Genomic DNA, 144,179 nt, shown 5'->3' on the forward strand with positions numbered 1-144,179 from the left:
CCTGTGGAGCTAATATGAGGAAGAACAGTATGATAGAATGGAAAGAGGAGAAGGCTAGAAGATCTGGATACTTCTCCAAAGTAATGCAGACTAATTAGTAGCAGAGCTTGGTCCACTCACTAATTTGTATGCATTACTGTGGACAAGTTATTTCAGCACTCTAAACTCAAGTTTCTCATTTGTAAATGGAGGCAATAATAGCTTCTCTGCCTATGTAACAAAGGTGAGTGTCAAATTTTTATGTGTTGCCATAACTAGATTATATAAATATATTCTATTCCTCTCTAAATTCCCAATCACCTAGTAAAATATCTTACAGCACAATAAGTACTAAATAAATGTTTAATAATTAATGGCAAATTCTTTTCCAACAATTACATTAGCCTTTAACTAAGGTCTAACTCTGGTTTATAGAATACACTTACTTCTTACCATGAGTTCCATATCGATGGATTCAACCAATTATGGAATGAAAATGTTTGGGGGAAAAAAATAAAAAATAAAAATAAAATAATAAAAACAATATAATAATTTTTGTTGTATTTTTATTGTTAACCAAACAATAAAAATAATTTTATTTTATTAACAATAAAAGTAATTCAAATACAAATGAAGTATCAGTTACTTATATTGCATTTATATTGTATTAGTTATTATCAGTAATCTACAGATGATTTAAGGGGTCTGGAAACAGGATCCTGCAGACACTAAGGGCCAACTGTATTTGAGAACATGTTCTTTTTTTAAAAAATTATTTATTATACTTTAAGTTCTGGGGTACATGTGCAGATTGTGCAGTTTTGTTACATAGGTATACACATACCATGGTGGTGGTTTGCTGCATCCATCCCTCCATCATCTACTTTGCAGGCACATAGATGAAACTAGAAACCATCATTCTCAGCAAACTGACACAAGAACAGAAGACCAAACACTGCATGTTCTCACTCATAAATGAGAATATGTTCTTTATGAAGTACCTTGTTAGCAAAGTGTTTAATTACTTTTTAATGTGTTAAATACGTGTTAATCATCTACCACATGTCAGGCACTGTTCTAAGCATTGGAGGAGTGACTCAGGGAACAAATTAGACAAATTCTCTGCTATGATGGAGGAAGACAGACAGTGATGGACAAAGGCTGTGTGAGGTAGAAGGGGGTGGAAAGGGTGAATTTGACAGAGGGTCAGGAAAGGCCTCCTTGTTAAGTAGACATGTGAGCAGTGAATTAAGTGAAAGAATGCAAACCATGTAGGTACTTGAGAAACTGGCACTCCAGGCAGTGGGCACAGCATGTGTAAGGGCCCTGAGGTGAGAAGAGTATTGTGGTGCTTACAGAGTAGGATGATTACATCCTTTGTGGGGACATGGATGGAGCTGGAGGCCATTATCATTAGCAAACTAACACAGGCACAGAAAACCTGATACCAAGTGTTCTCACTTATAAGTGAGAGCTAAAGGATGAGACTACATGGACACTTAGAGGGGGACAACATACACTGGGGCCTTTTGGAGGGTGGATGGTGAGAGGAAGGAGAGGATCAGGAGAAAAAAACTAAAGGATAATAGTCTTAATACCTGAGTGTTGAAATAATCTGTACAATAAATCTCCATGATACAAGTTTACCTATTTAACAAACCTGGCACTTGTACCCCGAACTTAAAATAAAAGTTAAAAAAAATAGTATGAAAGCTATTTAGACTGAGGCAACATGAGCAAAAGAAAGAATACAAGGGAAGAGATCAGAGAAATAAAAGAACCAGGGCCCTAGTGTGCTATGATGAGGACCATGAATATCATTCTCAGTGTTAGAAAGCATTAGAAGCTTTTGAGCAGAGGAGAAAAGAGCAGACTCATCTTACATTTCAAAAGACCCCCAAGTCACCCAGGCTGCTTTGTGGAGGACAGATTGGGGAGGGGGTGCAATTACAGAAGCAGGGAGATGAATTGGAAGGCTACTAAAATAGTCCAGGGGGGAAAACTGGTCCCAACTCCCTTGATAATGTATGCATATAAATACATTCAAACCAGGTTTTCTTACTGCAGCCATTCACAGGGCCTTTCGTATATTACTATGGCAAGAGTCAAACTGGAGAGCAAAAAATGTGTCTGCATATGCAGGAACATATATATACATATACATGTAGCACTATATGCAGAAATATATATATAGCGCTATATACGTACAGCTATAGTCAGAGATAGCATCATGATATGGATGGCAAGAAAGGAGGGCTTTGCTTTAACAGATGTACGAGAACAGAGTTTGTGTAGGAAGGAGGAGGAAGAGAAATTTTACTTGCTAAACATTAGTTATTTTCAAAATGTGTTCTTTCACGGGAAGGATCAGGTATCAAGGTACTCTAAGTAGAGAGAAAACATAGAGACAACATACGTGACGCACACACACACAAACACCAAACAAACACAAAAAAAGACCTGTGGACCTATTTCTGAAGAGGAATGAGAAGAGTTATTTAGAAACAAGAGCCAGCAGGAGGCAATGTAGGCTTATGAAGTACAACAGGCACATCAGCCTAGAAATATTCAATCAATCAATCAAATCTTCCACAAGACTTACAACTAATAGGGGGGAAATATACGGGAGGCATAGGATTACCTTGAGTTGTTTTGCAAAATACTCAGTAGTTGTGGGTTTCTATTGTTGTAACAAAATTTCCCTTTGTTACACATGATTAGCAAAATTGCTAGTGCCTGCATTTACAAATCCTAAACTCTACAGAGTTCATTTTCCTAAATTCCAACTTAATTTGAGCCAATCAATAAATGACCCCCTTAAAATATTGCCCAGAGTTTAATTCCAGAGAAACCAGGCAGAAGCCAGTGTTACCAGGAACAAAGTATTATCCCAAAGATCAGCCACAAAGTCAATTGTTCAGGTTGGTTGGAGGTCATGTTCTACATGAACAGGAAAAGGGCAGGAAGGCATTGTCTAGGTAGTCCATGCCAAATAAACCACAGGGCAAATGTGAGACAAAAGAAGAAATGGTAAAGCTGCCATGCATTTGTATCCTGAAGTCAGAGCCGCCAAGAAAGCAGTTTTTCCAATAGCTGCTTGAGAACTTCTGAGACTACCTAATGTCGGCACAGCTCAGACCCATAGACCAGCAGCTCATGGAATCTCTAATATCTGGAATGTCTAAAGGCATCTGATGTTTCTAACTTGCCACTACCAGCTATCAGGAGTATACACTTAGCATGGTAAAGAGCCCACAAGTGTGGTCAGTTTATCTAGAAACTATCTGTTTTTTCTCTAGGTTAGTGCTGTGTTCCACTGAGGGGCTGAATAAGTAGGACACAGGATGAGCTCCTGAAATAGAGACTCCAAATACAGCGGTATAAACAAAGTGGAAGTTTTTTGTGTGCTCATTTATCTATGCAGAGATTAGTAATCCCAAATCTGGTGAGGGCATCTGCCTTTCTCAACAGGATGTTCCATCTCTGGACCACTTTGGCTGTCCCAATCTCATCACCTTCTAGTAACACACATCACTTTCTCTCCTAGTCCTTTGGTCACAGCTAAGTCTATGAGAGAAACTAGGAAACAGAATACCTACCAGGCAGCCACACACCCTTCAGAAATTCAAGATTTCTCTTTAAAATAAGGGAAAATGGACCCTGATGGACATCTAGGAAACTCTGCCATGGGAAACTTGGCAAAGCAACACAAATGTGAGGCTTGAGAGGAAGAGATTAATTGGAATTTTCCTTGTTTTATAGATGAAGAAACTAAAGTTGTATGACATTTTTTAAACTCATTCAGAAAAATCTGGATATCAGTGGTGACTTTCCTTGCTGTCATTCATTATAAAGACTACATGCTTATATACTTACTTTTGTAAGCATTTACATCCTTTGTATATACACAAACTTTTGCTGGAAATAATTTTATTCTTCCTCCTATTACTTTTAAAATTATCAGTGATCTAGAGTTCAAAGATCAAGAGTTATAAAATAGACCATGAAAATTTAGCAATAATTGAGCTCTCCATGTCTCATACTCATGTAAAGGCATGTTTTAATAAACATCTACAGAACATATGCTCAGCGGAAAACCCCTTTGACTGAGCAAGATTGAGAAATGTTTCACCCAGAATTATCACCCCCATTTCCAAATAAGTGCATATAACTCCTCAGCAAGAGATTTTTAAGCCTTGATTCTTTTATTTTATAGTAAATATGCAGGAGAATATTAAGAAATAATTATAAATGACTGTGCGATATAATATCATTAGTAATGCTGCACCACAATTGCTGGGGGTGATAATAAGCATTTTACAAACATTACTTTTAATTCTGACAGCAATTCAGGGCATATATTATGAAAACCATTTTAAAACAGAAGATAGAGGCTTGAAGAATTTAAGTACCTTGCCCATACTTACACAACTTGTGACAGACCTGGAAGGTCAGTGGAGATCTTTTAGTATTTACAATTTGCATAGGACATGTTAAAGGAGCATTGTGTGTTGACACCGCTGTTGAATCACAGATTAAGACATGCTGCATGGACTGTTAAGCTTCTAGAAGGTGCCAACCTTGAAATAACCACTACCTTCATTGTAAGTTCCCGTTCCCTGAATTTTCTTTGACTTTTACACCATTGCTATTTTATTTTTCTATTTTATTTAAGCATCAAGAGAGGAAAACAATCTAAGAATGTAATGAGTAAGTTCACTTTTTAAGACATTAATATCAAATGAAGTCTTTGGCTGATAGATCATAAGGAATAGAATGCATAATGTGAATTTAGAAATGATGCATATCTAACTTCAGTATGGTTATTTGTGACTTGTTAATTCAGTGAACCTTTCTAAGAAAAGAATGCCATCAGCCAAAGTGCCATCATTAGGTTATGTATGCTAACCTCCTAATTCTATCAGTGCAATTAACTCTCTTACTTTTTCTATTTTCAGTGAAAGTACTATATAGAAGGTTGGTACAATCATTGCAATAGGGGAATTCATCTAACATAGAAAATAGAACAAATAAGCAAACAACCTAAAAACAAAACTTTCTTAAGGAAATAGATCTATTTTCATAGAGCAAAATCTACGCTGGAGTTTACTCTTATTTTTTAAAAACTGTTAAGACATCAGCACTTCTCTGTTCTTGTTAATGTAGTTCCTCTTTATTCTACTTGCATAATAAAAAAGTAATAACAGTCTTAGTCCTTGTTAGAAAGTCCCTAGGTGGTGGTGGGGCAGATTGGAATTAAACTGCTGACTCACTCTCATATGACTGCACTGTAAAGTCCTAGAATTCAGGGGTCTAGAAAGAAAATTTTATTTTAAATACACTACAGAGTCACAAGAAAGCAGCAAATTCAGAACTGAATGTGCTGTGTTTAGATGGAATTTCCAGAGGCTACACAATACATCTGAACGTCCGATTATCAAATCTAAGGCTCCATTGTAACTTTTCAAGATTAATGACTGAAAAATTTGTTACAGGCCATTTAGGGGAAGACTGGAGGGCAAGGCGCCACTATTCCACACTGTCTTAAAAAGCTAAGGAATGCTACTGGGTAAGCAGGAATGGGTCAAGCTCAATAGCATTGACTAAAGGCAGTAAGAGGAAACAATGGGTGAAGGAAGTCCAGGCTCTCTGAAGGCATGGCATAAATCCATCTTGCTAAGCTGTTGGCCATCTCTCATGCTATCCTTGTGAACAAGATGATCAAATCTCAGGTGATTCAGGCTTGCAGATTGATCTCACTTTGAGGAACAGGCATTGGTTAAAACCAGTGGACTCGGCCGGGCGCGGTGGCTCACGCCTGTAATCCCAGCACTTTGGGAGGCCGAGGCGGGTGGATCACGAGGTCAAGAGAGCGAGACCATCCTGGTCAACATGGTGAAACCCGGTCTCTACTAAAAATACAAAAAATCAGCTGGGCACCGTGGCGTGTGCCTGTAATCCCAGCTACACAGGAGGCTGAGGCAGGAGAATTGCCTGAACCCAGGAGGCGGAGGTTGCGGTGAGCCGAGATCGCGCCATTGCACTCCAGCCTGGGTAACAAGAGCGAAACTCCGCCTCAAAAAAAAAAAAAAAAACAAAAACAAAAACAAAAACCAGTGGACTCCAGCAAGTAAACCTTGTAATCAGCTCTCAGGAGGAAATTATAAAACGTGCTGTTCTGATTCTTGCCCGTTTGCCCTACCCCACTGTTCCTACCCCCCATGCCATTCTCTGCTCTGCTTTGCCCTGCTCTGTGCCCAGGAACAAAGGCTGATTTACTATGGAGCTAACGAAGCTTCAGCTCAGGACCCCTTAAGTGTTATCTCTTCCAAACTTTGTGCCTAACGTAATTTGGAACTATTCTCCTTAAAACGGCCTCCTCTTCACTGTATAAGCTTCATCTCTACCTAATTTGGAGTCAGCCCTTCACAGGAGGCTGAATCCTATAGACTGTCAACTGATATGATAAGCAAAAATAATGCCCCCCCTAAAGATGTTCACACCCTAATCCCTGGAACTTGTGAACATGTTACCTTACATGGCAGAAGAAGTCGGTGATGCTATGTGAAGATTCAGTCTTCCATTGCTGGCTTTGAAGTGGGAGGAGTTGGCCACAAACGAAGGTATACAGAGGGCATTTAGAAACTGGAAAAGTCAGAGAACTGGATTCTCCTCTAGAGCCTTCAGAAAGAAACACAGCCCTGCCAACACTTTTATTTGAGCCCAGTGAGACGTTTGTAGGACTTCTGACCTGCAGAACTGTTAGATAGTAAATGTGTATTATTTTAAGCGGCCAAGCTTGTGGTCATTTGTTACAGCAGTAAGAGGGAACTACTCCCAGCTTCTGGTTGCATTTGGCTAATGGGAATCACCTGAAGAAGATCAGATGCTGAGAGGAGGAAGTGTTCCTTTACTGTTCTCCACAGTCCTCGTTACTGTCAGAGTATTCCTTTACTGTTCTCCACCTGATCTGCGCCAAGTGTTCTGGTGAGGGTGACATCTCTCTCCAGATAGAATGTCTCCTCCACTGCTCTGCTCTCACTGGGATGCAGAGGGCATTTAGAAACTGGAAAAGTCAGAGAAATGGATTCTTCTCTAGAGCCCTCAGAAAGAAACACAGCCCTGCCAACACTTTTATTTGAGCCCAGTGAGATGTTTGTAGGACTTCTGACCTGCAGAACTGTTAGATAGTAAATGTGTATTATTTTAAGCAACCAAGCTTTTGGTCATTCGTTACAGCAGTAAGAGGGAAGTACACCTGGCCTCTGGTTGGATTTGGCTAATGGGAATCACCTGAAGAAGATCAGATGCTGAGAGGTGGAAGTCGTCAGAGTATTCCTTTACTGTTCTCTACCTGCTGTGCGCTGAGTGTGCTGGTGAGGGCAAAATCTCTCCCCAGATAGAATGTCTCCTCCACTGCTCTGGCTCTCACTGGGATGCTGAGGCACCATTTCCTACTTGCCCCTTCAAGCCTAGGGCTGTTAAAGACTTCCTGTTCTTATCTGTCTTCTTAATCTACCCACAGTTTCATAAATGGTTTGTGGGGTAGCTCAAATAATGTGCCCCCAAATTTACATTCATCCAGAACCTCAGAAGGTGACCATATTTGGAAATAGGATCTGTGAAGGCATAATTAACTAAGGGTCTTGAGATGAAATCATTTAGGGTGATTTCATCAATGACTTGTGTCCTTGTAAGAAGAGGAGAAAACACAGACAGACATACCAAGAAAGCCATGTGAAGATGGAAGCAGGTAGGGTGATGCCTCTTCAAGCCACTGAATGCCCAGGACTGTGAGCAAACACCAGACACTAAGAGCGAGAAATGGGCAGCTTTCCCTCAGAGCCTCTAGAAGAAACCAATTCTGTCAACACCTTAAATTTGGACTTCTAGCCTCCTTGACTGTGAGAAAGTACATTTCTTTTGTTTTAAGACCCTGGATTTGTGGTCATTTGTTACGGCATCCCTGGGGAATTAATGCAATACCTTTATTACAGACTCTTAAACCATTTGAGTTGGCTTCCATATTCCACTCTGGCTGACAGAATTCTGTTGTGATTACACTTTAAAATGACACAAGAATAGGAGGAATACCTCCTGGATTACAGGGTCAAAATTAAAAATTATCTTAAAAGTCTAGGGTAAAGGGCTGTACCTGAAAAATGTGAAAAAATAATAGCTTTGTACTTCCGTTCAAAAAAATCAGTTGCCATTATTGCCCATGGAACTTTAGACAAATCACTTAGTATTCCTGATTCTAAGTTAGGATCAGTCATTGGTTAAATACCAGTGGACTCCAACAAGTCAACCTTGTAATCAGCTCTCAGGAGGAAATTATTCATCATGTTTAGATTGGAGGTGATAAAACCTGCTCCCCTAACATTGTTCTTAAGAGCAAGAAGAAATAATTGAATCAGGAAAATGAGTGCAGAATAAGGAGTCATTCGATATGAAGCTAGACTGGGCTTTGTCACCAACAAACTGTGTAATCTTCCTTAAATGAATTAACCTTGATGTTTTCTAGTTCCCTCATGAGGAGGTTGGACTAGATGCTTTACAAGTGGATCATTGAGTATTCTATAAATTGGTTGCATAGTAAAAGAAAGATGCGAATGAACAGTCACACTCATGAAAAAGACCAAGGGGATTTTTGGTAGTTGATCACATGCTCAATATTAACAAATTATGTCATGTGACTGCTAAAAAAGTCATTAATTAATTAATGGGAAAGAAAGAAAAAGAAAACCGTATAGACTTAGTCTATTTTAGAAATATATCTATCTAAAAGAAGATAAGCATTCTACTTAGCTATGTTTTATGGTCAGTTATAAATATCACATTTTCAAAAGAGTATTAAGAATGATGAATGTTGTCAAAACAGGATTATCAGGATAGTTTGGCATCTGAAAAATGTCACATATGTATTGATATAATGAGCAAAGAATATATATCCTGAAGAAGGAAAATTTAAAGATGATGAACAGGGAGAACTAAGGCTAGTGAATCAAAGAAGAGCAAAAGTAATTTTAGAAGCAAGATCAAGAAAAGAACTATAATAATTAGAATTGCCAAGTAGTAGAATGGTAATGCTGGTCATTAGACTTATTCAAAGGGAAGGCTGGCTCACATCTTACAGTTGCTACCAACCTATCAGTGGTTTGTTAAAGCAAGAGACAATTGTTAATATCTCTTTCAAATTCCATATTCACTGACATTATTTCAGGAGGTTGAAATTGGCCATCTTGAGAGTATATACACCACTGGAGTCAGCAAACACCAAAAAGCAAAGGCCTTTGTTTTCCTTGGACACCTGGTGATTAAACATTTACCATCACACTACTGGGTGCTATGGAATTCCTGCAGTGAATAGTTTGACCTCTACAATTGTACTGCCAACTCTGTGAGACTAAGATTCTTTTTGATTTGGTGTAGTAGGGGGAAAATCAAGAGAGATGAATCTAAGTAAAGTTAAAATGCCTTCAACATAAGGCTTCTAGACTCAGCTTCCTGGTTGTACACACTTTATTCTTCCCTGGATGGTAATTCTTCAGACTATCTTGAATATCCTTTCCCTTTCAGTTTCTTTTGCTGCTTTCTTATCAAAACTAAGATAGAGCTGACAACCGGAGAAAATGGATACACATAATCAATTTTCAAATAGGTGACAGATTATCATGTAAAAAATAAACAAGGCTATTATCATCATTAAATAGATCATGTATTAGGGAAATATTATATGATTTAAACAACATCAGGAACAAGATATAGATTAACATCATTCATTAGCTGTTATTGATTAGCTATATAGTGTGAACAAGTCACTTAGTATGCCTTGGATTCTGTTCCTCATCTGTGAAACAGGGCTCACAATTTCTAACTCAAAAGGTTTTATTGGTTCTATACAAGATGATTAAATAAAAATATTTTGTCAGGTCCCATACAAATAAAAATGATCATTGTTAGTATATTATTGCTACAATTTATTTGCATCTTAATTCAAAATGGCACTTATTCTATGATTATAACAGGAGTGGAACAAGAAGAATGAGATGTACATTCTCCCTTATCCCCCGCTTCTATGTGAATATGATTCAAACCAAAACAATGCAATCCGGCCTTGCCATTCCTCACATAACAGTAGCAACAAACAAAAACTGCAAAAAAGTATTCTTCTATGACTTTGTCCATCTCCTCAGCATTTTAGTAGGGACTTATTACATCAAGGGTAACCAGAGCCTTGCTAGATGGGACATATCTTTCTTCAATGTGGTTTGTTCTGTGCTGTAAGAAATAAACAAATTTTTGAAAATGAAAACATCTTGAAATACTTCACATTGTATTTTCCCTTGTATTATTTCTGCTTTCTTTAAAAAGTCATTCCTTTCACAATTAAGGATAAGGCATAAAGTTCATTGTCCTAGAAAAAGAGATACAGTGTTAAGAGTCTAGTACAAAAAGGCTTCTCTTTGTAGCTCAGAGTTTAAATATTTGAGTTCACAGTCAGGGAATACTCTTGAAAATCAGGCCTTGTTGAGAAAGTAAAGAATGTTCTAATCCAAAGCCAATCTTTACATATCAAGTTTGGAGATCTGAATATAAAATTTCCCTATAAGATATAGGCAGCAAACATTCAGCAGATCACATATGTTCACATGTCCCTGAATCTCATATCTGCCTATAGGCTTGGGATGCACAATTGGGAAGTACAGTGTTGGGGGTGGGAAGGTGGAATATGTGGGGACTGAATAAAGAAGCTCAGGTAAGACAAGTCCAGGGTAAGGAAGCAGCAGACACCTGAACAGGGCATCAATCCAGTAGTTGATAGTAATTCTGACATAAACCCCAAATAAGTTGAGAACAAACCTGAGAACAATTGAATGGGTACTCCACTTCACACCTTGGGGAATAGTAGACCAGCAAGGGCAGATAAACAGGTCCTAGCACATGGAGCTGGGAAGTCCTATGTCTTCTGCCTCTCTCCTGAGGAAGAGGAAAGTGATACAGAAGTCCCCACGTGTGGGAGAAGGTAGATAAATGAGCTTACCTGAAGGATCTGGATACAGAGAAAGTTCACTTAAAGCACAGAGCTTTGGGGTCATCTTCCCAGGTCAGAGATTGAATCAGAGTCACAACTATATCTTGGGACAAGGTCTACTACTAAGCCAGAAATAGTGAACCAGACAACAGAGGTGACTTGGCCAGATCACAGAGGTGACCAATTTCCCCAGAGCAGTCTTCTCACCATGTCAAGGCCAACAGAAAGAACTACAAGTTGTACCACCTAAGGACACATTAAAAGTGGCAGCAGTATGGAGTCCTCAACCATGGCCCTAGTGGACTGCATGTTACGCAGTAATGTGTCATCAAAAGAATAATGTGCTTTTATAATATGAGAGTGAGATTTGATGCCAAAAAAATCCAACCCACATTCTGTGGGAGTCACAGATAGAGACAAAGCACAAAGCAAATGTCCCCCTCAGCCTCGCCATGGGTTTTGTAAGAGGCAGGAGAAGAGAATATGTGGAAGACTGACCTTACCAAAAGAGACCATTTTAAAACAGAAGAGCATGAGCTACTTAATTGACAATTTTCTATCTCTCCTTACAATCCTCACTAGCAAAGATGGGGATTTGTAAGAAAAATTATTTCAAAATAAAGAAAATAAAATGGTTACTTTTTTCCTTGCACATCTGAATGGTAGTGCAGATTTCCACCTCCCATCACCACTCCTAGGAATTTGCTTTTGGGAAAAGTGCCTTAGGTCATAAGTCAGCTAATAAAGAGAATGGCAGACCCATATTCTTGTAGTGAAAGGATTAATAAGAAAGCCCTACAAGGAGGACCTATGCTCACTGTCTCTTAGAGGGCTGAAGATGAGCATCAACATCTACCAGTTTAAATCCCAGAATCTCAGACTTAGGTGGATCCAGGCAGTGATGATTCTTCCTGTGAAAAGCAGTGGAGGTTTTGCAAGGGAAGATTAGAGTGTTGAATGGAGAATGTTCAGGAAGGAAATGTGTGGAGCTGGAGAAGAGACAGGGGTTCAAAGGTGAGGACTGGCTGGGCATTTTTAGAAGGAGGAATGGGAGGGGAGTCATCCATGATGTCCTATTCTTTTTTGTTGTTGTTTATTATACTTTAAGTTCTGGGGTACATGTGCAGATCATGCAGGTTTGTACATAGGTATACACTTGCCATGGCAGCGGTTTGCTGCATCCATTGCCCCATCATCTACATTAGACATTTCTCCTAGTGCTATCCCTCCCCAATCCCCCCATCCCCTGCTATTCCTCCCCTAGACCCCCACCCCCCAGGCCCTGGTGTATCATGTTGCCTTCCCTGTGTCCATGTGTTCTCATTGTTCAACGCCCACTCATGAGCAAGAACATGCGGTGTTTGGTTTTCTGTTCTTGTGTCAGTTTGCTGAGAATGACCCCTTCTTAGGAAGCCCTATATATTTTGGTTACTTAACTTGTGGGATTTAAGGAGAATTCCAAGTTAACTAGGACTTTAACTTGGGTCCTTTTCACCTTGAAATTCCTTTCTAAAATGTCTCTCATTCTGAAATAAAAAGGTCAGATATTTTTAGGCAATCAAGTGGTGCTTTTGTGGAGGATGAAGGATGAGAGTAGCCAAGAGGTCTCATGGATTCAATGGAAATAATAGTTAATAATATTGGGGTAACCACACTTCAGAATCCCAGAGGGTGAAGAGAAATGCCAGAATATGACCCACAGATAAACTGGTAATGGAGGAAGATCCCTGGAATTTGGAATATATTCCAGGAAAAATATGCAGATGAGACATTTTACAACCAAACCTCCTTCTAATCCTCACAGGTTAATGAAGAAACAAGAACAGACCTTGTGAACTGCAAGCTACACAGTTATGTATTTTCAAAATACTACAGTTGTTTGTATTATAAGTGGGATTATGAGTGATTTTGTTTCATTTCTTCTGTTTTCTAGAGTTTATGTGGACACACACTTTTCATCCAATAAATATTTATCAACATTTACAATATGCCAGGCATTCTTCATCAGGGAGTAAAAGAGGCAAAAATAAATCCCTGTCTGTGCTCTAAAGAAATACAATGTAAAAGCATAAAAAAGCAGCTCAGTGGCCAATATCCCTCTCTCATGTGTGCACATATGCATGCCAGCAGATGCCCACACCTGAACACATGGAGTGTCTTTCCCGGTTTTCTTCATTTCAACCTATTTCAATCCTCAGTCTCCCTCTTATTACTGATTCTTCATTTCACTCATAGGTTTATTAGAATTTCTCAGAGTTCCTTAAGCCAAAAATCTCAGTAATTGTGACACATCCATTAGGCCCTGAAACATTTATTAAATTTTACTTAGACGAAATTATAGAAAACAAATCAGTATGCTTCAATTAAAACTTAGTCAAACTATTTTCTCTTACGTACTGCATTCTTACTGCCACAACACACATATGTGAAACCACATACACCAGTAACATTTAAAGTTAAAAAGTAATTTGCAATTTAAGTATGTTTGTTAAAATAATTACTACAATTATATATGAAGGTTCAGTGAGGTAAAAGGAAATTGGTTATTGCTGAATAATGAAAAATATATTACACTTGTCCATTGGGTGGCAGCAAAACTCTTCTGTACTGTTAAATTCTCAACACCTTTGTCTTCAGTGTCTTCGTGTTAAATTTGATAGGTTATGCTACGCACAGAGGAGAATCTTCAATTCTTCCCTCTCAGAAAACAGGGCTGCAGAAACACTGAGAATAGTGCTGTATTGAGTTTAAAGTCTTAGTGGGTATAGAAGAAATTATCTTTTGAATTTAAAAAACAACAAAATTTATTATTTTATAATCCATAAAATCCAAAAGATTTGTGTCAGTACTATGCTGGAAACTTTCTATTTTCATGAAATTGGCTTCAGTGGGTATAACTCTACATGGAACAATAAGCATCTGCAACATCAAAAACATCAGGCTTCAATCTCCATCTCCCCCTCACCAGCCTCCTGTCATCTGAGCAAAACCTCTTTTCCAAAAAATTACTACTTGATTAGAAATTTAAGCCAGAAATTCACCATAACACAGCATCATAAATACTCTGTTTATCTTAAATCGTGTAAGTAAAGCAAGGTCAGGAGTTCTAGAGGGTTCACATCCATCCTCAAAGTTCAGGTGTGAGATGCCCCTCTTTCCCCTACCTTCATCAATATCCTGAGGTGTAACAGAAAGAGGCCCAAACTAGGACAGAACTATGAAAAGCTTAAAGACAGGATTCAAAGCACCTGTTGAGTGATCATTGCCTATGTAGTAAGAGAAATTCTGGAACACAGGCAGTGTGATGATCTTCCTCCCACAGTGGCTGGACTCAATGCATAAGGAGGATAAGGGCTTCTCCTCACACAAAGGATAGGTTGCCCAGAAGAGCAGGCTGCCCCATTCTGCAGTACCTTGGGTGGCTCCTCGACCAACATAGCTCCTATGCGCTTACATAGCATCCTCTACAATGTTCTTCAGTTAGACCAACCCTAACTGAATGTTAGTGTTCTGTGCCATGTATCAGGTTCCGGCATCCAAAATCTGTATTCACAGCCCCTCCTCTTCATCTCATTATCCAGTCCTACCCTGAGTGCCTCTTTTTGCCCTTAAATGCAAAAAAAAAAAAAAAAAAAAAAAAAAAAAAAAACTATTTCTCCAATTTCGTTCACCAGAAATAACCAGTTTTAGTACCTCAAAATTTTCCTTTTCCTGATAATTACCACCATAATGAATTGTGTGCTTGCTTTATTTCTAACCTTATCAACTTCATTGAGATGTCATTTTTACACCACAAAATGCATATATTTTAAGGGTACAGCATGATGAGTTTTTGAAATATTGGTACCTCCTGGTAACCTTCATCTTAATCAAGATACATCTCCCAGAAAGTTTTCTCATGCCATTCCCAGGGAAAACCCTGCCTCCCAAAGAACTACTGATATAATTTGTCACCATAGTTTAGTTTTTCTGTTCTAGAACTTCATATAAATAGAACAATTCAGGATTTACTCTTTTATGAGATTTTGTGCCAGGTTTCTTTTGCACACATAATGTTTATGAGATTTATTGAAGTTGTTCCATGTATTAGTAGTTCTCTCATGTTTATTGCTGACTTATGTTTCATTGTATGACTATACCACATTCTCTTACTGACAAACTTTGAATTGTTTCTATGTTTTGGCTGTTATGAATAAAAATGTTATGAGCATTCTTCTACAAGTCTTTCTGTGAATATATATATTGACATTTCTCTGGGGTAAATCTATAGATGTTTCCACTTGAAAATGGGGATATAACATAGATGTATGCTTAACTCTCTAAGAAACTCCCGAAGTCTTTTCCAAAGTGTTACATACTTTTACACTTCAATGAGCTATAAGAGTGTTTCAGTTATTTCACGTCTTTACCAATGCTTGGTATTGTCTGTATTTTTAATTTTATCCATTCTAATATGTGAAGTGGCATCTTCCTGGGGTTAATTACATTACTATTTTTAAGCCCTTAGTTCCCCATATAACTTTAATGTCTGTGTAGGTGAGCTGGGGCAAGGGGTTGTGCCACATATGTGGAACCAATGGACAAATACCTTTATTCCTTTGGCCTTCAGCGTCTCCAGAACCAGAACAGCCAGATGTTCTTGGCTGGTCACTTCCAGATCTAAGGGTGTTGTTCATTTACCTCAAAGGGCCATACAAATAGCGTTTTCAACGTATGCCACATGAAAAAGCCTGGGAAGCATTTTAAAACATACCTGCCCTGTTCTGTTCATTTGTCAGCATCTCTTGCCACTCAATTATTAATTATCTTCCTTTCACTTGTATTGCTCTTTCTTTATTCCAGGAGCAACAGAGGGAGGGCCAAAGGCCCTATGAAGCAGGCAGGTCTAGCAAAGATTTGGCTGTGGACTTAAAAAATAGTCCCGGCCAGGCACAGTGGCTCACGCTTGTAATCCCAACATTTGGGAGAACGAGGCGAGCTGATCACCTGAGGTCAGGAGTTCAGACCAGCCTACCCAACGTGGTGAAACTCTGTCTCAACCACAAAATACAAAAATTAGCCAGGCATGATGGCACACGCCTGCAGTCCCAGGTAATTGGGAGGCTGAGGCAGGAGAATCTCTTGAATCTAGGAGGTAGAGGTTGCAGTGAGCTGACATCACAGCACTGCACTGCAGCCTGGAATCAGAGCCAGATTCCGTCTCAAAAAAAAAAAAAAAAAAAAGTCCCAGAATAGGTCTACTACATTTTAGGATCCTGCCATTAAGCAAATGACATGACTTATACATGGTATAAAACATGAAATCTGGCTAAAGTCAGGCAACTTTCCATCAGAATCACCTAAAATCACTGTTAGCAAGAAGGTTCATAAAATAATCAACTTCTTCCCATTTTTATTTTATACGTTTTATATGCTTACAAAATGTACATGTCAGGAAGATGTGATCCTGTGGCTTCTTCCCCAGCTTATCCACATATCCCTCTCCCCACACACTGTGTCACATGTTGTAACCCACCAGTTATAGAATTATAGAAGGTGATTTACTTTATACTATGTTTGGGGAAATCTTCTCTGGAAGCATTTTGTGCTGAGTCCTTGTTTTTAAAAAATTTAATTTAATTTTAATTTCCAGGATACATGTGTAGAATGTGCAGGTTTGTTACAAAGGTAAACATGTGCCACAGTGGTTAGCTGCCCTATCAACCCACCTCCTAGGCATTAAGTCCCACATGCATTATCTATTTATCGTGATACTCTCCCTCCCTCCACCAGCCCCCAACAGGCCCCAGTGTGTGCTGTTCCCTCCCTGTGTCCATGTGTTCTCGTTGTTCAGCTCCCACTTATAAGTGAGAACATGCAGTGTTTGTTCTTCTTCTCCTGTGTTAGTTTGCTGAGGAAAGTGGCTTCCAGTTCCATTCATATCCCTGCAAAAGACATAATTTCATTCCTTTTTATAGCTGCATAGTATTTCATGGTAGATATGCACCACATTTTCTTTATCCAGTCTATCATTGATGGGCCTTTGGGTGGATACCATCTCTTTGCTATTGTAAATAGTGCTGCAGTAAACAAAAACATGCATGTATTTTTATAATAAAATGATTTGTATTTTGTTTGATATATACAGAGTAATGGGATTGCTGAGTCAAGCAATATTTCTGGTTCCAGATATTTAAGGAATCACCACACTGTCTTCCACAATGGTTGAACTAATTTACATTCCCATCAACAATGTAAAAGCGTTCCTATTTCTCCACAGCCTCGCCAGCATCTGTAGTTTCTTGACGTTTTAATAATCACCATTCTGACTGGAGTGAGGTGGTATCTCATTGTGGTTTTGATTTACGTTTCCCTAATGATCAGAAATGTTGAGCTGTTTTTCATGTCTGTTGGCCACATTAAGAAATGTCTATTCATGTCCTTTGCCCATTTTTTGATGGGGTTGTTTGTTTTTTTTCTTGAAAATTTGTTTAAGTTCCTTGTAGATTCTGGATATTAGATCTTTGACAGAAAGATAGATTGCAAAAATGTTCTCCCATTCTGTAGGTTGTCTGTTGACTCTGATGATAGTGTCTTTTGCTGTGCAGAAGTGCTTTAGTTAAATTCGATTTCATTTGTCAATTTTTGCTTTTGGTGCAATTGCTTTTGATGATTTTTCATGAAATATTTGTTTCTCCCTATGTCCTGAATGGTATTGCCTAGATTTTCTTCTAGGGTTTTTATAGTTTTGGGTTTTACATTTAAGTCTTTAATCTATCTTGAGTTAATTTGTTTATAATATGTAAGAAAGGGGTCCAATTTCAATTTTCTTCCTATGGCCAGTTAGTTTTGCTGGGTTCTTCTTTTTAACCTTTGATATGCATAAACCTATCATGGTAACCTTGAATCAATAATCGCCTTGTGACAACGACTCACATTACCTGTGGCATCGCTGGAGTCACATTTTGTTTAAAGCGATTAGAGTGGGTGATGCATTTGTTCCTGGAGAAAGTAGTTTATTATCATGAACCATTAGGCAAAAATAGATGATTGGATGTTTCTGTGGAATTGTCTGATGAGATATAGTTTTCCACAATGGAGAAAATTTGCTTCAAGCCAGTTTGAAGTGTTTCCTAAAATTAAAAAAATCATAATGTATTGAAATGAAACTCACATATCATAAAATCAACTATTTTGAAGTGAAAATTTAGAGATATTTAGTATATTCATAATGCTATGCAGTTACTACTTCTGTCTAGTTCCAAAATTCTCCAAAGTATAACCCTATATCCATAAGTAATTTTCTCCCTCCCTAGGCCCTGAAAATCTTCATTCTGTCTCTGTGAATGTATCCATTCTGAATGTTTATATAGATGGGATCATATAATATGTGATTTTTTTGTGTCTGGCTTAATGTTCATGTCTAGAATAATGTTTTTAAAATGCATTCACATTATAACAAGTATCAGTACTTTATTCTTTTTGATGGCTAAATAATATACCATTGTATGCATATGCCACAACTGTTTATCAATGTATCCACTGACAGTCATTTGGATTAACTATTTTACATTCCTACCAGCAGTGTAAAGAGTTCCAATTCTTCCATATCCTTTGCCAATATTTATTATTTTCTAGTGTTTGTCTTATTATTACTGCAATTTCAGCAGGTGTAAAGTGCTACCTCATCATGGTTTTGATTTACATTCTCCTGGTAACTAATGATGTTGAGCATCTTCTCACGGATTTCTTGACCATTGGTACAGATGGTCTTTGACTTATGATGGCTTGACTTAAAGTTTTTCATCTTTATGATGGTGACAATGAAACACACGTTCAGTAGAAACTACACGTCAGATTTTGAATTTTGATACCTTCCTGAGCTAGCTATTGCAGTATGACATGCCCACACAACACTAGGCAGCAGCAGCAAGCCAGAACTCTCAAGTCAGCCATACAATCATAAAGGTAAACAACTGCTATCCTATGGTGTGCTGTGTTGCCAGATAATTTTGCCCAGCTGTAGCATAATGTGAGTGATCCAAGCATGTTTTAAGTAGGCTGGACTAAGCTATGATGTTCAATAAGTTTGATGTATTGCATGCCTTTTCACTTTGCAATGATTTTATCAGGATGTAACCTCATGATAGGGTGAGGACCATCTGTATAACTTCTTGGAGAAATGTCCATTCAAGTCCTTTGCCCATTTTTAAGTTGTGCTGTCTTTTTGTTGTGGAGTTGTAACAGTTCTTTATATATTCTAGATACTAGACCCTTTTCAGATATATGATTTTCAAATATTTTTTTTCCTACTTTATAAGTTGTCTTTTCTTTTTTTGGATATCTTTTGACACAAACATTTTTCAATTTATCTATTTTTCTTCTTTTTTGACTGTGCCTCTGATGTCATATGTAAGAATCCATTGACAAATCTAAAGCTGCAAAGAGTTACCCCTATGTTTTCCTCCAAGAATTTTACAGTCTTAGTTCTACCATTTAGGTTAGTGACCCATTTAGAGTTAAGTCATTAGAAAACACCCCAAAAGATAGTTATTGTGCTAAGACAATAACAATATGGGGATTTGTTTATTTTTTCTTCTTTTCCAAAACTTAAGTAAGGTACACATATTAATTTTAAAATAAACCAAAACTTCAAAGTAAATTGTAAAACAAGATTGTAAAGCATACTTATATAGCTAGACAGCCAAATATTCAAAATTTCATATGCCCTTTCTGCTTTTTTATGTAACATCTTCTCTGTTCTTCAATGTCTCTTACTTCCTATTTGAAACAAGTCATCACTGCAAAGCACTCAACACCTTTGGGATATTGGTGTTTTATGATATTTCTCAACTGTTGTTTTTCCAGCTCTTCAAGCCACTTATGAAGCCCAATAGCACCTCTTACCTTTAAGGCCCATGATATTCCTCATAATCTCTATTATTTCCTCATGTTTACAGCAAACTAACTTCAGCAGCTTCAGCTGTTTGGCATGAAAAGTTGCCTAACAAAGACAGAGAACGGAGATTTCTAGTGATAAAGAAAAATCTATCAATTTGCTGATACTGTCTGAAGGGCTTAAAAGGCACAGCAGAGAAACTTGTCATGTTGTAAGAGGTGGTTAAGAAAGTCATCATCAAAAGCCATTGCAGCTGCATCTTTGATTTGAGTTATAGAAGGAAAAATCAGTTAGCAGTAATTTTAGTTATGAGGACAACTAACTCTGGAAACTGTCTGTGAGAAACTTCACCCCTCTTTTTTTCTACAAGTAGCCACTTGGTTTATGCCTTTAAAGCAAAATATATGCCTTAAAGTTCAGAGAGGTAAGTAATACTCTTCAGTTACCTAAGTTAATCAGAACAATTCATTATTCAAATGCTCATATTTACTATATTTTCAAAGAGATGTTATTCTCAGTTGATAAGTGAGCAAACTGAAGCTCAGATAACTATTTTGCTTTAGATATCTGACTTATTCAGTGCAAATACTAAAATATAGCCCTAGGATTTTGATTTTAAGTTAATGGTCTTCCCACCTTTCCAGAGCTACTTCTTTAAGACAAGAATACAGGCCATGTTGATCTCAGTGGAGGCCAGTCTTATGAATACAGACAGCTAAAGAATGTGCCAAGAGGCTTAAGGCAGCATTCCCTACACCAAAACATGGTTCTCACTGCCTAATATTATTTCTTCATCCTTTGTCTCAGGTCAGGAAGAATTTAACTGAGGTGAAAGAAATAACAGCGTTTGCCCTTTTCAGTGATAGATATCAGCACCACATTAGAAGCTTTTTTACAAAACTTATGTCTACATCCCTCCATTATCCTTGCCCCCCAAATCCAGATTCTGTATATCTGAGGTCGAACTACTAAATGTGTATATTAAAAAAAATCCCCAGAGAATTCTGAAGTACTGTTCTAATTTAAGAATGGCTTCATAAAGATTTGTTGATAGATAGCTGAAAGCAAATAGACGTGGAGTAAATTTTATTTTACCTTTAAAATAAATGCATGATCAACCCTGTGTGAGGCACTGTATCAGGCACTGGGAACATATTGATCAGCAAGTTAGGTGTGGCCATTGCTTTTGTGAAACTTCTATCTTAATTTGTTGCAGCGTAACAATTAATTCTATGCTATCCATAAGAAAGTGAAGGATGAAAAGCTAACACGGGAGATGACAAAAAGGAAAACAAAGATAAATCATTCATACTTTAAATTGTAGGAAAGTTAATGGTAATTAAAAAGAACCAAAATAAATATTAAAGCTTAAAAATAGAGATACATTGATGTTAAAAGTAAAGTCATGCATTACATAATGACTGGAATATGTCCTGAGAAATGCATCCTCAGGTTATTTCATTGTGTGATCATAGAGTGCACTAACACAAACCGAGATGGGTTAGCCTACTACACACCTAGGCTATGCCATATGGTATAGCGTATTGCTCCTAGACTTCAAACCTATACAGCATGTTATTGCACTGAGTACTGTAGGCAATTGTGACACAATGATAACTATTTGTGTATCTAAACATATATAGAGATAGAAAAGGTAAAGTAAAAAATGTGGTTTAAAGGAAAAAAGGGTACACCTGTGTACATCAGCTCCATCATAATCTTATGGGAAGACCATTGTATATATGTCCCTCTTTGATTGAAGCATCATTATGTGGTGTGTGACTGTACTATTCTAGCTAAACCCAGGTTATCCAAGCAGTAGCTCAACAAACTTGCAGTAACCTATTCTAGATATTATTAAAACATAAACACAGAAAGAAGAAGCGTACAATAAAGGAGGAAAGTGTAATGATATAAAATTAAGTAAAGCCATATTTAGATTGCTCAGAGGGAATAAACAACTTGTGAGAGGAAAACAATAATTTGGTTCTTAAAAGTATGTCTCTATCTCTTAGACAACTGGTAATTATCATGAAACACTACTAGTCATTAACATAGAAAACTGGATTAGACAGAGACCTAAGAGTTATACGCCAATGATTAACTTTGATTGGAGAGAACCAATTGCAATGTATGAGATCTCCTTTAATACTGCTTCCTTTCATTCCATGTCTTCACCTTCCTGCCATTTCAATTCCACTATTTAATTTGGCTCATAATCTGGTCTCTTTTTATCTCTCTAATCTCATTACCCCAAATTCTCTACCTCCCTTACCCACTGTATGACATGTGATCTGGTCATGCCAAACTACTTATAGTTTCTCAAGTAAGCTATCATCTTTGATGGCCATTTGTTTTGCATATTTTCTTCCCTCTGCTTAGAACAGTCTTACTATTACCTTGAAAAACAAATCATACTATATTGGTTTGCAAGAGCTGCCATAATGAAGTACCACAGGCTGGGTAACTTAACAGAAATTTATTTTCTCAGAGTTCTGGAGGCCAGAAGTCCAACATCAACACGTTAGCACAATTAATTTCTTCTGTGGGGTCTCTCATTGGCTGTTTCCCTGTGTTTTCACATCATATTTCCTCTGCCCATGTCTGTGTCCAAATTTCTTCTTCTTATAAGGACACAATTCATATGGGATTAGAGCCTACCCTATTCACCCCATTTTAACTTACCTCTTTAAAGACTCTTGTCTCCAAATACAGTCATATTCAAGGTTACTGAATGCAAGGACTTTAATATATGAATTTGGAGGAAAAGTAAAATTCAGATCATAAGAGGCAAATTCTTACTTTCTCTAATAAAGCTTTATAGTAATTTCTTCTAAGATTTATTCATCTTGAATCTTTTCAACTCAGTCTTGGTTAGGTCTCCTTCCTCAGAACTTCTAAAGCAGTACATGTATTCCTCTATTACATTAAAGGATATGCTTCTTCACTCTTCTCTAAGATGTGACTTTCTTTTCCTTGTCCCAGCACCTATCCCTGTGCCTCACACATGGTGACTGTGCCATACTCTTTGTACCTTCAAGTTTTGTTGATAAGCCCTCTAGCTTGCTGTATTGTGCTACTATTTCATTGAATAGCAAATATAGACTTAGAAAATTAGCATCTTTTTGTAATGTTGAGTTTAAGAGATATCGGTATAGAAATATGTAGCAAGGAAGTAGAAATACAGGCATGAAGCTCAATAGAGAAAACCATGCTGAAAGAATGATTTGGTGAATGGGTATGATCATTCAGGGAAAATGTATAAATAAGAATAGCATGGAAAAATCTTTAAGGAATAATAATCTTTTTAAAGAGCAAGAGAAAGAATAAATAGAAAGGTCAGAGAAACAAAAGAAGGCTAAATTTTCTGTTCCCATTTATACTATTTTTCCATACTAGCATCAAACTTTATGATGAGTTGTTTATCCTTCATATTGCCACCAGGGGTCTCCAACAACTTCTGAAATGTCTGACAGAGCTCTCAGCAAGTATCTTGTGGCTGTCCTAACAAGGACTTTTGCAACAATGGCATTCCTTGAGCATGAAGACGAAGTAGGTGCCTCAAAACAGTGTTAGATATGCTTGATTGTGCTGAATTTCAGAGGAATCTTTCAAGTTACTCCTCATCTGCAGTTTACTGATCACCAGGTAGTCTCTTGTATTGACAACTTGTCAATACAATGAATCACTGAGACTTACTCTCCCTATCACAAGAGTTGAGACTGTCCACCTAGAACACAATGGAGCCCACTATATAGATTGCATAAGGTTTGACAAGCACCCAAAACAGACTGAAAAGAACTGGATGTTCTGAAGAAAGAAATTAAATCATGTAATAGTGACTCTATTATTTTGATCCTAGAAATAATCTATCTCCAAACAAAAATAAGAAAAAAAATATTTTAAGTCCATCTCCTAGAATAAAAAAAATAAGATTAGGCTGAATAAAGCTGACATTTATTTCTCAACTTTTTCCTTTTTCTAATTGTTTGAGTAGACAACTGCAATTAAGTTATATATATATATATATATATATATATATATATATATATACACTTTTATATTAGATGTTTAGAATTTTCACTAACATGAAAATGTTTAGTTCAGAAAAGTAGAAATTGCTCAATATTGCTCATATACCTCTTACCTCATTAACATTTTGTGTATTTGTTTCTTCTATATATGTTTTGTCCTGAGTCATTATAAAATAAATTATAAACATTATATTTCAAACGAACCACTTTAGCATGCATTTCCAGAAAATAAGAGTTCTCTATCTATTAACAGTACTGTTACCACATCTGACAAGCTTAAAGAATGTCTTAATGTTATATAGTTGCCAGTCCACATTAAAATATTGCCACTTGTCTCCACAAAATATTTTATGGGTTTTTTAAAATATATTTTCAAACCAAGATTTAGTCAAATGCCATGCATTGTCTTTGGCTGTTTTGTTATCTTTTCATCTAAAGCAATTTCATTCCCTTTTCATTTTTCCTCCATGATATAGACTTAGCAATGAGACAAGATAAATTGTCTTGCAGAATTTTACATACCCTTGTTTGTTCTTTGTGGTATTTTTTAAATTGATACTGTATCACCTCTATTTCCTATAAATTGGAGGTTAAAACTATAGGCTGAATTAAATTCCAATTAAGCATTTTGAACAAGAATATTTCATGGGTGATGCTGTGTACACCATTGTGTATCACATTAGAAGGCATATAATGTTTGATATCCCATTATCACTGAAATCCCTGCAGGACTTTTTTTCTGGTTTCTTTTTAAATTTCTTGTTTTTATTGACAAATAATAGTTCTACGTATCTGTGGGGTACAGGGTGACATTTGAATACAGGCATACATTGTGTAAAAATCAATTCAGAGTATTTAGTATATCCACCACCACATACATTTATCATTTCTGTGTGGTGAAAACATTCAAAATCCTCCTTCCAGCTACTTTTAAATATACAATAAAATATTGTTAACCACAGTCACCCTACTGTGCAGTAGAACAACAGAACTTATTCCTCCTACCTAATTGTAACTTTATACTTATTGACCAATCACTCCCTGTGCTCCTGTCCCTCCTTCCCACCTAGCCTTTGTTAATCATCATTCTACTCTCTACTTCTACAAGACCAACTTTTTAGATTCCACATATGAGTGAGATGATGTGGTATTTTTTGTTTTTGTGCCTGGCTTATTTCATTTAGTGTCTTCCAGGTTCTTCCATGTTGCCATAAATGACAGAATGTCAGTCTTATTTTTTTTTTTTTGTAGCTGAAGTGTGTGTGTGTCTGTGTGTGTGTGTGTGTGTGTGTGTGTGTGTGTACACATCACAATTCCTTTATCCATTCATTCATGGACATTTAAGTTGATTCCATGTCTTCACTATTGAGACTCATACATGGGAATGCAGATAATCTCTTTGACATACTGATTTCATTTCCTTTGAATATATACCAAGTAGTGAGATTGCTGGATCATATGGCAGTTCTATTTTTAGTTCTTAAAGAAATTTTCATACTGTTTTCTGTAAGGGATGCACTATTCCCAACAACAATGTGTAGGAGTCACCTTTTCACCACATCCAAGCCAGCATTTGTTACTTTTTTTCTTTTTGATAATAGATATTCTAACAGGAGTGAGGTGATATCTCATTGTGGTTTTGATGTGCTTTTCCCTGATGATAACTAATGTTGATCATTTTTTCATATACATGTTGGTCTTTGTATGGCTTCTTGTGAGAAACAGCTATTCAGGTCTTTTGCCCATTTCTTAATTGGATTTTTAAAAATTTGTTTTGCTATTGAGTTTTTTGAGTTCCTTATATATTGATATTAACCTTTTGTCAGATGCATAGTTTGCACATATTTCACCTCATTCTGTTGCTTGTCTTTTCACTCTTTTTTTCCTTTGCTGTGCAAAAGCATTTTAGTTTTATGTAATCCCATCTGTCTAGTTTTGCTTTTGTTGCCTATGTTTTTTGGGTCTTACCCCAAAATTTCTAGCCTTAACCAATGTCATGTCTCTTCATGTTTCACTTTTTATCTCTCAGTTAAGTCTTTATCCATTCTGAATTGATTATATATATATGTATATATATATGTATGTATATATATAGTGATAGATAAGGCCCTCGCTTCATTCTCCTGCATGTGGATATCAAATTTTTTTCAGCACCATTTATTGAAGAGACTGACCTTTCTCGATTGTGTGTCCTTGACACTTGAAAATCAGTTAGCTGCAAGAGCACAGATGTGTTTCTTGTTCTCTATTCTGTTCCACTGATCTGTGTATCTGTTTTCATGCTGGTACCATGCTGTTGTGGCTACTATAGTTTCGTAGAACAGTCTGAAGTCAAATAGTATGATGCCTCAAGCTTTGGTATTTTTGCTCAAGATTGCTTTGGCTATTCAGGGTCTTTTGTGGTTTCATATAAATTTTAGAATTGTTTCTTCTTTTTCTATGAAGAATTGCTGACCTACCAAAATGTAATATAACACATTTGTCTTTTTTAAGCCATGAAACTTGTGCTAACCTGTTTTAGCAACAATAGAAAACTAATATATCAACATAAGTTATTTATTTATCAAGGACTGAATGTGTGTTGTGTTTTACATAACCCATGTTTCAAATCAGGTATTTGGTTTGTATTGAACTATAAACAAAATCCATGTCCTGTCAGCATCTAAATAGTTATACCATGGAATTATTTTTTCTAACTGTTATATCATAGAATTGGAATTTTCTGGTTTTTCAAGTCCTCTGTGTTGTCTACCAAACTTAGGGCTTTACTGTATGAAAACAGCAACATAGAGTATCCCAGAAAATACCCATTTCTGGAAAGTAATTATCACTCTCAGATAAAAATGTTGCTTTTATGGAAATTTTTCAGCATTATCTAGAAAGCTTTAGAATCTTTATAAATGTTACTTTACACCTTTCTGTCCCCTACTTTTTCCCAGAAGACAAAATGAGAAGTAGAAATATGATGGACTTTTTACATAGCCAAAACAACCTAAGCAAGAACAAAGGTGGAGGCATCACACTACCCAACTTCAAACTACTATAAGGCTACAGTAACCAAACAGCATGATATTGTCACAGGATCCTTTGGATGTCACTTGCCAGCCAGAAACCTCTGTGGCCGGTGGCATCTTCTAACTGAGTATAATTCATACCTGCTGGGTTCTTTCTGCCCACTCAGCCCGGCCAGCTGCACTCTACTCTCACTACCGGCCCAGATCCCACACCTGCCAGGAGCAAGCCAGGCATGGAGCAGTGAAGGGTGTGTGAGTGAGTGAGCGCAGGGTCCAGCCACTGCACTTAGCCAGGCACACTGGCTGCTGTGGTGGGACTGGAAGCTCCAGGTGCCGGCAGAGGTGCCAGTTCCATGGGAGGCTGCAGCTGGACCAGATGCACTGCAAGCAGCTTCTGCTGTGGGCACCCACATCTGGATGAGGGAAATGCAGTGGTACCTGGAAGTTTGGAGATATCAGGAACTGCAGAGCCCCAAAGAGGGTGTCACAGCCCTGTGCTCAGGGAGCCCGTAGGTCCGGGTTTCCCAAAGGGCTGCAGCTCTTTTCTCCTCATCACTCACAACACGATGAGCATGGGGGTGTGTTTCAGCCCAGTTTATGTTACCGCTCTTTCAGTTTCACCATTCAGTGAGTCCAGAATTTCTTTCCTGCATCCAGGAAGAATGAGGTATATGGACAACTGGAGGGAGAGAAAGGCAGAGAAGAGCTTTATCGAGCAACAGAATAGCTTTCAGGATACCTGAAATAGGTAGCTCCTTTCCCCAGGCAGGTCATCTGGACGTATGGAGACTTATAGTGCATAGCTCGTTTCCATAGTTGATAGTTTTGATGTCCATGTGAGTCTGGCAGGGGTTTTTATGGTCTCAGAAGGGAGGAAGTGTGTGCTGATCGGTCCATAGGAAGCCATGGACAGGCCTGGAAAAAGCACCGTGTAAGTTCCCACTCCAGGCTGTGGACTCCACCTGGAACTGAGTCTAACCCCCAGGCTTCAGGCCATCCCTAGCTTGAAGGTGGGGCTTCACTAGGGAGCTGCCCTTTTCTGCCAGAAGCCTGTCTGCCTTCTGCCACCATCAACATGTCATCCATGGTGCCCAGGCTGTTCCTGCTGAGGGGCACCTGAAGGCCTGTGCTGAGATGTGCTCAGCTCCTGTTGGCTTCCCTCTCATGCTTGTTGGCACCCAAAGTCCAGAGGAGGCCCAGGAAGCAGGGGGCTGGTATATCAGCACCACACCAAGTGCATGCACACCTGGCTGGGTTGCAACAACACCTAGGCTCAGCCACAACTGTGCTGCACCCTGGAGGGAGTGCCAGAAGCAGGGAGAGGCCAAGCACTGGGAGCAGGCACTTTCTAGCCCATGGAAGTAAGGAGCTTTCTGGGCCTCCAAGAGCATAGGGATGCTCAGATCCAGAGCCACAGCTGGCTGGCTACAGCTATGCCTTGGAGCATGGGGCTCCTGCCCAGCTGACTCAGTAGAGGGCAGGGATCCCACCTGTTCCTGGCCCCTGGCCAACTCCATGGAGCATGCAGCCCCACTGTACCTCCACAGCTGCAGCCCCACTGTACCTCCACAGCTGCAGCCAGTGTCTTCCCAGGGTGTACTCCATGGTTGGTATCCTATTTAAAGCTTTTGCTATTATCCCACTAATATTGTAAAAATCTTTGTAGAATTGTAGTCATTTCTAGATAGTAAATATCCCAACAATATTTTTATTTACATTTTCTTCCTAAACTGTAGCTTCACTGCTTGCTTATTCTTCTTGTCCCCTCTCTTTACTTTCTCCAAGTAGCCTATGTTTATAACAGTAAAAATGATGATGTAGAAACCTTTAAAAATTACCTCCTTGATGAAAGCAATAAGAACATTGGCAAAAATTATCAGAGCCAACTTTTTTAGAACTCTGAAAATTAGCCAAACGCTCAAAGTACTAAAGAAAGAATTTATTTAAGAAAAACTGTTTAATTTTGTTACGAATAGCAAGATTGTGGCATTTTAACTTGTCCTATTCCCAGCCTTCTCCCAGCTCCACAGTAGCCTTAAAAATCAACAACCCATAATTACACTGAAAATCTGCAATGTGTCAACTCTTGAAGAAGTAAATGGAGATGGACATCTTCAAAGACATGTTGCAGAATGTTGTTACTATTCGACTACTCTGGTGGTTCTCTGGAAGACTCACTCACAAGGCTGTCTTTATTTGATCTTACTCGGAGCCTACTCACTGGAAACAGCCTTTCTAGGGCATTTGTTGAAAACAATCAGATACAATTGCTGAATGTGCTGGTTGTCTATAGTTAGAGAAAACAGTTGGGGCAAATGATAGGCTAACTCATAAACTTAAAAGGAGAAGCTGGAGAATTAGATATCCATAGTTGGCTTTGAAAAGCTCTGCCATGTTACTGGGAATGTAGAAGGCCACATGTATGCCTAGTGCTATGTTTGTGCCCAAGGCCAACCTGAGAAGGCCCTAAGATTTACCACTGGCTAACTTGAGGCTCTGTTTAAGTAGGTAATAAAAGCTACAGCAGAGTTGGAAAGTGCCTGGCTGAGTGGTGAAGGCATGCCCCATCACACACAGAATTCCTCAACAAAGATTAGAAGACTTACTGGTTTCAAGAATCTAAGGAAGTATTGGTCCAATCACTAGCTGACCCTCAAGGTAACCAAGTAGAGACTTCAGCATTCACACATGACAAAGAGTACAGACTTTACAGAATTAGTTCAGAAAAGTGAGAAAAGAAAAGAAAAAAAAACAAAACAGCAACAACAACATGCTTTAGGGGAGGAGGAGATCTGATTTTCAGATTGGTCACATTATATTATTTAAAATCTAGTTTTCAACCAAAAATTATGAGCCATATAAAGCAATAAGGGGGAATAGTTTATCAACAGGGGAGAAAAATCAGTTTATAAAAATTGTCTTAAGGAAGTACAGATGTTCAACTCCCTAGAGAATGTCTTTAAATAATCTATTTTAAATATGTAAAGGAACTAAAGAATAGTATGCTTTAAGAAGTAAAAGAAAGCATGGAGACAGCATCTCACCAAATAGAGAATATCAATAAAGAAATACAAATTATTAAAAAAAAAAAAACAGAAAGAAAGAGACAGATTTGGAGTTGACAAGTACAGTGACTAAAATACAAAGTTTACTAGAGGGGTTGAAGAGCAGTCTTCAGGAGGTAGAGGAAAGAGTCAGACAATTTGAATGTAAGAAAACTGAAATTACCCAGTCTGAAAAACAAAAAGAAAAAAATAATGAAGAAATATAGAGCTGCAAGGAACTCTAGGATATCATGCATAAAATGCACACATAATAAACATCCCAGGAGAGGAGATTAAAAAAAGGGGGAGGCAAAAAGATTGTTTGAATAAGGAATGGATAAAAACTACCTAAATTTTATGAAAAACATAAATTTACACATCCATAAAAATGAATTAACTCCAAGTAGAATAAGCTCAAAGAAAGCCAAATCAGATTATAATTAACCCATTGTAAGCTAAGAAGACAGAGAGACCCTTGAAAGCAGCAAAATAGAAAAGCAATTCATCATACACAGGCATCCTCAACAAGAATGAGCTGATTTCTCATTAGAAACTATAAAAGCCAGGAAGCAGTGTGATGATATATTTAAACTGCTGAGAGAAAAAGACTATCAGTGAAGAACTGTGTATCTTGTAAAACTATCTTTTAAAAATGAAGGAGAAATTAAAATATTCCAAAATAAAGAAAAACTAAGAGAACTTGTTCCTAGCAGGTCTACTAAAGGAAGTCTTTCAGGCTGAAATGGAAGGACACTATATAGCAATTTGAATTCATTTCATGAAGAAGAGGACTAGTAAGAAAAACACATAAATATAAAGTCTGATATAAGTGGTTTCTTCATACAACTATCTTTTCTTCTATCTGATATAAAGCAATAACTGGTGCCTTCATTGATAGAAAATCCACAAACATACAGTTTGTAAGATAACAGTATTAAGGATGAGAAAGGAAAAGCTCTATAGAAGCAAAGTTTTTATTAACATATCCTATTGTAATTCAGTTGGTATTCATCCAAGCTAGAGTGTCCTAAATTAAAACGTTAATTATAATTCCTCAGCTAAGATAGTAGCTAAAAACCATATAGTAAAAAAAAAATGGAATTAAAAATGGTCCACTTGAAAATGTCTATTTAATAAAAACAAAGACAGCAATGGAGGAAAAGAAGAACTAAAAAAGTCTAAGGCATACAAAACCATATTTAAAAATGGAAGACATAAAGCCCACCTTAGCAGTAATTATATTGAATACAAATGGATTTAACACTCCAAATAAAAGGTAGAGATTGACATAATGCTTTTTTAAAAAAATATGATTCAGCTGTATGCTGGCTACAAGAGATACATTAGATTAAAAAATATAAGTAGGTTGGAGGTAAAAGGATGCAAAAAATACACTATGCCAACTGTCACCAAAAGAGACTTGGAGTGGCTTGATTAGTATCAGACAAAAAATAAGATAAAAACTTTTACTAGGGACAAAAAAACATTTTACAATGTTAAAAGGATCAATTTGTGGAGAAGATATAACAATTATAACATATTCATCTAACAACAGAGCCCAAGAATACTCAAAATTTAAAATGACAGAATTGAAGGGAGAAATAGACAATTCAATGGTAATTGTTGGATGCTTCAGTCTTCTATTTTCAATACTGGATATAATTAGACAGAAGATTAACAAGGAAATAGAAAACTTGAACATTATGAACCAACCAGATGTAGCAGACATCTGTAGAGCACTCACTCCAACAATAAAATACACATTATTTTCGAGTGTGCCTGGAATATTCTGTAGGATAGACCATATGCCAAGCTGTACAACAAGTTTCAATAAATGTAAAAAGATTGAAATCACACAAAATGTGTTCTTCAACTCTAATGAAATGAAATTAGAAACTGATAACACAAGGAAAATTGAAAAATTAAAATATGTGGAAATTAAGACATCCCTAAGTCATCTAGGTTTCCACCTTGGTAGGCATGGAATTGGACAGTGTTAGTCCTGACGATGGTTGTTAGTGATGAGCCTGAAGGCTAGAGCCAGTGTTAGGCAGGGCCTAGGAAGTGCTACTGTGTTCAATTTTCAAATATTTTTTATATCTGTTTTTGTAAACAGACAAACAAACCTTTAATGGCATCCCAGATAAGGTCTCAATTCCATTATAATGCAACATGTGAATCTATTGGTCTATACTCATTACTACCTAACTCAACTACCCAGCCAGGCATATCCCTCAAAGTCTCGTAATACAGAATGTGCCTTCACATCTTCTGTGCCTTGGCTATGCTTTTTTTTTTTCATTTTGAGTGCCTGTTCTCATTTCTCTCTGTTATCAAAAATCAATATAAAACTCAATATGATATCATGTGCATGTAATGTTTTACAAACTACAAAACAATACATAAATATGAACTATATTTACTAGAATCCACAGCCTGGGAGAACTAGTTTATGTCCCCTTCCTTCCTGGAAAACTTACTAAACTCCTACAGCCCTCAGTGATTGCCTTTTTCTTTTCTATATTTTCTGCCTGCTTACCCTCCTTCAACCATTCTGAATTTTGTTTTAATCGTTTCTTGGTTTTGTCACAGTATTTATTATAAACTGTTTTATTTTGCCTGATTTTTAACTTCACATAAAAGCAGTCATAATGTATCCATGCTTCTGTACTTTGCTCTTTCTTCTTTTCACTAGGGCTCTGTTAGTTAATTTCATTAAGTATTATATGTATGCAGCAAAAAATCAAAACAATACACAATAAACTGAAAATCCCTGCTTCCTCCCCTATTCCTGTCACTCTATGGACCCCTCCATATTCTTCCCATAGGTAATCACTCATTAATTTATTTTGACTGTTTCCAATATAAGCAAATACAGCTATATTTTTATTTTTCCTAATTTTTGATTTAAAAAAATATACATCTTATCACATATAGATCTTTTTACATCCCTATGTGGAGCATTTTCTCATTCTTTTTTATAACTACATAACATTCCATAATGTGTCTCTACTATAGTTTCTATGCTAGTCTTCTATTAATGGGCATGGCTATTCTCAATATTTCACTAACACAATGTGCAGATAATAACATATTTCGTTTCTCATGTGTGCATGTATTTCTCTAGGATAAGTCCCTGTGAGTGGGATTCCTGGGTCAAAGAGGAGATACATTTGTAATGACAGACATTGCCAAATTGTATTCATAAAGAAGTAACAATGATATATGTGTGCCTCTTTCCCTTTAGCATCACTACATTTAGTTTCTGCTAATTTAATAAGTGAAAAATCCATCTGATTGTAGTTTAATTCATAATTCTCTTATTATATTATTATATAAAGAAGCTGTGTATTTTTCTTATGTTTATAATCATTTGTCTGACTTTTCTATGAACCAGTTTTTCTGTCCTTTGTACATTTTTCTCTTAGATTATTGATACTTAAATAAATTCCTAGCATATTAATTCTAAATAATTATTTTCCGATCTGGTTTGCCATTTGTCTTCTGACTTTGCTTATGATGGTTTTGTCACAAATAAAGATTGTTTAATCAGTTTTGTCAGTTTTAAAATAGCTTCTGCATTTTGAGTCAGAAAGGACTCTCCTAATATAATTTTATAAAGATGTTCTCTTCTGTTTTCTTTTCTAGTATTTAGTAATATAATTTAAACCTTGGAGTTTATATTGGTCTATGGTAAAAGAAATAGATCTAACTGTATCTTTTCTAAGTGGAGTTGCCTGACTGCCCCAAACCAATATTGTATATAAGATTCAATGCCAATGCATATAACTATAGTTAATTCATTTTAAATGTTGAATTCCAAAGTGTGAATATAAATAATCTCTTTATCTTCTCCACTACTAATGAGCATTTTGGTTGTTTCCAGTGTTTTTGCTATCATGAAGAGATCTACTATAAACATACTTATACATGCCTTTTTTAAAAAGTCTATAGCATTTAAATTATACCTTGCACTAATTGTATAACTGAATTGCTATTTAACTATTTCCTACCATTTACTCATTTTTTTTTTTTACTAGAATTTAGAGAAAGGTCATGTTACATCTTTAAACTATGTGCCATATTGACTAGGAGAGGAATAAGCTCTTTGTGGGAAATGAATTGAACTGAGGTGAATCTAACTTGAATAGAATTAGTAGCCTGCTGTGGGCAGAGAAATGTAATGTCAAATTAACTATTTATTTCCTAGTAATTCACCAAAAGCAGAAAAAAATCAGATGAAGTAAATTGTGCACATATTTTAACCATATTATTTTTTAAGATTACAGAGAGATTAAATCTTAACCAGCAGCAAACAAGATTCAACTGCCTTTGATACCTATAATTTCTCATGTGCATAGGAACACTGATGCAGTTTCTGTGACCTATCAAAAGCAGATGAAATATGATGGAAAATTTGTTGCACAATTTACTTTTCACTCACCCAAAAGGAACATGTTGTGCTTATTTGGCATTTTTTCACATCATTATTTTGACTAATCTATTTGTTTAAATGATAGGCGTCCAGAAGTTACTACATCCTCTTATGGTAAAAGCAAGTGTTATGCTTCCAGAATGCATTCCAGGCTAGGTTTTTATCCAAGGATTAAAAGCCTGAGTTTTAAGTGAACAAAATCTACATCTCTTTCAGAACTATAATTGATTTTCCTCCTTACCCAGCTATCACAGCAAGTGTACTAAAATAGTCACCAATAGGCTTGTGCTGTCCCTTTTTAGGGATGATTCAACTTATGAAAAATAAATTAGTAGCTTTTGTTCACACTGAGACTTACCAGAGACTCATATTTATATTACAGTTATGAGGCAATCTGACAACTACATTTCCATTAACCATAACATTGAGTTCTCAGGGAATGGTATACCCAAGGGAAAGCAGTTTTAAAGATGAGATCTTATGTAAATGTTTGAAGTAAGAAAATGTATTAAATTATAATTTGATAGATAGAAGAATTTTTTATTATTAGGTAACATTACTTAGTGGTGATATCCTATTAAGACAATGTATTTCATTGTAATTTATACAGAATTTGTTTAAATTAGCATAGTGCTCTTGGTCCCTTGATCACAGAACATTTCCACTGCTATTTTGATTACTGCATAACTTTGAAAAGCCCTTACTGCTTATTCCTAAAAGGTATCATTCTAATCATTCTACCCAGGGAGCATGCTGCCATGGATAATAATTCCACAAATACCACTCAGTACTCACTTGTTTGCCTACAAGGAATTATTTGTTTTAAAAATGATGTGAAATTCTCCATTCTGAGACACATAGGAATTCCTAGCCAATTACCTCAATAAGCTCCAATGCTATGATGCCTCACACTTCTATTTTACAATCCCATCTTTTATTCAGATTCTCTTGGTTTGCCAAGGAAAAGAGTAAGCATATGTATAACATTATTGTTAATACATAACATTCACTCATGAGAAAAACAGTCTATATCTTTCCTTTCTGCTTTTTACATCATTTCTAAATTTATTCAACAATTTAAAAGGGATTATTCTCTGCTCTGGATTTCTGCTTAAAATAAATCTTACTGTAATTTGGTGGAATAGTATAGAGTTTTTTTCAATAAAAAAATTGTTTCTTGGGTAGAAAATGAGTATTTTGTACCAGCATTTGCCTTAAGATTATAAAGGGCAGCAGTGGATAATAATACCTCATGACTCTTGAATTTAATGAGAAGAGAAAACTCAGTTGATCACAGATCATTCCCAGGGTTTTTCAAACTTCAATTGGTAAAGATGAGGCCTCTTTTGTCTGGTTATGGAAGATGTGACCTGGAACTGTCTGTAGCTATGTCCCCCATGACATGGAAAAACTCTTCTAAGGGAATGAATCTGGAGTGCTGCAAGAAACAGAGAAAGAGAGGATTCTAATGGTGTTCAGATCTCTTTTTAGTGATCCTTAAAGGTAGTTCCAACCACCCTTCTCTCACTGTTACATAAAGCCAATAAAACCCCAACTGGCTTAAACTAGTTCAAATTATGTTCCTGTCATATGCAACTAGATAACAGCAAGACATTTAAGTACTATACCTAAAAGTGAGGTTTTACAAAGCAAAGACCGTAAAATGTGGTTCTGTTTGAGGTGGGAGACCACGAGGAGATAGCAATCCTTTGAAAATGTTATCAAGGGAGTTGGTTAAATCTGTTTCCAGTTTTCTGTGAGGACATAGGCCATATACACAAAAGCTGTTACTAAAGAGGATTTGATAGCAAATATCAGGGTATTGGAGGATGTTGGTGATTTCTTGCCATCTTCAATAAATTGCAAAAAAGAAACAAGCTGGGATCTTTTTTCTCACTCATCAGAAAAAAATTAAAAGTTCATTAGTATGGATCAGCAATGTTGTAAAATTATACTTTGAGTTCTGGGCTACATGTGAAGAACTTGCAGGATTGTTGCATAGGTATACACATACCATGGTGGTTTACTGCCTCCATCCCCCTGTCACCTACATCAGGCATTTCTCCCAACCTCCCCACCCCGTATTATCCCTCCCCTAGCCCCCCAACTCCCCAACAGACCCTAGTGTGTGATGTTCCCCTCCCTGTGTCCATGAGCTCTCATTGTTCAACGCCCACTTATGAGTGACAATATATGGTGTTTGGTTTTCTGTTCTTATGTCAGTTTGCTGAGAATTCTGGTTTCCAGATTCATCCATGTTCCTGCAAAGGACGTGAACTCATCCTTTTTTATGGCTGCATAGTATTCCATGGTGTATATGTGCTACATTTTCTTTATCCACTCTATCATTGATGGGCATTTGGGTTGGTTCCAGGTCTTTGCTATTGTAAACAGTGCCATAATGAACATACATGTGCATGTGTCTTTATAATAGAACAACTTATAATCCTTTGGGTATATACCCAGTAATGGGATTGGGATCAGCAATTTTTTAAGAGAAACTCTAGCTGTGGCCAGAAATCCAAGTTAGCAAAGGTCTAAAATTCATGGGTCCTGCTGAAGTACAAAAACTGAACATCTTGTCTTATATTAACCATAGTGTATTAGCTGAAGTGGTGTTTTTCAGGAGTCAGAGACATCAGGAAGTTTTACTTTTCCATGATTCATCAAGTTACAGTCATGCATCTCTTAATAACAGGTATATTTTGGGAAATGTATAGTTAGGTGATTTCATCTTTGTGTGAACATCATAGAGTGTACTTACACAAACCCAACTGAGATAGCCCACTGTACACCCAGGCAATATGGTGCAGCCTATTGCTCCTAGGCTGCTAACGAGAACAGCATGTTACTGTACTGAATACTGTAGGCAACTGTAAAGCAATGGTATTTGTGTATCTAAACATATCTCAACATAGAAAAGGTAGAGTAAAAATATAGTATAAAAGATGTAAAATGGTATGCCTGTACACAGTACTTACTATGAATGGAGCTTGCAGGGCAGTACATTGCTCTGGGGAAGTCAGTGAGGGAGGGAGGGAGGGAGGGAGTGGTAAATGAAGATGAGGGCCATACTGGGACAATACTACACACCACTGTAGACTTTATAAACACTGTACACTTAGGCTACAATAAATTTAAAGTAGTTTTATTTCTTCAACAATACGTCTTGACTTACTGTGACTTTTTTACTTCATGATTTTTTAAATTTTAAAAGATACTTTTTAAATATTTTGTACTAGCATTTAACTTAAAACACAAACATATTGTGCAGCTATCCAAAAATATTTTCTTTCTAACTTTATTCTGTAAGCATTTTTCTTTCTTTTTTTAAAAAATTTCTAAGACTTTTTAATTAAAAACTAAGATGCAAACACACACATTAGCCTAGGCCTTCATGGGGTCAGGTTCATTAATATCGCCATCTTCTGTCTTCGCATCTTGTCCCACCGGAAGGTTTATAAAGGCAATAACACACATGGAGCTTCCATCTCCTATGATAACAATGCCTTCTTCTGGAACACTTTCTGAAGCACTTGCCTGAGGTTTTCTTACACTTAATTTTTTTTCGTAAGTAGGAGTACACACCAAAATAATAAAATGTTAGTATTATAAATACCTAAACCAGTAACATAGCTGTTTATTATCATTGTCAAGTATTATATACTGTGCATAATTTTATGTGCTATAATTTTATATAACTGGCAGCACAATAGGTTTTTTTTGGCAGCATCACTACAAACAAATGAATTCTGTGTTGTACTATGACATTATAATGGCTACAGTGTTACTTGGCTATATGAATTTTCAGTTCCTTTATAATCTTATAGTACTGCCATCTTATGCGTGGTCTATCATTGACTGAAACATCATTATTTGGTGCATGACTGTATCTTGTATATACTCCCTACCTAAATTCTCCAAAATCCTAATTTCAAAGCACAGAAACCTGGAATCAATGCCCGTACAAGATAAAACTTTTTATTATCTCTGGCTATCTAAGTCAGTGACTTCAATTTAAACAGGCCTTTAAATTGAGGGTAGAAGAAATAGACAGAGACCTAAACCTGTTGCTGAGACATTAAAAACTAGGGTTACAGGCTAGAGATACAAACATTTCACTCAGTGAGTGTTTCAGATTGTATCTTCCAAAGTTGAACACAAAAATATTTCCCATACCACATTCTTACTATGTGATATGGATACTCTAACTATTGCATAATATGGTCTATGTCCCCTGAACCCTGAATGGATCTTTGTGACTGCCTCAACCAAGAGAGTTTAGTGAAAGCAATACCATAGGACTTATGAGGCTAGTTCAGAAAAAGGCCATATACTTCCACCTTGCTCTCCTAGAATATTCAGTCCTGGAACCCAGTTATCAGACTGTCAACAACTGGCCCATGAAGAAAAAACATACGCTGAGGCCATGGAGAGAGACTCTCACTGTCAACAGCCAGTATCAACCAGATATATGAAGACAACTCTTGATGATTCTGGCCCCCAGCCAGATGACTGAGTCATCACCAGCCTTTAACACTTGCAGCTAAAGCCCCATACACCATGGAAAAAGACTGTCCTACTGTGCTGTGTTCTAATTCCCGGCACTTACAATTTCTAAGCCTACTAAAATGCCACTAACTTTGGAGTGGTTTGTCACAAAGCGATAAATACTACAACAGCTTTTGGGTACTAGTAGTAGAGTGCTGCCAAAAAGAAATTCTGAAACATGTGACATTGGGTTTAGGCAGAAGACAGCAGAAACTCAAAAGTGCCTTGGATACTACTTGGAAGTTTATCAAGCTTGTCCAACCTGCAGCCTGTGGGCCACAGGCAGTCCAGGACGGCTTTAAATGCAGCCCAACACGAATTTGCAAACTTTCTTAAAACAACAAGATATATATTTTTTTAATTTTGGCGTGTCAGCTATCATTAGTGTTAGTGTGTTTTATGTGTGGCCCAAGATGATTCTTCTTCTTCTGATGTGGCCCAGGGAAGCCAAAAGATTGGACACCCCTGCTTCTTAAATGGTTTCTAAGAGACAGTAAGCTAAAGCTAAAAGACATCAAGGAGGCTGTCAGTGAGGGCTTAACAGAAAGGTATGGCAAATTTTAGTAGGAACTGGAGGAAGGGAAGCAATTGCTATGTACTGACAGAAAGTTTGCCAAGGTTGTTTTCTGCAATAACATAGAAAATAGAAAAGGTACCTAAAACTTGATGATTATAAAATATTAAAAGTGCACCTATGATAAAATTTGAGAGTAGAAAGGAACTAAAGAATGCACTATTAAACAAAAAAGACTGTTAATTTCTGGGTTCTAAAGTAAACCTCCTTCTCATACCCAGGATTTCCATATGGAAAATCATTTTTAAATTAAGAAATGAGTTCTGGGCAAAGATCAAGTCCGGGATGGTGATTAAGAGTCTTTGTTAAGACTTCAGAAATATGTAACATAGTGACGAATATATAATCTTTCAGAGAGACAGAAAGCCCCCTAGGTATCTTAGAGTACACCACATAGATGTTACACCTTAAAAAGAAAAGGTTTCTGAGAATACGAAATGTGTTATCCAATGAAAGCTTCACAGTTTAAGCTCGATAGGGAAAGAATAATCTCAAAGAGATTATGCTTGACCTAATAGAATGTATTATATGTTGATACTTAAGAAACTCACAAGATTTTTTAGTAAAAAGTGATACCATAGGACTTATGACACTGATAATTATAACAGCACAGACTCAGCTGGACAGAGTCAATACAGCTTCGTCAAACAGGCAGCTCCTTTGAACGCCCAAGTTTGCAGGCAGGAAGCTGGTTAAGAGAATGACTCAGGTGCAAACATAAAGTATTTTTGATGGAAAAGGAAGATAATTGACTCAGATATCAGAATGAAGAGCCCAGAATGTGAAAGCAAGACCCATGAAAAACAATCTTTAAGGAGCAAGAATAAGCCTTAGTCAAGAAAGGGACAACACATCCCTGGCTGGATTTCAGAACTGCTGTGGAACAGTGTCTGTTACACGCTTCCTGTCTTACCTATATTTAAAGGGATTTTGTAAAGCAGAGATTCTAGAACTATCTCAATATATGCTGAGTGTGTGTGAAGATCAGATAATTTGTCCCTTTAGTTCAGACTTTTTCAGATCAAGAGGAATGGTACTCAAGCAGCTGCACTAATTAACCACACCTGAAGAGAACCATCCACACCTAGACTTGATTCAGATGATTGAGCTATAGAGACTTGAAGATCTTAAAGGATGAAATCATTCTATTAGGCAGATGGAAAGAATGTGAGTTTTTGTGTCCACAGGGCAGATGGCAAAAGATTATATTTTCCAAAGAAGATTGCAATCATATCTCCCATTCTACATACTCTCTTAAATAATGAATACTACAGGACTTTGAACGCTAGATCATAAAAATGTCATAAACTCCACTTTACTCTTGTGAAACCTTTTCTTTTGAAACCCAGTCATCATTTGTAAAGACACCAAAGCAATTCATAGAAGCCTAGCTGGAGAGGAACTGATGCCCCAGCTGACAGCCGGCACTAACTTGCCAACGAATTGCCCCATTTGGGCCACCTCAGCTGTATGCAGCAGAGACAAGGTATCCTTGCTTTTCCTGCCCAAACTGCAGTTTTTTTTGAGCAAAATTAATAATTAGGGTTTTTTTAATCAACTAAGTTTTGAGGTATTTTTTAATGCAATAATAGATAATCCATTTCTGGCATCGTGTAAAGTAGTGATTCTCAACTGAGGATGAGTTTGCTCTCCAGAAGACATTTAACGATGTCTGGAGATATTTTTGGTTGTCACAACTGGAGTGGGATGTCAGTGGCTTTTAGTGAGTTGAGGCTCAGACTGCTATTATACATTCTACAATACACAGGACGGTTCCCTACAACAAGGATTATCTGGTCCAAATTGTCATTGGTATCATGTTGAGGAATACTTATTTAAAGGCCCCCCTGAAATAAAACTGACAGGCAGATGTTAAGTAAATCTCAAGCCTGGCAAAAGTAGTTTGTATCTCACTGTATTGTGGTATCCCTCAAATCTCAAATACCCAAAGGACATGACATGATAGGACAACTGTTAGGATAGGATTAGCTCTCCAGAAAGAAAATTTGAAACAATGCCTCTTTGGAAGGTCATCATAGTGGACAATGGATAAGGTAGGGCCTTCTAGTAGTAAGAATTCAGTGCATCTAAAATGAAAGACCAAGAACTTAACTCCTCCTTTTGGAAAGTTAGCTCTTACATTCTCGGTTCTTCATGATATAATATTTGCTGTGGAACAGTGTGGAACAGAACAGATTGCTTTTGCTTTTTTCCCAAGAAGTTTTACTGTTGCTTCCTTGCTTTTGTTTCCCCCAATAGAAGCAAGTTTATTTGTACTGGGTTAAATAATGTCCCCCCAAAATTCGTATATGCCCAGAACTTCAGAACATGACTTTATTTGCAAAAAGGGTCTTTGCAGATTTACTTACTTAAGAGGATGTCATACTAAACTAGGGTGAGCCCTAAATCCAATGACTAGCGTATTTATAAGAGCCAGAAAAGGGAGATTCAGACACAGACAAATATACAGAGAAGATGGTCATGTGAAGAACAAAGCAAACTTGTGATGCAGCTACCCCAGTTAGAACCACTGCTTTGCATGACACCGCAAGTGGATTGTCTCTTGCTGTAAAACAAGCTATCTCAAAATGTAGTAGATGTAAACAACAAAAACTATTAATTTTGCTCATAGGTGTGCAGTTTAGGCAGGGAAGGCAAAAATGCCTTGTCTCTGCTGAATACACCAGCTGCGATGGCCCAGGTGGGCTGCTTCCTTGGTAAGTTGGTGCGAGCTGTCAGCTGGAGCATCAGTTCCTTTCTAGCTAGGCTTCTGTGAGTTGCTTGGGTGTGCTTACAGAATGGTGACTGGGTTTTGAAAGAAAATGTGCAAGCAGGAAAGGCAAGCCAAGGAATGCCAAGGATTGCCAGCAAACACTAGAAGCTAGGAAGAGGCAAAGAGAATTCTGTCCTAGAACCCTCAGAGGGAGCATGGCCTTTCTGATACCTCAATTTCAGACTTAGAGCTTCCTGATCGATGAAATAATAAATTTCTGTTATTTTAAGCCACCTAGTTTGTAGTAATTTGTTATTGTAGCCATTGTAAACTAATATACCCACTCTACATTGTTTAATTTGGTTGTTGGTTATATTTATCATTTAGCTTGTTTGAACAAAATCATGATAAACCACATATTGAAATGAATTTGTATCATCCAGATATCCTGGATTTAGAGTTATATGCAATTGTTATATCCAACCTGGGAAGAATTAAATGTATTTGTGTTTATACATGAAACAGATGTATTTTGGCAAGGCTGGGGTGCATATGTATGGAAGAAAAGACATGCAGGTGTATCGAGAACATAAGGAATAGATGTAACTTGGAATTATTAGTCTTTTCCGTTTAGAAATGAGACTCTGCATTAGGTCTCTGAGATTCTTTACTTTGAGAAGTTTGGTGAGTACTCTGGAAACCTTGTCTATATGCTCCATCTCAATCATAAGCCCCTCTTGTCCCCATTAGTAACCATTTTCCTGATTTGTATGCCAATTTCTTCCTACATTTTTAAAGAATTTCATTATTCAAACGTGTATCCCTAGACACTATGGTTTAATTTTATCCTTGCCTATTTTTAAATAAGTGATGTGTCCTTTTAAGTCTCCTAATCTATAGATACTCCTTTCATTCTTTTCTTTTCCTTACAATTTTCTATTGAAGAACCAAGATCATTTGATCGGTAGAGTTTCCTGCAGTCTGGATTTTGCTGATTTTGTGTTCTTGACATAGTTCAATATGTTCTTCTGTCTGTGGCATTTCCTGCCAATTGGCAGCTGGATATAAAGACTGGACCAGATTCGGGTGTTATCCCTATGAGAGGTGTTTGGCACATAATGTCAGATTGTGTTTCTTTTTATGATGGCAGCAGTCAGCAATATTGCTTTTTAGTCATTGTGTGGAAATGGTGATATTCTAATTCTATCATTTTGATGTATTAGCTGGAATACTTCTATAAAGAGGCACATTCTAATATTTGGTTATCCAGTGGTATAGTTCATATTGAAAATATACAATAAATCCTTGATTCTTTCTCTTTAATTCTTTAGATAATTACTTGCTTCTCTATTATTCTCCAAAGATGACTTGTTTTTAAAATATTATTGTGAATTTATAGATATTTGATGGATTTTAATTTACTGTAATTGTTATCATTATTGAAGCTCAAGTTGACCCAGTTTTGGCCAGCAAGAGACCCTTCAAGCTGGCGTCTGACTTCTTTTGACATGACCCCAGTAGTTTTTCATACCCTCCTTGCTCTCTTTTATGACAATGTGTTTTAGGCTTAACTTACAGATTTTCTGCTTTCAAACTGGAATCAGTAGCTTTTCCAAGAAGTTCTAAGTTTCTTTGAGTGATAAATTTTATTTAAAGATCACAATCTGAATTCTAGAGATATTATTTGCTACTAACGTAGTCATTGTAGTTCTTCTCTGTGGATGAGCTAGTAAATACAGAGAGAGAAAGTCAAATTCAAAACTATTATAGTTTTAGGATTTTAGATTAACCTCTTCTTTCTTCTACATCTAGAATTCTGGTTGTCACGATCACAGAGGATGATAAAATTAGACTATCCCCTGATTACTCATTTGTCTTACTTTCTATTATATAGCAGTGGATTACTATATATATATAGTATATATTCCTATTATACAGCATATACTATATATATATATTCCTATTATATAGCAGTAGTAATCTATAGTATAATAATACTACCAATATTACCACCAATATAAATATTGAAAGAATGTTAAAATTTTTATTCACTCTCCGCTCATTTTATTTTTATTATATCTACATTGTCAGATCATATGGTTAATATACATTACACTCTCTCCTTCTTGCTCCTCATTTAGTTTTTGTTCTATAGGAGTCGTCTATATAATTAACAGCTCCTTATTTCAATATATCTCCAGTAACTTTGGTTGTCTGAAGCTCATTCTCTACAGATTTCTCATAAAAGACTCATGGGAACAATATTTCTTAAGTTTTTGCAGATTGGTAAAAGTTTGTCTGTGTCCTTTACACTTGAAAGTCACTTCATATAAAATTCTCAGCTCACAGTATCCTTCCTAAATATCTTAAGTATGTTTCTCCATTTTTTCTAATCTAAATGATTACTGTGTCAGATGATAATATAATTTCCTTTCTAAGTTACATGCATTTAAAAAATCGAAATACCCAAAGGATTTTTCCTCCCATTATTCAAAGTCCAGTAATTTTACTAGATTATGTTTCAGTGCTGATTTTTCTGAGTTGATAGTCTCAGGTATGTAGGGCAATCTTTCAATATCTAGTTTTAAATCATTTTTTTAATTCAAGAAAGTTTTCTTGAATTATAGTTTTTAGTATTTGTTTTGTTCCTTTGGTTTCGTTTTCTTCCTCAGGGATTCCTATCATTCTTGTGTTTCATCTTTTTAGTCTATTTTCAATATTTGTTATTTTCTCTAGACTAATTCTTTTAAAAATATTCTTCTTCTGTTTTACCTTCCATTTCTCTTAGCCATTACCAGTTTTTTGCTCTTTTATTATTTTACTTTAGCCTTCATTTTGTTAATTTTGCTTCCTTCATTTCTATTTTTTCCCTAAGTTCTCTCACCTCACTTCTGAATTTTTCTAATTCTGATTTGTGTGATCCTTTCCATATGTCATCTTGTTTATGCCTTGAAGCTTATTTTAAAGTAATATCTTATAGTTTTGTTTTGTGGGCACATTTTTCTGATGTTCTTTCTATTTTTAGGGATGTTATGCTGCTCTTTTTTTCTTATGACAACTTTGTATGGGATTTGATCCTGATAATCTATTCTTGTTCATTTTTATGTGGCATTAGTTTATTTGAACTTTTACAGTAAAGCAAGGTTCAGAAAATCTTCCCAATTCTTGAGAGCTCTATCTTCCCTTGTTTTTATTTTCATTTCATTTCATTTATTTATTTATTTATGAAGGCGTTTCACTCTTGCTGCCCAGGCTGGAGTGTGAGGGTGTGATTTCGGCTTACTGCAACCTTCGCCTCCTAGGTTCAAACAATTCTCCTTTCTCAGCCTCCTGAGTAGCTGAGATTATAGGCATGCACCACCATGCCTGGCTAATTTTGTACTTTTAGTAGAGATGGGGTTTCACCATGTTGATCAAGCTGCTCTTGAACTCCTGGCCTCAGGTGATCCACCCACCTTGGTCTTCCAAAGTGCTGGGATTACAGGCATGAGCCACTTTGCCTAGCCTCCTTGTTTTTATAAAATGCTGAAATAATAATAATAATAATGATAATAATAATACAGTACTTTGAGACTTCCTGATACTGCTCCCCTCTCTGACTGTTGAACATGTGAAGTGTGGCCAGTGTGACTGAGAAGCCAAATTTTAAATTTTAATTAATTTTAGCCAATTAAAACTTAAAATTAATTAAAATGGCAATAACTACATGCAGTTAGTGGCTACCAAATTGGATGGTGCCTGGCTAGACGTATTTCCATTGCCTCTACTGCCCCATCCTGCTCAATTTTGATTTCTCTCTAAGCAATTTCTTACTGGGGAAACTTGTCCTAGAAAAGAGTTGTAGGGGATCAGCTCTGACATAGCACAAAGGCTAGATGACTTCATTCCCTCCCTTCAATCCTTTTTACTTTTCCTGCTGTTATTACAAAACTGGCCTGAAATGCTTTACAATAAATAACTGGAGTGCATTCTAGTTCTTTCATCCATCAGATACCACCCCATTATTTTCTTCTCCTCCTAAAACATGATTATTTATGCATGTATGTCTTGTGGCTTTTGGTGGCTTGCCCTCACCTCTTGTGTTTTGGGGTTTATGAAGATACCTTATTACTGAGTTTTATTTGTAAAGTTTGTCTCTGGGCATTTGGTTTTGCTAATTAGTGGATCTGGTTTTTGTTTGATTGTTTGCTTCTTAATGTAGATTTTCATAGAGATTGAAAATTATACTGCCACTGCTCTGTCCCCCTAAAATGCTTTAAATAATGTATTTTTAAATAAGGTTTTTCCATTTAAAATAGTCGTACTTATCACAGTTTATTTTTAAAACGATGAAAGAAATCCCCATGGACCCACCAATCAAAGGCAAACTGCTGGTGACATTTTAGAGTGTTTCCCTCATGTTCTTTTTTTATGCAGGGTATTTTTGTATAGTTATCAGAATACTGCATACTGTATATATAACTCCATATTATATTCTGTTCCTATAACTTTATAATTGTTTTCCATTACAAACATTCCTAAGCATCCTTGATTAATAACTATGCTAAATCTATCATGTGGCTCATCCATTATTTACTTAGCCAATCCCCAATTTTTGGTCAATTAAAATATCATGGGATATTAGTTTCCTTGAAGCTACATTGACACCTATTTCTTTAAAAAAAATCCCTATAGAGCAACCTGTAATCTTATACAAGCTGCTAATGAGGAATAATAGCTGTGTCAGACTCACAAAAGAGTTCCTGTGACAGGTGTTAATAAATTATTAACATCTCTAAAGAGGCCTCTTGGGGCCACATTAATAATTGAGGAGACAGGTATATCATTTTCATCTTGAAATTTTTACCTCATCTAGTATAAAAAAAGTTTAAATAATTCTTTTCCCTAGTGTATGTAGTGTTTACTCTGTGTGTATATTTATATGTACATATGTTTATGTATGTATACTTGTGTATATAGCATCAGCTGTATCCTCAACCAGGATGTTTCTTTTGTCCATCAGACTCAGATCCTATCAGCCTTGCCAAATGAATATATAAAAAACAAAACCCATTATCTTTCTCAATCAAATTTTCTTCTCCTCCTTTGTTTCCTACCTTAAGGTGTGTGTTATACCCACCAAATAGATTCCTAAGAGATAAGGAAGTAGAATCCTAATGGATTCCTTATCCTCTCTCTTTTTAAGAATCAATCAAGTCCAGTATTTTCTACCTCTTTAATATTATTGATAAGTCCTTCTAACTCTCCACATTCATTGTTACTGCTTTACTTTGGCCCTTAGCATATTTCATGTGGGCTATAGCTAGAATCTCCTGATTAATCTTCAATTCCTTAGACTTGTCCCATTCATTATCTAACCTCATTCCTAGCAATAAAATAAACACCTACAACTTTTTGCCTAAGTGGGGTTTCTTTTGATATGTTCAGAAATATTGAGTGCACCGGAACACATAGAGGGGAACAGTAGACAATGGCACCTACTTGAGGGTAGAGGGTTGGGGAGGGTGAGGGTCAGAAAAGTACCACTTGAGTACTATGTTCATTACCTGGGTGATGAAATCATTTGTAAACCAAACCCCAGCAGCATGCAATAAATGTAACAAACCATGTAACAAAACTGCACATGTGCAAACCATTTAACCATGTAACAAACCTGCACATGTAATCCCAAACCTAAAATAAAAGCCAAGGGAAAAAAGTTCTCCAATATCAACAGAAAAAAAAATATTCTGTTTGCACTTACAAAGCCTCTTCCTTTTCTTATTTCCTTATAACATCTGAAACAGAGATAAGTATCTTTGGAGGCATTTGGAAAGCTCTTATTCTCCCTCTCTGTGACATTAGTCCTACCTATAAGTTTGGGATATAGTCTATGTGTTGTCCTTTTTGTCTCTAAATTGGCTCCAGCTAACTGAAGCAGAAGTCTAAGCTTACCCAAGACGGTCTATTGAAAGTCTTTCTGTTAGAGGGGTTGAAATCCCAAACGGGGTATTGCTTGAATTAAGGTGATGCAACTAAAGGGCTGGATGGCCTTTATTGGTTGCCCATGTGTGCAGAAAAACAGAGTCTTCAAAGAGAAAAAACTGAAGCTGATGTAGGCCAAGCAGCAAGATGAGAGACCATGTGACCCCAGTGAAAGAGCAGATTCCTTGTTCCAAATGTTAGCAAGTGCCTAGTCTAGTTACAGATGCATCTGGCCCTTGAGTTTTGCAAGATACTTCCATATCCTTAAAATAAAATGGCATATTTTTAAATGTAAACTAGCTCAAGTGTTACTATTACTTGTGATACAGTTTGTATATTTGTCCCCACCCAAATCTCATGTTGAATTAATTCCTAATGCTGGAGGTGGGGCCCAGTGGGAAGTGTTTGCATCATGAGTGGCTTGGGCCATCCCCTTGGTGACAAATGTGCATTCTCTCTGAGTTCACAGGAGAGCTGGTCATTTAAAACTATGTGGCACAACTCATCACCCCGCAAACACACATTCTCTCTCTTTTGCTCCTGCTTTTATCATTTGAAGTTATTACTCGCACTTTGCCTCCTGCCATAATTGTAAGCTTCCTGAGGTCTCCCCAGAAGCCAATGCAGAAGGTATGCTTCCTGTACAGCCTGTAGAACTGTGAGCGAATTAAATCTCTTTTCTTTGTAAATTACCCAGCCTCAGGTATTTCTTTATAGCAGTGAAAGAATGGCCTAATATAACTTGCAATCAAGAGTTTTAACTAAGACACTTATGCATCTTCCAAGACTAAGCCAAGGGTTACTTTTTAAGATTTTACAAATCCCAGGACCACCTTCTCCCTGACTCTCACGTGTGCTTCCCTCTACCTGTAATACTTCATTACTCTTATATGCCTGCTACCCACATACTAATCTGTAAACTGCTTAAGAATAAAGGGAATGTCTTGTGTATTTTTACATCTCTCCAGTGTTCATTATGATGAAAAGTACACAAATGTTTAACACATTTCCCTCATCAGATATTGTAATTTGATAGCATAGAAACTGAATTTGACCTGAATAAATTTTTTTTTTGGCCTACACAGAGAATTTTGGGATTTCTCTCTCTCTCTCTCTCTGTCTCTCTGCGTGTGTGTGTGTGTGTGTGTGTGTGCCTGCACGGATGTGTAAAATCTAGTATTTTTATTTACTTTTCTAAGGATAAAGATCTTGAGAACATTCCTTAGTATTATCCAGTATAGTATATTGATTTCCTCTCTACTTGATTGAAACAGTGGAGATGGGCATTTATTTGGCTGCTATTTCCGTAAGTTTTGTGGAAAAGCCAAGTCCAACATTGACTAAAGGACTCTGGTAGAAACAAAGAGAGATAAAATTATTAAGTAATATCTTTCCTCACAACTGCACCAAAAATCCAAAGTCACCAATGATCTCCTTTTTGTTAAATTCAAAGGGCATTTGATGCTTTTCTACAATTTGACATAGTTCACTAATTTCTTCTTCAATTTCCCTTCTTGTAGGGATTTGACTCCTAATTTTTTTCTTGCCCTTAATCTAACCCTTATCTCTTTCAGGTGTTTCTCTTGCTCAGCCTTGCTCACTTGGTGTCTTTGATATTCTTCTCTTTTATTTTACTATCTCCCAGGCTGATCTTGCTTCTTGGCCTTTAATTATTTATGTACAATGTGAACTCCTAGATCAGTATTCTAGTCCAGGTTTCAAGATTTATATTTGGATACTTCATTTCAATGTCCCAGTATCAAACACAATACATTCAAATGGTATCATTTATGTCCACCACCAGTCCCAAAGAAAGCACCACTGAACAAAACCCTGATCCTCAGTTTATTATTTTCTGTCTTCCTGAGCCATCCATAGAGGTGATCAAGATAGAAATGTATGTCATCTTCTATTCATTCCACTGTCATCAACTACATGTAGTAATCAAAGCATGCCAGTTCTACCTCCTAAATAACTGTAGCTTAACACCTGAATTACTGAACAAAAACGTGCAATTTAATTCTCCTAGCACTTATCTACCTCAATTTTACTTTTATAATTTATAATCTATAATTACTTTTCATAATTGGCCTAGTGATGATTCCAGATAAAACTCACTGAATTTCTATTTCCATCCTGGCCAATGATATACACACAATGTAATGCTGACAGGGTTGGGAAGGAAGAATGGGAGAAAGGCAGAAGTTGATGATTTTTAAAAAAATGTTTTCAGATGGTTTTCTTAGTGTCATCTCTGCAACCTCATCAAATACGGTTCAAAATTTATGTTACAACATTCATTTGTTTGATGCCTTATTTAAACTGCTTTATTGGACATTTACCATCGGTTAAGCTCTCTGAAAGAGACAAAACTGCCTTGTCATAGCTAGACCTCATGTTCCTGTGTACTTACAGAGGACAAACTTTGCAGGGCCCACACCTTTCAAGATGGTTTGGGAAAATAATACAGAAAAGTTTTACATCAACTGAAAAGAAAAATGCATAACTCTTCAATTTCAGTTTTAATTCATAATAGGATAAAGGAAACATGCACATTATAAATCAATGCTCTGTATTAACAAATAATTGAGTAAGCAGAGTTGCAAGTATTGGCAAAAATGAATTTGTGGTATTTTTAGCCACCAAAGTTCCAGAAGCAAAGTAGAGATACACCTGGACCTGAATATCTGCATTATTTGGTAATTTTTATTTATTTTATTTTGTTATTTAAAAAAATAGGTGCCAAATTAGGTCACTTGCTGTCTGGGCAATGTCATTTTTTTTGCCATAACCACAAATTGAAGAAATTGGCCGCTTTTTTTCCTTAGTCAAAATCATGTGCTTCCAGCCCCAAACATATTAGAGAAATCGTTTAGATTCATGAGCACTGTCTCTGTTCCCCACAGGCTAAGACCTTAGGGTGGTCCCTGCAACTCTGGAGCCCTCAGTTACCTGCAAAATGAGGAAGCTAGATTCTGTAATCCTTAGGCTCCCTTCCAGACCCAGCAATCTGATGGTATTAGATGCATCTGCTCCTGAATTCGGGCGTGAAATGAATTCAGCTGTGGTGCACCAGTGTGCTGGCTCTGCTTCATCAAAGCCTGAGCACACGATAGGCCTAGCACCATTTCACATAGCAGAGACAAAGGGCCACCCTCTGCTTCCAAAGGAATTGACACAACCTGTTTCTGAAGTGATTCACATCATCTTTTGAACAACCCAATGCTCAGAAAACAATCTAACAATCTTCACTGAGGTTAGGGATGTAAGATACGGTTTCTTGACAGTGTTTGGAATTGTGGAGAAAAGCAATTGAGGAAAGGGCATCTGCACCACGCAATAGGGAATTTAGTGCCCAAAGTCCATCAAAGGAATCCCGAACGATCCCTACAATCTGTCTCTCTCTCTCTTTTTTTCTCTTTGCCCTGAAAATAAACTGAGTTACTATTGGGATAACTATTCCCCTTGACTCAAATCAAAGGTCCTGGGCAAACACAGGTGCTAACTCTCAAAATGAAAAAAGCTCTGCTCCATCTTCAGCTAAGGGAGGCTGGATCCCAGCTCTTTAGAAGCCAGACCGCGCACACCCAGAGCATCCTCAAGAGACCAGGTTAAGGCCCGCGAGCGCGCCCCGTAGGGCACCGCCCCGGACGCAGCCCCACCCCTCACCTTGCCCTGCGGCACTGGGGCCTAGAAGGTGCGTGCGGCGCTCGGTGATTGGCGGCGGCCTGGCGCTGCCCGGCTGCCATTGGCTGCCAGGGCCTCTTTGTTCCCGGGTTTCTGTCGCAGGCCGGCTGCGGCTGACTGGGCGGCGGAAGTTCGACGCCGCCGGGCGAGTGGCTGCGAGGGGGCGGCGCCGGAGTTCCTCAGGTTCTCCAGGTCCGCAGTGGAGCCCAAGGCCAGCTGAACCCGGCGGTGAGATCCCGTACGGGAGGACGAGGGAACCCCTCTGACGCCCATACATGGACCTGGAAAACAAAGTGAAGAAGGTAGGGGGGTACTCGTGGTGGACGGCGGCCGCTTCACCTGCGCGGGTAGCGCAGAACGCGGCGTTCGGAGGTGCAGGGGCGGGTGGGCCGCCCTGCGTCTTCGGCGTCCCTGGCTCGACCCGGCCCCTAGGTTAAAGGAGGTGCTGGGCGGCCCCGCCAGCTCCTCAAACTCGAGAGCGACAGAGTTGGAAGCGCGAGCGAGGGCAGGCGCGGGACGCTTCTCTCCGGTTTCCCGGAGTCGCAGCTGTTGGAGGTATTGGAAACTTTACTGAAGATGTTTCAGCGTGCCTGGGCTTCCTCAAAAGGAAAGGACGAGCTTAGGGCGAGTGCGGACGAGACTGTGACACTTCCTGGCTCAGGAAGTTCAAGTTCATTAAGCCTTTGTGGTTTGGGGCACTGCTGTGCTTTGACAGCTCTGACCTCCTCCCTTCCACCTGGGCTGCCTGGGGCGCTCTAAAGTGAGTGTTGATTTAATGCACTGCCTTCGCACCCGTGCTAGTGATAACTTCTAATGTGATTTTTTTTTTTTTTTTTTCTTTTTGGTCATTCATTACTTGTCTACTGAAGCACTGCCTCCGTCTTAGGGAATTATCTGTCAAAGAGCGCATTCTCCCTGTTTGGCAGCTAGCCCCAAAGGGCGGTTGTCACTAGCGTCTCAGCGCTGGGATACATTTCCAGCCTGGCCTCTGCCTCGCAGGCATCAGAACCTAAGGCCCTACCTGAGCCACTCCCTGGTAATCGGGAGCCTGGTGTCGCCTGGGAGAAAAGGGTGGGGACCATACTGTGACTCAGAAGGAATGCTGATGTCACATTCGAGCGAATTGCTTTGTGCGAAAGTTCTCGTTCCAGAGGATTTGCTCATATTTTTTACTTTGTGGTAAATTTAAGCTAGCTGTCCCTTATCAAATAGGGGGGTTTTGCAGAGAGAGGAAGGGAAGAATAGAGAAAACAGTTTTTTTCTCTTACTCATGGTTCCTATTATTTTATCTTCTAAACATTAAGTTTTTGTCTTGAGCATTAATTCTATTTTATGCCCAGAGTTGGATTTTTGAAAATGGACACAAAGTATTGTGTTAGGAATGCAAAGTTTTAGGTTAGGAAGCTATTGACCAATAACAACTTGAAATGAGAAAACCTCGTTTTTCATTCCTTACTACTAAAATTCACAGGCACTCAGGTATCCAAGAACAGAAAAACATAAATTGATAAAGTAGCATGATTGCATTATATTCTCTTCCTGTTACGTTTAAATCTAATATTTTTGGTTAATCTTGCTTGCCACCAGGGAAGCATTTTACCCACTTAGCTTTCTGTTGATGAATACTACACTTACGTTGTTTTCAAGTGGGTAAGAGCTACTTAATTTAGTCCTTGTCTAAAATTTGGGGTGGGGGAGGGGTCATGTCTTTGCTTTTAAGTACTTATTTGAAGACAACTTTGTAAAAGTAAACATCTTTTGGGCTGGGGAGGATGCATAGGTGAAGCACAGGATTTTTAGGGCAATGACACTATTCTGTATGATATTATAAAATGGGGGATACGTGTCACATTCGAGCGAATTGCTCTGTGCGAAAGCTCTCGTTCCAGGGGATTTTCTCATATTTTACTTTGTGGTAAATTTAAGCTAGCTGCCCCTTATCAAATAGGGGAGTTAATACATTAATCAAAATCTATAGAATGTAGAACACCAAGAGGAAACCCTAATGTAAACTGTGTACTTTGGGGATAATGATGTGTCAATGTGTTTCGTCACTTGTAACAAATGTACTGCACTGATGTGGGATGTTGATAGTCGGGGAGGCTGCTGGAGACAGGGAGACATGAGGAGGTACACAGGAACTTCAAATTTTCTGCTCAATTTTGCTGTGAAGCTAAAGACTGCTTTTAAAAAATAAAGTCTGTTTAATAGGGGGAGAAAAATCAAAGACATTTTTGAAACTTTTTGAGACAAGAAGTGATTCTGAGGGGAAAAGTTCAAAGTTAAAAATTGTATGTGCTTGCAAAGGAAAACTCCAGATGTTATTTATAAACAATCTCCTTAGAGTTTGAAAATGTGGGTTATGATAAATAATGCCCTTGACATATGGTGTAATTTTTCTCCTTCATCCCCACTTTTCTTTTAGAAGTTATATTTTCAACCAAGAATCTTAACTTTCTCTAATCTTACTCTTCCTTGCCCCTACCACCCCAAAAATCATTCCACAAAATAAAATTATGAAATCCCATGATATTAACAAATCTCTGTTTCACTACATTATCTTCACTGATGATTCTTAGTCCTCAACCAGTAAATTGGAAGCCATGAAAAAACTCCAAAGATAATCACTTTGACTACAATTTGTGGGTTTCTTGATAGACTTGATGTTCTAACAAAAAGTTTCCCAGTAAAAGTTTGGAAACCTCAGGAATGTATTTGTGTTACTTTTAGCAATCGTTTTCTAACAAATTCAAAGAAGGACATATTACAAGACTATTTGATTTACCAGCAGAGCCTTCTTACCCTATTTTGGTACCTAGTTTTCAAGTCTCCTTTCTTTTTGACTTGGATATACAAGAAAAGTAAGAGGAAAGGCAGATTAGAAGTTGGAACAAAGACACAACCATTTAAGTACGACTAGTATGACTTGTTTTAAGATGAATGACATGTTTTTCTTCTAAAACTTTTACATTGTTGATTTCATAAGGAATTTTTTCCAGACAGATGAAAAGCATTATTTTTTCCACGTTAACGTTTCATGTAAAAAGAACTTAGATTGTCTTTATTAAACAGTGACTGAGATAGATGATACTATTATAATTTTTTTTGTTTGTAAAAGGAAAGCTCATCCACATCAGTTGTTCAAATTGGAATTAATTACCAGTTAAAACCCATCATCACAAAGACAAGGGGTTTTTATAATTAGACTTCACTATGTTTTGTTTTGTTTGAAGTAAGCAAGCTGTTGCTAGGATGTGGGAGCTAGTTTGGTTATACAAAGTTTTTGTTTTAATATACTTTAGAACAGAATTTGATTTTACGTCCTTGCCCTGTCTTCTGAGTTACACATCTATACCTCTTTTTTATGTCTTAAGTCTCATCTTATTTGACTGTGTGTCAGTATGGTCCATGTCTGCTTGGGAAAAACCGTGGACTTTGAAAAGCAGAAACAGTCTCCTTTTGCAGTGAATGGCAAATCATGGCTAACAGCCAGCTGTTTTCCTCTTTCCTTTCTGTGTTACTCTCCCATGAGAATTACTTTTTTCAATTAAAAACATACCAACAGAGAAAGAGAACCTCAGTAATTTCCTTTATACTGCCTGGAATTGCTGCAGGGCTTTAATTTTACCGTGTTCATTTTTTGTTGTCTCTCTAACCCTTCTATTTTGATTAATCCTAATATTTTGTATACTTTTTTAAAGACTCTTATTTATTTTACTTTTGCGATGCATTTTAAAATGTGATACATTTTAAAGATTACATGTGATGCATTTTAAAGATTACATATCACTAAAAATCCCCTTTCTCTGTGTCCAAACTTGTTTTCAAAACCTTTGTCATTAGTTAAAAGAGCATAGTGAAACCAAGTGAATATAATTGGAAAAAGTATGGAACTATAAAGATTATTTCCATTAGAAATTAGAATGAATTCTTTGCCTTAGGTAGCCCCTGGCTGGAGAAAGCAATACATGGTGGCCTGGATGCTCAAATCTACAATTGGATTCAAAGCTTGAAGGCATTCTTGCTGCAAGATTTAGGGCAAGGTACATCCATGGCTTTGCTTTAGAGGTGTTCTGCCTCTCAGAACAAGTGCAGAAGGAAATGACTAGTCCTTGGCTGGGCTTTTATAAAACTCTTCTAACCTGTGGTGTGATTCATTACATTGGTAGAATGAAAAGTCACTTTCTCTTAATCGCCTTGAATATTGGTTGGAGAAATAACTATAGTAGATTTTCTATTGATTCTGTTACTTTATGGTGTCCTATGAAGTAGAAATAGGAATTTATATTTCTACTGGCTATTGCCTGTGTACCATCAACTCACCCCATGACTTTGCTTTGGCATGGCCATACTCCACCTACAGTACTAAGTTTTTTCCATCCTTCAAGGACCAACCCCTCACACTGCATACTCCTCTAGAATCTTTCTCCATGCTCCCACCTAGATGAAAAATATTTTCTCCTGATTTCCAAAAACATGTTATTGGTAACACTTAGGACACTAATCACTCTCCACCTCTGGATTATACTTATCTGTTGTACATCTCATCTTCTTACCTTGCTTACAAATTTCTTGAGAAATGAATACATATCCTGTTATACTTGCATGGTTATTTTGTTTGCTGTTCAAAGCAATCTTAGGAGGTAGGCCTTAGCTCCATTTTCAGAATGAAGAAACAAGTTTAGATAGTGTAATCTGAAACCTTATTATAGAGAACCTTACTATGAACTTGAACCATAATCTGCAGAATTCATGCTCCTTCCATCCTGCCACCTAGCCTGAGCCTTATATTCTTTATCTTGCTCACTACATATATGTAGAATGATAACTGTTATAAAAAGAGAAGTTACATTTTAACACTTTTATTCATTTTTAAATGAATTACATTTGAAGAAGTAGTTTATATTCCAATAAAATTAGCATCCTACTAGTTTTTATATTTTGTTTCTATTTTATCTATCTTGTATGTATTTTTTTTAGTGTAAGTTACCATTGACATTCTTTGGGCAGAGGCAAAGTATAAGAAAAGTAAAAGTATTGTGAAAAGGAATTTCTGGGAAACTTCCACAGTCAAATAAATGGCATAAACTCCAACAATATTCTGTATTTTATCCTCTAAGATTCTTCTAACTTGCTGACTTTTGGTGAGAGTCAATTATGTAAAATGGCCCTAGGTAACAGTGACCCTGTATTTGCCTCTTCATTTTGTAAGTTTAACCAATGGCATCTGGAACTATAAAGGGATACTCATGGTCTTTTCTCCCTGTTGAGCTCTGCAGTTGATAGAAGGCCTTACACATAGCATGAGCAGGCTAAATCTCTCTTTCCTAGCAGCAAAGTGTTCAGGGTGCCTCTGGAATGGCAGACCAGACAGTTAAGAATATAGCAGCTAGAAACAAAAAGCTCTTAATAGTGGGAGGAGAACTATTTTTTTGTTTTAATTTCCTATTCATGCAGAAACATTTCTTGTGAAGCTGAGAACCTGTGAGAAACACCAAAATGGTCAGACATTTCATGAGGCTCTCATGGAGCTTCAGTGTGACATCCAGCATCGTAAACTAGGGATCAACATTATGGCCCATCAGTGTGCAACAAGAGTTACCAACAGGGACCTTCTTAGTGGAAAGAGAGTGATAAATTGGTAACATGGAAACTACTTCCTTTGTTCTTTTTCTGAGAACTAGAAGAAGGAATACAAGTTGGCCCTATGCTAATGTGAATGTACCTTTTTTACATACCAAATCACCAAAGTGTGTTCAGAAATTAGGAAAGGTCAGTAAGTCTCCAGCATATGTAAATATCTGTAGTGTATGGAAAGTTCTTCCATAGTATATCAGTTTCTCACTTCTGTTGAGCAGCATAATATATTTAAAATTGCCCTGAGCTGAGTGTCGGTAGTTCCGAGTCCACTATTTTTTGTGATATTGACCACTTTGGATATCAATTTATATTTATATAAAATTAAGTAGGGGAACCAGATGATTTCTACGGTTTCTCCAAGCCCTGTGATTCTCTGATCATGGAAAACAGTATCAGTAGTCTACTAAGTATAATGTTCCACAGTGCTTTAAAATCACCCAGACCCAGAACATGTATCTATATGGGTACATATATACATAAAGGAGATGCATAATTTAAATATTAGTAAATTCCATGAAGAAACTATGGATTGAACCAAATAATTTTTTTTCCCGCAAATCTTAGCTATCTTCAACTTGTTTGTGCTTAATTAATTTTCACAATATTTGTGGAGGTATTTGAAGATATTAGGTCAAGTTTAATTTAAATCTGTAGTATAAGGCTCTGAAGGCTGTAATAGTATGCGTCCCATAAGCCTAGGAGTGATGTATTACTTAACCTTGGTATTTAATTATGGGAAAATGAAAAATAATGGAGCATTCATTTTCTTTAAAAGTTCTCTCTCCCAAAATAAGGCTGTTAAAAAAAAAAAAAAAAGCCAAACTATGTGAGTGCTTTTTTATCTACCATGCACTATTCTAGACTCTGGGTTTATAATAGTGAACAAGAATACACGGAACTTAAGCATATATCATAGAATTATGCTATTGCAAGTGATGATAGAGCAAATGTAAGTGATTGAAAGTAAGCACAACTGGGACTACACCCATCAATGAACTCTTTATAGGTTAGCACTACATTACATTTCTAACACAGATAGTGAGCAATTTTGGTGGCGATCCCCAGGCTTGATTCTTGGTTTTGCAAACTTTGTAATTAGAGGTTATTTCATTTGTCTTAGGTAATGGCAAATGAAAAAGAAGGAGGAAAGCAGCTCTTATGTATTAGAATGTGAAACAGATTATGAATGGATAAAGCTATAAAAATAGACTTCTACCTATAATATACACAAACTGTAAGTCTTCTCCCTGACTACAAGTGCATTACAAAAGAGTCATTCTTGGATTTCCTGTTTGCAGACATAGCTAATTTTTGTTTGGTAACTACTGCCATGGTAACCAAAATCATGATTTTAAAATAATTATTAAATCATTAATATGCAGGATAGACAGGAAATTATTTTTTTTTTACAAGGTGGTGGTATCCAGGGAAATTATATTATGAAAACAACTTTTTCTAGGAGAGGAAATAAGGAAACAAAAGACTAATCAAATTAAAAACATTTCAAAACCCCAAATTTTCAGGATTTTAAAGAAAAATAATGTGTTAATTGATAACTTCACCACTGTTCTGTGAGTAAATACCATGTTTAAAATTTGCCACAAGCACTATTAGAGGATTAAATTTAGAGGTTATGCTTTTCAACTACCCAGCTACAATCTTTGACCGTCCTACAAAAGAACTTCAATTTAGCGTGGGTTTGTCAATTTTCTGTTCTAAGTGCCCTGCCTACCTAACATTCTAGTTAGATAATGGGGAATTAGAGTGATAAGGGTATGCATGACTATAATTTTCTAAGTATCACTGCATTTATTTTGGTCAAATTCATAAAAGTAAAAGAGCATAGTTTAGAATTGCCAATTTCTCTGCTCCTTAGTCTGTAAGAATGGGGGAGACTGCTCGGATTTGAGCGTGGCTTAATAAAGTGGGAGCAACCAGTGGGGATTGCTGAAATCTCATCTACTGAATGACAGCAGAGTTACTACTATGTAAATATACTTAATCTGAAATGCTGAATCATCCTCAAGCTATGAGTGATTTAGCTCGTGTTTATCATTGTGACATTCTGGTCGCTGTGAAAAGCTGTAAACAGGAGTTTCAGGGTGTTCGTTGCATAGCTTAGCTGACCAGTGAGCCTAGCAGAAATGAGGGGCTGAAAGCTTAGCACAAATGCCTTGAGGCAGAGTCCATTGATGCATCTCTAGCCACAGTGAACTTTTTCCCTTGCTTTGTCTGATGATAAAGTGATATCATGTTTCATTGAAAAATGACCACGTAGATGTTAGGTAGATTTTTGTTTTTATATGAGCATAACCTGACAATCTTAACAGAATGAGTCATAAAGTAAGGATGAGGATCCAATTTTTCCTTTATGAGGTACTGGCCTACAATAAAAATAACTGGGGGGTTAAAAAAAAGTTACCCTTTGTTTTTCATGGAGATATTAAAAGTGCAGTTTAGATTTAAAACTATAGACTCTAAACTCCATATCTATCAGTATCACCTGTTGAGCAAAATACCAATGTGAGCTTTGATAGATTTTGAAAAAAAAAAAAAAAAAAAAAAGGAAGAAAGGAAGGAAAATGAGTGAGCAAGACAGATATGTAAATTAACTACAGGGCTGGATTAAATGACATAAGTGCAATCATACACTATTTTTCCATCTGGGATAAGAACCTTTTTTTAAACAAAAATCTGTCATGGGCTGATATTTTTAAAAACTAAAAATTAATTACTAAAACAAAAGGCAAATACAAGGCCAATTAACAAATTATTAAATGCAAAAGACACAAAATTATTTTAAGTATATAGTAGTTCCTAATTTTCTGCACTGAGTTTCTCTGTATATCTCATCACCGATTAGTGACTAACAGTTTGCAAACTGCCACACCTTGAGTAGCACAGCAATAATAGAAATACCAACAACTCTTACAAAGTCTCAGAAGCAGAAGTAACTAACTTTAATTGAGTGGGTTGGGATTATTTTATCAAAGAAAAACCTTATATAGAATAAAGAAGGTTTCATTAGGCAAAGAAAGCATTCCATAAAGAGGAAGTAGCATGAACCAAAGGTACCTAGCTGTGAAAAGTCAGTAAAACCACTATTAACATTTTCAGTTTTGTCTCTTCTAAAATAAAGCTAAAGTAGTGAGCTGCAGTAATTTGTAATTTTTTCACAGTACAGGTTTGAATTAAAGAAATATGTCACTGAGCTAGTATCAGACCTTAGTCCACAGTTGAAGAGTTTCTGATCTCCCTTAACTTTGATGATGATTTAATATGTCATGTCCTCTGCTGAGAGAGAGGAGGAAATTTCACATTAGAGTCTAGCTCATGTAAGCTGGTCTTGACTTTGAGCTGTGGACTGGGACCACATTGGTGCCATGTCTTCATCCTCCTTAGATCAGTGACACAAACAATAAAGTTCATGCCCAACTGCAGGTGCACCTTTTAAGCCTCCTCTTATCCCAGAGCAGTTGCATGTCCAGTTTCAAAGTCAAGGAGAGGAGAAGTCCAGTCTAGCAACTATGACTCTATGGCAGAGATATGATGTTGAATACTGTTACATGGGAATGAAGGTTTTGGACCATTGCTTCAATCTACCATATGTACTATAGAGGGACAGTTGAATGTAGGGCTTGAGGATACTTTTCTGAAGATCTTTCACGTATCAAAAGTATTCAGAGATGATATTTTGTACAGTATCACAGACTACACATATTTCAAAGCAGGGTAGTTTTTGATCATTCTGAAAAACTGTAGAGGAAAGTTAACCTTGCAATATCCCTAACTTGAGTTTTAGAAGGTCCGTTTTTTAAAGATAGTCACTCTTCTGTTAGCTTTGAAACACAGACTTCTCCAAATTCATTCCAGTCAGGTCATGTGACTTCCATGTTGCCCGAAGAAATGTAAAACTCATTTCTTTGGGAAATGGCAAGTTGCCTAAGGTTTTGAAAGGGAATTACAAAATATTACCTTTTATATACTGCAACAAATGGAAAATATATTCTGCAGACATTCCAACAATATGTGTTGGACTCTGTCTGTGGTAACAGAATAGAGGGTTACCCCAAGAGAAATGGTAGAATTTAAATGTAAAAGGAGGGAAGACAGATTTCAGTGGCTTAACTCCACAGCTCTTTTAAGATGTCACAAGTAAATCAGTAGAGGTGTTATTCATTGTTACTTTCTCATGGACCAGATGAAATTAAGCTAGAGGATGGGATCATCCTGTGGACCACCGTTGCTCACTTTTCTGTAGCAGGGAATTTAAAGGAAGCAGCACAGACTTTGACATCTCCAGACATAAATTTGGACCCCATCTTTGATACTTACCCAGTAATTTGGCAACAGTTGCTCCTTGATTTCAAAGAGCTAATCTGCAAAACATGGATAATACTTATTTATTGAATTATTGTGAGATTAAATAAAGTAGTACATGTAAACGTTTAGAACGGTGCCTGACACATAGCAAGGACCTGATCAGTGTTGATTATTAATGTTCTCTGATCCCAGTTTTGTTTAGTTTGACCTTAGTACCAATAAATAAATGTTTTGAGAACCAGAATTGCATTAAAGTTGGGTATCAGCTTTAGAACTCTGGGTTCAGTTCTTGGCCCTGGCATTTATTAGCTGTGTGAATTTGGGAAAGGTACTTAGCCCTGTAAACCTTAGTATCCTCATCTGAAAATGGGTTTCAACTATCTACCTCACAGGATTGTAAGGGTAATTGAGATGAATATCTTAAAGCACAAAGTATGGTGCCTACACATAGACAGTAAATAAGTATGTCACACTTCTCTTCAAGAAATCCAATCTAGAGGGAAGAAAATCCTGCATAGATCTTCATGCTATTTAATAGACACCTGAATATATCAAGAATTTTATGATGGCATGCTCTCAGTAAGTTATTGCCACTTGGTGCTTTGTTGGACACAAAGAAATATCCATTTAAAGCTCAATAACTGCGGGATATGTTAAATTACTGTATTTAACTATTTTCCTTTTGCTAGTTTGAAAATCATTCTGATGTATATTTTTATGATAAATTAAAAGTTATAAATAATTATCTCCAGAATTTGAGTACCTACCATGTGCCAGTCACTGTGCAAAGTATTCAAAGCTGTGGATATTAGGTTCTCTGAGAAAGTACTTGATTGAACACTACAGTGTATTGTGGTCCAGTACTGGGAATTGGTTTGTTTTCCTAACTGGAATATTTGTCAGAGTTTCTACGGTAAATTACAGAAATGGCTACAATTCTTTGCAGCACCTCCCATTAGAAAGTGGAGTCTGTTTTTCTTCCCTTTGAATCTGGACTGCTTTCTGACTTATTTGGGCCGATAGAATGTGGTAGAAGTGTTGTGTGAGTCCTAAGACCTTGCTTGTTTCTATTGCTCTGTTGCTGGGATTTAAGTCTTAACAGCCTCCCATGACGAAAGCTGTCGAAGGAGTCTTACAGAAGGCTTTCCTTACTCTGAAGTACACTCATATTCATCTGTACATCTGAAAGAATCAAGAATCAATGTACTGTAACTTCTCTAATTTCATTGGTGACTTAAGACTGAGCCCACTTTCTACTTAGACAAATCTAATTTTGATATTTATGAATGTGTTGTTCCATCAAAGTGAGAGAACATTAAATTAACATGCAACTGCAGAATTATCTTAGTTGTAAATAGGTGGTATATCCATATTTTGAAAATTGTCTAATTTCCCTGGATCACTAGACAAATTTTAAATAATGTCTGTGTACTTTCTTCGGTGGTATAGTCTAAATATAGAACAAAAAGTATGGTAATCCAGACCACTTCTCTGCTACATCAGAAGTTAAAACATGGGTCAAAACTTAATTAAGGCTCTTTGATTTGTGCAGGACAACATATAAATAAACATAATTCAGTTTTGTTTTGTTCTTTTTTCAGACTAAGGGATGGTATGAAAAGGGCATGCAATAAATAAATAAGCAAGCATGAGGACCTGGCAGTAGGGTTCCTACATCTCTCCCTTCCTTTCTTGGTTTCGAAGACCCCTATCCTTGCTGGAAGACTTTTTGTTTTAAATGCCTGTGGATGCCAATCTTGGGCAAAAGAGAAAAATGAGAGGACTGTCTTTTTGCACCCCCTTTTCTATTTCCTTTGCTGTCTCTGTTGGCCATTACTCTCTAGGTTTTCTTAGATTCTCCTGCTCCTCTAGGCAGCCTCCTTCAGTGAAGCCCTCAGCCAATACGATGAACCTTTTTATTTATTTCCAATCTGTGAAAACATGTCTGTACTGCCCTCTTTTTCTGCATGTGCTCCAATTAGATAGTTAAAGAATTAGTGGCAATAAATCACTTCATTGTACAGTCATCCCTCACCCACGTATTATAATGGGTTACCCCTGAAGAAATAATATCATAGCCCTTAGGCATGGCAAGAATGATGGCAGTATTCAAGTTTGAGGGTAAAGAGCCTTAATTAAGGCCTCTCAAAGCTGCACTCTGTGGGATTCACCCTTTAGAAGCAGCTGTGGAGATAGTGATACAAGACCAAATTAGGAATGGTTGCCATGATCCAGATTCTTTTAAGGAACTCCTACAATGCCTTTTGGAATCAGGTTTTTCAAGTCCCTTTTATAGTAAATAAATAGGAGGTTTTGAGGGCTGTTTATGAGCACATGCCATTGCAGTGTCCTTCAGTGGAGCCAGAGCTCAGCCAATCCTAATTAAGAAGCAGTTTCAGCTGCAGTCATCACTTATTATAATAATTATGACATTTTTATAGCCTTACATTCTCTTTCTCAAAGTAATGGATTCAGGAGGAGGCCTTTTCTGAGTAGAGTCCACAGAAGAGGTATTCTACTGGTAAGCATTTCAAATCACTTTCTTCTCACAGCAATATAAAAATAATTTGATAGTAGTCAGTTTGAAAATGTTTATAAGGAACCAGCTTACACTGAGCAGATGGAATATATTTTTATCAGTTGCTTACTTAAAATAAGTACAGACCTTTTTTAATTTTTACTTTTATAAAGGGGGGGGTTAAATTTTTCTCCTAATAATATTGTAAGGTTACATATTAGGTTTCAGATACTACTTATCTAAGTAGTATTATGAGGGAAGGAAGTGCTAACTATAAATACTACTTAATTTGAATAAAATAATTTTGCCTCCTTATATCACATAGAAGTACTGACTTTATTTTACTTCCATCTCCAGATGGATTTATATAATAGAATATAAAAATTTATATAAATCTTTTCCAACGTTTATTCTGTGTTCTTTAAGGATGACTGTGGCATATTATAAAAATTGTGACATTTTTATTCCAAATACATTTGGTATTTTAATCATCTGTTTGCAGCTGTGTTCTGTAACACAAATTGAAAAAGAAAATGAAATTTAGAGCCCAAAAATCATACTACCCTGTCTTCTGAAAGACCTTTTCCTGGTTCTGAGTGAACAACTAACAAATTGAGGGGAATAAGTATTTATGAGGAACGAACAAAGTTCTGCTTTAGATGCCCATTGGGTGAAGAGAATTTAAATATTTGAAATGGGAAAAATAAAGAGAAGTGGTAGATAAGCACCCTGTATACCTCTGTTCCTTTTTCATATGTCTGTCTCATCATAAGTCACTTAGTCTTTGGATTTAAAATCAAAACAGAAAAGAAGATACAGTAGGCAGCATCTAAAATTGTTCCCAATTACTCCTCCCTACTAGTATTCACACCCTTGTGTACTGCCCTCCCATTGATTGCAGGCTAACCTGATCAGTTGCCAAAAAATGAAATACTGCAGAGTGATGGCATCACTTCCAAGACTAAGGATTACAACTTCTATCTTGTGTGCTCTTTCTCTCTCTGGGATCGCTTGCTCTGAGAAAAACCAGCTACCATGTCATGAGATACTCATGTGGGTAGACCCATGTGAGAAATCTGAGAAGTGGGTATCTCCCTAGTCAATCCTTGAGATGGCTGCAGTCCAGCTGACCCCAATTACAAACTTATAAGAGGCTCTAAACCTGCCCATCTACTTAAGCCACTTCCAAATTCCTGACCCACAGAAACTATGACATGATAAATGATACTTTCAACCCCTAAATTTTGGGGTAGTTTGCAACTAGTACAGAGATATTCCATTATGAATCCAGAAATTTAGTGATTTGAAAAATATGAAAAGAATATTTTGCCTCATTATATGCCCCTGACTACTGCATAATGTATATAATCTTACATATAATATTGAAGATGATTTTTAGTACTAGTCATAGCTATATGTTTTCAATAAAATCTTTCAAATTTGAAATATAATTTGTTCATTTGTATTTCTTGCTCATTCTTTTACATTATTTTTCTTTTGCTGTAACATTGAAAGAGAACGATTTTGCATCAGGACCCTGCAGATTTTTCTTGACTCACTCTCATTCTTCTGAGGATCCCCTTGTGTGTGAATTTATGACTTTGGGGACTTCCATGTTAGTGTAGCTGATGTGCAGACATTCAGGTTCCTCGTAATAAGTCCCAGGTTTGCCTAGGATGGAGGAATTCCTGCCAGGCAAACAATGAGCAATCAGATCAAAATTGATTGTTATAGAGAAGTTACAGATGAGGAATATTACTCTTTAAATTACTATTTACCTTTGAAGTTTCAGTTTGGAGGGAAAAAAACAGTGGCTTTATAGTTAAGTGCATAGGGTTTGAGTCAGAAATGCCAAGATGCAAATCTCAATTCTGCCAAGTGCTAGCTGGGTAGTCTTAGGCAAATTAAATAATTTCTCCAAGGCTCACTTTTCCTTTTATGAAATAGGGATGATAATACTTTCCCAACAGGTTATTCAGGATTAAATGTGATGGTATGTGTATTTTGGCTGGCGGGTAGTGACATTTTAACAAAATGTGGTTGAGGTGTTTTTATTAACACTTCCACCATCACAACCCTTAGTACTCTTTTTTTTTTGAGACGGAGTTTCGCTCTTGTTACCCAGACTGGAGTGCAATGGCGCGATCTCGGCTCGCGGCAACCTCCGCCTCCTGGGTTCAGGCAATTCTCCTGCCTCAGCCTCCTGAGTAGCTGGGATTTCAGGCACACACCACTATGCACAGGTAATTTTTTTTTTTTTTTTTTTTTTTTTTTTTTTTAGTAGAGACAGGGTTTCACCATGTTGACCAGGATGGTCTCGATCTCTTGACCTCGTGATCCACCCGCCTCGGCCTCCCAAAGTGCTGGGATTACAGGCGTGAGCCACCGCGCCCAGCCTTGTGCTCATTTTTAAAAGTATAGTTAAAAACATTTGAACGTATCCTGCCAAAACTAAAATTTATTACTGTTTCCTAGAAATTTAGCAGGATCTATATCTGCTCTTCTTCAAATATGTTACCATATTTATTGAAGTACAGATGTTTTGGATAATCAGCTACAATCTGATTACATCTGAAACTCAAGTCGAGAAATTGTCTCAATAACAATACCTTTGTCATTAACTTAATACTGTTACTGCCTTAAGAAATGTAGGTACAGATTGGGTAGGAGGCATCTACTTTAATTTGTTGAAGTTCCAGAAAATTTGACTTACTACCTCCAGAATACATTTTACTATAAAATAGGCAGAAGGAGCATTCGTTTCCTTTTCATTCCTAACATAATAATCTGTGATTATTTACTGTGTGTGAATAAAAAAGATTTCTGACCATTTGTCTTACAGTGGATTTCATGATAGAGATGCATATATGGTTCCTGGCTTTATACTCCCTGAGCTGAAAAGGTGAGGGGATGCGGAAATGAATCTTAGAATCTGCAGTAAGTAGTTTTATTCCTGTTTCCTTATGGATGAGCCATGTTGACATCTAAAGACCCTTAATCTAAGACTCAATAATCTTTGGTCTTCAGTTACAAATTCCATTGCATTCTATATTAAAAACTGATTTAGGAAATAGTGCCTCTTTAACTCAGGGCTTTCCATGACATGACCTATCTTTAGGCAGTATTTATTGGGTAAGAGCAGGCGCAGCTTTGCCCCAGTTTCTTCATATGGATGAAAATGTGGATAGTAATCGTATCGCAGACTCTCATAAGATTGTTATGAGGACAATCCATGTAAAATACTTAGAACCATGCATGGCAATATAAGTGCTCAATAAAAATCAGCTGCTGCTATTATCACCACCCCTTCGTGTGTGTGTGTGTGTGTGTGTGTGTGTGTGTGTGTGTGGCAGTGGAAGTTCCTTGGGGTAAAGATATGCTATGATAAGGATCATTTGATAATTAAATCAATTAAATAAAACTTTCTAGCATTACTATAAATCTCAGACACTATGGCAGGTACTAGGAGGTACTAGGAGTTCAAATACGAACAAGAAGCTCACAATCTAATTGGGGTAAATTGATGTGTACACAATCATAGTATAGTAAGGAGGGACTTAATAATACAATTTGTGCCGAGGGGATAAAGAATGGTATCATAGAGTTATGGACATTAGAATTGAGTTTATGGACCAAGTAGAGAAGGATTTTGACAGATGGAGAAGAGGAGGAATAGAGATTCAAGTAAAGTAAAAAGCTTCCCTTAAAACAGAGTGTGGCTGGAGGGGAGTGGTGTGAGGAAGGTAGGTGGTGCCAGGCTTTAGAGGACCTTCTTTGCATGTGAAGAAAAGTGAAATTCATTGAACTTGTTAAAACTCTGTAGCAAGGGAAGTGTTATGATTATCTTTAGGTTTATCAAAATTATTTTTAGAACAGCAATACATCATACAAAATGATCAGTTAGGAGAGTATGGTCTCAGGATGATATGATGTGAGTTTGAACATGAACATTGGAATGCAGACGAGGGAGCAGACTGTGTGGTTTTTAGAGAAGAGACACTAGAACTTGAAGCATAATAAGCATGGGTAGTCAAGGACAAGGAGGCCTCTGGGCACCAGGTTGGGTGACCAAGGGGTGGTGAGGACTTTGTCTTCAGGCTTCCTTTCACGTATTTCAGACTTGAGTAAGTGAGACCTGGAAAGTTTTTGTTTTTATTAGCAAAGAAAGAGAAATGTATCAGCTTTATTAGGAATGATTAATTGTAGTTCTTAATCACACTAGTTCTTTGTATTCTTACCTAAGAAAGTTGGCAAACTAATACAGTGTGCAGCTATTTTTATATTTAAGTTTGGTTTTCTGTGTAACCTACACTTTTTTGGTAATGCAAATCTTGTTAGAGATTTGGAAACAGGCAATGAACTAAAAATTGCAAACTTTAAGTCTTGTTTCAGATATCAATAAAAATATATTGATTGGTTGGGGTACTTCACAGATCACACTAGGTTTCTAAGACAGCCATATGCTAAGAGGAATTATTTAGAAATGTAGTTCCTTGGCCCAGAATATTTATCTGGATAAACAAGATCTAAAAATGCTTCTTTAAGAGTATAATATATATATATATATATATATATATATGTGTGTGTGTATGTGTATATATACATGCAAATGTGTGTATGCGTATATATGATAGGTGGATAAACATGCATGTACACATACACTGAGAAAGGGGGAATGGGAGAGAGAGTATGTGTATTTCATATAATTCCCTTCATTCCAATACTATTAACGAAGTCTTAGTAACACTTGCTCATTTAGTAACCACATAGGATTCTTTACTCCAGTGGGAAATTTGGTTATGAAAACAGCATGAATCAGATGATCTCACCCTGAATACGGCATAATATCTTCCAGACCCAAGTTGTCTTCAAATCAACTCAGACCATGTTTGAAATACCAGATGTTCCATACTCTTTTTTTCCTTTTTCTTTAAAGTATCTGACATGTAATACCCCTTTCTGGGTCAGAAGGGTGACCTGAAATGTTTCCAACCTATTTGGCTGCTTAAAATTATGAATATGAATAAATTGATTCCATTCCCATTTCTTTTTCTAATATAAGCAGAGGATAAAAGGGTTTTTGAAGGCACAGATCCTGGGAATATAAATTCAGTTTATGGAGCCTGTAGTTAAAGATACTTAAGTCCTATTTGTCTATGACTTGTGTTTCATAGTAAATATTATAGAGTCATTTTTATTTTTTTCTTGGGACCTTGATAGATATTCCCAAAGCCTGACTGTAATTTCTCCCAATATTGTCAATCCAAAGGACCTGTTTTCCTGGATGCTGAAGAAGAAAAATTAATTTATCATAACCTTTTATTAACGCTGGCCAGAATGTGTTACTAAAATTATACGAAGTAGCTTCAAGACTTGTGCACTTATGAAAAACATATGTTTTTAGGCACTAAATTTTGAGTCTGCAGGGAATACCATATCACATTTGCTGTTGAAATAATTACATGCAACAGGACTGAGTTTAATCACTCACAACTTAAATCTTTTGTTTCCTGTGCATACTTTATAAAACTTCTCCATCAAACTGAGTTACAAGTGATTCTGACTTATAAGAGTCATTAATGTATTAGCTTTTTCAAATAATCATTTTCTATTTAGTGATTATATGTTGAGCACATGACCATGCTGAATAATAACCACACTAAGACAAAGTTAATCTGACACATGATTAATCCAACCCTCTGGGCTCCCCTTCCTCCCCACCACTCTCTCCCACATACCCCTGTATGTACCCTGGACACCATTAAATAACACCTTCTTTATTTATATTCCTCCCCAAGAGTTCTCCAGCAGAGACATCTGGGCAGAAACTAACCTACAAGATTTGGATGTCCAATAATAATAATAGCGTTGGCTCTTCAGGAAAGGAGAAGGACCCTAAGGAGAAGGTGTGGTCTATGCTAAGGGTAAAAAGAAGGGATGAGAAGAATTCTGGGTCCTGGACTTAACTGAAAACTTTGTGTTCAGGATTTCCTTAATAATGGAAAATAATGTGAGAGAATAATGAATAATGTGAAGTAAATAATGGAGACAAATTAGAGGAGCTCTTAGGGTGGATGGGGTTCCAGATCCTTGAACTGAAACCAAGAGGAGTTGAGGAACCTCAGTTCTTGTGACGCTCTGCCCAAAATAGGCCCTAAGAAACTGCTTGGGGCAGTTCTGGCTGGGAAACTCCTTTTAGCACAGATGAGAATCCATATGCTTTCCTTCATCTGATAAATGTTTGACTTCTGAAGGGGAGAATAGCAGATGATTAGATGTCTCAGTTGAGGTGGGAACAGAGTAGAAGAAATTTGCCTTACATCTGTAGAGGTATGTATGCTGCCATGCAATTTTATAATATAAGTTGGATTTAACAACTGCATTCTAAATTATAATTCAGTCTGAAACTAGGCACATCCTAAACAAGGAAAACACCAGAGCATGAATCACGTGTCTTCTTTCTTGGAGAGGCATTGTGCTTTTATCCAAACAGAGGGTTAATAAAGAGGATAAAAATATGGAAAAAATTCTCATCCAATAATGTGGCGTAGTTCTTAGGCATAGTCATAGATCTTCAGTGCTGGTATCAATGAGGTTTAAGTTTTGTATCTATATACTTGTAGCCATAAAATAATTTTTCTATTGAAATGTTTTCAGGAAAATAAGTTTATTGCCAGTCTGAAACTAATTGCTCTAGCTGCTAAAGTGATTTTGAAAAGTTGATGTCATTTTTGTTTGTGGTATGTGTGTGTGTGTGTGTGTGTGTGTGTGTGTGTTTAATTAAAACTGCTTCCTGTGGGTTATAGTAGGAGAAAGTGTATCATTTTGCTGTGACCTCATTCCACTCTTTTTCACTTCCTTAGTCTCCATTTGTGATCTTTAAAGGTTCCTTCACACTTAAGTCTGAGCATATGGGGAAGATGAAAGTGTATGTGTTTGGAATGGTAGAGGGCACTTTATCCAGACGGTCACAAACTGTCTGGAAAGAGTCCATAAAGAGATTAAATTTACCTTCCAGGCAGGGCCAAAGGGCAAAAGAACCCTGGAATAATACTTTCTGGGTTTTCCATGGAAGCCCACAGATCTAGGTTTCTCAAGTTACTGCTTTTCCCAAGGCCTGGTCTCCTGGTCCCTGTGAAGGCTGCCTGAGCCTCCACTAGCAGACCTTGAGAGGTGCTCTTGCTCCTCACCCATCCCCATTGCCCTGTGGCTTCCCTCTTTACCACTCTGGCTTGTCTCTGAGGATGTCATCCTCAAGCCGGTAGCCTAAGACATGGCATTGAATGCTTCAAGAGGTTTAGTTTCTTCCTTGGGAAAATGAAAAGGAAAACAAAACAAAGTACTCCATCTGCTACAAGGCCAGCCCTGTCACCCTGCAAGTTGCTCTACAATTTTTTGGCTCTTCCCTTGCCCTCTTCTGTCACAGGCCTTGTGTATGGTATTTCCTCTGCCCTGAATACACTTCTCTGAGCTGAGTTAAATGCTGTTCAGCCTTTTCATCGCAATTCATGTACCTCTCTTTCAACAAAGCTTCCCCAGCCTTCCTTATTTAAGTCTTCTCTTTTTAAAACTCTCAGAAAGCCATCTACACTTAGAGGTGGTACAAAAGTGTTTCTGGATTTGTAGTTCTTTTCCATGGGGCAGAAATTAGCCAGTGACTCTCTTTGGAAGACAAGAGCTCCCATTTGACACTCTAGTCATTCGCCCCAAAAGAACAGTAAAGTAGGAGCCAGCTGTGAAGCAGCACCTCCTCTCCATCCCCACCCCACAACTCCACATTTCCTATCATGGCCTGAACTAGAGTTTTTCAGGTTAACTTTGGAATGACCTTGGCAAAGAGGTGGGGTCCATTCAGGTGCTCCATAGGCTTAGAATTTTATTTTTGATTTACAAAGATAAAAAATTGGTAGGAAAAAACAACTTGCCCTTTTGCAATATAGACTTTGTTAAGTCAGCAGTAGCTACACAGAAGCCTTAGTGTAAAAATTCGGGTGACTCATGGAGGTTCTAGTTACATTAGCTGAATGTTGCATTCAGAAATAGAGAATGAGATCGTATTGTTACAGGATGTTTGCAGTCTTTTATAAGCCCAGTGTTGTTCAGACTAGGCAATTCTAATTTGAAGGCATGTAAGAATTTAAGTAGCCATTTAATTTAGAGGCAGAAGCATATTTCTAGATATCTGTCAGCAAATATCAGGATTGTATACATATATGTAAATTTGTATATATACGCAAGTTCTGTGTCATGAGGTAAAAATGCATTCCATATTGTGAATTACATAAAAGAGAGGTTAAAAGCCTCTGATTTAAGCTAAGCTATGTGATTAAGCCTTAATGACATAATCAAAATTTTCATTTCGGATTAGAGTTTATTTAGCAGGAGATACATGAACATAGTATGAGTCATATCCACTTAACAGGCACATTCAGGACTAACTCTTCTGTAATGGAAAATTAGAAAGGGCTTGAAAAAGAATACACTTTTTTGGATTTGCTTTTCATTTTACTATGGATATTATAATAGAGAAAACATAAAATTATGCTTCTTACACAAGACCAGCAAACAATCTCCCTCTGTCTTTTGTTTAACCTACTTTATTTCCATACTATGTGAACTGTGATTATCAGTGATAAGGAAACAATTTAATTGCTTTTAAAAAAAAAAGCTTAGTGTTGACGTTAAATATACAATTTAAAGACTTTCAGTTTTTTGAAAATTGGTAATATGGACATGGCAAAGATGATAAAGCTTAGCTAATGCTAGGCAGGTGTTTATACTTAAGAGAGTATACTTGATATGGTCTAACTTAAAAATAATGTGGGTTCCCTTAAGCAGCTAAGTGGACTAGCTGGGTTTGAATATGGCCTTAGTTATGGAAAGAGGATGTGGTCATTTTCTTTAGAACAAAAGGAAAGGCTTCACTTCAACTTCAGGGCATGTCATACTGATCTTTCAAGGAACAAGTTACAATGTGGTTTTGATTGCACAGTGACAAACCCAATGTGGTAAAGTTACAAAAGAGGGCCATTGAAAAATACTATTACTTGCTCAGCTTGAACTGCTACTCTAGGCACTAAACAGTAACCAATTCTTCATGGTCACTGATGCAATATTTAAAACATGGAATAATCTGGTTACTGGTGGTTTGCTCCTGTAATGATATAAGGCTGGCTACTCTCTTTTTTTCTCTAATATCAGTAGTTGGGTAAAAGAGTTTAATTACCATCTTGTGTCCTTCTGTCATCTGCACCCCACTCCTTGCACTTATTAGGCCATGTATCAGCAAGTGCTCAAAGATTATTGTTTAATATGGTAAAGAAGAAAAGATGGTTTACTCTAGCAAGGGTGATAATACAGCTCACCACTCCTTGCCTCCCCACAACTTTAGGCAGAAGAGCACAGGCCTTGGAGTCAGAAAGACCTGAACTCAAATCTCTACCATTTATTAACACTTTGATCTTAAGCAAATTCCATAATCTCTGAGTGTCAACTAAGACATTTCAAAAATGGCAAATAATACTGCCTACTTTATAAGCATTTTATATGCTTTTGTAATATTTTAATGAGAGATAAGTACTTACTTCTATTCCTTGTGTCTTAGTTTATTCCTGCTGCCATAACAAAATACCTTAGACTGGGTAATTTATAAATAACAGAAATTTATTTCTCAAGTTCTGGAGGCTGGGAAGTTCAAAATCAAGGCACTGGCAGATTCATTGTCTAGTGTGGGCTTGCTTCCTCCTACCAAGATGGCACCATTTTGCTGCATCTTCACATGGAGGAAGGTTCAGAAAAGATAGAAGAGAGGAAGTCCCTCAGCTAATCCCATCAATGAGGGTGGAGCCTTCATTGGCTAGCTACCTAATCATTTCATAAAGGTGCAGCTTCTCAGTATTGGTACATTGAGGATTAAGTTGCATCATGAATTTTGGAGAAGCACAAACATTAAAGCCATAGCACTGGCATTCAGTAAGTGGCTATTGTAGCTATTATAGTATTTATCCCAATAAAAATATTATTTCAGTTGTAATTCCTAAAATATGTAATTCTTTGTTTGCTGTAAAATATGGTATTTGGGATGAGCCTTGCTTTTGAAGCTATGGTTTCCTGAGTGTTGTACCTATTGTACTACAGGGCTGTGCTATGGGGCATGTAGTGGCCAAAGACATGAATTCATGACTTCTTGTTACTTGCAATGTTTGTAGTTTTATATACAGTTATATCCTGATGCTTCTCTTTTCATGATAAAAAGCAATCAGAATATAAATTATGTATGCACTTGGAACTGCCATGTATATACCTGGGTATCATCATTGACTAAACATAAGATTTGCTTGAAAGTTTTATTAAAACAAGTGGTAAGTGGCATTAAAAGTGCAAGTTATTGAATTTTTAGATTTGTAAAGAATGTAATAATAGATTCATGTTTTCTTTTTAACAGATGGGCTTAGGTCACGAGCAAGGATTTGGAGCCCCTTGTTTAAAATGCAAAGAAAAATGTGAAGGATTCGAGCTGCACTTCTGGAGGTATTGTTTTAGAAACTGCAACCACATTAGTAATTTATACTTTTTGCAATACTTCCTCAGACAGTGGAGATATCTTGCTAGTCTTCCAGCATGGTTGCTAAGTTGCAGACCTGTTATTGTCTTTTCTGAGAAATGAATACAACATAAAGTGTTCTGTCTTCCTGTCATTAAGTTTGACTTGGTGGATTGGACCATAATAACTGTATTAAGAGTTGTTTGATTTATTTTCTGTCTTTAAGAGTTACTCTGAGCCTGAAATACTGAATATATCTTTCTGGTGGTAAAGAAGTTTGTGGTACTCCTCCTCCAGGACTGTTTAATAATTTATTTAAAAAAAAATTTTTTTTTTTTAGATAAAGTCTTATTCTGTTGCCAAGGCTGGAGTGTGGTGGTATGATCTCAGCTTATTGCAACCTCTGCTTTCTGGTTCAAGTGATTCTCTTGCTTTAGCTTTCTGAGTAGCTGGAATACAGGCATGCGTCATAATGCCTGGCTAACTTTTCTTTCTTGTATTTTTAGTAGAGATGGGGTTTCGTCATGTTGGCCAGGCTGGTCTCAAATTCCTGACCTCAAGTGATCTGCCCACCTCAACTTCCCAAAGTGCTGGTATTATAGGTGTGAGCCACCACTCCTGGCCCTGTTTAATAATTTATTCTCTTCTTAAAAATTGGTAACTTCACATCTCATCTCTACATTTTCAATAAACAAATACAAATACGAATTGAGCATTTATATGTTAGTTATCAGGAAATGAGGTTGAATTTAGGTCTCTTTAAAATTTTCAGCTGTAAAGTTACCATGGAAAAACTTGGAAGCACCTGAATTTTTTTTAAGAAAAAAATGTATTGTAGTGTTTTGGTTTGAATGAAGTGCATATATACACAGACAAATGTTAGTAGGTCAAAAATGTGAATTTTATGTAGATCTTTAGGTTGTTTTGAAAGTACTACTGCATGTCATATAAATCTAAAATCAGTATTTGAAACCTATGCTTATGAATGGCTGTCACGTCCATAATGATAGTTCACAAGTCTGTTCAAAGTTAGAATTAGCAGGAAAAAAAAAAAGGGTAACTATACAATTTTAGGATAGCAGCTACCTTGTTAGGATGTCTCTCATTTGAGAACTGCTTCTGTACTACATATTTCCACAGGAAATCCTTTAGAATAAATAATTTCATCTGCTCTTGGAGATGTCTACAGTGTAAATTAAAGGAGAATATAAACACATAAAATTGTAGACATTAAGCTCTTTTAAAAACTAGTTTATTGAATCAGTTTTCAGAAACAAAGATAATTGTTTAAAATAGCAAAGTCCGTGGAAATCTGCTAGAACTGATACAATTCTTTACGTTTGGGGAGCTAAAATTTTCCAGAAATTTTTTTTTACAAAACTTAAATAGCTCTACCTTGTACTGTCTCTTCAAGGGACATAAAAGTGAGGCAATATGTCGGTCATGTTTTAAAAAGGTAAATTTACTTAATTACAAAATCGTTTTCATGGATTAGAACATCCCAGCTCTTACTGCTCACACTAGTTTCTATTGTGCCTATCAGTTAACTTTACAGAAGACTGCACTGCCCTCTCCTGGGCATAGTTTTTACCTTACAATCTTATAATACGTATAATCCAAAAACCCAAAATCCAAAATGCTCTAAAACCAAAACTTGTTGAGTGTCAACGTGAAGTCACAAGTAGAAAATTTCACATACCTGACCATGTGAGAGGTTGCAGTCAAAATGCATTCAAACCTTTGTTTCTTGTACAAAATTATTTAAACTATTGTATAAAATTACAATCAGGCTATGTATATAAGCTGTATATGAAACATAAATGATTTTATGTTTAAGCTTGGGCCTCATCCCCAAGATATCTCACTGGGTTTATGCAAATATTCCAAAATTTTAAAAAATTTTGAAATCTGATATACTGTTTTATTTTACTTCTTTTAGTTTGGGTAAGAGATACTTAACCTGTATTCTTTTTAGTTCAGCTATGCAATTGCCAAAAACTGCTCATGAGATTTTAAAGCTCATTCCTAAGAGATACCATCTTTTCCCTAAAGCAAGTTAGTTTATAGTAATTTTTGTTATATCTATATTGATCACTTTGGTATTTTCAGATGAAAATATATCAGAGAAAAGATCTCCATGGCATGAAAATAATCCTTTTTATTTCAGTTTTATCATTTAATCAACTGCGTGTAGTCTGAAAATCTAAGAGTCATAAAAGTCTAGGGCTTTGCATATGGCCTCTCATTCAGCTGGTATTGATGAGTCCACCCAGTTGGTATTTCTTAGTAGTTCTCCCATCTTCCTGGCATAAGTCCGGTCACATTTCTCTTAGAATTCTTGATAATTCCCTGACTTTTTCACCATTACTAAAATACCTGAAGCAGGTGCCTTTGACCTCTTCCACATGTAGCCTCTTTCAGTACAGTCTCTGAAGTAAAATATTCTAGACTAGTTGTCCTGAATGTAACAAAGATTCCAGGTCTAGTCTATGGCCACAGAACTTCTGTGTGTGAGGTAGACATGGGATCCCCTGACCCTGCCTACCTAGCCGCCTCCTCCAGCTTCACGGTGATCCTTGACTTAGGACCCTGAGGGTGTCATTGGGCACATTTCAACAATCATAGTTAAATTATTCTCTACCACTTTACTAGTCTGGCCTCTCATACAACCACAAGAATGGGCTTTTGAACATAGATACTATTATATACTTCTGATGACCTGAGAACCCTCAGTAGTTTCCCACTGGATTTATTTTAGGCAGATTTCTTGGCCTTTGACATTAAACCCCAACATCTGGCTTCTGCTTGCTTTTCCAGCCACTCTCACTTCCCTTCCAAGCACCCTGTGCTCCAAGTGCTTAATACATACTATTCCCTGAAATTTTTGTGCCTTATTGCATGGTGTTCTCTGCCTGGAAAACCCTACCATCCACCACTAGGAACCAAAAAGTCTCAGCTCAAGAAATACCTCTGAGAAGTCTTCCCTGCCCATGTATTAGTCTTTTAAGGCTGCCATAACAAAATATCACCAACCTGGTAGTTTAAACAGAAATGTACCTTCTCCCAGTTCTAGAGGCTGGAAAGTTCAAGATCAGGAGTCAACATGGTTGAGTTCTGGTGAGGTCTCCCTTCCTGGCTTGCAGATGGCTGCCTTCTCACCATATGCTCACATGGCCTTTCCTTGGTGTGTGTGTGTGTGTGTGTGTGTGTGTGTGTGTGTGTGTGTGTGTGTGTAGAGGACAAGATCTCTCTCCCTTTTCTTATAAGGTAACCTATTCCAATGGATTGTGACCTTCACCCTATTGCCTCTTTGAACTTTACTTCCTAAAAGCCCCCACTCTAAATGCAGTCATATTAGGGGTTTGGGCTTCAGCATAGGACTTTGAGGAAACACAGTTCAGTCCCCAGCACCCTTTTCCCTGCTTCCACATACCGCCAAGTTGTTAGGAATCATTTTCCTTTTTATCACCTTGCATACTTATAGGAAGCCAGGAAATAATTACCCAGATCTCATTCTTCTTCATCACTCTAATTTCCTGCTAGTGCTGTCATTTTCCCATTGCCAGTGACAAGGGAGCCCATGAGTGTAGTCCTTAAGGGTCAGCCTTCTGGGAAATAGCACAGAGTGCTGAGGCATGGAGAATGAATCTGGAGAGGTGAATGGAAGATGTCGGATCAAGGTTTATCACCATAGTTGCAGGAGACTAAAAATGAATTATTAGACTTAAGGAATTGAGAGTGGAACTTGTAACTTAACTAGTCGAACCTTATTTTACAGATCAAAGAATTAAAACCAAAAGAAGTTAAAATGACTTGTTTGAGCCCATGAATCATTAATAAGAAATATAATTTGTGAATGATTTCTATGTGTCACACACCAGTAAGCACTTATAATAATTTTCTACTGCTGCATACCAAATTTCTACAAACTTTGCAAGTTAAAGCAACATGTAGTAATTAACTCAACATCCATTATTTTATTTTTTGAGATGGATTTTTGCTCTTGTTGCCCTGGCTGGAGTGCAATGGTGCAATCTCTGCTCACTGCAACCTCCATCTCTCAGGTTCAAGTGATTCTCCTGCCTCAGCCTCCCAAGTAGCTGGGATTACAGGCACCTGCCACCGCACCTGGCTAATTTTTTGTATTTTTAGTAGAGACGGGGTTTCACCATGTTGTCCAGGCTAGTCTCAAACTCCTGGCCTCAGGTGATCCACCCGCATTGGCCTCCAAAAGTGCTGAGATTATAGGCATGAGCCACCATACCCACCCAACATTCATTATTTCTTAGGTTAGAAGTCTGGGAGAAGGGGGCTGGCTTAGCTAGATTCTATGCTTAGCACCTCAAAAAGCTGAAATGAAGGTGTTGGTCAGGCTAAGTTCTCATCTTTAAGTTCTGGGGAAGAATCTGCTTTCAAGTTTATTCTTGTTAGTAGAATTCGTTTTCTATGTTTGGAGAACCAAGGTCCCTGTTTCCTTGTTGGCTGTCCACTGGGAGCTGGCTACTCTCAGCTTTTAGAAGCCACTCACATTTGTTGAGGTACAACCCCTTCCATCTTCAAAGCCAACAACACTGCTTAGAATCCTTCCTGCACCTCACATGTCTCCAACTTCCTCTTCTGCCAGCCAGAGAAAACTCATTACTTTTTAAGGGATGACATGATCAGATTAGGCACGCATGGAAAATCTCCCATTTGCCACATAAAAGTAACATAATCATGAAAGTAACACCAAGGTACAGAAGTCATGGGGCCATCTTAAAATTCTGCTTACCACAGCTCTTTATGTACCTGATTTTACCTAATCCTCTTAATATTTATTAAGTATGAGAAATCAAAGACCTAGGAAAGTTGAATTACTTAGATGGCAGAGCTGAATTTGAATTGAGAGTTTGCCAAAACCTTTCTCCATGGCAGAGTAGATACTAGAATGCATATTTTTCACTCTGAGGGCCAGTGAACTTTGAACTGCACCAGGCTGTTGCCTCCGAAGTGTGATTATTGTGATACAGACATCCTTGTGGACAAAGGCATACTTTAACTGTGAGCTCCCTCCTTTTTCAGTATGCCTATGATTAAATAGTAGAGGAAAACAGAAGGCTGAGGAAGCCTGATAACTACCTGATAAGAACTATCTGCTGGGCACCCTTTCAATTAATATTTAGAGATAATGATGTGTGACAGAAACCCAAGGTTTCCAGGAGTTTATAGCCAGTTATTTCATATTGCAGGTATAGTTAATATAATTGCAACCATGTCATTTATCATATTAAGTAACAGAATTATTGTTTTGCCTTACCACTGTTAAAGTCTCCCACTGTTGCATTTTATTAAAAATGTGTTACTTGATTATAACATACATCTGTACACAATTTCTCATTGATTTAGAGCTGGCTGAAAACTAAAAATTCCCTACCATAAATGGATTAATACTTGTGTTGAATTCTATCACAGAGGCCCACGCTTAAATCCATATATGTATATCCCTGTTAGAAAAGGGCAGCTTCCAACTCTTTTAAATTATGGTTTGTAGCAATGCCGTGGCCATGCTTTTAAATCACTATGAATGCTGGCAGCATGTCAAAGCATTTTAGTTTCTACTACTTGCCCTGGAAAAATAGTAAGTTTTACAAATAGTGATACAAAAATTTATTTGGGAGAATAAAGGATAGTTTCTTGATTTCTATGAGCTTGAAACTTGTAAACATGTTTATTTGTCTCAGGCAATACTTTTGGTAGTTTGGTTCTAGAATTTGTTATCCCAAGTTCTCTTTTTCTCTTTCTCTCCCTACCTCCCCCTCACTCTTCCCTTTTCTCCACCCCTTAGATTTAACTCCAGAAGTCTTAAGTTGTGAAGTTTTGAGTATACAATTTTGATTTGCCAGACATATTAATGTTTGCATATATATGTGTTAATGATGCTCAATTTTTGTAGAAATGACTTTTTCATACGAATAACCCTCCTCTATCCTCACACTTTAGAGCTTCACATTCTACCAGTTCACGTTTTCATCTCTTTAAAAAAATCATAAAAAAAGACTTTTAAACTAACTTAATTCTAATCTCCTTCCTTTTTTCCCCCCCAAAGAATTTTTCTTAACATCCTGTGGAGTCTGGAGAGAGAACTGCTCAATAGGACAGTTTAGAAAATTCAGAGATTTGAAAACTGTGCTAAATATGGCAACTGATTTATATACTCTTAAAACTATCAAATCAGTATAGCACAAATAACTTTAGTAAACAAGCTGTTTATATAAATCATCAAAATTTACTTATGGATCACCTGAAGAAAGAGAATCCACAGACCTTACAAACAGCCCCTTGCACATGGGTATTGTGCTCACCCATACCCTGTTTTTGTTTTAGGTTTGTATAAAACCAATTTTTAACATTCTCCATTTTCTTAAGGGTAGTATCTGGGTTGTTTTAGGTTGAAATTGAATATGTGATAAATATCCCACTCATTCTCAGGCCACTCTTGGATAACAAGATCACAGTGGTATCCTTTTCTTCTCCAATTCCTCAACAAAGTTTTTCTTTTAATAAATTTATTGGATTGCTTCCAAGTGACTTTAAAAGATTTTATAGGTATTTCTGAAAGTAAATTTTTTTAGTTTAAATGTGGGAGATTCAGATATAAAACACTGCAGATTAGAACTCTAAGAAAAAGATTCTTTTTTAAATCATCCTTTAGGTTCTGGGGTACATGTGTGGATCATGCCAGATTGTTGCATAGGTACATACCTGGCAAGGTGGTTTGCTGCCTTCATCCCCCCATCACCTATTTCTGGTATTTCTCACCATGTTATCCCTTCCCACCCAGAAAAAGATTTTTAAAACCTAAAACTAGGTAAGTGGTGTTAGCACAGATTTCAACAATAGATAGCTCTTGGCACCTGGTGCTGAGTTTCTGGTATGCTTTCTTGCAGAGTGGTTTGTAACTGGCTCTTCTCCTTGTAGAAAGCGAGCTCCAGTGTAAGGGATCTGCAAGGGATGTGGTCATCCCAGCTGTTTCAGTGATGACAGTTCTAGTTAACCATGCCACAATTCTTGGGTCACAATTTTTACCAAGAGCTCTGTTACCGTAATTCACCACATTGGAGTGAGGATGCAGAGGAGTCTTTGAATAAAGTCATGATTTTTAAAATTATAATGAATCAATCATAGTTTTCCTCTACTTGGAAAACTGAGAATTGTATGTCATAGTATGACTTCTTAGGTATTTCTTTTTTCTCACCACTGCTGCTTTTGGTATGTTGTTTTAACCTGATTTTACTTACTTATTAATAAAGGTATGTTGCGTGGTTGAAGGCATTGGTAGAAAGGCAGAGGCTTCCTGCAATTGTAAATTCTTCTAATGGCCAAGACCAGTAATAATTTTTTTTAAAATACAGAGCTGGTTCTTCTATAATTTGTTAATTTAACTCTTTATATTTAATAGTAAATATAATTTATATAACCAAGCCACAGCTCACCATGGTTTATTAATGCTTTAGAAACCATCAAGCTTTATTTCACTTGTATCTTTTACTATTTATCTTTCAAATTCTAAAATCTGATCCTTCTTATTTTGTGGTATTCATGTTGTACTGGTGTAGAACTTAGATTGTAAACATTTCCCAATTCCAGTATTTATTATACAGCCTTGATCCTTTTAGACATCACTTTGCTAATTATTATGATGCATGCTGTAGCTCACAGCCATATACGGATCTGTTTAGCTATATTAAGAACTAAATTTCCAACCCACCTTTTTCCCCCCTCAGGAAAGCATAATTTTAAACTTGATCCAAAAGCTGTGTGATAGTTTTATAAATAATTACATTGTTTTGTTAACCACAGAGTAAAAGTGAAGAACATACAGTAGTAGGATAACTTGCAGCTTTCCACTAGATGGGAGTATGAGATAACCAGATGCTAGAAAGACTATTTTATAACTGAACTAGAATATGCAAATTCTTCAATAAAATCTTACCAAATAAAGATTTCTGACCAGTGTGCACAAGGAAAGCAATTTGCCTTTCCACCACCCATCTCTTTCTCTCTGTCTCTCTTTCTCTCTTTCTCTAAGAATATACAGGTCAAATCTAATATTTCCAGTTTGCATACTGAAAAGTATTTTAAGAAAATTCAGAATACAACAACCTAAAATCTATAATTAATAATTTATATAATTTGGCAATGAGATTCATTTGGGTTTTTAGTCGCTTTTTCTGTTTCTGATGTAGAGAAATTTTATGATTTATATTAATTTTAAATCTTATTAAACTCTTCTTAATGCTGATTAATACATTGCATTTCTCTGTGATCATTCATAGCATCTGTGAATAACAACAGCTTAGTTTTTTTCTTTCTAAACTTTCTAAAAGTTGATGAATTCTTACAACTTTTTCACATGGCTCTGATTAGTACCTTCAGAACAATATGATTAGAATTGGTGCTAGCAAGGTTGCTTTCTTGCTTCACATCTTAAAATTAATGCAGTATGATCTATGCTGAGTGTCCGGGTTTGTTCCCTCAGCTGCCCCAGGGAACAAATAGAATAGAAACTCTTTCTAGAATCGTTTCTATTTCCCTTTACTAGTTTCTGCTATTATTTTTATTTTCCTTCTTTTTACTTCAGGCTTATTATGCTTTTTCTTAACTTCCTGAGTTGAACACTTAGTACTTTGTTATTTCCTTTGTTCTAATTTGAGTATTTTAAACTATAAATTTTTTATTTAGTTATCTAGTTATTTCAACATGCATACTTAACCTAATTGTATCTAATGTTAATCCATTTTTATAGAGACTGAACAATGTATCTTTAGAATGTATTTGAAAACATTCAAATTGGCACTCTTAATTGTATTCTGCTGTTGCCCTGTATATTAGTCCCAGCTTAAATTTTTAACACCACAAAGTTTCCCTACTCTATTTTTCTGTCACCTTTTCCAGCTTCTTTTCCTCTGCCAGACTTGAGTCCTTACTTTTTCCCTCTACACTTTCCCTAAGAGGCAAAGGTGATCTCTTTAACTCATATTCATTATATATTGTTCCCTGACCACCAAATTTATATTTCCTACGAGGCTACAGTTTTTAACATGAGATTTACATATCCTCCACTGTATAATATCTTTATCTTGTCTCACAGGCATATCAAATTTATCAGTTGTTTCATTTTGGAGACTTCCATCAACCTTCCCTACTCTATACTGCAAATCTGTTCATCTTTTGCATATACTATCTTAATAAATTACATTCCTTCTAATTTACTCATCCCAGAAATTTGGTTTCATTTTTTGAGGGACTAAGTGTATTAGTCTGCTCTTACACTGCTAATAAAGACATACCTGAGACTGGGTAATTTATAAAGAAAAGAAGTTTAATTGACTCACAGTTCAGCATGGTTTAGGAGGCCTCAGGAAACTTACAATCATGGCAAAAGGGGAAGCAAACACATCCTTCTTCACCTGGTGGCACCAAGAAGTGCCTAGCAAAAGGGGGAAAAGCCCCTTATAAAACCATCAAATCTCATGAGTACTCACCACGAGAACAGCATGAGGGTAACAGCCCCCATAACTCAGTTAACTCCCACCATGTCCCTCCCACAACACATGGGGATTATGGGAAATACAATTCAAGATGAGATTTGAGAGGGGACACATCCAAACCATATTATTCTGCCCCTGGCCCCTCCCAGATCTCATGTCCTCACATTTCAAAACACAATCATGCCCTTCCAACAGTCCCTCAAAGTCTTGACTCATTTCAGCATTAACTCAAAAGTCCAAGTCTAATGTCTCATGAGACAAGGCAAGTCCCTTCTGCCTGTAAGTCAGTAAAATCAAAAGCAAGTTGGTTACTTCCTAGATACAATGAGGGTATAAGCACTGGGTAAATACAGCCATTCCAAATGGCAGAAATTGGCCAAAAGTATGGGGCTATAGGCCCCATGTGAGTCAAAAATCCAGTAGGGCGCTCATAAACCTTAAAGTTCCAAAATCATCTCCTTTGACTTTACGTTTCACATCCAGGGTGTGCTGATGCAAAAATGGTAGGCTCCCATGGCCTTGGGCAGCTCTGCCCCTGTGCTTTGCAGGGTACAGCCCCCCCCCCGCCCCGCCCTGGCTGCTTTCACAGGCTGGTGTTGAATGCCTGCAGCTGTCCTTGGATCTACCATTCTGGAGCCTAGAGGATGGTGGCCCTCTTCTCACAGTTACACTAGGCATTGCCCTCATGGGGACTCTGTGTGAGGGCTCCAACCCCACATTTCCCTTCCACACTACCCTAGAAGAGGTTCTCTATGAGGACTGTGCCTGCAGCAAACTTCTGCTTGGACATCCAGGTGTTTTCATACATCCTCTGAAATCTAGGCAGAGGTTCCCAAACATCAGTTCTTATGTTCTGCATACCTGCGGGACCAACACCACATGGAAGCTGCCAAGGCTTGGGGCTTGCATCCTCTCAAGCAATGGCCCAAGCTATACCTTGGCCCCTTTTAGCCACCACTGGAGCTGAAGAAGCTGGCCTGCAGAGTAGCAGGTCTGGCTGCACACAGCAGGGACCCCTGGGCCGGGTCCATGAGAGCATTTTTCCCTCCTAGGCCTCTAGGCCTGTGATGGGAGGGGCTGCTGTGAAGCTCTCTGACATGCCCTAGAGACATTTTCTCCATTGTCTTAGGGATTAACATTCGAGCACCTTGTTTTTTTTTAATTGCATTTTAGGTTTTGGGGTACATGTGAAGAACATGCAGATAGTTGCATAGGTACACATGTGGCAGTGTGATTTGCTGCCTTCCTCCCCTTCACCTATATCTGGCATTTCTTCCCATGCTAGCTCTCCCCAACTCCCCACCCCCTGCTGTCCCTCCCCTATTCCCCCCAACAGACCCCAGTGTGTAGTGCTCCCCTCCCTGTGTCCGTGTGTTCTCATTGTTCAACACCTGCCTATGAGTGAGAACATGGGGTATTTCATTTTTTGTTCTTGTGTCAGTTTGCTGAGAATGATGATTTCCAGGTTCATCCATGTCCCTACAAAGGACACGAACTCATCGTTTTTGATGGCTGCATAATATTCCATGGTGTATATGTGCCACACTTTCCCTGTCCAGTCTATCTTCAATGGGCATTTGGTTTGGTTTCAGGTCTTTGCTATTGTAAACAGCGCTGCAGTGAACATTCCTGCGCATGTGTCCTTATAGCAGAACGATTTATAGTCCTTTGGATATATACCCAGTAATGGGATTGCTGGGTCAAATGTAATTTCTATTTCTAGGTTCTTGAGGAATTGCCACACTGTCTTCCACAATGGTTGAACTAATTTACACACCCACCAACAATGTAAAAGCGTTCCTATTTCTCCACATCCTCTCCAGCATCTGTTGTCTCCAGATTTTTTAATGATCACCATTCTAACTGGCGTGAGATGGTATCTCAATGTAGTTTTGATTTGCATTTCTCTAATGACCAGTGATGATGAGCATTTTTTCATATGTTTGTTGGCCTCATGTATGTCTTCTTTTGTAAAGTGTCTGTTCATATCCTTTGCCCACTTTTGTATGGGCTTTTTTCTTGTAAATCTGTTTTAATTCTTTGTAAATTCTGGATATTGTTACTTATGGAAATTTCTGCAGCAGGCTTGAATCCCACCCCAGAGAATGGCTTTTTCTTTTGTATTGCATTGCCAGGCTGCAAATTTTAACTTTTATCCTCCATCACCTCTTGAAAGCTTTGCCACTTAGAAATTTCTTCCACCAGATACCCTAAATCATCTCTCGCAAATTCAAAGTTTTGTCCCTGCCTACAGATCTCCAGGACAGGGGCAAAATGCCACCAGTCTCTTTGAATAGGAAGAGTGACCTTTAGACCAGTTCCCAGGAAGTTCTTCATCTTGATCTGAGACCATCTTAGCCTGGACTTCATTATCCATATTGTTAAAACGCATGCTTTGAATGAAGAGACCCCCAAACAGGCTTTGTGTGAGCAACATAGCTGTTTATTCACCCAGGTGTGGGTGGGCTGAATCTGAAAAGAGAGTCAGAGGACGGTGGTGGGATAGGAGTTGGTTTTACAGGTTTGGGGCAGTGGAAAGTTATAGAAGTTACAATTTAGGGCAGTTCTTGCGAACTGGGAGGGAGTTGTAGGGTCTGGAGTCATGAGGTTGACCAAAGTTGGTGACAGAGTCTAATTGCCTTATCAAACGAGGCCAGAATAAGGAACAATAGAAGAATGTCTCAAGTTAGTTAGGCACTGCAGGGGTTGATCATCATTCGATCTCTTTTCATGGTCTTCCAGTTACTTTAGATTTTCTAATTCCAGAAGCCTATCCAGAGGTGTACATGTGGGTCACCGGGGGCACTATGTCGTCCATGATGCTGTCAGCCTAAATGGCCTTACATTCCTTTTTATATTAGTAATATAAAGGAAAAAGAAATGAAGAATGGAGGGCAGTGGAATATTAGGAAGACCGGCACAGAGGGGTGATGGGGCAGTGTTTCTCAGGGCTTCTCCCAGAAAGAATTTAGACTGCTAGGAGATCTCAGGGCAAGGGGTGATATTGTGGGGTTGTTAGAAGGAGCATTTGTCATATTGACTGATTGGTTATCACTTGTATATGATTTTGTAGGAATTGAGATATTAATCAGAAAACACAGGGTTTAAATAAGGAGAAAGATAGGTATCAGAGGACTAAGGATTGGAGGAAGCCATGACACCCAGTTAGAGTGTCTAGCTAGTCCAGCCAGGGCCAGAATAACTATTTGCCCAATTACCAAGCTTTTGGGCTCTGTGATGGCCTCATGTATGAAGCTTGACTGGCCTCATAAAAACAACATTCTTCATTTAGGAATAGGCAAAGACCTCCTTTTTTAGCAGCCAGTAAATCAAGACCTCTGGGGTTTTGGAGGACAACTGCAGCTAGGGAATTTACTTGAGCCTGAAAAAGGGATAGTGATTGAATTACTTCTGCAATGCTAGCAGAGAAATCACTAGAGAGGCTACAGAAAGTGACAATTGATGTGGTAAGGCCAGCTATCCTTGTACCGAGTGCAGTAGTAATTCCTAACCCTATAAGGGGGTCAATGTAATGACTTGTTTGTGTTGTGTCAGGACCACAAGGGGAATAGGCAGGCTTTTGTCTCCATTGGTAAGCTGAATTGTGGGAGTAAGGAAAACTGTGGTACAAGTGCCTGTCTAGTTGGTAGGAAGGCAGATAAATGTAAGAAGAAGATGATCTATCCACTCTAAGAGAGAATTAAGGGTGGCAGCCTCAGGGTAAAATGATGAAATATCAGCTGTAGTTGCCGGGAGGAAAAGTGTAAACTGGCAACTTAACAAAAGCAGGGCATGTAAAAGTAAATGAGTACAGTGAATTTGAGCACAGTTAGACAGAAAACAATAGAAACAGAGACTTTCAGAGATATGGTTGAAGTAGTAGGGGAGACTGATTAAATAGTGGTGTTAGGAAAAAGATGCCTAATGAAAGTAGAAGGTATGTTAGGTTTATTATATAGGGTTACTCTTCCACTTCAGGGATACAAGTGAGTTTAAGAGAAGTGGGGGAGAGTAGTTGTGACTTTCAGGAGTAGGTGAAGGAGTCAGGCTGATTGTCTGATGGACACAGCTTTATCCTGGAATGATGGACATGCTGGGAGGGTATTGTAGATGGACAGCAGTTGGGGTGCTATAGATGACCAGGAAGGGTCGTGTCCACCGAGGTGCAGAGACCAAGGGGTTAGGTTTTTAATTAGGACTGACCTTCGAGCTAGGGTGTTTTCATATGGCCGGGTATCTGGAGTGGGTAAGAGGAAATTAGCAGCCTGGTGGATTTCATGTCTGGCCTGTTGAAGGAGTGGAATATAGTCACCAAGAGGACTGGTGTCTAGAATAAGGTTAGGCCCATGCAGAAAGGTGCAGCCATATAGAAGTTCAAAGGGCCTACCCTTTGGGTTCTTTAGGAGTGGCTCAAATCCTGAGTCCTCTGCAGTGGATAACTCCAGCCTTGGCTGAGAGGAGAGTGGCCCATAGGAGGGCCTTTATTAAGGGGTATTGATAATAGAGGATCCTTGTGCAATGAGAAAACCTCTTTCTGCCCATATGGCAGCATGGTGGTATAAGATGTAGAAGGCGTATTTAGAATCAGCATAGATAATTAATGTGTATTCCTTTGCCAAGAGTAAGAGCACGGGTTAAGGCAATCAGTTCAGCTTGCTGAGAAGTGGTAGAAGAGGGGAGTGTGGCAGCCTTGCTAATAGATGAAGGGGATACAACTTTGGCCAGTGCCAACTGACTGGGCTTGGAGGAACTGCCATTAATAAACCATGTGTGGTCTGGGTCTGGAATAGGAAAAAAGAAATATGGGGAAATGGGAGGATACTATATGGAGGTAGAGTCATGGGGTTCTGGGTTTGTGTTGGGTATTAAATGAGAGGCTGGGTTGAGGTCAGGTCCAGGAACAATGGTTACTATGGGGTTTCAATAAAGAGTGCATAAAGTTGGAGAAATTGAGGGACTGAAAGTAAGTGTATGAGATGTGAAGAGGAAACTATAAACGTTGAAGGTTGTAAAAACTATAGAGGGTAAGTGGGGCATAGCCGTGATTTTTGAGGGATTCTAAGAGTATCAGGGCAGCAGCTGCTGCCACACATAGGCACAAGGGCCAGCCCAGGACTGTGAGGTTGAGTTGTTTGGATAAAAAGGCTATAGGCTGTAAGCTTGGCTCCTGTGTAAGAATTCCAACAGCACAAGCCTTTTATTTCTGCTATGTAGAAAGAGAAGGGTTGAAAGGAGTTGGGGAGTGCTAAAGTAGAAGCAATCTCTAAGGCCTTTTTTAGAGAACAGAAGGAAGAATGGGAGAAGGATTTTTGGTCTATGGGGTCAGCTAAGTTTCCTTTTGTAAGTTGATAAAGTGGTCTGGTTTTATCCACTTTATCAAGGAGGCAAAACCTGGTATCCAAAGGTGAAAGTATCCTACAATGCCTAGGAAGGAGAGAAGCTTGTTTAGTGGATGGTTCTGGGGTTTGGGAAATTAACTGGATATGGTTGGCAAGGAGGGCATGTGTATGCTGGTGAAGGATTATAACAGATGGAGAAGAAATTTGGGCTTAAGAATAAAAGCATTTTTGAGGTCAAGAACAGAATAGTGAGTTGGGGCAGAGGAGGCATGGAAGATAGGAGAGTATGGTACAACCAGGAGGGTGGGAAGTACAATCTAATTGATGAGGCAGAGGTCTTGGACTAGTCTGTAGAATTTGTCTAGTTTGGGGACAGCTAGGATAAGGGAATTGTAAGAGTTTGTAGGAATTAAAAGGCCATGTTGCAGTAAGCAAGTAATAACAGGCTTTAGGCCTTTTAAGGCTTGTGCTAGGATGGGGTACTGGCATTGGGCAGGATAAAGGTGGGCAGGTTAAAGGGATGAGGAGGGGTGACTGACTTGTAGCAAGGGATGGGGACGTGGTGTCCCACTCCCTATGGTTAAGGTAGGGGGACATAAGGGGAGCTATTGAGGGAGGTAGGGATTCAGGGAAGAGGGTGGCAATGAGGTGTGGCTGTTGCCCAGGAATAGTTAAGGAGGCAGACAGTTTTGCTAGGATATCTCAGCCTAACAGGGGAACTGGACAAGAGGGATGATTAGAAAAGAATGTGGAAAGGAGTGCTGGCTAAATTGACATCAGACCGGGGGAGTTTTGAGAGGCCTGGAAGCCTTACCATCAATTCCCACCAGAGTTATGGAGGCCAAGGAGACAGGTCCTTGAAAAGAAGGCAGCCTGGAATGAGCGGCCCCCATGTTGATTAAGAAGGGGGTGGACTTACCCTCCACCACAAGAGTTACCAAAGCTAGCATTCGCGTGACGGTCCAGGGGGGCTCTGCAAGATGTTCAGGCAGTGTCAGTCTTCAGCCACTAAGCTAAGGAGGTCTGGTAAGGATTCAGTCCCGGAGCTTTGGGTTGGAGCTCCAGGAGCTCTGGGAGCAGGGACGTGAGTCAGACAGTCCCACTTTTCCATGTGTCCCCACACAGACAGTGCAGGACTTAGGAGGAATTCTGGGCTGCGGGCATTCCTTGGCCAAATGGCCAGGTTTCTGATACTTAAAGAAAGGTCCAGGAGGGGGCGGCTGGAAGCTGCAGTCTGGGTGCTTTGAAGTCTTTGTGAGCCGGTGGTGTGGCTGGGGTTTGTCTTGAGATAGAGGCAAGCATCTGTAGTTCTGAGATGCGCTACCTTGGGGCAGCTTTTTCCCTATTATTGAACACCTTGAAGGCGAGGTTGATTAATTCTTGTTGTGGGGTTTGAGGGCCAGATTTTAATTTCTGTAGCTTTTTAAATATCGGGCTGATTGGGTGATAAAATGCGTATTAAGCATTCTTCATGGGTGAGAGAAGTAAAGATGACAAGTCACTCCAGGTGAGATTATAGGACTGGGTTAAGTATTGGAACTCTTATATATATTTAGTAGGATCTGATGAAAAGGAGCCTAACCATTGGCTGATTTTGGAAAGGTTGAATAAAGAGAAAGGAATGGAATGTGCACCCTAACTATGCCTTCGGCTCCAGCCACCTCTCAAAGGGGGAAATGTTGGGCAGGGGCTGAGGAGTTAGCCACAGATCTAAACTGTAAGCCAGACTGAGTATGGGGGAGGTGACAGAAGGGGCATAAGGAGGTGGGTTGTGGGTGAGGGGTTGGGGGAGGTTAGGGCCTGGATTAGGGTCTGGTTCAGACAGGGAGGAGAAAGGTCAGAAGGAGGATTCTGGGTCACCAGCAGAGGCAGGAAGGGCAGATGGAAGGGAGAGAAGAAAAATTTGGGAAAGGTTGCATTGAGAGCAGAGATTAGGGAGGGAGAGGAGTGTTAAAAAAAAAAAATGCCTGGATGTCAGGTACCTTAGATCATTTGCCCATTTGTTGACAAAAATTGTTTAGGTCTCACAGAATAGAAAAACTGAAAGTGCCATTTTCTGGCTATTTAGAACCACTGTCTAATTTATATTGGGGCCAGGCCATGTCACAGGGAAAAAAAGAAAAAAGATGTTTAGGTTTCAGATTAGGTGACAGTTGAAGAGGTTTTAGGATTTTTAAGATTCAGGCTAGAGGTGAAGACTGAGGAATAGAGGGTGGAATATTGCCCATAGCAAAGGAGATAAGTTTTAAGGAAAGGAAAGGAGAGACTAGCAGAAGGAGTGAGCAGCTACCAGGGTTTTCAGTGGGTGTCCCTGATGATTTCCTGGGCTGTAACTTGAGTGAATGATCAAGGCAGGCATCCCCGTGATTGACCAGATACCAAGGGAAGACTGTCTTCCTGAGTTCGTGACCGATGTCCAAGTCTTTGAGCAAGAGGGAGAGACTTGTCTCTTCTGTCTCTACATGGATACAGAGTGTCTTCTTTGTCTGTATTAGAAGGAGAAAGATTTAAAGGAAAAGAGAGAAAGAGGGAGAGACTTGTCTCCTCTTCTCTGAAGGAAAAGAGAGAGAAAGGGAGTGAGAGAGTCTGCTTACCCACTCTGAAGGTAGGGAGAGAGCTGTTGAGCATGCTAAGCATGAGCTGCTGGTCTGATATGTTGAGGTCTCAGGTGAGTCTCTTTCCAGAGGGGGAGTGGGGACAAGGTCTGGTCCCCCCAGAGGAGTACCCTGGTCCCGGGTTTCTAGCACCAAATGGTGAAACATGTACTCTGAATGAAGAGACCCCCAAACAGGCTTTGTGTGAGCAACATGGCTGTTTATTCACCCAATGCAGGCAGGCTGAGTCCAAAAAGAGAGTCAGAGGAGGGCAATGGGATAGGAGTTGGTTTTATAGGTTTGGGTAGGCAGTGGAAAGTTACAGAAGGTACAGTATAGGGCATGTTTTGCAAACTGGGAAGGGGTCATAGGGTCTGGAGTCACAGGTTGACCAAGGTCAGTTACCAGCTCCAATTGCCTTGTCAAATGAGGCTGGAATAAGGAACAATAGAAGAATATCTCAAGTTAGGCGCCGCAGGGGTTGATAATCCTTCCTTTTTTGATGGTCTTCCAGTTACTTCAGATTTTCTAATTCCAGGAGGCCATCCAGAGGTGTACATGCAGGTCATGGTGGGGGAGGGGAGAGGGGCAGGGGGCACCATGGCGTCCATTATGCTATCAGTCTATAAGACCTTACACATATCACTGTCAGCATTTTGGTAAAAGGCATTCAAAAAGAGTCTAAGACGTTCCAAACTTTCCCACATCTTTGTGTCTTCTGAGCCCTCCAAGTCTCGAAGTTCCAAACTTTCCCACATGGACCTGTCTTCTTAGCCTTCCAGAATGTTCCAACCTCTGCCTGTTACCCAGTTACAAAGTTGCTTTCACATTTTTGGGTATTCCCACTCTTTGCAGTCCCAATTTATTGTATTTATTAGTCCATTCTTACACTGCTAATAAAGACATACCTGAGACTGGGTAATTTATAAAGGAAAGAGATTTAATTGACTGACAATTCAGCATGGCTGGAGACGCCTCAGGAAACTTACAAGCATGGCGGAAGGGGAAGCAAACATGTTCTTCACATTGTGGCAGCAAGGAGAAGTGTCGAGCAAAAGGGGAAAAAATTCCCTTATAAAACTATGAGATCTCGTGAGAACTCACTATCATGAGAACAGCATGAGGATAACAGCCCTCATGATTCAGTTATCTCCTACCACATCCCTCCCATGACACATGGGGATTATGGGAACTACAATTCAAGATGATATTTGTGTGAGGTCACAGCCAAACGATATCATTGAGCCTTCCCTTTACTGTCACTATATCCAAATACACCACAAAGTTTAGTCAGTTTTTTGTTCAAGGAGACCTCAAATTTCCTTTCTTTTCATCTCCACTGTTGAATACTGTGATCCAAGCCATAACATATTTCACCTGGACCACAACAATAACCCTCCAAGATGTAAATTTCATTTGTGAAGTAGTAGCAGTATCCTGATTTAGAACCATGCCATTGTAAACTGGATGCATAATTAACATGTTAACCTGTCTCCCTGTTTCCAGTTGTTTTGTCCCAATCCATTTACCACATGGCAGATACTAGAATATTTAAAATTACAGATCTGATCATGCTATTCCATTACCAAAAAGCCTTTGCTGGCTCCTGATTGCTCTTATGATGAAGGCCAAATTCCCTAATGTGTTCTATGAGTCTCTGCATGACTTCCTGCCTCCCTACTTCTCCAGCTTTGTCACTGTCCCATTAACTCATCTCACTACTGTCATACCAACCTGCCCTGGTTATGAGACCTAAGGGGACAATTTCTTTTCTAATTCAGGACCACTGTAGGTACTTCTCTTTATCCCCAGATACTAACTAGAGAGTTTTCTTTTCCTTCCTTTTCTCCTCCCCAGATAACTAACCCTCATACACAATTTACACCTGTGTTTTATACATCGTCCAGATCTCAACCTAAACATCACCTTCTTATGGAGTCCTTTCTTCACTAGTTTGAAATCAAAATTACACCCTTTCAAGGCACACTATATCTTACTTTCCTATCACAAATGAAATTGTGTGTGTGTGCGCGCATGTGTGTATATGTGATTGTTTAATGTCTGTTTCCCACCAGACTGTAAGTTCTAGAAGTAAGAGACTAGGCCCATTTATTTTTAGCACTGTGTCCTAGTGTTAAATACATTGATTGGCACATGGGCACTCATGTATGTCACATGAATAAATGAATGTCTGTGTGCCAGACCAGAGTGAAGAAGAGGACATTGTCCTGAAACTATAAGAAACACCATGATGGCAGAGAGAACATGGTAGGTGGCAATAAGCATTTGAAGAAATAAGAGAAGGAAAGAGAAAGAAAAACAAAGGGAAGAAAATGGACGGCAAAAGAATTTGAGAAAAAATGAGAAAGGCTGTAAACTTAAATCTAGGATCATAGTCTTTGATGGGAAAAGTTTCCCCCATCTCTGACTAGACAAACAAACAAAAACCCTTGGATAATGGCTATAAAATGTTAACATGCAATACAATATGAAGCCTCTTCTTTAAGAAAACTTGCATATAATTTTTGTGGTTTTATTTCTTTTTCTGTATTTTATTTAATTACTTTTTGGTGACAGCATAAGGAATATCAGATGGGGTTACACTCAGACATGTCTCTTTAAGTGTGCACTTTTAAATCACAGTCTTTTTTTTTTTAATGGTACAATTGAAGATGTCTATTGTTGGGGCCATCAACACTTCTTTCAGTGTAATAATTGAAACAATCTTGGTTAGGTTTGATAATCAAATGAATAATTGCTTCTCGTGATCATATCAGAAATGCAGATGCATGTTTAGTTTACAAAACACACTGAATTTGTTAAAATATTAAGTTGAAACCTTATGGTACCATCTAAATCACAAAACTAATTTCCAAAAACACATTACTAGTGACTCTATAGGCTGATAATTCTGCTGCTTTCCTTTTTCTTTCAGCTTCCATTTTAGGTTTAGATGTACATATGCAGTACAGGTTTTTTACATGGGGAAATTGCACATTACTGAGGTTTGAGGTACAAATGATCCCATCACCTAGGCAGTGACCATAGTACCTGATAGTTAGCTTTTCAAACCTTGCTCCCTCTCACCTTCCTCACTCTAATAATCCCAAGTGTCTAGTATTCCCATCTTTGTGTCCATGTATACTCAATATTTAGCTCCCACTTACAATTGAGAATATGTGGTATTTGGTTTTCTGTTCCTGTGTTAATTCCCTTAAGATAATGGCTTCCAGCTGCATCCATTTTGCTTCAAAGGATGTGATTTCACTCTTTTTTATGGCTGTATAGTATTACATGGCAAATATGTATCACATTTTCTTTATCCAGTCTACCATTGATGTCCATCTAGGATGATTCTACCACATCTTTCATGAATAGTACTGTGATAAACATATGAGTGCATTGTCTTTTTGGTAGAATAATGCATTTTCCTCTGGGATTCCTGGGTTGACTGGTAGTTCTAAGTTCTTTGAGAAATCTCCAAACTGCTTTCCACAGTGGCTAAACTAATTTACATCCTCATCAATAGTATATAAGCATTCCCTTTTCTCTGCAACATCTGCTATTTTTTGACTTTTTAGTAATAGCTATTCTGATAGGAGATGGCATCTTATCATGGTTTTGATTTGCATTAATGAATAGTGATATTGAGCATGTTTTCATATATTTGTTGGCCATATGTATGTCTTCTTTTGAGAAGTGTCTGTTCATATCCTTTGCCCATTTTTAATGTTTTTTTTTTTCACTTGTTGATTTGTTCCTTATCAATTCTAAATATTAGACCTTTGTTGGATGCAGGGTTTGTAAATATTTTCTTCCATTCTGTAGGTTGTCTGTTTGCCCTGTTGCCAGTTTCCTTTGCTTTGCAGAAGCTCTTTAGTTTAATTGGGTCCCACTTGTCAGTTTTTACAACCTAACTTTTAAGAGCCTTATCAAGCAAAGTTGTGTTTTAGTTTCCTTCTTGCTTAAATTTATGGATACTTATTCTCCCTCCTAAAAAAGGACTTGCGTTTGCATACCATGATATAGAATATGCTTTATTTCATGAACTATAAATGTATCACCATAGATATCAAATAGGTATAATTAATCATTTTCTACTTATTTTCAAAATCATAGAAAAATATGTCGTAACTGCAAGTGCGGCCAAGAAGAGCATGATGTCCTCTTGAGCAATGAAGAGGATCGAAAAGTGGGAAAACTTTTTGAAGACACGAAGTATACTACCCTGATTGCAAAACTAAAGTCAGATGGAATTCCTATGTATAAACGCAATGTTATGATATTGACCAATCCAGTTGCTGCCAAGAAGAATGTCTCCATCAATACAGTTACCTATGAGTGGGCTCCTCCTGTCCACAATCAGGCATTGGTAAATAATACTGGGACAGAGAGTTCCCTTATTGAAGTTTCTGGACTAGTTGGGGCAGTTTCTTTGGTGACCTAATCAACTCCACACATTCCAGATCTATTATTCTTCTGGGGTTCTCATTACTTTGACTTCTGATTGCCATTCTAGTCTTGAAGATAAGACTAGATACTTCATAAATTTTTTTCCAACTCCCTAGCTATGTTTGCCTTTTTGAGGGAGTAGTCTAACATTCTTAATAATTAGATGTAAATCACATGGTTTATATCAATCTAGTAATTCTTCTAGCTTACTCTTGAGAGGACTTCTCTTAAGATAGTAAAGAAGAGAATTTTTGTCAGTTTAGAGCTGAAAAAAAATTCAACTTTATCTATTTTTTATTTCCTTTATTAATACTATATAAGACCAAAAAGATCTCAGTTTTATAACAACTAATTGAAACATTTGCAAATCTTTAAAGTTAGTTAAATCATTAAAGTGAATTTTGTGGTATCATTTTTTATGTGATAAAAATGTTCCTGGTCCTATAGACCATTCCAAACATGTCTGCCTAAAAGTTTGTGTTCTTTTTCAATTGTACATTTGTTTATTTACCTTCAGTAAACAGTAGTAACCCAGATCTTACAAACTGAAAAAAATGTATAATTTCATGGAGAAAAAGTGTCACTTTTTACCCAACTAAATCTATTCAGTATACCATTTTTGAGTTTTAACTTCTGAATATGCTGTGAGGGTGAGTTGCTTTTATTGGATGGAACCCTCTTCTTTCTTAAGTAACTTGCTTCTGATGTGTGTTATAAAATGTCATACTGCCTAACGGCCAGTCCTTCTCCCAGTTAACATTGGCCTCCTTGTGGTTCAGGCCAGGCAGTACATGCAGATGCTACCCAAGGAAAAGCAGCCAGTGGCAGGCTCAGAGGGGGCACAATACCGGAAGAAGCAGCTGGCAAAGCAGCTGCCTGCACATGATCAGGACCCTTCAAAGTGCCATGAATTGTCTCCCAGAGAGGTGAAGGAGATGGAGCAGTTTGTGAAGAAATATAAGAGTGAGGCTCTGGGAGTAGGAGATGTCAAACTTCCCTGTGAGATGGATGCCCAAGGCCCCAAACAAATGTACATCCCTGGAGGGGATAGAAGCACCCCACCAGCAGCGGGGGCCATGGAGGACAAATCTGCTGAGCACAAAAGTACTCAATATGTAAGTAGAGTGGTCACACTGTTGGCCCAATGTGTATATTTTACAGGTTTTTTTTCCCTTTCTTTGAACTTTTTTGGGGACCATTCCTCTGAGTTTCCAAAAGGGAATAGGTATGAGAAATAAATGGAATTAAGATTCAGTTTAGACTTCCTGTAGAGGGTCATCATGTTTGAAACTTCTGTCTAAATCCAAATTTTCTGTGTATGTATTGTCAAGGATAATTGTGAGAGTTTTATTTTTGTTTTGAGATGGAGTCTCACTCTGTCACCCAGGCTACAGTGCAGTGGTGTGATCTTGCCTCACTGCAGCCTCTGCTTCCAGGTTCAAGTATTCTTCTGCCTCAGCCTCCCAAGTAGCTGGGACAATAGGTGTGTGCCACCATGCCTGGGGAATTTTTTATGTTTTTAATAGAGATGGGGTTTCACCATGTTAGCCAGGAGCCAGGATGGTCTCGATCTCCTGACCTTGTGATCTGCCCGCCTCGGCCTCCCGAAGTGTTGGTATTACAGGAGTAAGCCACCGCACTGGCCAGTTGTGAGTTTTATGTAGATAGTAGTTGGTATTGGCATGCTGATCAAAGACCGCATATTATTCTAGAGTCTGTTTGTTTCTAAAAATAATCTTGGAGTTAATTGCTTATCTGTGCCTATAAATAAGAATATATGCTTAGGTTAATTCAGTTTTTTATTGTAAGAATATGCCTAAAATTCAAGCTTAAATTTATGTGGACGTATAGTGAAGCTTTTGTTTTAAGTCTCTTCTAAAGGGAGAAATTGAAATATTTTGCTAATGACTTGAAGGTAGGAGGAATTATGACATAGAGACGTAAGAACTAAACTTGCTGTAATATATTAGTACCAGTAAAGCTGACTCACGAAAAAAGAGCACTAATAAGCTCTGAGTTAATCTTTTTAGAGAATCTACTTAAAATTGAGCTGAAAATTACTATTATCCTTTTTCCATAAGTGACTTAATTCAGGAAACAATATCCTATTACACATAGGGTGAATGAAGTAGATTTGAACAGTCTGGAGAAAGCTGAGATTCCATTTCACAGAAGTATTAATACTTTATTGTCTACATCAACAAATTTGCAACTTCAGGAGAATTTATGTCTCTTCAAAGTTGTTTCTCTGAATTTCTACTGTAGCCAGTGATAAGAAATGGCAGTCTTCTAATGACGAGGTTGTTCTGGATGGCTTCCCTTTCAGTCCTGCTATTGTTGCAAACTGAGTATGAAGGAAGGCGACCCCGCCATCTATGCCGAAAGGGCCGGCTATGATAAACTGTGGCACCCAGCCTGTTTTGTCTGCAGCATCTGCCATGAACTCCTGGTTGACATGATTTATTTCTGGAAGAATGAGAAGCTATACTGTGGCAGACATTACTGTGACAGCGAGAAACCCCGATGTGCTGGCTGTGATGAGGTATGTTCTATGGGACTACCTGCCTGCTGGTGCCCTATTAGACCCTCATATAGTCCCTTTACCTAGAAGGCAACAAGAACTAACCAAACAGCAATTGATCTGTTTACATCAAAAAAAGTTTTAAAAAAGAAACTTTTGATATCATTCATTCTGAGTGTCTGTGTTAATTGGGTTGACAAATGAAAGACTAGAAATATAAAAGACTGCTTTAGATGAAACTAAGTGATAGCGTAAGTTCAAGCTTTAGCCCCTGAGAAAGTATGTTGTTATAGACCTATATCTCTTATTATAGTAAAAAGTCTTTATTTTTATTCTCTTCCTAGCTGATATTCAGCAATGAGTATACCCAGGCAGAAAAGCAGAGTTGGCACCTGAAGCATTTCTGCTGCTTTGCCTGTGACGGCATCCTAGCTGGGGACATATACGTGATGGTCAATGACAAGCCTGTGTGCAAGCCCTGCTATGTGAAGAATCACGCTGTGGTGAGAGCTGTTCTAAGGATATGCTTGCCTCAGCCTACTTTAGGATTGAGTTTATGCTTTTCTTAACACCTCTTACAAATGGGAAACAGAAAGCAGTCCTCCTAAGTAGAAAGCAAATGATTCCTACCACAGGGTCTTAAAATCAAGGCAATTCAAAACCAGTACATACACTATGAGCCACCTCAAGATTTCTACCTGTGGAGTTTACAGTACCAACTATAGGTACTGCTTAATAATAAAATCCTCACTTAAATAAATTCTTAATGGGAATGTGATTGTTTTATTCTCATAGTTAGTGATCAGATTCCATTTCAATAAAGGTGTCTAGGGGTTATTGATATTCTTTAGCTCTATTGGAATATGATTGATAGTTTCTGTTCATGTTACTGGCCCACCCAGTGGACTTTTGTTTTTGCTACCTGGAGATTGTAAGATGCTTATTTTTTAAACCCTCACTGAATTGATTTGGCATAACATATTTTAACCTGCATATTCAGATTTTTGTGTGGGCTAGACATTCCCTTGTGAGAGTATATTTTTTCTTCTATTTACTCCGCTTATACAGAACTGCTATTGCATGATGGCCAAGTGATAGTAATGTAGATAAAGGGTAAAAGGCTGACCATAGATGGTAAAGTGTATAAGCCCCAAGAGTTTTCAAATATACTTTTACTTCTTTATATGCAGCAAAACACATACTAGTTAATGATCCCCTGAGCTATTCAGTGAAAGAGACTGCTGGCTAAGGAATAAAATTACATATAGTTTATCTAGTCTAAGAGTGTGATACTGTGAAGACAGGGTAATACGTTTTGATGTCTGTGCCAATTTTCAGCCTTTCTAGATATAGTTATTCATTTTCTATCAATTGTGCCTCATCAATATATTTCACATTCTCATAATCACAACCACTCAACTTTAGACCTTTATTTTTTGTCATTTTGACTATTGCTGTGGCCTCAAATTTCATTCCTCCATTTTCATTCATCTTGCTCAAAAGCTACTCACCATAATGATAGAAAATGATCTTCCTAAAATGCAAATTATTAAGCTTTTAATAGATCTGGCCCCTTCTTGCCTATCCTGTCACATCTACAAGTTGTCCAACCCGAATCATACATTTCCACATGTTAACCAGCAGTTTCTAGTTCACACACTATTCTTTGTCTTTTGCTCACTCTTAATAGTTTTTCTAATACACCTTCCTTTTCCCTGTTTTACCTGACTGTGCCTATACATTTATTCCTTTAGACTCAGTTTAGGTTTAACTTTTTTTCAGAACATGTTTCCTGATTCCCTATACCCAAACTCCATGTTTGTCTCTAGGCTCTCTGTATTCCCAATGGTGTGTGTGTGTGAATTTCATTCATCTGTCTCCTTCACTAGACTCTAAGCAGCTAGAGGGTAGAGCGTGCCTTATTATTTCTTTATCTTCAGTGTCTGCACTTAGAAAATGTTTGAGTGACTGTGTTCTTAATATTTCTCATTTGCTTTGGGGCTACCATGGGCCTGCCTTTTACCAGGGGAACAAGGTGTTAAATCATCATGTAGCCTGACACATTATTTAGCTAAGAACTGCTTCAATGAATATTATTCCAACAGTTTTTCTCCAGACTAAGGGTATTATAATGTATACTTTTTTGTCTGCTGTCTAACCTTAGTCTCAAGGACTAGAATGTAACTCGATCAGGGCTGTGATTTTTTTTTAATCTGCCTTTTCTGTTCTGTTCCCAACACTAGGACAACATAGTAGGTGCTCGATAAAAATATACTGAAACAGATGAAACTGCCTTTTTTTTCCTTTTTAGTTGTTACAAGCTTTTCTGTATTACATTGTTTCTAATCAATGGCAGGGAATACCCACAGATATGATTTTTTTAATTAAAAGAATTTTCAAATTATTTCATTTTGTAACATAGCATCATTTCTTTTAGGTTTATTTTTGCAATAGGATATATCAAAGGCCTTAATATTAAAATGAGCATACCTATCCATTGTCTGAACAAATTCCAACTATCAGCAAAGAGAGCTACCCATGCAGCATGCTACATTATATAAAATTTGGAGAAGATTATCTAGTTCAGGGCATTGATCTGCTTAGATCTTTTAATCTTAAAAAAGAGAGAAAAAAAATTGTTTTTAGACCTGAAATCAAGTGTTCAACTCCAAACAACCTTTCTGAGAAAAAATAATAAATTACCTGGAAGGAAAAAAATGGGAAATGCACCTACTTTTTGTCTCTGTGTGGCCAGTGGAACTCCATGGTTACTCCCAGAATTCACATCTGTCAGATTTCCCAGGATACTCTTTCCTGCCAGGAAGGTCATTACAACAGGTATAATTAGCTCTTTTACATTCTTAAATACAAAGAAAAACAGAGGGATTAAAAGAAATAATAATAATTTGAAATAGTAAAGGTTTAGGAACACAGGAAAATTAAATGGCAGGCAGGAAGTGGTGAAGCACATCACCTGCCTGAAGGGTTCTGCAGTCCCCAGGCCCTTGGCGCAGCCTGGGCCAATTTTACATTTTTAAGAATTAGGGATCAGTAGATTTGACCTGTGATTACATGCTAGATTTTGAATGAATGGTAATCAAATTATTAGTAAAATGAAATTTTATGAAACCACAAACCTTAATTCTCTATACCATTTATGTGTACTACTTTTTTGCCTAAAGAATTAATTTCCTGTGTAATCAAACATTAGTTATCTCTTTTTTGTAAATTGCAACTGAAAATATGTATTTTGGGTAATTATAAAAAGATCCACGAATACTATTACAGTCTGAGAAAAAGAAGATAGATCGTGGTCTAAAAGCAAAGGAATAAAACACACAGTATTTTACAAAAACACATTTAAAATACTTATACAAACAAGAAATATTAAAAGGTTGAATGTTCTTATCACAAGGAAATCATAAATGTTTGAGAGGAATATCCTAATTACCCTGATTTGATCATTACTCTATATATACATGTATTGAAACATCACATAGTTTACCCATAAATATGTATAATATGTTGATCATAAATTTTAAAATGGAAAGATTAATATGTAATATAGAAAACATTAGATAACATCCTAAATGAATTATAAAGCTATAAAAATAAATACATACAAAAAGCTATTGCTTGCATGGTGCAGCTACACAATAGAAATGGGCTTGTAATTGTAACATCCATTTTTGTTGTGTTCAGGAATACCGTATTGATTATACAAAGAAAGTATTTTCCTTGTATCTTAGGGAACATTGGGCTGACCTAACTTGTAGATTACAGAGCTGTAATCTCTGCAATCAGAAGCAATGTAACTAAAAAAATATGCAGGTCTCAAATGGACATATATAACCAGGCCTCACTTCACTGCCTAAACCAATTACCCAGTGAGTAGCAGCCATATTTTGAAGTCTTTTAAAGTAAGAAGGCTCAAGCTAAATGACCTCCACCCACCTGCTCCTTCCCCTTATCCCTTAGTAATTCCTGACAATCACATTAAGAGACCACGAGTGCTTAAGATTAGTCACTATTAATACCAGACAGTCTTGTTGGCTTCTTCACTTATTAGGAAATATTTTAAAACTCTAAGATAGTCATATTTATTCAGAACCTGGATATGCAAGAAGGCATAGACTATCCAGTGTTTTAGAGGTCCAAACTGGTTTTCTGTTATAACATAGGTTATTCATTTTCCTCATATACGTGTTTGAATAAGAAAATTTTGTGGTATAAATGTATGTATGTTTGTGTATGTATGTATATGTTTATATGTCATATATATTCATAACATACTGAATGGTACAGGGATTGTAAGTATTAATGTTCTACAGTATTAGATTACACATAAATTATGACTGACGACAGAATAGAAGCCAATTAACTACAAGTTATATTTTTAGTACAAATTCATTATTCTCAAACACTGTCAGTATTTTTAATTGAGTCCTTAATTACTTTGAACATGATTTTAATTTACCACTGTCTAGAAATTAGTGGTGTTAATAATCTCATGTCATAGGTAAGACAGGTAAAATTAACACTTCAAAGCTTTAATGAACAAGGAAAAATCATCTCATAAACTTGTGTCATTACAAATGTGCAATCTAATAAAATATATCAGAACTAAGCAAACAGCTTTGGAACTTGCTATCAAGACTTTCTGCCTTGAATGCCATGAAGTTTTCTTATATGCATCAAATCACCTGTTTGGCCTTCACCTGTTATTTGTTAGGCTGCTCAGCATATTGACTTCCATTAACAGCCAAAAAGGTTAGCTAGAAAGCCACCCTCTGTCATGTATTTCTGAGGTTGTCATTATAAGTTTTAATTTATTACCTAAAGAAATGTGTTCAGTTTGTCCTAAGATGAAAATGTTACCATTACAGCTTGATCTCTCATCCTCTTCTCTTGTATTATTTCTTAATAGGTGTGTCAAGGATGCCACAATGCCATCGACCCAGAAGTGCAGCGGGTGACGTATAACAATTTCAGCTGGCATGCATCCACAGAGTGCTTTCTGTGCTCCTGCTGCAGCAAATGCCTCATTGGGCAGAAGTTCATGCCAGTAGAAGGGATGGTTTTCTGTTCAGTAGAATGTAAGAAGATGATGTCTTAGGAGGAGGGCATCCAGCAGTATGGAGCCGTAGCTATCCAAATTGGTCTGCATTTCTACTGTAAAATGCAATTTGAAAAAAAAAAAAGGCAAAAAAACTGTAAAGGAAACCAAGAGATTTTAATTTTTTTGCCATTTTTAAATCAATTTTTTTTGTCTCAACTTTTAAACTTGCTTTAAGCATTTGATTGGTTAAACAGTAAAGAATTATGTCTTTCCATAGCTTTTCAAATGTGAAATTATTTATTTGGAAGCTTGGATCTAATTAAACTTCATGTCTCTATTCCTTTTGTGCCAAACTTAAAAGTTAGTGTAGTGAATGGAAAGATGAGCATTTCTGGTTCTATGCTGCTTTTTTCCCTCATGTGTAAAATGAAAGGAAACTAAATTTGCCCTAATACCAAGGCTCTACATTTATTGCCTCATCTTATTCACTGACCTTTGTAATGATACATAATGAATTCTTTTTGACAAAGAGAAATGCAGTGTAGTATGTAGAGCTGCTGTTTGAATGGCTATGCATTTACTCTTTTCTGATTTAGACAGAGGTGGCATTTCCTTTATTGCATTTCTCTATTTTTTTATGTATCCTACTACCTCTCAGTATTCTCTCTGTAAGTTGGTGACTTCCATCTGTGGCCTTGAATATTTTAGTATTACATGTGGTATAACAGTATGCACACTTTTTACTTCTACTTTTTTTTATTTGGAACAATTTTTCTGCCTCAGCCTCCCCAATAGCTGGGATTACAGCTAATTTTTGTATTTCTAGTAGAGATAGGGTTTCACCATGTTGGCCAGGCTGGTCTTGAACTCCTGACCTCAGATGATCTGCTCACCTCGGCCTCCCAAAGTGCTGGGATTACAGGAGTGGGAGCCACTGTGCCTGGCCTATACACTTTTTACGTCTATAGATGATTTCTGGGTTGGACATAAAAGCCAAGCCACCTGTTTGCTTTTAATCCAAAGAATGTGTAGTTTTTGTAATCAGGAAACTATGATTTATACTGATTGCACTTACCTGCCATGTTTTTGTTTTTGTTTTTTGGCATGATTTTTATTCTTTTCTAATGGATCCTGTTTTGTAATACTTCTAAGCCTATCCATGGATATATCAAACGTCTTCACTTATACACTTCCATGGTTAGGTATTTCTAATGTTTATTTTTCCCTGTGTACTTCTATACATAGCTATGCACTATGAAAATTAAATGAAATGAATGATACGTATATTATTCAAAATAAAGTTTCTTTCACTTTAATAATCATTGCATCATTTTGATCATATCCTTTTTGAGTGAAAAATGCTTCTGCAACTAAGCACATATTACAGCAGGGGGCGATGTTTCCAAGGATAAAAATTACCGAAACGAAAATAAAGGCTGCCTCTGACAGGACCAAACAGAAACTAAACTTTTCATTATGGAGAAACGATAAGGTTTATGAAACTTTAAAATCAGAACTTTTAAGTTGTTTTTGGTCACGCAGGAGTTTTTTTTCCTTTTTAAAGAAAGGGAACGTGTGATTTTAATTAAAATTTGGGAGAACTTTATTTTCTATTCAGCTGGATCTAAGAAACCTTTTATACTTGAGTTGCAACTCTGTTTGGTATCTTTATATGTAAAAAATATTTAAAGAAGAATTTTTTTCATGGAAACTTATCATGAGACAGGAAGAAAATGGGTAATAGTGGTAGATTCTTCTTCCTACTAGCAGGCCATAAGGCTTTTTTCCCTCAGTCTGATATTATTTCTGTCATAGTGGGAGTAGCAGTTTTCTCTGACACATACCCAGACTAAGTTGGCTTTTTTCTTTGCAGCTCCTGTTGGCCAATAGTACTTCCCTTTATGTGCCACCTCTCCACTCCGCTCCACCACACACACATGCATATGTGCATACCAGGCATACATGTTTATTCCTTCTGCATGAGCCCTCGTCCAATCATGCAAAAGTACCTTTTGGAGCTTGGACACCTGTTACCTTATCTAAGGAATCTAACTCTGCATGCAATTTTAGATGCTAACCTCACAAGTATCATTACTGTCTATAAAGATCACTTTATGCTTGTTCATGTCTTTATCTTAAATGGCAACAAATATATTTTTATTTTCTGCAGCACTTTGTCCACAAAGTTGTACAACTTAACTTTTCCCAGATATGGCTAAGTGAGAATAAACTGAAACAGAACCCATCTGCTACTAACACAGTCAATTCTCTTAGGAAATCTGGTTTGCTCTTGAGACATACTGGCCTTTATATCTATTGCATGGTACCTATGTTTCTTCCTTCCCTTTTTTTTTTTTTTGAAATGAGAGGCTAGGGATTGTTCTTTCTTTTCATCAACTCTAGCTGAAATTTTATTACTGATGTCTAGAAGCATAGATTTCCAATTCTGACTTTGAAGTATTTCAGCCCAAATTTCACCAAAGGCAAGGGATTCATCACTGATTCATTCTCAAGGAATTTCCAACACGTAGTGTTTAAAGCTCATCCAACTTCACCGTAGTTACCAAAGAGACACCAACACCCAAGATCAGTATTCAGCCTTTGTCTTGAGTTGCCTTGGCATATCTGAACTTGTCTTCTGGGTACTCACTTCATTCTTTGGAAAACTTAAGATTCTATCAATGTCTCCATAAAAAGGCACATTGCCACAATTTCTTACTAATCTGCCCCTTCTTAACCTCTGCTGATTTAAATGCTCACTGACAACTTTGATGATTGTACTGAATGCCCATTTGTATGAAAAGGACCCACTGTGCTGGGGTATGTGGATGTGTTTTGACCACAAAAAAAACACATTCTGGTGTGGTTAATAGATTAATAGGATCTTTTTTCATATATTTAGTTAATGCTTAAATAGCCTTGACTAATTATTTTGTTCTTTCACAGAGAACATGTCACTGTAGCTTCTATTTAATCTGGTAATATAATTTGAAGCACTCAAGATGCCATTAACTTTTTATACTTGTTTTGAATGGCATTTTATGATGACATTTATGAAGGCTGCTATCGATTTTTTTCAGTGATACTTCTCACCAGGATATCTTGTCCCTCAGCCAATAGCAAAACCAACTTGTACCCAGTTATCTTTACTAGGGTCGGCCATTAGCAAATACAGAGACTACTATTAGAGTTGATTTCTCCATAAATATTAATGGACTATGAAGGCATCATGTTCTAGTTCAAGGGAGAGCTGGATTTAGGAATCTAGACAGACACTTTCTGGCCATATCCCATTGATTCTCCTCCTCCCCTATTACAGGAGGATGGAGGACAACATTGTTGGATTTGAAGCATCTAAGAAATATCAGGCCCAAGTGTTGAATGGAAATAATGTATCGAACTCATCAAGAATAACAACAGGAAAAATGGTGGAGAGAAGAGTAGCCAGTGCCAAAGTTATCAGAGAAGGTGGAGTATCATAGAATCTGATAGAAGATGAAAACTCGATGGAGATGGGTGATAAAGTCTAAGCCCATGTACTACACCTCAAAGAACTTTGATTGTTAAGGAAACGAACAGCCTTTAATGGGAATAACAGTAGAGAGTGAGGAAGATGCCTATCTCATGGGGATTGTGCCAGACTCTACTTGAAATACTACAGAAGAAACAGACTTTGGGGATAACTAGGTGTCAGTTGGAGAAGATGGACAGTTTGAGAGTACGGAGGAGTCTGCCCTTCACAGAAGCTGGATGTCAGTGGGTACAGAGATAAGCGTGTAGGAGGAGATAGGGCCAGATTCGAAGTACAAAGCAGAGTGGGTATCAGGTTTCCAGTGAGGCTGTAAAATCTAGAGGCCAGGTGTAATAAGCAGGGCCGAGAGGCAGGCTAAGGTTAGTTCTGGTAGTTTCCTAGAGAAAGATGGGTCATCAGGAGTGCTTTTGGCTGTAACTAAAAACCTAAGAGTGGTTTTAAGACAAGATGTAGACTAACCCAAATTTGGTTCAGAACAAGTTTATTTTAATCTCTTATTCTTCCATCCCCTATGTGTTGCCTTCCATTCTCATTTGTCCCTTCATTCAAACACCACTCCCTTAGATGACATCATCCAAAATAATAGAGAAGTGGCAAAAGGGTATTTTACTCTGTAGAGAAGGAAGAAAATCTTTCCCAGAAGCCCCCAGCTGATTCACCTGCCTTTCCACTTCATTAGCTACAAATATGTCACCTGCTCATTCTCATCAGAGGCAAAGGGAAACAGAGTTGCTATGGTTGATTTATCCTAGCACAATTCATACCATGAGGTTTAGACACATGCTACCCAGAACAAAATTATTTTGCTAATGTATGATTGCTTAGATTCAGCATTGTTTAGATAACTAAAAGGTATGTTTGTTTGTAAATAAGTATGAATCTAAAGTTTGAGGTTTCTGTTGGCTTGTGAGATGAGCCAGGAACATCATTTGGGGACACCTTTCTTAGATAAGATTTCACTTTTCATGGCCAGCAATGTGTGCAGTCAGGGCAGGAGACACTGACGTCCTTGGGGTTCTGGTTACTAGACTACACTCTGCTTGCTCCTCCTGGCATCTCATTCTGTCTGTCTGATTCATTTTCAAAGCCACAGGTCACTGTTACACGTCTATCAAGCACCACCACTGCCTCTCTCTCAAAGTGATGATGACTTATTCCTTAATGTTCCTCCCATGCTGACTTATCTGGCCATCTGAAACACTTATTTGAGTCTGTCTATGCCTGTTTCTCCATTACTATAACCAATACTTGGTCTGATAAACTTACCATTTCTCACCAGGTTTATCATAAGTTCCTATCAGTTCCCTTGTTCTAATTTAGTGGTCCTCAAACTTTAACCTGCATCAAATTCACCTGCAGAGTTTGTTAAATACAGATTACTAGACTCTACTTCCCTGAGTTTCTGATTCAGTAGATCTTGGATAGGTCCCGAGAATTTGCATTCTGAACAATTTCCCAGCTGATGCTTACACTTTAAGAAACATTGTTCTGGGCGCGGTGGCTCACGCCTGTAATCCCAGCACTTTGGGAGGCCGAGGCGGGTGGATCACGAGGTCAAGAGATCGAGACCATCCCCGTCAACATGGTGAAACCCTGTCTCTACTAAAAACACAAAAAATTAGCTGGGCATGGTGGCACATGCCTGTAATCCCAGCTGCTCAGGAGGCTGAGGCAGGAGAATTGCCTGAACCCAGGAGGTGGAGGTTGTGGTGAGCCGAGACTGCGCCATTGCACTCCAGCCTGGGTAACAGGAGTGAAACTCCGTCTCAATAAATAATAAAAAAAGAAACATTTTTCTAATCGTGAGAATACTGAGGAGAAAAAATAAACTCATTTTCTCCTACTTCGCTCTCACCAACACATTTCTTTTCTTTTTTGTTTTGTTTTTAGATGGAGTTTCACTCTCGTTGGCTACACTTGAGTGCAGTGGCAATAATCTTGGCTCACTGCAACCTCTGCCTCCTGGGTTCAAGCCATTCTCTTGCCTTAGCCTCCCAAGCAGCTGGGATTACAGGTGCCCCTTACCCCACCATGCCCAGCTAATTTTTTGTAGTTTTAGTAGAGACAGGGTTTCACCATGTTGGCCAGGCTAGTCTTAAACTCCTGACCTCAGGTGATCCACCCTCCTCAGCCTCCCAAAGTGCTGGGATTATAGGCATGAGCCACCGTGCCCAGCTTTCACCAACACATTTCTAACACCAGACATAAGGGGGTGTTTCCCCACACACCTAGCAATTGGCAAATTGTGCAGCAGACACAGGCTGGGTGCCCTCCAGTTTACTTCCGATGCTATCTACCTGGAGGCTGTGTTAGATCCCACAGGTCGAGCGCTCACTTTCACAAGATGGCTCCCACATCCAAACCAATCTTAAGCCCCAGGTTGCTTTATCTGTGCTTCTGGTCAACCAGCTATAAATCAGGGTTTCTACAACCCTTTATATGGGTTCTGTTAACCTGCTGGAGCCACTCACAGAACTCAGGGATACAATTTACTTATATTTGCCAGTTTATTATAAAGGATATTACAAAGAACAGAAAGACGTACAGGGCAAGGCATGTGAGAAGGGGTGCTGAGCTTCCATTCCCTCTCTGGATGTACCACTCTCCAGAAAACACAATGTGTTTAGATATTTAGAAGTTCCAAGAATCCTTTCATTTTGGTTTTTTTATGAAGGCTTCATTACATAAGCATGCTTGATGATATTATTGGTCATTGGTTCTTAACTTAGCCTTCAGCCATTCTTCTCTCCCTGGAAGGTGGGTAGGGGGAGCTGGAAGTCTTAACCCCACCTCTAATCCTGCCTTGGTCTTTCTAGTGACCAGCCCCTATCCTGAAGCTACTTAGGGGCTGCCAGACATCAGTCAACTCATTCACATACACAAACACATTATTACTAATAGATTACATCTATCACTTTGGAGAGTCCATGATTTTAGGAGTTAACATGCCAGGAAATGGAAGGAAAGGTCATATATATATTTTATACTATCACAGATTCATTCTTTTTTCTTCTGCCAGAGTGCAAAACAACAAACATATTAGCATTCCCTTACTGAAAAATCTAACAATGATTCAGCCTCTTTTCCCACCCTTTTCATATATACACATGGCCATCTAGCCGTAACTGAATGCTTGCAGTTTTTTGACGTTAGTAGCTTCCTCTATACCTCCATGACTTTGCAAAGTTACCTCTGAGAAACTGATCCATGACCCTTCCATACACCCTCAAGTTTGAATCCCATCTTTTCTCACATACATCTTGATCTATACTACTAGTTTACTGATATCATTGCCCTACTTCAGTACAGAAATATAATTTTTTTCATGTTTATTTCCTTAGAACCAAATAGCGTACTTAACACATGATATGTGCCCCCAAAATGGTGAATAACAAATTGAATTAAATGACATCTGAATAAGCCATAATAAATCAGGTAAGAATTTTACTAATTGAGATGGAACTCATTTGGTCAAGTTTCTAAAGAACAGAGCAAAAGAAAAAACATAGCTAAGTAGGCCGGGCGCTGTGGCTCACACCTGTAATCCCAGCACTTTAGGAGGCCGAGGCAGGTGAAACACCTGAGGTCAGGAGTTTGAGACCAGCCTGACAAATATAGTGAAACCCTGTCTCTACTAAAAATACAAAAATTTTTATCTGGGTGTGGTGGCAGACGCCTGTAATCCCAGCTACTTGGAAGGCTGAGGCAAGAGAATTGCTTGAACCCAGGAGGCAGAGGTTGCAGTGAGCCTAGATTGTGCCATGGCACTCCAGCCTGGGCAACAAGAGCGAGACTCTGTCTCAAAAAAAAAGAGAAAGAAAGAAAGAAACATAACTAAGTAACCATAAGTATTTTTTAACTAAAAAAATCACTGTGTTTTTAAAAATGACAGTACAAGGATCCAATTATATAACCTTCAGCAACGCTTGTTAAAATCTCCTCTTCTCTACTACCTGCCTTTCTCATACCTCCAGCTGCTCTCTCCACAACTTCTCCAAATCTTAATCTGCCCAATTTCTTTTCTCTCATACTCTGCCATCTCTACTTCTCTCCATGACTTCCTTCATTGATTTGCTTAGTCAATCAATATTTATTATCTGCTATGTGTCAGGAATGGTTTCAGGCACTGGGACCAATCATGTGAACAAGATAAACAAGATCCCCGCTCTCGTGGGTTTTACATGATAGAGACAATAGGCCTGAAGTAAAGCACACTAATAGAAAATGAAATGCTAGCCAAATGGGGAGACGGGAAGGCTCAAGAACAGACAGAGAATATATTAATAACAACAGAAGGTCAAGGATAAAATATATTTTATAAATGCCTGAATAATACGTAGAATGGAGATTGAAATTTTCTTCTCAGTTTCTCAGCATTGCTCTTTGCCTTGACGTGTGAAAATTGGGTTTCTCTTTGACAGTCCGGATGAATTGAGGTAAGGCTATGAACTCTCACATATGAATCATTTTTTACGTGCCTAAGGAATTACTATTAGATCTTAATACTAACAGAGCTTCACTCCCCAAAGAAAGGTGTATATTTCTTCCTTTCTGAAATTGAGATAACTGTATCTTTTTATTTTTTTTTTCATTTTGACTTCCAGGAAGCTTTGAACCAAATCTCAACCTCCACTAACATAGCAATTATGATTTAAATCCTTTTTCCAGACAATGTTTTATGAATTCTCATTTTAGTCTGCTTCAGATTCTTTGTGGAATTAGGAAGGGTGTCTTCTTTGTTAGGATTATTTATCTTTTGTAATATCAGAAGCATTGATCATTATAAGGGTACAGGCAGGAGTATAGGAAGTAGTCAGTCTACAGATGGAACAGAAGTCAGGGTTGGGCAGCCACCAGGTCTTTTTCCCCTCCCTCCAAGTTCCTCCCTGGGTACCTGCTTCTTTTTTCTTTCTCTGTAGGCACAGTCTCTCTGCTCCTTAGACTGAATGATCAGTTAGTAAAGGTGGGTGCCCTACAATTTTGGAGTTCATAGGTTACAAATAGTGTCACACTGAGAGACTGACTGGCTACCTCTTGGTTCTGATTCCAAATTTCCCAGACAAAAAAATCTGATTGCCTCCAATTATTTTACACATAGACAAACCAGTTTATGATCAGGGGACAGAGTCATGCAACCTAAGCAAAACAGTTAAAAATCTCATCAAATGAAGTTTGAGAGGGGAACACAGTGGAAATAAGTGGGAGTGAATCAGTGAGCTTAGGGGGCCATTGTCAGCAGAAAGACACTGCTAGTTTACTATTATAATTCTAAGTAGAGACTTAGAAGGATAGCATGGCAAACACTGCCTAGATGATCTCCAAATTTTTTCCAGTGCAACTGTATTTCCTAGCATCCACAGTAGTTGTGTGAAGCTTTCTGATTGAGTTTTGGCCAAGAGACCATGGAAAGAAGCAGTGCAGTCTCTTTCAGGCTTTGCCATGGCAACTCAGGCCAAGATGGTGGAGCCAAGAGATCAAGGAGGCTTTCTCCTTTGCAGTGTTGTACACTGAAACACGATGTGGACAAGAAATATCCAGTTATTGATTCAAGCCACTGATACTGGGCTTGTTGGTCATAGGAGTTAACCTCCCCTAACCAGTACAGATAATTAATGAAGATCATGTGTTCATCCTGAAACACCCTTAGTTCACCCTTTACTAAGTCATGTGTTACATCATGATACTGAGGAAGTGAGGGTAAGCTCTCAGTGTTCAGAGGCTCATGGAGGCGACAAGTAGGTAACAGAAAATGAAAGTAACGAAGACCTGTCACTGACAGGTAATGTTGAAGCAGCTGTTTGTGATGTTAAAATATCTTCTCTAGTATGAGAGGTCGCTTTCACTGTTTCCCTAGGTAAGGGGATGGATTAAAAGGAACATTGCAAAAATAGAATCTACGAGGCATGATCATAGTACGGCTGAAGGACAGGGAGGAGTCAAAGACAACCCTGCCAATTGGAAGAATGGTGGTGACCTCAACAGAAATAGGAAATCCATTTAGGGAAGAGCTATGTTGAGAGAAAAATGATTAGTTCACTTGGGAGTATGTTAAGCATGAGGCAAGTAGAGGAGTACAGCGGGCAGTTTGGGACCTGAAAGTGAATGCTCAAGAAAAACCTCTGGCTAGAGATATAGATGAGGAAGTCAATAGACAAAAGTTATGATTTGTATCTGATAACAGCTTACGGAAAAGGGCTCCAGTGTCCTTATCAAATGGGTCATGTCAAAGACAGTTTTGAAATGATTTTCATGTTACTCCATATTTCTCCAGGTTGCAATGACAAGTTTAGTGTGTTTTCTCTTTTTTGGTGAAATTTTATCAGCAGTTTTTGTACTTCCATAATAGATATTGCAAGTTCTGAGACCTAAAAAATTCTGAGTACTCATTGCATTGCAAAGGGTATCAAGGATCTGCTTATCTGACAACAAACTACAGAAAAGCTTGTGGTATTAAATGTTTCAACGATGCTAATTCCTTATTCTCCCTTTCCCCTGGGGCCTCTGAAATCTCAGGCCGCAGTTTGTACATTGATTTTCTGGTACTATTATGAGCCACGAATTGCTGTATCCATTAACTTCATTTATACATAAACCATGCAACAGATGACAGCATGTCACCCATTCCTCTCTTCTTATCTTTTTCATTTATTCTGCCTTTCTGAATGTTTCTCCTAAACTTTTTTTTCTCTAAATTTTACTTTCTTTCCCAAACTTATTCCTGATCTATTCTCTTCCTTCTCTGTTTTAACTACTGGATATAATAGTTTATGGTTTTATTCATTAATAAACTACATCAAAGAGGAATTAAATGTTTGCCATAATCCAGATATGGATTAAAAAGAAAAAAATGAATATATTTCATGTATATTACATTGAATCAGCCTAATTACTGCAGCCCAATGACTCATTAGCTACAGTTTCATTCTGCATTCATTAGCTTCATTAGCTACAGTTACTTTTGTTACTTCTATTAGCTCCAGTTTCATTAGCTACTCTTAAAAGTTTAAGGAGATTCTTCATTAGCTATACTGATTTCACTTGGGGCCTATAAATGATAGAAATCTTATATTTCCATCTGATTGACAGAGAAGAGGATCACTAACGAAAGCAAACTGATACAGAGAAAAATAATTCCTAGAGAAATTAGCTTTATTTTTTAAAACGTACATATCTTAAAGAATCACGAACCTCTCCAGGGTAGTAGTTACTCCTTTGAAAACCAGCATTTTCCTTTGTGAGAAGACAAAAGAAAATATATTGACTTGCTGCTTTTCCTGAAAAAAAAAAAAAAAAAAAGATTATTCTATTCTAGTGTCTATTTAAATTGTAGCTAATAAGGTCCATATATTAGACAACAGTATTATATAATATTTAATTTCCTGCCATGATCATGCAAGAGAATATCTTTTTTTTAAAAAAAAAAAAAGAAAGAAATGAAGTATTTGGGGATAAAGTAGTATCACATCTGCAACCTACACATAAATGTTTTAGAAAAGCACCATAGAGAACAAGAAAGCAAATGTGGTAAAATGTTAGCAGTTGAAGAATCTGAGTTAAGGCAAACAAATTCTTTGTAATATTGCTTGCAGTTTTTCCATCAGCCTGAAATTATTTCAAAATACAAATTTTTTAAAGTTCTCAGCTCATAGTTCAGGGGAAACTTGGAATTTTATTGTAATTTTCTCTTATTAATGTTCTCAGTTTAACATGTTTCCTAAGAAGTCTCATAATTATATTTTAACAAATGAAAGAACAAAATACATCTCATCAAAAGTCATTCATCTTTTCATATAAGTGGAGTGTGCATGTGAAGGTTTGGCTCTCCACAGTTGTAGTGTAGTGGCAAAATTATGTTGCTAAGTCAAAAGAACTGGATTGAAGGGTAAACTCACCACTTACCATCTGTGGGGATGTGAATAACCATTTAAGCTGTGCCTCAATTTTTCACCTACAAAACAGGACTGTCAATCCCTATATGGCAGATTACATTTTCACGAATGGTCATAGCAATATTTCTGGTCCCACGTGTTCTTGCAGAACCTTGTTGACAATCATCTGGAGTCTATCACCCCTCTCCTTGAAACTGAGTAAAACTTTGTTACTGCCTGGACTAACAGACTGCAGCATGTCTGTCTCGCTAGGCAAGGTCATCAGAGGTGATAGAAGCTCTCCAGGATCTCTCTCTCTCTCTCTCTCTCTCTCTCTCTCTCTCTCTCTCTCTCTCTCTCTATCGCTCTCTTTCTCTCTCCTCCACCAACTACGCTGAGGATGCTTGCTTTTGAAACCAAGTCCTAATACTGTGGAGAAACCCAAAGTTTTCCACCCAGAGAGTCCATGTGGAAAGACACATATGGATAGGAACTGAGGTTCCCAGCCCAATGCCAGCATTGACTGCCAAAAACCTGGGTGAACAAATCTTCAAACAGTTCCAATCCTGGGCCTCTAGTCTTCCAGCTGAAGCCCCTGACATCAGCAGAAAACCCTAAACCCACCGTCCAATTCCTGAACCACAGATTTATAAGCATAATAAATGGTTGTTTTATACTGCTGAATTTGGGGATCATTTGTTATGTGGCCAAGATATCTAACATCTACTGAACAGAATTATTTGATATGTAAAAGAGAATTTCTATAAAACACATTTTTTCTGTATGCTATAAAATATTATTAATACAAATTCATATAATTGGTTACTTATACAAATGCATTTTTTGGGATATTAACTTTCATCTTCTTATCTACTTATCTACTTTTCTCCTTCCTTTGCTTAGGGATTTATACAGTTGTGCAGTCTTAAGAAACTTAATTCTATAAACTCTATTTGAGAGTGTATAAATATCAGGAGTGTTAATAATATTCTAGATTCAGAAATTCTGGCGAGCACTATTTTCAGGACAGTACATTCCAGAGGTTAGGATCACAGTCATGAAGCAAACAGAAGGCCTATATTTTCACAGAGAATCTTCAGTTCTTGAATTTCCATGGCGAACAAATGGAATCCTCAACACTCCAGGTGCTAAAGTGAGAAACACCTTTAGAGCTGCTACAGATTCAGTGGGAAAAAAAGTTAGAATACAGGAACTTGTTTGTTCTCCAGATTCTGTGAAATAAAGGACACTTATTTGAGGAAGATTGGGGGAAGCTGGGATTTATTAGTCACCCATGAACTCCAGAGTTCTGTGGGTACAAACTTTTATACAATGTAGACCTTGGCCTCAAGAAGTTTACAGTGTCATATCTCGTAAATGAGAGAAGTATTTAAACAAACTGGCAATCCATTTTGATAAATGCAATAGTAGAGATAAAATCTAGTGCTGCGTCTTGAAGTTTGTGAACATTTGCAGTTTTCCAAAGAAAGATGGTATGCGATAGTATTTGTAATCAGAAACCTGATTTTTTACTTTTTTGTCAACTTTTTAAATAAATTACTTATTTTTAATTGCAATTGATAAAATTTAGAACAGAGACCTTCAAAGAATTTAGGCATTGGTAAGAGAGAATTGTAAGGGAGGAGGTGAGAGTACTGGCTGCTCTGATGGACAAAGTCATATAGTACATTCTTTTTGTTTTCCCCAGACACATTTTCTCTCTCTTCCCTCATTCCAAACAAAGTCTGCAGATGGGTGTGAAATGGAAGCAAGGAAGAGAGGAACTGGAGGACAGCTGAGGACCACGGCGACACAGTGCTTTCATTTTGAATTAATTTTCCATGTCATGCTTTTTTTTTTTTTTTTTTTTTTAATAAATGGCAAAGCACCCAGCATTTGCCTCTACCAGGAAATACCCTATGCTGTTTTGCAAAATCTGTAAGGTAACTAACTATAAGACACCATTATGAATTATCATCACCACTCAATATTTATTAAGCATTCCCCTCTCCCCATTCCCATGGCTGGCATACAACAGCAAACACAACAGCCCTGCCTTAAAGCAGTGACATCTCAGAGGGAGACTCAATATCCTTATCAAAGACTGAGATAGGTTCTTGACTCTTAACTAATAAAATGAAATGGAATTTCTATGACTTACTCCCATCTAGAAGATCTTTGCAGATAATTATAGAACCTTTTCCAAAGTACTTATAGATTTTACGAACAGGAGAGGGGTAAAAACATTAGAATGACTCTATCATCTCCTGCATGCATATGTGTGAGTTGTGAGTGTGTGTGTGAGCAAGTGTGCATGTGTGTGAGAGCAAGTGAGGGTGTATGTGTCTGTGTGTGTGTGTTGGGGCAAGTGTTATGTGAAAGTAAATTTACTGGAAACCTTTTTAAGATAAAGTTTATTCTTACTTACCCTGTTCTATTTTAAATTTTCTTTGCATTCTTTCAAAAAGTAGCTCTAGTCAATATTATATTTACTTTATACATACAAACTCACTTAATCCTCACAACCACCCTTTCAGGTAGGTATGTTATTATATCATTTTACAGATAAAATAACTGAGGACAGTGGAATTATTATGATTATGTAATTTGAAAAGCCACCAAGCTAAGAAGTGAAAGACCTGGAATTCACACCCTGGCAATCAAGCCCTGATGTGTGAATTCATGTTCACCATGCCATACTAAACACTGAATGTATGTCTTCTTCCCTTTCATATGAACTATGTCAGGTCACGATGTAAGCATGACACAAAAATAGTTTTCTTTTGCTTGCTTGCCCTTTCACAGAGATTTCTTCCAAGTGCCTTTACAGCTTCCAAAAGCTGTTGCCTGTTCTTTGAGAAAGCTCTTCTCTCCTTAAGGAGGTGCTGCACATCGGATTGATTCTGGGCCATGCATCATGTCAGCTTGCAAAAGACAAAACCCTTTCTGTTTCTAACGAAATCTCTCATATTTTGAAATGAAAGCAAGAACTGCTCTGCTGAGGTGCCAAGGGAAACATACTTCTATTATGAAGTATTTCTAACAAAATGTTTTGGAGATTTTAAAGGGGCAGCTTTCTAAATAGCCAAGGCATCTGCAAACAACCAGACATGCAGGCCTGCTTTTCAGCCCAAACATTGTTCCTGGGTTGTACCATTTTTTTTCCTGAAAACCAGCACAGCTGTTGCAATGTCCTTTTATCAATTGTCCAATGATCCCAACAAATTTTTTCCAAGTGTGCACAATCAAAATGATATTACAGGTCTTTGATTTTGAAATATATGCACTGTTAATATAATTTTGGCTTTCTTTAGCAGAATTTCAAAGGGGAATCAAAGGTTTATGTTTATAAAGTTTATAATCATTCCACAAAGTTCAAGATATTTGGCAGTGCTTGGAAACTTAAAAACAGTAATAAAAGGTTACTGCGAGGAATTCAAAGCTGCCTTGTATGGTAATGCTGATTCAAGCCACCACATACTGCAGCATTACAAGTCAAGCTGTGATTTTGGGGTTGGATCAGAACTATGTTTTTAAATGGCTTACCCATTAACAACAAAGAAAAGACTTTGGAAAATTAACAATTACTATCTCAGCTTTGGAAACACATTAGGAGAATGTGGGAAGAGAAAATCATGCATTCTTGGCCTGATTTACTAAGTATTTATCAGCCTCCTTGACTGTTCTCAAGTACCAACCTTGCCTTGCAAGTGTAAACTGTACACTTTTGCCAACCTGGAATGCACACTGTGTCCCTGCCCAGCTCCATTCCAGCTCACTCTGCATCTGTGCTTGCTCAACCCTTGGTAACCCAAGCTCTTGATTTGTTGGCAGCTTGTAAAAGGGGTTTCCTTATGAGTCACAGTGTGCAGGGAGGCTGAGTGATATACCCTATCCTGTGCTATAATCTGTCTGGAATGTATTTGAAATAAAACTAAACCTAGAGTTTAGTTCAACATCTGATTTCAAACACATTCTTGACAAATTGGAGAGCAATATGGAAAAAATCGCAGTATCTCTCCTACTACGGAAAAGTTTACTCCCCTACAATTGTCTCCGAAGGGACAGGAACTAAGCTGCACTCCTTCAGGCTCTGAGGTCTCTGATTAGGAAAGAGTCCACATCTTGACCCTTTTAGATGACCCTGCTTTCCTGTTATGATAGTAAAGTAGCTGGTCCTCTGGTGACTGAAACTGGGAAAATATGAAGTTGAGAATGCACAGGTGTCATAGGCTAAGGCTTTTCTCAATGCTGTTTAACAAACGTAAGCCTCTGACAGATCACATCTTTAACTGCAAGAAGGTAAAGAATATTTCAAGATAAGCTGTGCCTATAAAAGTCATAGATGATGTAAGAACACTTTATCACTATATATTCACCTGTTTACAGTAAGTTGAAGAAAATGGGTTTTCTTATTAAATGCAGTAATATGCATTTATCAAGAAAAATGAATTAGGACTAGCTATCAAGTTCTAAACTGAATTGCAAAGAAACTAGATACACTGTACTAACCAGATATTTTTTCTTTTTAAATATCATTAGATACCCAAATATCTGAAATGAAAAAAAGATTAGTGATCACATACTGAATGAACAGAAAAACCAGAAAATCTGTGGCGAGAAACTTCAAATTATTCTATAAGCAAAATGTATCAAACTCACATATTCTTCCACATTACAAAATTAGTTATGCTTCAGAAATGTAAAATACATATGGACCAGAAAGCTTAATCTGGTTACTAAGCAATAAAGTGATCATATCTCCTTAATTCATGAATCTTATAAAGTAAATGAAATGGAAATATGTCTGTTACCTACCGCTTTTGACTAATATTCTAATAAAATAATCAAGTTATTTCCTTCATATAATTTGTGAAAACATATTTCTAAATACAGATGAGTTGTATGAGAAAAAGGGAATGAAAAACAAAAATTTCTATTTGGTTTTGGGCTTGATACAAAAATTCCTTCAGAACAAATAATCTAATATGGTCATTAGGTATAGCCGATATTAACAAATCCACCAGATAAAATCAGTATGTAGAAAATGTCAAGTCTGTGTTTATTCAGTTATTCAACAGTCAACACTCAGAGCTTACCAAATACCATGATGTTTACAAGGCATATAAGAAGCTCACCAAGTGAGGACCGAGGCAGAGGTGCAAACAAGTAATTGTCATGGATGTGGTCTGAATGTGTGTGTGCCCTCAAAATGCACACCCCTAAGGTGATGGTAATTAGAAGGTGGGCCTTTGGGAAGTGATTAGGTCATGGTGGAGGATGAGGGGACCCTCAGGGATAGCATTAGTGCCCTCATAAAGGAAGTCTGAGAGAGACCCCTGCTCCTTCCACGCTGTGAGGTTAGAGTTGAGAAGATGACTACCTATAAGGAAGTGGGCCCTTACCAGGTAGTGAATCTGTCAGAGCCTTGGTCTTGGACTTTCCTGATTCTAGAACTAGGAGAAATAAATTTCTGTTGTCCATAAGCCACCCAGTTTATGGTATTTTGTTATAGCAGCTATAACAGACTAGGACCATCATATGCAATAAGTCATCAATAGAGGAACACAAATAGGGAGGAGAGAAGAAAAGAGCAGAGAAGACTTGGGAGAGCAGGGCCACCTGTGAACTGGTTCTTAAGAGAATAAGTGACTCAGGAGGAGAAGGGTGGAAGGTGGGATAGCAGAGGGCATTCCAAACATAGTCTCACAACAGTCTTGTAGACAGAAGGCATTATGCAGTAAGAAGACATGAGAATCAGGTAGAAATAATAGTTCTGACCAATGATAGGTATTGGCAGGAAAAGTAATCGACTTTGGGTTGATGAAGAATGGAGGTGGGGTGTATCACCTAAGTCTAGCTGAAGAGTATGGCTATCCAGTGACAGTTTCCCAAAGGTGTTTTATAAAATACTAACTCCATAAACCACTTATTTATTGGGTTATTTATGGGGATTAGCAAACAAAAGTTTTCTTTTTTTAAGAAAGTGTGAGAAACGCTCAATTTTTTTCTTTGAAACCTCTCATAGTCTTCAATGGGCTAATGTATATGGTTCTACAAGATCTCTTAAGAGAAAATTCCCAACACTTATTTCACCAAATATCCCTTTAGCTGCATGGATATTTTGTAAAGCTAGTGTTCCATATAAGATAGTTTGGAAACGCTACTATAAGGAATTGAGTAGAACTGAAAGTCTTAATTAATAAAGGTGTGGAAAATTCATGCCCAAATTTGTATTTCAAAAATGCAAATTTGGCAAGTATGTGGAGGAAAAGTTTGTAAGTGAGACACAGTTGTGAAACTAGTGCCTGGGCAAAGCCCAAAGGAATAAAGGATAATGTCTGAATTTGGTAGAATTTCAGAGTTAAACACCCAGGTGTTCACAGCAAGTGAAGAAGTAAATGAGAGGGGAAAAGTTCAACATATTACTTCAAGTGATCAAAGGTGACATAATCAGTAATGAGACAAACTGACATCATAAGCCACTTGATGTGACACACTGAGAAGGACACTACATTACTTCTGCTACATTCCTGACAACAATGCATAAGCTGAAACCAGTCTTGAAAATCATTCTATAAAATCAATGGACTATATTGTTAAAAAAAATGTTATAAAATACAAAGAAAGGTCAAAGAACCACCCCAGATCAAGGAATACCAAAGAGATTTGAAAAGTGCAACTGTGATTCTTCATTGCCTTGTAGACCTGTAAAATATACGCTATAAAAGACGTCAGAGACAATTAGAATAAACTGAATAAATCTTCTGAATTAGATAATAGTATAATATCAATTTTTATGGTTTTGAAAATGTTACTGTGATTTCATAGGAAAATGTTTTTATTCTTGGAAAGCAATGCAATATTTAAGGAAAAAGCATGTGCTTTGTAACTTACTTTCAAACAAAGCCAAACTAAATACATAAATATTATATATTAAAAATATATATAATTGGTTGGTCTTGGTTGGTATCTATGTGTGTGTGTATATGTACATATATATGCTACATATATACATATATATGTATGTATGTGTGTATATATATATATAGAGAGAGAGAGAGAATCCTAAAGCAAAGCAAATATGAGAAAATGTTAAAATTTGGCAATCAATTTGGGTGAAGGGCATATGCAAAAATATTAGCACGTTTTGCAAATTTTCTGTAAGTTTGGAATTATTCGAAAATGATATGTTAAAAAATAACTTAGCAACCCCATTTTCAATTTATCTTAGCAAGCAAAGCCAACAGGTACAAAATATGAGTCAATGACAATTCCGCAGTTTCTAGTTTCTGTAATGGATGAGCACATGGAGAGCACAGGCTAGGGAGGAACAGGATTTGAAAGAGGAAGATGGTGAGTTCTTTTTGGGAAATGTTTCTTCAAAATGCCAATATCATCTCCAGGGAGACATTCCTGGTAAGACACGCCTGGAATTCTTGAAATAATGAGGACTGGAGTTTGAGATTTTGAAGACATCCCTGAGATATTCTCTGTTCAAGAATTCAGTTTCTTCCTGGTTCAATCTTGGGATGTTGTGTATTTCCAGGAATTTATCAATTTATTTTAGGTTTTCTAGCTTGAGTGCATAAATGTGTTGATAGTAGTTTCTGATAGTTTTTGTATGTCTGTGGAGTTGGTGGTAATGTTCCCTTTGTCATTTCTGATTGCGTTTATTTGGAACTTCTCTCTTTTTTAATTAGCCTAGCTAGTCATCTATCATTAATTCTTTCAAAGATTCAACTTCCAGATTCATTGGTCTTTCGTATGGTTTTTTGCATCTCAACTTTCTTGAGTTCAGCTCCGATTTTGGTTATTTCTTATCTTCTGCTAGCTGGGGGGTTGGTTTTTGATGTTAAGTTCTTAACCTGAGATCTTTCTTTTTGCTGTGGGCATTTAGTGCTATAAACTTCCCTCTTAACACTGCTTTAGCTATGTCCCAGAGATTCTGATATGGTGTATCTTTGCTTTCATTAATTTCAAAAAACTTCTTGATTTCCTTTCCTAATTTCATTATTTACCCTAAAGTCATTTAAGAACAGGTTGTTTTATTTCCATGTAATTATGTGGTTTTGAGTGATATTCTTAGTCTTGATTTTTATTTTTATTGCTCTGTAGTCTAAGAGTGTGGTTGGTATAATTTCAGTTTTTTTGAATTTGCTGAGGATTGTTTTAAGTCTATTATGTGGTTGATTTTAGAGTATGTGCCATGTGCAGATGAGAAGAATGTATATTCAATTGGTTTTGGGTGGAGAGTTCTGTCGATATCTGTTAATCCGTTTGGTCAAGTATCAAGTTTAGGTACTGAATATCTTTGTTAGTTTTCTGCCTCAGTGGTCTAATATTGTCAGTGGGGTGTTGAAATTTTCCCACTATTATGGGTTGCTTTATGAATCTGGGTGCTCTTGTGTTGGATACATAGATATTTAGGATTGTTAGGTCTGCTTGTTGAACTGAGCCTTCTGCCATTATGTAATGCCCTTCTGTGTCTCTTGTAATCTTTGTTGGCTTTGATCTAATTTCAGACAAAGTCTGCTTTGTCTGAAATTAGATATTGCGACTCCTCCTTTTTTCTGTTTTCTGTTTGCTTGGTAGATTTTCCTCCATCCCTTTACTTTGAGCCTATGGATGTCACTGCATGTAAGGTGGGTCTCTTGAAGACAGCATAATAATGAGTCTTGCTTCTTTATCCAGCTTTCCACTCTGTGAGTTTTAATTAGGCATTTAGCCCATATTCAAGGCTAGCATTTATATATGCAGATTTGAGCCTGTCAACATGTTATCTAGTTATTATGCAGACTTGTTCATGTGGTTGCTTTATAGTGTCACTGGTCCATGTACTGAAGTGTGTTTTTGTAGTGGCTGGTAACAGTCTTTCTATTTAGCACTCCTTTTGAGACATCTTGTAAGGCAGGCCTGGTGGCAATTATATTATGACAAAGATGCCAAAAGCAATTGCAACAAAAACAAAAATGGGTAAATGGGACCTAATTAAACTAAAGACCTTCTGCAAAACAAAAGAAACTATCAGCAGAGTAAACAGAGAGAATGGGAGAAAATACTTGCAAACTATGCATTGAACAAAGATCTAATATCCAGAATCCATAAGATGATGAACAAATCAACAAGGAAAAAACAAACAGAACAAATCAACAAGCAAAAAAAAAACCAAAAAAACGTTAAAAACGAGGCAAAGGACATAAACAGATACCTTTCAAAGAAGACATACAAGAGGCCGGGCGCGGTGGCTCACGCCTGTAATCACAGCATTTTGGGAGGCCGAGGTGGGTGGATCATGAGGTCAAGAGAGCAAGACCATCCTGGTCAACATGGTGAAACCTCGTCTCTACTAAATATACAAAAAATTAGCTGGGCATGGTGGCGCATGTCTGTAATCCCAGCTACTCAGGAGGCTGAGGCAGGAGAATTGCCTGAACCCAGGAGGCGGAGGTTGTGGTGAGCCGAGATCGCGCCATTGCACTCCAGCCTGGGTAATGAGCGAAACTCCATCTCAAAAAAAAAAAAAAGAAATACAAGAGACCAACAAGCATATGAAAAAATGCTCACCACCATTAATCATTACAGAAATGCAAATCAAAACTACAATGAGATACCATCTCATACCAGTCATAATAGCTATTACTAAAAAGTCAAAAAAAAAACACAGATGCTGGCAAGATTGCAGAGAAAAGGAAATGCCCATACCCTGCTGGTGGGAACATAAATTAGTTTAGCCATTATGGAAACCAGTTTGATGATATCTCAAATAACTCAAAGCAGAATTACCATTCAACCCAGTAATCTCATTATTGGGTATATACCCAAAGGAATACAGATTATTCTACCATAAAGACACATGCATGTACACATATGTTCATTGCAGCACTATTCACAATAACAAAGACATGGAATCAACCTAGATGCCCATCAATGGTAGACTAAATTTTTTAATGTGGTACATATATACCATGGAATACTATACACTCATAAAGAGAATGAGATTATATCATTTGCAGGAACATAGATGAAGCCGGAGGCCATTATCCTAAGTAAACTAACACAGGAACAGAAAACGAAATTGTGCATGTTCTCACTTATAGGAGAAAGCTAAACGCTGAGGACATATGGACACAAAGAAGGGAACAACAGATACCAGGGCCTACTTGAGGATGGAGGAAGGGAGAAGGCTAAGGATGAAAAAACTGCCTATCAGATATTATGCTTATTACCTGGGTGGTGACATAATCTGCACACCAAACCCCTGTGACACACAATTTACCTACATAACAAACCTGAACATGTATCCCTGAACATAAAATACAAGTTTTAAAAAAGATATTAACTTTTAATTAACTGACAATTTCTCTCTTCATTTAAATAATTTTTCCAGAGCAAATTTCAAACCTTAGCTTGGGCTTAATATAATACATGAAATTTTCCTTTTTTATGAGCTAGACTCTCCTAGAAAAGATAGTGACATAAACAATTTATAATTATGTTTAGTAGAAAAATTCAAGCATATTATATTAAATAAGTATCAATTGATATTAGAGATCCAGCCATAGCCACAAACTGGCATTGCAGACACTAATGGCAAGGAAGAAAATTTTGTATATGTTCCAAAACTTAATTGAAAATGATATTAGTTGAGGCTTTAAAATTCCTCAAGAAAGTCAACCAAAGTTTAGGAAAGTTTTTAACCTTCCAAAACTTCATAATCTACCAAACTTCTGTTCTAGGGGTCACCTTGGATAGGAGTTTGGTTAAGTTAAACAACCTAACTGTGAAAACATTTGCCTTAATAAAGACTTCCCTTTTAAATAAAACTAATTTAACTAGAAAATGAATGATGGTGCTAAAATAGATTACACTAATTTAAGACTAAGAAAATGTCAGGTTTTTTAAACCTCAAGGTGTAAAAGTGACAGACTCCAAATGTTTTGCTAAAATAAATATTTCAATCTTGTGTACCCAGGCAATTTCAACTTTTCCAAGGCAGAATGCTAGACATTATTGCCTGACCCTGGTCTGTTGTAAAATGCCAGAGATACCCTCCCATCACCCTATGACACTAGCTCATCTTGACATGTAAATATCTCATACACAATTTATTCCATTTCTTAGAGCAATGATTTGAATAAAAGCAAAGCAGTTTTTCTGCTATCTTTACTGGACTTAAATGCTAATCTAATAATATCAAACAGAGTGTCTAGCCAGACTGCCTGAGTTTGAGCCTGAGTCTGTCACTTATGAACTGTGATCTTGTACAAGGTTTTGAATCTCTTTGTGCCTTGTTTTCCCATCTACAAAATGGAGCAATGACATTACTTAGAGCTTTGGTCACAACATGTGCCACATCGATTTGCCAAAGGAAAATGAATCCTACCTGCCTAGATAAACAGAGTTTCATCTTCCTCCAGAATCTAATTCTTGGCCAAGAAACTACCTAAGGCACTTATATGTGAAAGGTCAGCCTTCAGACTTCCTAGCCACAATGCAGACGGTATTCCTTGAAGGGACTCCACCAGCACTACTCATAAACTGCAGTTCCAGAAACGAATGCCCTCTGTGCTGCTGCTATGGCTGCTGTCACTTCTGCCAGCAACCTAGAAAGTTTCTAGAAGTGAGTGTGGTCACTGTTCATGCTTTGCCTGTGTACTGTTGATTACCATGCTCTGGCCTAGAAGAAGGGAACTCAACTTTCGTCTCTCTCCCTTTGCCCCAACAACTGTGGAATCTGTAAGCTTATCATTAGCATTCAAGAACCCTAAAAGCTGATAAATTGCTAATTTTAAATTATCAAATTGTCTATTTTGGTATTTTCCTTGTAAGTTTTTTCAGTAAATTATGGCCACAAGTTATCCTGGGTAAAATCCTTGTCCTGATTCCTTGGATTATCAACTGAGGCTAGGAATAGACACAGTTGTGCATGGATATGGCATCATGCGCAGATTGTAGAATATCACTGCAAAGCCCAATTTACACTCCATGGGTGAGATCATTCTCCCTCATAAAATACATAAAAATGCTCAGGGGATATACGCTTTGCAAAATGCTTTGAGGAAACATTGTTATGCAACATGGTCTCTACTGAGTAGTTTTTCTGTTTGTTTTCTTGCTTGTTTGTTTTTGAAACGGAGTCTGGCTCTGTTGCCTAGGACAGAGTGCCGTGGCGTGATCTCAGCTCACTGCAATCTGTACCTCCCAGGTTCAAGTAATTCTCCTGCATCCGCCTCCTGAGTAGCTAGGATTACAGGCGCCTGCCACCACATCTGGCTAATTTTTTTGTATTTTTAGTAGAGATGGGGTTTTACCATGTTGGCCAGGCTTGCCTTGAACTCCCAAACCTCATGATCCACCTACCTCGGCTTCTCAAAGTGCTGGGATTACAGGCGTGAGCATGCACGCGTGGCCGATATGGTCTCCTCTGAACAGTTTTGACAGAACAGGGCACTTAAGAGCAGCTGTTACAGGAAAATAAGTAACAACTTAAATCCATCTCCCAGTAACTCAGATTACTGCATGATCACAAAAAGCGCCCTCTTCGATGGTCAGTATGGTCTCTCTGAACCAAATAAGATATTTCTTCAAATGTCTTTTACATGTCCTGTTAATCGTTTCAGTAGGATTATAGGAAACAGAAACAAGGTAACGCTCAGCAAAGTCGACACAAAGAGGCAGAGGAAGTATTCACTGAGTAAGGCCACATATGTGCAGAGGAAGAAACTGCAAAGAGCAAAGTGGGATCTGAAGTGGGTTGAAGGAAACTTCTCACAAATTCTGTTATAGATCAATAAGGAATATGTTTGAGATTTAATTCAAATGAAGCTCAAACAGACCAATGCATGAATTTAGGATAATTCCAAACCCAACTAAAGAAAGCAGTAAGGATTTCTACTTATGCAGCACCTCTCAAGTGTCTTTTGTATTCTATTCAAGGAATGCTTTTAATAAAAACTAAAATAAAATTGGAAATATTTTCTGATGAGTGATTTTCCTAGTACCAAGATAAACTGATATTTTTCTAACCAAAACTATGAATATTTTTTACATATAATAGTTCGTCTTTTCAACACAGAGTTAGTAACCCTAATGAGAAGAAATCACATGCAGAGGATGAGCTTACTGTTAACCAGGATAGTGTGACCATAGGGGCTGAGCTACTGTGCTATAACATCCTGAGACCCTCAGCCCTGGGACAGCAAGGCCAGAATGGCAGAACCTCATCTGGGGCTCCTCGGAGGCTAGCCTGAGGTATGCTGTGGGCCACACAGGTAGGGAACCCCAAGGTGGTCACTCCTGCCACTTTGCCTAGGTGGGATGCAACAGCCAGCTCCCAAATGCCTATTACCCATTGTAGGCAAGGGTCCCATATTAGTTTCCTGTGGCTATTGCAACAAATTCCAAAAACTTAGTGACTTAAAAGAACAAAACAATTATTATCTTGCAGTACTAGAGCCCAAAAGTCTAAAATTAAGGTGTCAGCAGGGGTTACATTCCTTATGGAAGCTCTAGGAGAGAGTCTTTCCTTGTCTCTTCTGGTTTCTGGAGGCTGTTGCCATTGTTTGACTTGTGGCCTTATGGCTGCATTACTCCAACCTCTGCCTCTGAGGCTAGATCACCTCATCCATTTCTGTCAAATCTGCTCTTATGGACTCAATGTGTATGTCCATATTCATATATGTTAAAACCCTAATCCCAATGTGATGGTATATGGAGATAGGGAATTTGGGATGAGTGGAGCCCTCCTGAATGAGATTAGTGCCCTTAAAAGAAGAGGCCAGAAATCTACCTTGCTCTTTTTGCAGTCATGTGAGGAAACAACAAAATGTTGGCAGCCTACAACCTGGAAGTGGGTCACACCAGAATCTGACCATGGTGGCACCCTCATCTTAGACTTCCAACCTCCAGAGCTGTGAGAAATGACTTTCTATTGTTTATAAGCCACCCAGTCTATGAAAGTCTGTTATAATACCCTGAAGTGTCTAAGCAGTCTTCCCTGTGTATTTCTTATAAGGAACTTGTCAGCAGATTTACAGCCACGCAGATAATCCAGGATGATCTCCTCATCTCATGATCTTAATTTAATTGTAACTCCCAAGTTCCTTTTTCCAAGTAAGATAATAGTCACAGATTCTGGTAATTAGGATATGGGCATATTTTTTGAGGGCCCCTATTCAACTTACTACAGAGTCCATGGGACTGCCAAAGGAGCTGGTGTTCAAGACGTTTAAACAGCTTAAGGTGAGCCTGGTTGGGGAAGGAATGAGAGTGGGGAAGGAAAAGACAGAAAGCTCTGGTGGGTGCTGGGAAAGAGGTAGCTCCAAGCCTTGGTCCCTACATTCTGGCATTACAAATATTGAATATTTTTGTTTTCTCATCTAAACTGGCTTCATAGTAGCTCCTCTAACACATAGACCTGTCCCCAAATTAAAATGTCATTATTTTAAAATACTTGGTATTAAGAAAATTTATTGGATTTAAAGATATATTCTTTTTAGCAAAGGAAATTTTAATTTTACAGTTGTTTTTGAAAAAAGGCAGAAGCTGCTAAAGTTTTCAAATACACTTTATTATAATATGCTAATGGCTTTAATTTTTTATAACTTATGCAAACAAGTGTCTTAGCAATGAGGACTGTTAAGACTTTGCAGGGATCATCATTAATAAGACTTGACTAGGAAGTGTTTAACCATTGCAGGCATAGAAATATGATAGCCAGAGAAAAAAAGGTCAGGAAAGTGTATTCAAGTCTCATTTTAAAAACTGCAAAGATTTGACCATTTAAATATTTAATATTTTCATTAATATTTGTATGTTTATCATAATGATATGGATAAAGTATACACGTTTTTTCAACAGGTCCCATACAGATGCCTCCAAATCCCCTTTAGTTTACTCCAGTGTGAAAATGTTAGAAAGAACTGTTATATGAAATAAGCATGAAAAATGCTTTTTCTCTTTTCTTCTGCTATTACATATATATGTATATTTATTTATGTATAATGTCTGTAACATACATATATATAATATATAGAATAGCAGAGGAAAAGAATTTGTGTGTGTGTTACTACACATAGCATATATATGTAGTAACACATATGAATGTTTTATATATACATAATTTCCATAATATATATTATGTATATAATATATATAATAGCAGAGGAATTCAAGAAAGAATGAGCAGGAAAAGCAAGAAAGGAACTGTGATCGAATTTGCCTCAGAGCCAGCAAAGCTCTTAGGGAAATTTAGTAACTCTAAGGTACAAAAAGGAGCAGTCAGAAGTGAATATAAGGGGCAGGAATAAGACCTCAAGGAAAACCAATCAGGAGAGGGAGGGCATCAATTGAGTTTGAAAACATTTTCTAACTTCCTAGCCAATAGAAATTGGTCATCAAAAATAAACCCAAACCTACAAACATTAATGTTGACTTAAAAACTTAGTGTCACTATATTTACACAGTGAAATACTATAGCATTAAAAATGAACAACCTAACAGCATAACATAATACCATAAAATTCAGCATAATGCTGATGAAGGAAGCCTGGCACACACACACAAATACATACTGTAGGATACCATTTATATAAAATACAAATTCATTTACGGTGTTGAAAGGCAGGATAGTGGTGACCCTTGGCAAGTCATAAATTATAAGAGGATTCTGAGTTGTTGATGATGTTTTATTTCTTGATCTGGGGAAGGTAGGTTACAGAAGTGTGGTCAGTTTATGAAGGTTCATTGAACTGTATGTACACTTAGGACACATGCGTTAATCTACATGCATATTTTCTTCAACTTAAAAATAACACAATAAATTACAAAATAAATGCCTCTCCTACCTCTCTTTCTGATGTTTTCTTGTATTTTTTTAAATAAAACACCATTCTATTCTATTTATTGAAATAGAACAATTGCTGTCAACTAAAATAACGGCAATACACCAAGGGCTTATATGTTCTTCAACAACAAAAAAAATTCATTTAAAACTAGGTGATATAACATGATTATAAATATGTTTGAAAACATGGCTGACTAGAGCATGATTTCTGATGGGAAATAAAAAATGCTGTTTCCTCTACTGAGTTTGAAATGAAAAGAACACAGAGATTGGTTGGACTCCAAGGCCTGTGTTTTTCAGCTACTCTGTGGCAGAGACTATTGCTTCCTCTCCTGCAGTCTCTCTTAGAGTTAGGGCAGATCCATTTAACCAATTATAGCCAATGGTCAGAAATGGAAATGGCACCTGTCACTTGGGGCCAGGCATTTATGAGGCCAGCATGACTATTCTACCTCTCTTCCTAACACGTTAGAATAAAAAAATTTATGTAATAGAAACTGAGAACAAGGTGGGAGAAATTTAAGGAAATCACCACTTACGTTAAAATGTAACCAGAAAGTTTAGTACAAACCAAAAAAGGCATTATACAATTACATACATTTTAATACATATGATAACTCAAAAAACTTTTTTTCTAGTATCTCTCTCACACACACACACACACACACACACACACACACACACATTCTTTTTCTACATTTATTCTTAATCTTATTAAAAAATCAGATACCACTATAAAGAAGTTTGACAAAATGTCCAAAGAAGTGAAAATCCATATTACCTATGGATTGCTAATTGATAATAACACAGCATTAGCATGATTCAGTGACCAAAATTACTCTTTAGTTAGAAAAGTCAAAGAGAAAAATGAGGGAATTGGGGAGTGGGAAGAAAGAAAAGAGAAGAGAAAGGAAGTAATCTGGGTTTAAGTAAGGCTGAGAGTGTTAAAAATGAGAAAGTATAGGTGGTTAGGAAAAAAAGGGATATTTGCAAAGAAAGTTATGCAGCTGAAAGGGTCCCACTATGGGAAGTATTTGGCTTATAGTTTAATTCCTATTCTTCAGTCTACTTATTTGTTAATTTATTTATTCTACTTTGCTCACAAGCGGGCTCTCCAAATTGTATCACTCTCCTCAGTCATGTGGATAAAGTACAGATAGACAACTAGGAAACAGTGCAAGACTTTATATTGCTTGTTACAGCATTACCTCTTGTAACAATTTTTTCATATGTGTATAATAAAAATATGTAGGCAGTGGTTTCTTCAGACAAAAGCAGTCTTCACATTCCAGAAACTCACGAGGAGGTCGTTGGAAGGACATTGTGCACACAGAAACACACCTGAAGAATAAGCCATTCCCTGGCCTGGAACTTTAGATCTGTTTTGAAATAGCTGAGGTGATGTTGGCCTCCCTGGAGAAGTGTGAGTAAACCCCAACAAGGTCATTCACCTAGGGAGCTGGGGTCAGAGTAGATTTGGCCAAATCAGTTCATGGCCATATTCTTATTCAATGTTGTTGGCTCCACAGTGGGCGTGACTTGGGTTTTAACACCCAAGGAATCAGTACGTGAATAAATCAATTTAAGAAGGAAAAAAAAAACAACAACAAACCATAACAACGAGGACAAATTAAAGACTTGGGTGGGCACAAGCAGAATGCCAGGGGTTGGCATAGCATGGGTAGCAAAAGTTGACCAGAGCTGGAGACCAGAGCCCTAGACACTAGTTTACACCTACTGCAAGTCACTCTTCATGTCTGACCATCATTTTTCTCATCTGTAAAGAGAGAATATTAAATAATTTATGAGGTTTCCTCTCATCTAATTCTACAAATGCTCTGTGAACAGCTTTTGGCTAAAAAGTCTCACTCAGTATAACTTAGAGAGTGTGACTTTGTTCTGGCTTGTCCTTGATCCTGGAGCATTCAGGAAGCTTGGAATAATTCCTCCATGACCCTTCACTCCTTCAGTGATGAAACTTGCCACAACACAGTACACATGCCCTGATCCCTGTTTTTATCACCAGGGATTTGGCTCTAACTTTGCCCAAATCTCATGTGTTACTAAACTCAGAGATTTCCCTAACCTCCACATTTGCTGTAAAGAACTAAACTCCAGTGCTAGATGGGGTTTGTATGGTCACTTTCTTTATCTGATCCTTAAAAATTTAGACCAAATATTTCTGATTTAAGATAAAATTATTAATATGATATGTTAAAATTTGTTTCTGGGTTATTATTGTAGCAATTAATGAGTCATGTAGGAGCTCCAAAATAGCAATTCAGAAACAGATATTACTAAGTAAGCAGTAAAAGAAATGCCAGAGTTCTAATGATTACCAGCTTTGAGTAAATCACTCCAGTCTAGGAAATAGAAGTGTTTGCGATACTGCTGAACTGACTATATACAGCCCCCTAACAATTCAAGCCACAATTATTTTGAAAGCAGTTGAACTTAGTAAATTTAAGAAACAATAGATCAGTAGGTCTTCCCCATGACTGCATGTTAGACTTATCAAGAGAGTTTTTAAAAATTAGCTTCCAGCCAGGCACAATGGCTTAAGCCTGTAATCTCAACACTTTGGAATGCTTAGGTGGCCAAATCACGAGGTCAGGAGTTTGAGACCAGCATGGCCAAAATGGTGAAACCCCATCTCTACTAAAAATACAAAAAGTTAGCCGGGTGTGGTGGCGGGCACCTGTAATCTGCGACTTGGTAGGCTGAGGCAGGAGAATTGCTTGAACCCGGGAAGTGGAGGTTGCAGTGAGCTGAAATCATGCCATTGCACTCCAGCCTGAGCTACAAGAGCAAGATTCCATCTCAGAAACTTAGCTTACTCTGTCCCCTTGCCTACCCAACCAATTAAATTGGGCTGTCTGTGATGTGTTCAAGGTAGTAATATTTGTGCAAAGTTCCCTTGGTACCAATAATTTTTCAACAGACAGGACTGAGAAACATTGCAGTCTATTATTTTTTCTGGGGCATTATATGGCACTTCTATAGAGTAAAATTGAAACAGAGATTCGGGTGCAAAGTATGAGTCACCCAACTTCTCTTAGCCTCAATTTCTCCAGCTATGAACAGAGAGACAATACCTGCTCCACCAAATTGTTGAGAAAGTTAAACAAGGTATATTTCAAAGTATTTGATACACAATAATGCTGAAAAGGCATTGACTGAATGTTGAATTTAGTTTCTATAACTTTTGTTAGCTTAATTTTAGGTGGTGACAGACAGTGATGATCTTAGTGTTAATACAGTGGCTAAATAAATAAGCTGCCTGTAAAATATATGTGAAGAAATGTGAACATTGACTTTTCTTCTTACATACATACAGATGAGATATATGGCATTTTATTAAGTTTTAAAATATACTTTATTTAATAACTCATATTGCATTTTTAATATGTCTATTTATATATATCTATTGATTGACCTACATATAGATAAGAAATATGGCATATTATATTTATTTTAAAAATGTGTAAAATTATGACTTCAAATATTAATAGGAAATAAAACAAGAGCGTGACATTAAAGGAGATCTCACCAGCGAGACAGGAGCCTTAAGAGGCAGGAGGCCAACCTGCCCCTCTGCTCAGCCTCAAGGCTGTCACTACCAAGCCACAACTTGGAGCTCAGCCTAAAGGATCTCCATCACTTACTTGGAAGTTGAATCTAAACCCCTTCTGTAACAGAACGCCAATCTGAGGAACGCTGAATTAGTTTGACTACAAGTTCACAGGCAGAGAGTGCTTAACTGGAAGAAAAGTAAGGAGAAAAATCAATGTCTACATTATTCCTCACATATTCCTCAACAGATCTATGTATCTATTGATGGGTCATATTTCCACAACTTGGATATCGTATAGTAAAATCTGTTTGATTGCCATCCTTGCCATCTCTGGCAGGACATTTTGGGTCTAACTTTGAAAGTTGTACATTACTGTCTTCCCATTTTCTGTATACTGAGGCTACGAAGGAGAAGAAAGGGAATACTCAAATGAAGCCACATACTTCCTTTCTGAAACACTGTTAAAGATACTGTGGCAGGCCCCCCTGCGTGCAGCCGGGGGTATATTCACTCCTTTATCATACAGGTAGGCTTCTGCTCTACCCATCTTGGTATGAAGCTCTGGAAATGAGCAAATTCTTATACAGTGGGATCATGCAGCAAGAGTCTATGCACTCAAACATGTTTATTAAATTCTTCTTTTGACCTTCCAAGGGTACCTCATCATTCCACTTCTCTCCCCATGGAAGACACAAGTGAGAATGCCATGACTCTGTGACCTCACAATATTAACAGAATATTGCTTCTGCAGGATGTGACCACAGCTAGAACTCTATGCCACACCAGAATTTACTTATTCAACACATATTTTTGAGGGTCAACTCTGTGCCAAAAATCATTTTAGTTTTATAGCAGAGAACAAAATACACAATGTGCCTTACCTATGAATATCCCTATTGTTGACATGACAATAATGAATGAATAACAAAACAGATTTATATAAGCCAAGTTGTATACGTGTTATGACGAAAAATGAAATAAGTATTAGTCAGGGTTCTCTGGAGGGACAGACTAATAGGATAGAAGTATATATGAAGGGGAGTTTATTAAAGAGTATTGACCCACACAATCACAAGGTCCCACAATAGGCTGTCTACAAGCTGAGGTACAAGGAAGCCAGTCTGAGACCCAAAACCTCAAAAGTAAGGAAGTGGGCAGTTCAGCCTTCAGTCTGTGGCTAAAGGCTCGAGAGCCCATGGCAAACCACTGGTGTAGGTTCAAAAGGCCAAAAGCTGAGGAACTTGGAGTCTGATGTTTAAGTACAGGAAGCATCCAGCACATGAAAAGTATGAAGGTCAGAAGGCTCAGCAAGTCTGCTCTTCCATGTTCTTCTGCCTGCTTTATTGTAAGCACTCTGGCAGCTGATTAGATGGTGTTCACCCAGATTGAAGGTGGGTCTGCCTCTCCCATTCATGACTCAAGTGTTAATCTCTGGCAATACCCTCAAAGACACACCCAGGAACGTACTTCGCTTCCTTCAATCCAATCAGGTTGACACTCAATATTAACCATCACAGTAAGCATCACAGAGACTACTAGGGTCTGATGTTTGGGACAGGGTAGTCTGAAAGGACTTCCGATAAGGTGACTTTTGAGCACAGACCTAAAGAAAATGAGGAATGAGCCCTATACATTGTCAGGGAAGAACTGTTCAGGCAGAGGAAATACAGATGGAAAGGCCTGCAATGGAAAAGTGATTGGCATCTTAGAGGCACAGCGAGGCGGTCAACACAACTTGTGAGGAGTGAATCAGAATGATAGGGGATGAAGTCACAGAATTGGGAGCCAGGTCAGAGAGAGCCCTGGGAGGCACTTTAAGGACTTGGACTTTGAGGAAAATGGGAAACCATGGCCAGTTTTGAGTACATGAGTGATATTTTACCAGAAGATTCTTCTTTCCAAATTTTATGAAAAGAAGTTATATTTTTTCTTTTTAAGCTATTACTGAATTTTTGACTTTGGGGTTTTGTTTTAGTTAGGTATTGGGAGGAGAGGGTGTCAACCCATGACACTACGCTATCTCTAACTCTGCCATCCAGATCAAGTACGTTTTTTTTTCCACTGTGATCTGCCGTCCATGGCTTGTAGGAAGGGATTCACTCACATGCAACTGCACAGAGCCCTGTCATGAAGGGCTGTGCTCAGAGGCTCCCTGGGCCCAGCATAGCAGGCACATTCACTCAGCCCCAGCCTCAAATGAGCCTCATCTGCAATCCAGCAGTGTGTGCCTGGATGGTAGTGCTTTATCATTCCTTTTTAATAAATACATGACTCATAACAGTATTGTTCTTTGTTGAGCTTTCATCTTTCTCACAGTTTGAAGTGTTTGTAAGAAATCATTGTAGATTTATTTTTAAAGCCTTGCTACATTAAATCAAGAACATTTAAAAGCATAATATGCCATTGTATTTCTTTTCCTTATGTAAAATAAATAATGCTAAATTTACAGGAATAATGTTGCATTGGCATTAAAGAATGGCCATCAGTCTATTAAAATAACCAATATGTTACTTCTGATGCTGAATGTATACACAAAAGTTTTCAACTATCTGAAAAAGAGGATCTTCTGATAAATATTCATCATATCCTGATTTTTAAAATTGGAGTTATTCAAATTTAAAGGTTATGTTAAAAAAAAACTCCAAATTCTCACATATGAAACCTGATCTTGGCTCTGATGCTTAGTTTCTTTGAAGTAAGTAGAAATAATTTTTCGAGTACAGAAGAAACAACTATACTAGATTTATTAAAATCTAGTAAATATTGTTTTAATTATTATAGAAGATGTAAAGAATGTGTAATTTTGTAGATTATTTATAGAATAGAGGGCAAAACCAATGAGATATTAAGTGAATAAGAAGTGAACATTCAATTTATGCATTTTTGTAATAGAATGTCTAGCTGCACTAAATACAAACTGAATTTTTTGGTGATAAACACTAAAAAAACCTCTTTCATTACACTTACAATATATTATTTATTATATTAATAAGTTTCTCATGTCATACATTGTGCATTGTTATTGTGGCTATTTTTGTCAGCAAATTTTTATCAAATGAGTTCTATATTTTGGTGGAGAAATTTTGGCAACTACACAAAGATTGTACCAGTTATCACTTCTACAAACTATGCATATGAACTTTTCAAAACCCTTCTCAGAGAATAGTAATTTACGGGTTTTGAAATTAGAGGAGCATTGTTAAATAATATTTACTGAACTCTCTTTCTAAACAAAATTATTTGTTTTCATAATATGTCTTGATTTAAAAGAAAGTTGTTATTGTTGTTGAAAACATGTTTGTAATGAGCCAATAAAGTCCTCAAAGTTAAATGAATCATACTATGGATGACCTACATTTGATACACCTTTTTTTCCTCTGAGCAAACAAATCCACTTAAGACCTTTGTGTAAGACTAGAAAATCATAAGACAGTATTAAAAATATTACGCAGGAGGAGATGGTCAAACAAGATGGTCAAATAGAAGCCTCCAGCAATCATCTCCCTCAAAGGACAAATTGACCAACTATCTAAACAAAAAGAAGTACCTTCCTAAGAACCAAAAATCAGGTGAGTGATCACAGTGCCTGCTTTTATCATCGCATTAAGGAAAGAGACACTGAAGAGGATAGGACAGAGAGTGTTGACTTGCCTACACCACTCTTCCCCTATCCCCAGGCAGCAGCCCCTCATGATGCAGAGAGTGAATCCGTGTGCTGGAGGAAGGGAGAGCGCAGTGACTATGGAATTTTGCATTGGCATTCAGCACTGCCCTGTTACAGCAGAAAGCAGCACAGGTCGGAACTCAGCCAGTGCCCTTAGAGGGAGCATTTAAACTAACCCTAGCTAGAGGGAAATAGCCCATCCCAGTGGCAGAACATGAGTTTTGGCAAGTCTCACCACCACAGGCTAAAGTGCTCTGGGGTTCTAAATAAACTTGAAATGAAATGAAAGGCAGTCTAGGCCACAAGGACTGCAATTCCTGGGCAATACTTGGTGCTGTGCTGGGCTGGGCTTGGAACCAGTGGACTTTGAGTGCACACAACTTAGCGAGACACCACCTGGGGTGGCCAAAGGAGTGCTTATGTCACCCCTCCCAACTCCAGGCAGTGAAACTTGCAACTTCAGGATGGAACTCTTCCTTCCACTTGAGAGGAAAAGGGAGAGTAAAGAGAACTTTGTCTTGCAACTTGGATACCAACTCAGTCACAGTAGCATAGAGCACAAGGCAGAGTCCACATTTCCCTATCCAGCCTCTAGCTCCCAGATGACATTTCTATACATACCCTGGGCCAGAAGGGAACCCATTACCTTGAAGGAAGGACCTAGTCCTGCAAATATTTATCACCCAAAAGAAAGCAAATTAGTCTATCAAAGAGATATTTACACACTCATGTTAATTGCAGCACTATTCACAATGGCCAAGATTTGGAAGCCACCTAAGTGTCCATCAACAGATGAATGAATGAATAAAGAAAAGGTGGTTTTATACACAGTGGAGTACTATCCAGCCATCAAAAAGAATGAAATCCTGTCATGTGCAACAACATGGATTGAACTGGAAGACATTATGTTAAGTGAAATAAGTGAAGTACAGAAAGACAGCCTTCACATGTTCTCCCTTATTGTGATAGCTAAAAATTCAAACCATTGAACTCATGGAGATGGAGGATAGAATGATGGTTACCTGAGTCTGGGAGGGGTAGTGATGGGGCTGGAGGGAAGTGGGGATGGTTAATGAATACAAAAATATAGTAGACAAAATGAGTAAGATCTAGTATCTGATGGCACAATGGGGTGACTACCATCAACAATAATTTGTTGCACATTTCAAAATAACCAAAGAATATAATTGTTTATAATACAAAGAATGATAAATGCTTGAAGAGATGATTGAAGTGACATTTACCCTGATGCGATCATTACACACTGTATGCCTGTTCAAATATCTCATGTACCCCATAAATACATGCACTGACTATATACCTACGTTTTTTCTAGTGTGCCCTATTCTAAAAAAAATACTATGCAAAGCAAAAAAATGAAAACAACACAAAGGATAGCTGATATTTCTGCCTATATCTTCTCTCTATCCATTTTAAATAAAATTTTAAATAAAAACACGAGAAAAAAAGATATTACAACCACAGGAAATCAATCAATATTCTAATAACATTATTACTTGAAGTTGCTACCAAGAAGTATTACGAACATTTCCATGAGAAATTTTGTCAAGTTTCTCATGGCTCATAAATTTCCCTTTCTAACTGAAAATCCCACAGTTTCATATAAACTTAGGTATAAAGTAAGCCAAGCATAGTGAAGTTATAAATCTATTGTACTAGCTATAGGTACAGAAATATGCACCAGGCTCACCAAGTCATGAATGGGAAATGTCCAATAAAATAATTCAAAATAGTGGCACATCGCCTGCTAGTTTCTTCTAATGTTCAGTTCAGTCTTGTCTGAACCAGTATTCATATATAAATAGGCTAATTGGTGCTTCATTACACTATTCCCTAAAGTGCCTAAGTCTCAAATCTGATTCACAATTAGAAAACAAAGCAAAACCTCAAGGAGGCAGTGCCTACTGATTCAGGATTTATTCATGATTCCTACTTTTATCTGACTTCTAATTACTGAATACAAATGTATTCTCAGCTTCTGTGTATTATATATATATTATTCTCCTTTCTACATTTAAGGGTTAATGCTTATACTATTTGTTTTGACTGATTTTGTTTAACAATAAAATTTTAATGTATTCAATTTATCTCTAGTTACAACTTTAACACCATTCCACAGACCTTTATAGGTAGTGATTTTATTAATATGCTTTTCTGAGTAATTGATAATTTTTTTTTTTTTTTTAGACAGAGTCTGGCAATGGTGTGACCCCGGCTCACTGCAACTTCTGTTTTCTGGTTTCAAGCAGTTCTCCTGCCTCAGCCTCTCGAGTAACTGGGACTACAGGCACGCATCGCCATGCCCAGCTAATTTTTTTGTATTTTTTAGTAGAAACGGTGTTTCACCATGTTGGTCACGGTGGTATCGATCTCTTGACCTCATGATCCGCCCACCTCGGCCTCCCAAAGTGCTGGGATTACAGGCGTGAGCCACCGCGCCCGGCCAGTAATTGCTAATTTTTATTTCCACTTTGTCCTTACCATTATTGGGAAGACTTTTCAGTGTTTGAGTAAGTCACATTTTCTAATACCTCTTTATAATGACTTTGTATGTTTACTGCATTGTCAGAGATTGCAGCCCTTACAATGTCATGTAAGTTTCATAGTTTAACAGAAGCAATATTTGTTCTCTGTCCATAGGGCACAGAGTGATTTAGTTCTTTAAACTAACATAATCATCTTATTCATATCCCATATATTATTATATAAAACCACTTAAAGTCTCCATTTCAGTCGAGGTCCTAAATACTTGTCTTAAGACTAAGAACAATGGGTTAGGTAGCAAGCATCCTTGCATGCCAATTCAAGGGGCTGGATGGCCTAGATGATAAATTTCAAGCCAGTTCTTCCAACATGACCAGGTCACTGTGGATTTACTGCAAATTAATGAAAATTAAGCTTCAGGGCCTCTTCTCCTGCACAGGGCCCTCCCTAGACAATAAATAATGTCAATTAAAAGAGCATTTAATATTAGTTACTGAACCAGAAAACTTTAAACACCCTGAGATTTTATAACTCATATATGAAAAAAATTTAATAGTAATTTTTGCACGTTACAAGAATTTGTAAGAATTTTACAAGAATCCCCAAAATTTATATGGCAGTTCCAATAGAGATGCATAAAGGCAGTAAGAACTTCTAAACTAACAATTAAAAAAAATGTAATAAACCAAAGTAAAATGTAATGCCAGGGCAAAAATTGTAATACCTATCATGTGTATTGAAAAATCACATTTCTTGCACATGTACCTCTGAACCTAAAACAAAAGTTTTTTAAAAAAAGAAAATCGTATTTCTAAATCACTGGAATATGAAGAGGCAATCAAAGAATAGACAGCCAAAAGTTAATACAGTTTTAGAGGTATGTTGGGCAGTTAATTGATACTGTTTTTTATTTTGTAAAGTTATGATATTTGTGAGATTTCCAAAATTTGTCACTAGTTCTGATTTCTTTTTATCTGCTAAATAATAATTCACATTCATTCCTAATATTTATTTGTTATTTTGGATTTTTTTAAAAGACTTATCCAAAACTGTATCAGCCTCATGCCCCTCAAAAGGTAGGCAATTCCCTGGTTTTCATATACTTTCAATGGTGAAAGATGATGTGCTGAAGAGTTGAAAGAAAAGGTGCATTTGTATCCCTTCACCTCAAGCCAAATGACTACAAATTTAATGGATACAAAAGCGGGATAAACTGTTAAATCACTGTGTGTCCCTACCTCCCTTTACCTATCACCAGCTATGAGGAAAAGTTTCTCCATCACCTCAATCAGGTGAGAAGGGCTATGAGAGAACCATAGCAAGTCCTCTGGAGAAGTTGGTGTCTGATGTTCCCTTTGAGATTTCTAAAGACTGGAGTTGTCTCTTTTTAGAAGTAAAGAGAACTCAGAGTGCTGGGCACAAACTGCACTTCCAAGGAATAGGGAAAGGATGCCTGAGTTTCTCAAGAATCAGGTTATTCCCAAAAAAGAGGCATACTTGGGAAATTTTAAAAGTCCCCACTCAAGGGAACTACCTGGAGAGGCAAAAAGACCCCAACATAAAGAAGCTGTATTGGGTGACACAACCTCCTGCCTGGTTTCTGGGGAAGGAGAGAACGTTCTCATTTAAATGAAATTTGGAGTTCTGATTATTGCATTGGACTGGATGCTTTACTTACTGGATTGTGACTGCTCCTGTGGCTGAGTGACCTGCTTGAGATATCATTCAACACTGAGGAAACACCAAACTGAGTTTGAAGGCAGTATGAAAAAAAAAATTAAGTTGCTTTATAGTGTGTACCCTAAGGAGCCCAAATTATTCAAGAACAGTTACACCTCATTTACCTTTTGCCTTCTTAATTTATTAAGGACTTAGATATTTATGTTAAAGTTTCCCTATTTTTTTCTTTAGAACTTCTTTCCTATTTTTAACAAATATTTTTTAAAATATATTCTAAGGCTATGTTACATAATACATAAAGGCTTATTACACTTTAACGTCAACAAACATACAGACATAAATAGTGTCTGCTTCTTTCTTTTTCTTTAGCATTGACCTAAGTAAGTTCAGCTTTGAGAGATGAAGATGTAATCTCTATAATTTCTATGTTTCAGAATTTTAAATTTTTTTTGTCTTAAAAAATGATTTAGACAAAAGTGATTCATGGCATTTGAAAGAAATATAGATTCACTGTTTAAATAAGGCAAGTTTTTATATCTATATTATCCATATCTATAGCCAGATACAAAGAAATCATTTTTTTTTTTACTAAAAAAAAATCTGAAAAAAGTTTCCTTCCTTACATTTGAAACCCATAGCAAGTTCCAAGAGAAGAAAAGGAAAGAGTATAAAATTCATTATGTTGAGCAGTGGACCTGATTTTCTCCAGGCCTTGTAAATCCATTTATATTTCCAAAAAAGGATGGAGATGGCAGAGTTCCTCAATGTGATGACTCTAGATGCTCTCTCCAGAGCCCTTCCAACATCATAGAACTTTGCTAAGCCCATATTATACTAGGAATGTGATTGCAAGGCAAAGATTTTAAGGAGAGGTCAAAAATTATTTCAGATATACTGGAGAACCAGGGCAGGGAGAAAACAGAATGGCACTCCCAAGCTGGCAGAACTTATGCAAACTAAAAATGTTTAATATCTTTTGGGCCAGTAGTTCCACTTAAGGTCTATCTTTAAAGGAACAATATTGTACATCTGCATAAAAAAGGCATGAACAGGAATTTTCATGGAGCATTGTTTTAAGAGCA

General features: G+C 37.5%; 1 protein-coding gene across 4 annotated transcripts; it reads left to right on the top strand.

Annotated features, from left to right (window-relative positions):
* The first annotated feature begins 52,013 nt into the window (after positions 1 to 52,013).
* TES (testin LIM domain protein) lies at positions 52,014 to 105,743 on the top strand. 4 transcript variants are annotated; one of them, XM_035254188.3, is made up of 8 exons: positions 64,319 to 64,392; positions 67,232 to 67,326; positions 74,834 to 74,919; positions 96,515 to 96,767; positions 97,627 to 97,962; positions 99,174 to 99,389; positions 99,713 to 99,871; positions 104,296 to 105,743. In XM_035254188.3, the coding sequence occupies exons 3-8, from the start codon at positions 74,834 to 74,836 to the stop codon at positions 104,482 to 104,484; spliced, it is 1,239 nt and encodes a 412-aa protein (XP_035110079.1). In that variant the 5' UTR covers positions 64,319 to 64,392; positions 67,232 to 67,326; the 3' UTR covers positions 104,485 to 105,743. The 4 variants fall into 4 exon arrangements, with proteins under 4 accessions (XP_009000984.1, XP_009000985.1, XP_035110079.1 ...); XM_054237470.2 differs by having other exon boundaries at positions 67,232 to 67,291; XM_009002736.5 differs by lacking the exons at positions 64,319 to 64,392; positions 67,232 to 67,326 and adding an exon at positions 52,014 to 52,210.
* The last annotated feature ends 38,436 nt before the right edge of the window (positions 105,744 to 144,179 follow it).

Source organism: Callithrix jacchus, chromosome 11 (genome assembly GCF_049354715.1).
Source record: "Callithrix jacchus isolate 240 chromosome 11, calJac240_pri, whole genome shotgun sequence".
NCBI classification, from domain to species: domain Eukaryota; kingdom Metazoa; phylum Chordata; class Mammalia; order Primates; family Cebidae; genus Callithrix; species Callithrix jacchus.

What these genes read in the sequence shown, in the direction of transcription:
- TES (XM_009002736.5), top strand. Translation starts at nt 52,184, where the DNA reads ATGGACCTGGAAAACAAAGTGAAGAAG. An exon ending in TGGAAAACAAAGTGAAGAAG is followed by an intron (nt 52,211 to 74,833) that starts GTAGGGGGGTAC and finishes TCTTTTTAACAG; the next exon opens with ATGGGCTTAGGTCACGAGCA. An exon ending in AGCACAAAAGTACTCAATAT is followed by an intron (nt 97,963 to 99,173) that starts GTAAGTAGAGTG and finishes CTTCCCTTTCAG; the next exon opens with TCCTGCTATTGTTGCAAACT.